The sequence below is a fragment of the Haplochromis burtoni genome, unplaced genomic scaffold, assembly GCF_018398535.1.
Source record: "Haplochromis burtoni strain Fernald_Lab_line unplaced genomic scaffold, NCSU_Asbu1 Contig_220, whole genome shotgun sequence".
NCBI classification, from domain to species: domain Eukaryota; kingdom Metazoa; phylum Chordata; class Actinopteri; order Cichliformes; family Cichlidae; genus Haplochromis; species Haplochromis burtoni.
The window spans coordinates 868238-989083 of NW_024582581.1; the positions used below are offsets into that span (position 1 = coordinate 868238).

The window sequence follows — 120846 nt, forward strand, 5'->3', positions numbered from 1 at the left end:
CCCATAATGTGTTAGGAGTGAAAGGATGCCCTGCTGTTTAATGGAAATGAAAAGTGATCAGCCTACAGATTTAGAAACAATGTCATTGCAGCAATTTGAAATGGTACTCAGTTGTTTGCATATCCCACATGTGGTTGTGTTACCATGTGAGCATTTATCAGTTAACTCTCAAAATAGACATTTTTACATAAAAACAACAAGAAAACGGTCTGTTCACCATATCCAAGGCGTCCTACAGAAATACAAATACACACGTTTGTTTATGATGTTTCAAACAGTATTTGAAAAAAAAGGACAGATTTTTTTTTAAAAGATAATCTTCAGATTCACCTCTACTATAAAAATGTTTTAAATCTGCAACTTCTTCTTTGACAGTCTTGACCTCCAACATGGCAACATGGCAGACAGAACCCTTCATTTCAGTAATACTGGTACTGGAAATTACTTTGCAATAAATGGTTTTTAATGTGTGGGCCCACCGTGTAGTTATTTGATAGTATGAAAAGAATTAAAATGTTAATTTCTAGAAAAATTATCAGAAATGTAAATTCCATTTAACCTCACAAAGACTAAGCAAACTAGTGGAGGAATATTCCACAGCAGCTGGTCTCATATTCACACCTAAAACAGCAACTCCATTTTACCAACTCGATGTAATATAACAATAGTAATTGCTATTAACGTGTGCTGTTGGGCATATGCACACTCAAGCCACACTCATGAAGTCTGTTTCTGATTGTTTGGTCAGAGACATTCCCATCAGCGGTGTCCTGCTGGAGGTCATTGTGGAGCTTTGGGCATTGCTCATCCTGCACAAAGCAGCTGATACTAGCCCCGCTGATGGGTTAAGCACCTTCTACGGCCCTGTCCAGCTCTCCTAGAGTAACCTCCTGAATTTCTTCCATGCTCTTGAGACTGTGCTGGGAGACACAGCAGACCTTCTGGCAGTGGCATGTATTGATGTGCCATCCTGGAGGAGTTGGGCTACCTGCGCAACCTCTGTTGGGTCCAAGCATCACTCATGGAACTGACCCTAGCCAGAGAAAAGAGGAGAATGTCAGAAGCCTCCACCTGTGAAACTATTGCTGTTTAACAGAATTTCCCATTGTTGCTCCTCTACTCCACCTGTTAATTCCCTTAATGCCAAAGCAGCTGAATCTGATTAACAGCCCCCTCTGCTACTTAACCGACCACATCAATATTTCATTACTTGTACTGTTTATATCAGAATAAAATAAAAAATCTCATGTATTCACAGTGTAATATCCTCAAAGTAACATAAACATCTTCTCTGGCAGGACACACAGTTGCGCTTAGCCGATGATCCAGGCAAATCAGACGATCTCAGACCCGGCCAGCATCAGCCGATGACTAAGCTAATAGAGCTTTATGCATCCTATAGACAAAACACATCTGCAAACCCATTTGCAACCCACCTTTACCGCAGCCCCTTCATTTCATTGTATTCATGCTATTTCTGAATGAATGCCATACCTGTCATCACAAAAGCTCCCTGTGTTCGATAACATGGCCTTGCAGTTACTCTCCCTGCCTTTAGGTTCTTGGAGGAGAGCTGTACTGTCAAATATAAATGACTACAGATAGAATAATAATCCCACCACTAACACGATAATGACAGAAACCTATTTAAATGTGCTGAAATCTGCTTTCTTGACACTGAGGAAGCTTTAATTCCCAAGCACACAAGAAAAAAGAAACGGCTCGTTGGGTAACCATCTCATAAATTTATGAAGTACATTAGTCTGTGCTCCCTTGGATTAGTGGGGAGATTAAATCTGATCAGAATCGGAGACGTCCTCAGTTATCAAACACAAGGCCTGAGCTGACTGTCCAGGCTGAATTCATATAGTCGAGTGTGTCCACTGAAAAATGGGCTACATCTTACTTATTGATAGATACAAGCCTCAGAGTTAAAAATTAAACCATACAGAACATTTTAAATTGAGTGCAAATTTATGTTTCATATTTGGAATAAGCTTTCCCGAGTATTTTAATCCAAACATTTCAGCCTGCGCTCCTGAGAGGTTTGGAAATGAGATTCTGCTGTCGTGTATAATCCACTTCTATAATGACTTCTCTGTAAAAGGGATAGATAGTCTGAGGCCACGGGGGTTTGCTAAGTAACTCTGTCAGAGAGCTACAGCTACTCACCACTAACACAGCCACTTACTATAAATACACACCGTCTGCTGAGTAGCACATTTCACAGCTCTGCTCGACACTGTAAATAGACATTTTTCAGTGTCCTCACTGTAAAGGTGAAAACTTTGAGTCACAGCCAGCTTACAGCAGAGGCTCAGTGAATGACTGTTTTTAGATACCCCTACAAAGGGCCATCTGTGGTGCACAGCCACCGTTTTATCATGCCTGCCACTGAATCATTAATAATGAAAATTCCATTATGAAGTCTTAAATCGATTCATAAAGTGGTGCCAAGTAGTGCCAAGGTTTAGAGTTTGATAAGGAAGAAAGATTCATTTTTTTAAAGAATCCAGTGTGTTGGTGCCGATGAAGCCATTTGTGTCCATTCTGACAAGATGCATGAACGAGCTCTAATGAGTGCGGTTACATGAATGGTTTTTATCTAAGGCAAAATTACATGAAGTGATTAATTACAGTTTCAAGAGAAAAAATGTGAACAGTTTGATTTTACTCATAAAATGTGGCCAAATCTGAAGACACTCATTGCACACAAACAGCTGCATTTTAATGTCTTTGTTGAACTGCAGGCTGGAAAAAGTAGGTAAACTCTTAGAACCACAGTCAGAGGCTTCCTGCAGCTGCTTATGAGCCTTGTACACAATAATGAGGTCAATTTTTGATTATTCCTGCTATTAAACTGTTTCAGTTAGTCAATATCTCTGCTACGTCTTGATCTTTTTCAGGTTGTGCTACTCCCATCGCATCTCTCTGACTAGCTTATTCCAAAAAACTCGTTGTTTCTCATGTTAATTTGTTTTTAGTCTTGGGTCATTGCTGCATCGCCAAACCTACCTGCTATTCTGGCATCCTCCTGGAAGTGTTCTTGATACAATCCAGGTCCAGGTTTGCAAAGCATCCAGCCCTTGGGTAGTAAAGCAGCAACAAACCACGAGTCTTTCCATAATTTTCCATAGCTGTTATGGTTTTTTGTGTGTGTTTGTGCGTTTTGGTGTGCAGTTAAATTATGTTTGCAAATGTATTTTGCCAAATTGTTTTCACTTTTGTCACATCTGTTGACTGTTGTCTGTTTTGTTTTATACTTTGTTATCCTTGTGTGAAGCACTTTGTGATCTAGAAAAAATAAATAAAGTTTTACTTACTTATTTATCTGTGCACTGAACACTGTACCTGAAGTATTATGGAACATCTAAATGCCTTTAGCAAACCTGTAATACCCTACACTGTATTTTTTTAAGGTACAGTTAGTTGCACTGATTTGTGTGTAATTCCAACAAAATTCTCCAAAACTTTCTATTAAATTAACCCTTTAAAAATACATCAGAGCCAGTGCCAGTTTATGAGAACCACCATGTTCACACACACTCTTGAACCCAGTATCTGAGATGGAAATCACTGTTTCGTCCAATCATGTATTATATATGTGGCTACAGACCAGCCAAATACATATTACGCCAAAGGCAGAGGAGAGGTTTGCTTTGGAGGCAAATTTTAATGCAAGTCTGCACTTTCAGACACAAAATATAAAACATAGGTTTTATCATAGGTCCCTCTTCAAGAGACAACCCCACTGGCATCTTAATAAAATGTCTTTCTCCACTTCCCCACCTCAAGCCTCCTTAGCTTAAGTCATGACTCTAACATGAAAACATACCTGGGCTCATGTATTTAATCCTGATATTATCACAATTACCTATTGTTAGCAGATTAGACGTGTATCTGTCCCATCTCTGAACAGGTGACAACGAGTGGGTTAAGCAACACCTGGTTATAAAATAACGTTATTCAAGCTAAAGTAAGGTTTCCTATACAAATCACTGTTTGTCTCTGATAGATCTACATCGAAGAAAGTTTGACTAATGCTGGCTAACAGCAGCTAACAATTCACCTTAGTGTCGCTGTTGTCACCCAGATATATGTGACTCCTTTCTTGAAGATTTACAGCTTCTTCCAGAGTAGATACAGAGTTGTTTGTCTTACAGCTGCCACCGTAGATAGGATTATGCACTTGAATTGGGAGGGGTAAGAAATCAGAATTCCTCTGACCACAATCTACTGACATCTAGTGGTGAGATTTTACACACGCTACCTTGAAGAGTGATTTCCTTCATGGACAGTAAAGAGGTTGTAATTATTTCTGCACGTGTCAGTTAATAAAAGCTAACATTGGTTGATTTCTACAGTTTACAAACAACATTCTCTTTCTAAATTGATTAACCTCCAGGTCTTTATAAAGGTTCTACTACAGTCATGTGAGGGTTGGGATGGTTGGTATGTTTCATGCTGACCAGTCTTCTTATGCCTTATTCACAGAGACTTAGAGACTGTTTAGTTACAATCTGGCAACCACAGATCAAAATTGTTGTTGGAAGTGCCTGCTGGCTGTCGCTAGCTAATCAACTACTAAAGCCCCTTCATTCAGGCCAAGAGAACAGTCAGTAACCCTTCAGCACCTGACAGTTGTTAGGAAAAAGTAAGGCACAACTTTAATTTTGACCATGAACGTTTTCTGTTTCCATCTTTTATTCTACACTTCTAAATCTCACACATCTCCAAGAGTAGAAATTGGCCATGCAAGCCAGAGCAACCACAGAAATCTGCTTACAACCAGTGCATCACAAGAAAGTTTTTGATGTTGCACCCTACTTTGTTATTTATTTCACCTTGCATCAGTGAGCAACCTCCCACAACCACTAATAACTAGTTGAAGAATACACCTTTCCTTAGTGGTTTAGAGTCTCTATGGAAAAGTGTTTCTACAACCCAAAGACAGTTTTATCTCCTTAACTAGAACACCTTACCTCAAGTAGCTTTTGGATAAGACGTATATTTTATAGCCTGGAGTGTGAATGGCTAAGGATGAAAATACCTGAAAGCATTTAGCGTGATAGCGGCTCTGAAGAGACCTACATGACTGCACAAGCTTAGGGTGAGAAAAAGAAGAAAGTTGCTTTATGTTATTAAAAAACAACAAAAATAAAAGACAACGTTAGTTGAATACAGTAATATGAGAAGTCTCATATCTAAATGTCAGATGATAACATTTTTAGTGGGTCCTAATATCTGGTGCTACAGCTGTGGTGTTCTGGCAGAAAACGGTTTAAAACCCTTTAAACTTGATATCTTAGAGATATTATTTATTTTCCTTTCTTATATTTATATTTGATCTGAAACTACAACAAAACTGTTGTGCAGTTTCTGTCAAACTATCATCTACAAGAGGGTTTATGAAAACAAACAAAAAGCTAAATTAGATTGCCAATGAGTGTGACAGCACCTTCAATCAAAAGACTGTAGCTAAGCAATTTCTATTAGATAAAGAATTATAGAGCAGGCAGTGAATTGAAATATTTTCTTATGCTTCACAGAATATAAAGTATGAGAAGAAAATGTGGTTGCAACAACCTCATCACCGTGAATGGGGCAAAAGCAATATCGTATTGACTTCCCAATTACCAGAAAAGAATATGTATGTAGAAGCAAACCCTTTCTCATCCTTTAACTGGCACGTGTTCTCTGTGCAGAGCAAAACAAATTCAGGCCAACCAGCCACACTGCTATAACGAGACAAAACAAACAAAAGAAAATGAGCTTAACCGCTGCAGAAACTTTTCAGAGCTTATATGCAAATTTGCATTGATTTGGCAATCCCCTGTAACTGTACGGACTAAACATCTTTCTTTCAAACAATGTCCCCTCATTCGGTGCTTTGGTGATGGTGGCGAAGGTGCCTCCTAACACTGCTGACCCCAATCTCCCTGATTTGAAATGTAGTGATTAGCGAGGTTATAGCATATGATCGCTTATAGCATATGATTTACATCAGACACCACTCCAGTAAGTTTGTTTCATCATAGCGTGATAAAAAAAAAAACTATTCTGAATGCTGCTCACGTTGTGCCAAAAAACAGTTTGTTCTATGCGCACACTTGCCTGTGTTATGTTAAAATCACACCATTCGGCATCTGTTTATCATCTTCACAGAGAAATGTGAGCTACTTGCTACTGCTACTATTTCATTCAATTCAGTTTATTTAATATAGGTAGAAAATAACAACAACAGTCACCTCAAGGTGCTTTAAATCGTTCGGTAAAGTCCTTGCAGTAACAGAGAAATTCCTAATAATCAGCTCTCCTGTGAGTAAGCACTTAGCGACAGTGGGGCAGAAAAACTCCCTTTTAACAGGAAGAAACTTCAAGTAGTAGACACTGCTGAAAAGAGCCAGAGATTAATAATCACTAATGGTTAAATGCAAAGTGTTGTATAAACATGCAGAGAGTGAAAAGAGGTGAGTGACAAATGTACATTTCATATATATATAAAGTTTACTTTAAGTGACTTATGCAACAAATGAAAGAGCTTCTTTGTGCATAGTGCTGGGTGCAACACATTACTGTAACCACATTATAGTTTTCAGTGACGCAGTAATGTAACGCGTTTCTGTGGGCGAGGAGGAAAATTGTGGAGCAGGAGTGGAGATATGGACACTAATTGTTATTGCTCAAGAGCGCTGTGGTAAAGGTAAAACTGCATTCAGGACAGAATCAAATGTATTATATATATATACGCATGTGTCTGCACAGATAGCATGCTAACACAAAGCTACCCAAGAACCCAGAGTGATGACAAACCTGAGCGTTTGCTGACTCTGTAGCCTGATAATTATGTGACAGTGCGCTCCAGGTCATCTTTATGGAGTAACGAGAAAGTAATGTAACAGGACGTGTAACAAATTACTTTCTCTGGCAAGTAGTTAAGTAACACACTGCATTACTTTAAAGAAAAGTAATGAGTAACGTGCTATAAGATTCTTTATTTGAGTAACCACCTCAACACTGCTCATGGATAACAAGCTTCACAGATATTCTTTAACAGAACAGGAAAAAGTTTTTAGCACTGTTAGCTAAAAGTCCTATTAATTTATCAGGCATTCATTACAAGAAACAGGAAAAAGTGTTTACTTATATTATAAATCATATATAAGATTTCATTAATCGGGCAAATTATCACAAATTGTGCCCAGCACAGCTCACACAGTCACAATATTTTTCTCTAAAGGAGATTAGCATCCTTTACATTTTCCTTAGCGACTCAATCCTAGTTAAAACCATCAGCAAAACCGCCCCTACATCAAATTAGGGAAAGGCTCCTCTGTCTATAATTTGCTCTAATTATTTCTTAGATTTGACTTTTCAGGAATTTGGTTCAGAAATAAAATATTATAGCTGAACCTACTTTTCCTATTTTCAGAAAAATAAGCCAGGAAAATGTAGAAAGAAAGCACTTTGTGCATGTATCTGAGTATCCACCAGTTTTCTTATTTGCTTATCCAATTCAGGATCGCAGGTGTCAGAATGTAAATTTGTGCAAACCTTTACAAATATTTACCATTGCACCTTGGGGTTTGAATGTGAGTTGCCAATTTGGGCTGGATCTAGCATGCATATATGCACCCTAAAGGTGAAGGCTGCATTGTATGACCCAGTAACTGGATGCTCTAGAGTGTGAAACCAACACATCAGTATGCCCATGACTCATGCTGAACTCACACCCGTGCACAGGCATAACACAGATTGGTGTACACAGTGCACACACACACATTTCACACTATTCAGGCCACTGACCATACATGCCTCCTGTAAGTAGAGCACCATGCGGCAGTACTCTTCAGTGCTCCTTGTCAGCTCCTGTGTGATCACACAGTACAGCATACATAACATGCACTTTGTGTTACAAGGGCAAAGCCCCGCATTTCCTTTGTGAAGAGCCATTTACATCAGGTTGACTGCTTCGTGGAGCTCCTCTCTTTCCCACAGTCATTTATCTCATGCACCCTGCTGTCATCTTATTTTAACCTTCACTTCCTTTCCTTTACATATTCCTCAGAGACTCTGTGTAGTCGAAGCCTGCTTCCTAACAAGACTAAAATGTTTTTGCTAGATATTAAGATATAGATGTGGTTGATTTAGGCTTGCAAAATTTTGCAGATCTTATCCCAACTGCCTGAGATTTGAGCAAAAAAATAAAAAATAAAAATGCTGATCTACCGATCTCTGGAAACAAACCAGGGTCCATAATCCCGCTGGTACCAAAAAGTCCAGAGCGGTCATATCGTCGTCACATGGAGGTTTGAGACAAAGCAGGAGAAAGCAAATAATATGAATTGCCAGCGAGTAGCCGCGCAGCCAGCCTCTGCGGGCTGCTTGAAATACGTAAAACTTCCTGAGCCTGAGGTTCCCCTCACAGAAAATAATTGCCAGAGACGGGGGTGGGGTGGATGTCTGGGGTGTGTGTTGATTTAGCAGATTTGTTGCTGAGGCCCTCAAAAATGGGAGCATTGAACATGAAAAGATTGCATCCCATGTCTCCTGCTGATAAAACTTTATCACTGTCAAAGGAAGCTGTGAAATCAGTGCAGGAAAAAATAAACAGACATTTTTGCTCTCGGGATGTTCTCACGCTCTTGTATCCACTCGCGTAAGGGTCAAAATGCGGACTCGTAGCACTCAAAGCCACCGTGGCAACTTTTATGAAAGGCTGCTGCGGTTATTTTAAACACGGAGCTCAGTATGACCAGTGCTAATTGCTCCATGAAAACAGTTACATAATGTCAACTACAGCTCTGTAAGGGAGCACTCCATCATCGAAGAAATAAAATAGCCCTGCTGATATCATCAAGGTTTGGGCCCTAAAAGCTAAAAGCTTTGTATCAGACTGGGGTATGGCTGCTGAAAGATATTTATCAAAAAGGCAGGTTTCGAGGGGTTCAAATGCAAAGTGCAAATGGCAGAGTTACAAAGAGATTTTTGAACTGCATTACATGTAAGAGTACCAGGATACTTTATTTATAAAGTGCATTTGATGCACAGGATCAGTGAGTTTTGTTTCCAATAAATATTAAAATGACTCTGAGCATTTGTTTCATGCCAAAGAAAACGGATTTATGAAAGCTGCTCTTTAAATATCAGCGATTTATTCATTGTCATATGAGTGGAGACGACTGAGAACAACTGTTGGGTTCTATTAAGATTTTGTTTTAATGTATTAACCGCCTTATATTAGGATGCCTGGGTGGTTGATCCAGGGTTTTGAGTTTATTTTATTATTTATCATTTCTATTCTTTGGTTTCTTCGTTAGAGTTATGTCTTATGGTTTATGTCTCTGTGTAATCCTTAGTTGCTATATCCCCGTGTCCAGTCAGTGTCTGTCTGCCCTGGTCCCATGTCTTTGTTCCCTCTGTTGCAGTGCCTGCATGTGAGTCTGTGTCTTTAGTTCAGTCTGTGCTATGTTTCCTGTTTTATTTTGAAGGTCCGTGTCTGATGTTAATGTATCTGGTTTTGCTTCCTCTTGTCTCGTTAGGCCTGATTTGCCCCAGCTGTGTTTCCCTCCTGTTACCCATTCCCTGATTGCTCCCTCTGTGTATTTAAGCCCTGTGTTTCTCTGTGTCTGTGTCATGATCTACCCTTATCTTGCTGTGTGTTCTGTCAGTCTTCTGGTGTAAGTTTATTTTGATATATCCAGTTATGTTACATTTGAGTTTAGCATTAAAGCTGTTTTGAGTTCAAGTTTTGCCTCCAATCGTCTGCACCTTGGGTCCTATTCCTGCCTGCACACAGCCGTTCATAACACCTTAATAATCACACTAACATTTCTACCATTGTAGAGCAATAGAAATAACCCCAGACTTTATGGATAAGACATAAAATGATATTACTGCTCTAAAAATGCTCAAGTGGAACAGATATGAAGTACAAAAATGCTCCATATCATCCATGTCCATAATAACACAACACAGGCTCTTCACTGAATTTGCTTTGCTTGGGCTTTGTGATGCATTTTAATACCATACAAAGTCATGTGAAAAAGAAAGTTTCAACTTACTGTGGGCACAGAGGGTAAGTAAGAGCCAGGTGCTGCTAATGAAGTACACTTCATAACTTGATCATCAGCAAGTGTGAGCACCTCTATAAACACAGAAGTTGTGGCAGTTTTCTGGTGTGAATTCAGGTGCGTGTTAACACTATGCTGCAATTTTCCTTGGAGTGAAAATCCCAAGACGTTCACCACACAGGCAGACTGTGCAACGCAGATGCTCGGAGAAACTGCAAAAAACCCAAGAGCTAACTTTAGAACTCAGTTAGGATGTTAAATGTTCCTGACAGAGCAATTAGGAAAACATATAGAATAGATTTGATTTGTTCGGAAGTCCTGCCAGCGGAAAGATTCTTCTCTCTAAAAAAAATAAAGATGGCAGCACGACGGCTTGCAAAGTTACAACCTCTGATTGCTGCCCCTACTTGAGCCTGGTTCTACTGGCGGTTTCTTCCTGTTAACAGGGAGTTTTTCCTTCCCACTGTCACTAATTTTTTGCTCACAGGGGGCTCCTGATTGCCCCCAGAGTTTTCTCTGTATTGTTATAGGCTCTTTACATTACAATACAAAGCACCTTGAGGTGACTATTGTTGTGACTTAGGCGATGTCCACACGTACACAAGGAGATTTTACGTTTTCGTTGTTTTTTTACAATGTCCACATGTGCAGTTTTTAAAAAATCGAAGTCATACGCTGTCAAGAACATGCCAAATCCTAACCGTGTAGAAATGTTGGCCAATCAGGAGTCTAGAAGCCTGGGAGGGAAAAAGTAAACAGGGTTTTGGGCCCGGACAAAACCTTAAGTACTTCTGAAAAGTTTTTGTGTTTTTATGGGAAGGCAGCTAATTTTGTGTTATTGTTCAAGTGGCTTCATCATTTCAAATGTTAATTACTAAAAACAGTATTTTGGCTGGTGTAGACTCACAATTTAGGAATGAACAAAATGCATACAGCATACATAAATGAAAAAAAATATATATTCAAAACCAACGACGATGTTGGCGTCGGGATTGGTTTGTGAGAGCATCTGTGTTGAATGTAGAAGCCACGTCCTGAGTTCACTCTGACACCTCTGTCTTTCTTAATGGAGGGCCGGTAACTGTGTGTGTATATGTGCGCGTGTAAAAACTGCAGATAGCAGGATCAACAGCAACAGTATTTTGTTGAAATTAATCTCATGTAAGCAATAACGTGGCGCGTGACGTCAAAAACAGCGCACACCTTTGACATGACACCCTCCACGTGTGGACGAAAGGCCCAAACGTGTAGAAAAATCTGCGTTTTCAAAAACACCCGTGTACATGTGGTCGTAGCCTTAGTGCTTTATAAATAAAGCTAAAATGAATTTAAACAAACCACAAGACTTCTGGAACAGTGTCCTTTGGACAGATGTTTAGTCATAATGCATAGCGTCATGTTTGGCAAAAATGAAACGCTGATAGGCTGCGTCTGGGTTTTTGAGTCAAGCAACAACTCCTCTGTATTCTAGAGTAAAGTGTGAGACTATCTGCCCAACAGCTAAAGCTTGGTTGAAAGTGAGACGTAGGGATTTCCAGGGTGAAAGAGTTAAAATGCATTCTTGTATCTCAGCAGTGCAACAGACTCAACATATCAAAGCAAGCAATGCCAGGAATGCATCTGCTAATTTTAAAATTATGAAGACTTGCTGCTGGTAGTAGCAGGAGCTAGCAGCAGTAAGTGAAAGAATAAGAAGAGTTACACTGGTTGTGATTTCCAAGCCTGACAACTTCCAAATGTGGTGCGGATGATCACAACTATTACGCACAATGCATGCATTTAAATGTGTTTTTAAATGCAGATAATGTATTCAGATACAGCTTCTATCTTGTAGATGAAGTATCATTGAAACAATGATGGCTTCATGTTTGTGGGGGCCATGACTGCCAAAACAAAGGTTTTGGGTCACATTGTGAATTAGCAATGAAAACTGTCACGAACACAAGCAGACACAGTGAAACCTCTGTGGAGAAAGCATCAGAGTGACTGAAGGAAAGACATTCAGGTTTATGTGTGACACACTTCGGTAAGGTGAGCATCAATCAAAGTGAATATTTTTTTTATCTCCCTCTTAAATCTCACAGCGCATGTCTGGGTTAGAAGACAACAGGTAATCTATTGGTAGGAGGAAGGACTAAGGTGGCAATAGAAGAGTAAGATTTAAAAGTTTTCAAGTAAGTTATGAGTCTCTCTTCTCTGAATGAGCAGGAGATGGAAAAAGTTTTTAAGCCCAATTCTTCTTAATCTACACGTAGACAGGTATCGACTGTTCTCTCAGACTAAAGAAACGTAAACAGCAGAAGAAAACAACCTCCAGATAAACATCAGACAATTCAATAAAAACTATTTCTTCACGATCAAAACATATCATTTATAGTTAACCAGAGACCCACGCCAGTCTCTTAGAAGTTCATAAGTGCTCCTTGTGAAGGAGAAAAAGGAAGGGTCATTGCTTACTGCAGCTGACCAAATCAATGGTGTGATTAATGGAGCTAATTTTACCTGGACACTGTGGATCATTACTTCCTGCTCTCCATCTCCTCCTTCCTCCTGTCTATATGGAAGCCAGTGTGGATAATGTGTTTGCTTCTCTAATGAGAGCCCCGCAGAGACGCTGAGGACAGTGGAGGGTAAAAGCCACGGACGACATGTCCTCCGGGACTGCGGCCCGCCGCACAGAGATGATATCTGCAGCAGTCACTGAAAGCATCACCACAGCTTACAGAGTCGTGACCTTCCACCACTGACAATGTGCTGACTCAAATGTTACCCTGCATACCTGTCTTGTAACAATATTTCATTAGTCTGGAATTTTTGCCTCAGAAAAGATTAACATGAACAGAATTAAAATCCCCAACCCCCTCCCCGTGGCGAATGTTGCTGCCCGTTGAGCTTTCCATTCTCGTACGGTATTAAAGCAATTCCTGATTACAGCAGCAAAATGCACAATTGGAAATAATGAACTTGGGCGATCCTATTTGTATTTCCTGAATGAACTGACCACTGTAGCTAACTCACTTGGCAGACACTCGAGTTTGTGGAGTGGCTCTAAAAACACAAAATGCACTGCGGTTAAGATAAGGTCAACATATAGTCCGAGTGCTACGTTTAGTTTTCCTGAGCCCCTGCAAACCTGACATTTTGGAATTTTTCATCCAACATCAACAGTAAGTAAGAGTTGACCTTAATGCTGAGTTTGACAGGGTCATATGTGCAATGGCCTTCCCTGTGAGCTTCAGCCACGGCCAGCTGCTGCAGTGCAGAATGCAACTGAAAATATGGAAGCTGGTGGGGGCGGTTTCAACAGGATGACTGCAACAATGTCCGAACTTATGACCTGTGAAGGAGAAGAGAAAAAAGTGGCCCAGAGAGGCTCACACCACAGTATATATGAGTTAGGTGAGCTCTCTCCATCAACTACTGAAGAGTGCTGTGTCCCTTCATCAGCAGTGTGGAACCTCTTTTGTCTTTATTGCCATGCAAATTGTTTGGATTTTATTTCATTGTGCTTCGAAGAACTCCATTTATTATGTTAATGACCATGAAAAACTTTACACCAAACAAGCGCTCCCTATAAAAACGACTGACGATGTCTCCTCATGTAGAAAGACTAAACAGAAATCCACAACAGTCGCATGAAGCATTAAAACGTCAAACAGACACTTGTGACCACAATGAAGGGCATGTAAAAAGATGTAGAAGTACTAGAAGACAGGAAGTAAAAGCATGGAAAGCACACAAGTGACTGGACAGGAAGCGCAAAGCAGAAAGACAAGAGTACAAAAAGTCGAAATATTATTTTGAGAGAAAAGCTGAAATGTGGAGAATACCGTTGTTGTCTCAAGACAGACTGCCGCGGCTGCTGTAGCCTCTACACAATGACTTAGATGAAAAACTGAAACAAATTCATCAGCCGACTTGTGATACAATATACATCCTCTTTCTTGCACAATATAACCATTGATAACCTTAAATCTGTTCATTACAAGCCCTTTCAATCTTCCAAGATTGTGTGTTCTTCCGTCTGACCAGATGCAGCTGTCTACACCTTCTTTACTACGTCCTCACACTTAACACCACACTGTGTTTATGTGCTCAAACAAATCATTTCCTTCCTTGTAACTAAAACCAGTTCTGAAGTACAAGTTCACAAACTGTGGAACAGTGGTTGCCTCACAGCAAGAAGGTCTTGCGTTCAATGTCATCATCAGGCTGGGCTCTTTCTGTGTGGAGTTTGCATGTTCTCCCCGTGTTTGCATGTATTCCTCCCAAAGACATGCTGTTAGTTTAACTGGAAACTCTAAAGTGCCCATTCACTCTAAAGTGTGAATAGTTGTCTGTCTCTGTGTGTTAGCCCTGTGACAGACTGGCAACCTGTCCACGGTGTACCCTGCCTCTTGCCCACAGCTGGGATAGGCTCCGACGACCCTGAAAAGAGGGTATAAACTCAGAGGGTATAGCAAAGTCTTGTTTGTCTTGAAACAACAACGTTAATCTCCACGTTTCGAGTTTTTCTCAAAATACAATTTTGACTAATTTCTCATAATGGTAGATTACATATTTTTTTCTTAATGTGGCCCTAATACTCTGTCATATGATGGCACACATAAATAGACAAGATAGAGAAACACTGGGGACATCAGGAAAAATAAAAAAAAACATTATAAATTCAAAGTGGGACCTGAGAATTATGCCCATGAACTCCGACTATAGCGCCTCCTGCAGGTGGTGAGTCTACAAGAGAACAGCTCCATGACGCTTCTTCGAGCTGCTCCCAGCTGGGCCTCGCAGGCTAAAGCCCCGCGCACACTCGAAGTGATTCACAGCAGTGTGATGACTACACACCCCACAAAGTCAAGGACATTCAGGAACTTTCAGCAACTACGGCTGAAACAACTGTTGCTGACAACAAGTGACGATAAAACGCTAAAAGTTCATTTCAAATACAGGGGAGTGACGTTAGCAGCTACCAGTGAGAATAGAGGGTTGACATATAACCTAGCAATAAATACGCAAGAGGTTTACCTAGGTAATCTTGGAATATCCACAAGCAACCAGCCATTTCTTCCCATGTATATTTCCTGATTGACAACTGTTGCTAACTTACTTGGTGGACACTCAACGCCCCAAAAACATTAGAAAAGGTGACGGAGAAGAGAAACACTGTAGGCCTGTTCTTATGCTGAAATGCATCTTAGTTGCTGTCTTTATAATTAGCCATAGCAATATTAGTGCAAGGTTTTTGCTTGCAAAGTTAGACAGTAATGGAGACCTCAAAGTAGCAGAGGTTTCATAGCTGAAAGCAGGATCAGGGTTTAATTGATAAGCAGATGGCCTTTAAGTTCTATGCACTGAGTCTATATGACCTTAATCTGCATAGTAAGATAATGTCTGCTGCTCCATTAATACCTAATTGTAGGTTGTGCCATCTTGTGTTTGCAGTACCATTAAACTAAATGCAAACTCCAGTAGGAGGGATCGCAAATGGACCCAACAGGAAGCAAGTGAAAGCACAGCATAGAACTTTTTCTTCACTTCATTTAGGCCTGCTCTGTATTAAACCTACTTTCCTTTGTGTTTCGATCCATCAGCCCCATACCATTGAAGTTAATGATGTGAACACGGCACGTATAAGAGCAATGCGGGAGACAGTCGGGGGAGCGCAAACTCAAAAGCTTTCAGTCATAACATGGTGGGAAGGCTAAACAGAATGTCAGCAATTAGAAAAAAAAATCGAATACTGTTACAACAGTGCTGAAATACTTTCAACAAAGGCCTAATGTGTCTCATTTGAGTGTCTGGAATGTACACTATGCCGTGGGTATGTTTTCATATGCATGTAGGTGTTATTCTAAGCAGATTTCAGTGAGAAGGTACACCATGGAGGAAAAAAATCCCATTTGGAACCAATGATGGAAATGATAGAAATTGAAAACAGATTACGAGCCCGTCTGGTCTGAGCAGTCCGTGCACAGCTAGCCGACACCAAATGGGCACTTCTGTGCAGATGCAGAGCTGAGCGTGCTGCGGCCGAGAGGTGCCGCTGATTGGTTCATTCAATCTCATTCTACATGGTGCTGTGTTTGAAATTCTCCTGTCCTTTCCGAGGTGGTTTATAGCTGCAGAAATATGAAGATGGTCTATTCTGTGGTATGAGGAGAAAGGCTCTATGCCCCCTGAATAGACCTGAGGGAGATTGGAAGATGGTTTTCATCTGTCACACTCCACATGCTGACAGTAACTATTCTATTTCTTTACAAAGAGAAAAGTGAAAATGGCTCCGTTCATCACTCTGAAGGAGTGATGAAGGATCTCTAAATGGATGTGGGAGGACTGGCATGAAAGGCAGGCATATGATCAAACTCCATATGCAGCACTGGAGGGGGTGAAATTGCCAAAAAGGATGCATTATAGATCTCACAGGTATGTCTGATTCATAGTCAAACACAGATAGATTAAAGTTAAAAAAACAAAGTTCCTTGATCATCTTTAAAATTTTCCCAGCGTCAACCTGTAGTGTCACGACTGCACGAGCGCGACTTTAATACTGCAAGGAATGGTGGCGGGCGAGGACTACGCATGGATGAACACAGGCACCAACAAGACAGGGATGCATGTAAACGTCTGAACAAATGTATTTATTGATCGACAGAGCACTGCGTTGAAAGACGGGCAAGAACAGAGGAAAGAGGAAGAAAGATGTTCAGAGAGACAGGCGCTGGGGGGGGGTGCATAAAAGAGCCTACAGAGTTTTTTTAATGCTTGCTATCACAGGGTCTCCTCCAAGATGATGAAGCGACGGACAGTTTATGGTTTGTTGAGAAATCACCTTTCTTCCTGTGTTTGCCTGTTAAGCTCCCTGTTCCTGTATCAACCTTACAGTCCTTGCAGCAGCAGAATCACCACTTTAAATTCGTGATAACATTTGAAACAGCAAGTGCCTGATTTTACACATTGGTAGACCAAAGCAGGCTTCTCATTCCTACTGAGCAACTGATTTATGGCACTTGTGCCTTTAGTTGCTGTCCATGTAGAGTGACTTAAATTAGATAAGGTAATAACAGTAACCCAAATAACAAAGTCAGATCATACCACAGTCCAAAGAACCAGTAGAGAAAAAGGTCCAAAAAAGCCCGTTCTAAGGCTTTGTAACTCATGAACCACAGTGAGAGCCATTATCCACTAATGGAGAAAACCTGGAACAGTGGCCGACCTGCTAAAATTACTCCAAGAGCACAAGAGGAGGTTACAAAAGAACATCTAAAGACCTTCCAGGCCTCACGTGTCTCAGTTAAGGTCAGAATTCAACAATAAGAAAGAGACGGGGCAAAAATGGCATCCATGGGAGAGTCGCAAGAAGAAAACCCCTGCTGACCACAACAAACACAAAGCCTCGTCTCACATTTGCCAAAAAACATCTTGATGATCCCGAGACTTTTGGGAAAATACTCTGTGGACTGATGAGATGAAAATTCCCGTTGCTGCTGATCTCAAACTAACACAGCAGTTCACAGAAAGAACAGCACAGCAACAGTCAAACACAGTGGTGATAGTGTGTGGAGCCGGGGCTGCTTTGCTACTTCGGGACCTGGTTGACTCTCTAAGAAGGCTCGGCTATCAGTTCGTGTCCTGAAGCTCAAGTGCACTTGCACACACAAGCAAGTCCAACACTGAATGACTAAACAAACAAACAACAAAATAATATAATAAAATAATGAGGCGTCGGAAAGATCTAGTCAAATTCCACATTGGAATCCAACTGAGATGCTTTGGCATGACCTCAAACAGGTCATTCATCGTCTTATTTAAGGTGATGCCAAAGCAAAACCCTCAAAACTCTCTAAGAAGGCTGCAAAGAAGAGTGGGTCACAATTCGTCCCCAGTGATGTGAAAGACTCGTTGCCGGTTATCGGCAGTTATTGGTTTGGAGTTTGAAGGGCAAGGGAGATTTGGATCACTTTTTTACCCATAATAAATAAAATTCTCATCTGCATTTTGCATTTACTCTGGTTATTGTCTACTTAAAATTTGTTCAAAAGTGTGACAAATATTCACAAAACTCAGGAAGAGGCAAATACTTTCACATCACTGTATTTATGTTTTGCTTAAAAAACAGAATTAACACTACATCGTGTCAGGTAGCATCCTTACGGCCAATCATCCACCCACGATCAAGCGTTTTACGTGTGTTTGTGTATGTGTGGCAGTAGAAGTCAAGTTTGTTTGTTTTTGTATGTAATCTATAACCCTAAATATGAATGCCTGTCTCTGGTAGTAACTCCTCATAACCGAGCTAATTATATACGCATGCTAATGATGACAGCTTCCACTAGGCCTGATAAACACTGTTTATACGTTCGCTGTTTCTGTGTTTCTGGTCTCGAAAAGGTTTTCAATAAAGGGCGTCAAATTATCTGGAGTCGCTCCACACACATAAAACTGCAATGCTTGACAAGCCTGTTTGGTCCATTTATTTTGGGGGAGGTTCAACAAACGGTGGGTTTTGACAATGAGTGAGCTGAGAGTCGAGGAGGAAGTGGTGGTGCTGACAAGTCTCACAGACACAAATAGAGGAAATGTCATCAAACTCCCATAAAGACCCAACGAGCACGTAACAGAAAACAGGGACAGTCACACAATATTTGTTGTTTGCGTTCTCTCAATATAGACGATACGCTGGCCTTTCTGCTGCAAGACAGTACAAGTAAACAGCCATTGATCTGCGTGTGCATGTGTGCAGTTATGTGTTTTAACCTTTTTCATCCAGCTAAAAGCAACAACTTGATCCTGACTGACCTTCAAGAAGCTCCGTTCAGCTGCTGCCTGTTCTGCACTAATACTAGGAAATATGGTCCTTAACCTAGAATGAACCATCAAGAGGTGAATTACAAGCACTTGGGTTAAAGCATGAATTCAGTTCCCATTATAATAATCCGACAGCAGGAGGAGAAGCAGTGCTGCCAAAAATGGAACTGTTGAAAAAACGCTGGGTGCAGCGTAGGTCAGTTTAGCACCCGTGTTTCAGCCTGGCAGGAGCAGTGGAGCCTGGTGAGCCCATGGGGTTTCGCCCAGGCTCCAGTTGTGAGACTAAATGCCCTCAAACACATATTCACTCTCTCTTGCATTGTACACTAAGCATGGAGACCAGAGAGGGATCTAGGCACAGATGCAACATGTTTAATGCACACGAAGCACTTTTCTCTGTGTGTAGTGTTGCACATACAGACTTCTTTGAAGCTTTCTGACTGACTGAACAGCTTATATTGCTGCTAGAGGAAAGTACATACACTAAATACACCCCAGGACATCTGAGGGAGAACACAAACAGGGACGTGGACACACACTCCAAGTCTGTATTTACAGAGACAATGACTAAAAGCCTCCGGAAAAGAAAAACAGCACCGATCTAAACATAGCTGAGCATATAATGCCTTTGTCTAACAGCAGAGGCAATTTCACCATTGCACAGGCCTATGACGAGAACCGACGAAGGGTTTTCCCTAAGAGTGTAATTTCATCAAACACACCCACACTCGGAGTCGTGACCACAGTCAGTAAACTGGCGTGACCTCACCCACTTTGTTGTCAGTAACTATATGTCAAATGTGTCCCAGCGAAGCTAGAATAAACAGTATCGAGGCATACGCGGCTCCTGTTTCACATTCAGTCCGCAATAAATGCCAATGCTGCACCTCTGGGACTGCACATCCAAAGAGCCGATTTTAATCATGCCACATAAAAATACAGCAGCGCACAATACCAGAGGCCTGCTGAGCCCAGATCAGCACGCACACACATTTCTCTGAGCGTGTTATTTTTTTATTTCTTTTTGTATATCTTTCCTGCCGATGGCTAAGTTTAATCTCTGGAGTGTAGAGTGCACCGTGGGCTGAGCCAATACCTGTATTTACTGTATGTCAGCCCTCTGACTGCACCGTGTGGGAGGGCACAGTGAACGCTCCCAGTCATATTTCATGTCAGTTTGATGAGCTCGATATCGCCCTCGCGTCCGCAATCATGCCGCTCTAACCAGCAGCTGATTAGTTTAGCTTAGGATACACACACTGGGGATGGCAACTATGTGCTCCAACGTTAAGAAAACCAAGCACTTTTAGAGCTCGGCAGATAAGTTGTATCTTCCTGTTTAATCCATAAAAAACTTAAGTGTAGAGGAAGTGTAAAACCATAACTGATAATTTCACCCTGTGGCTTGTTACACAAGTCCAAGGGTGTAACACTCTGAAGCAGAGACTGAATTGGACTGTTTAGGAATTACAACCCTTTCTGTGCATTGTTTACCATTTTGAGAGGCTTAAAAATAATCAGACAAACTAACCTTAGTTTAAATTTAAGCATTATTCATAATACTTGGATTAAAATCCTCTGCAGGCAATGATGGCCTAAGGTCTAGGACCCATAGTCCTGTGTTTCCATCCTTAGATGTTCTGCCACCTTATGTTGCTTCTCGCATGTGGGTCTGCAGTTAATTAGTGGTTTTCTATTTAGCAACTGAAAAGCAGCTCGGCGATATGCACCGAAGGTCGTGAGTTTGAGTCGTTTGGTGTGGAGTTTGCATGTTCCCCTCGGTTACTCCGCCTTTCTTCCACAGTCCAAAGACATTAGGTTAGTAGATTACCCATAGTTGGGACTGTGACTGTTCTCTATGTTCTGCAACAAAGTGGCAACCTGTCCTTGCTCTATGGCAGCTGGGATAGGCTCCAGCCTGGGGCAGGTCGAAGGTTTTGTGGTTTGATTCCTGGCTGCTCCAGTCTGCATACCAAATATCAAAGTGCTTTATGTTGCATAGTAGAAAAGCACTGTACAAGAACAAGTCCATTTACCATTTTTGTGACCCTGAATTGTAAGACTGACCGATTAAGTGGAAGAAAAGCCTGCTCTGTTGGCCACTGAAGAATTTGTTTTTGTAGCATGCTTTGGACCATTCACCTGCACTGTGACTTGTCCGATCAGTTTTGCAGCATTTAGCTGAATCTGAGCAGAGTATAGCCCTTCACTTCACATATCCAGCCTCCTACTTCTATCAGCAGTCTCATCATTAAACACTAGTAGCCTGTTTCCAATGGTAGCCATGCATGCTATAACATGATCTCTTACCTGAAGACTTTTAAAAATTAATCTTGAACACAAATACCATTTTGCTGCTTGTTTTAAACTCTGTGTATTTAAATTAATAAAGCCTGCCTCCTTGAGTGCGTTGCTGAGTTGGTAAGATGTTGTGAAGTTGCTTTTCCTAACCGTGGAAATAAGTCTGTCATCATGCACTTTTAGTTGTCTTCTCTGGCCTTTCAGGCCTTTTGGTGCTGCTGTGTTTGCTAGTGCATCGTTGTTTTTAAGAATAAACCCAAGTGTTGAGTTAGCCTCTCCTAGGTTTTTCTGCTAGGATTTTGCACTGATATATAATTTTGATGATGGAACAGGACTGCTTGGGAGCCAAGGGTCCCGTTACGTTTGAGGTTGGGAAGATATAAGAAAGGGTATGAATATGACAAACTAAACATTTATCACAAAACTTTTGTTTCTACATCTGACTGATTTACAATCCACTGTAGTGGTGTACAGAGGCAAAGTGAATGACCTGTGAATGTAATGAAAAACTAACTCATCACATTGCAACAGAAAGCCGTTAATATCTGGTTTAAACAGAGGACGTTCTGTTGTGATGGATATCGAATAAATAAAAAAAAATGTCCTCATTAACAGTATGTGTCAAGAATCGATGCTCACTATACCTTTTACTTAATGTTTCAAGCAGGGTGAAAATAAAAATAAAAACGAATGCATGAGGAGAAAAACTAAGATTAAATGTACTGAAACTTTCATTAATGATGGCAATTTACCTTTTTAAAAATCTTTTATCACACATTTATGTTTTGCAGGATAATATAGAGTGTTGAAGGAAAACGCCACACCCATACATCACAAGGCTGTAGTGGAAAATTACTGGACACAAAGGACAGGGCATAGAGTCTGAGGTGTGTGTGGGTACGATGGAGTTTTGTTTCTCTTCACAGGGAGAAGATGCCCGACTGCTGTTAAGATGTAAGATGAACCAGCTACCAGACCAAGTGCCAAATTGGGAAAGCCAAGTTTCCCTACAAACTGCATCTCCTTCCCAACTTTTTAACCAACCATACACACATCTTATTTGTGTGATACAATAAAAAGTTCATTCACTAGTGTGGGCGGGTGTTTGACAGGTCCACAGCGCTGTGTAACTTGAACCTTCAAAACATTTAATTAAACTTTGAAACTGTATATTTTACGTTTGCTCACCAAGAAAACATAAGAAGCTTTCACACTTTAGATTGAGTCTGCAATAATCTTATGATATTTAACCCTATAAAAAAACCCACTAAAGCTAAAAGGATTTAGATGCCTGAATGAAAATTAACACGGTTTCAAAATGCAGTCTACCTGCTGAGTTTAAAAAAAACGAGTAGAGAGTTTGAAGGCGGTTCTTCAATGTATATTGATCAGTTTATTCATTCAATCGGGACACGTTTTTCTCTTGTCCCAAAGTCTTACACAAACAAGTCATCGTGACATGTCCAAGTTGTTTTGACCAGAAAACAGGAAAGAAAGAAAAAAAGCAGTATGTGATCATGAAAACAAACACACATTCAAAGACTACCCGTCATGTCTCCATGACACTACGTGTTTAGTTCAGGCCAATTTGACTTGCCAATCACCCAAATGTACCACTTAAATCTTTTACAGTTTGTTTGTCTCGGATTTAATTGTAGCTGGAGGAAGGCAGGCGGTGGGACTGGGGTACACTTAAAAGATACAAAAGTGAACATAAACAGTATTTTTAAGAGAAAACTTCCTCCTCGGCTCGATGGGAGGGAAGGGGGTCAAAGCCATGTTGAGCAGAACCGATAGGGTCGTACAGTAAATGCTTGCATGCACGTTGACACAGGCACTGATCTTGACTTGCTGTCTCACTTCAGTCTTCAGACAAGAGCATTCTGGGAACTGTGAGCTCTCTCAAACAAGGCAGTCAACAGGATTTTATTATTATCATTATTTTTAATTAAGTCCATTCACAAAAAAGAAATAAAAAAACCCAAACAAACAAAAACAGAGGAATATGGGCCAAGGACAAATCCAGAAACAAGACTCCTGTCAGCCTGTCTTATGGAAATATCAAAACTAACAGTAACAAATACCTTAACACACAAAAATAGTGGCTTTACTCCAGAACCTTCCAACATCTTTTTTTTTAGTATACATTACTTTCAGTACAGGCTGGACCTACTGTATTAATCTGTCCAGAATGGCTCAGCAAGCCAGTGCTGAGGATTCTGAGTAACGTAATAAAATTCATAAAATACCAACCACAAGAAGCAATTAAGCAGCTTCTTTAAAAAAAGGAAGAAGAAACAAAAAGAAATAATAGCGGTATACAAATTAAAATAATAAAAAAAAAAGAAAAACACCAAGAACAGCAAAACCAAGCACAAGTAGTATGATGTATAATTAAGGCGAGTTAAAATATTGCAGAATAATTTGGCCCCTGTGTCTCAAACAGACTGCCACAACAGTCAGAGCTCCCCCCAACTCGTAATCGCTGCAAGGATCCAGAGAAGGGAAAGAAGGAACTAAAGAAAGAAAAATGTGATCCTCTTTGGAGAGAGATGGATTTTATTTGGTTTTGTTTGGTCTCTTCTTCAGGGATGTCTTAAAGGGAACAGTGAGGACCTCTTTTCTCACATGAATTCCAATAAAAAAAAAGAAGAAAAAAAGAAAAAACAAACAAAAAAACAGATGAATGATTGGTTACGTAATAAAGTTGTGTTTATCTGAGACTTATTTTTTTATTTTTTATTTTTCTGAGCCCAGTCTGAAGCTGGAGGAGGGGAGGGGCACGCGGATCAGAAAATAGAAAGCTGTTTATCAACAACCTGATATGACACAGTTGACAATGCAGTGCCCTGTGGGAAGAGTGTTTGTTCCCCTGAAAGTCCTCCGTCTGAAAAGCAGTCGGGCAAAGAAACAAAGAGGACGGGGATAGGAAGTCGAGTTTCTGAGATACAAAGTGATGCTGACCCTCTTGTTGATTTTTTTTTTTTCTCATTATTTTTGGACCGGGATCGAAGGTCACATCTGACAAAGATCCCCCTCCACAAACTGTCCCTCTGGGCCCCGTTTGTTAAAAAGGCTGGGGGCTGGAGAAAGTCAGCTTAAAGTCCTGGGAGTCGCCTTTTTTTAAATGCGGGATCACCGTCAGACTTCTCGGCTGGTTCTGCAGGTCTGCACGAAAGTTTCGATCGCCGAAGAGGAGGAGGCGTGGCTTGTTGTTTTTCCCATAAAGCTGTCCAGTGTCCACCGTCCTCCTCTCTGTGAAAAGTGGGGGGCTGTTGTACTGTTTTTCCACAATCCTCTTAACTCCCACCCTAGCTCTGCCCTCTCGTCTCTTAACCCCACCCCCCTCCAAAAAAATTCAAACCCATTCCTGCATGGAGCGTTTGCAGTACAGTATGTGGCGAGGCGTGCCCTTCCTCTTGAACTGCACCACGGTGTAGACCAGCACCAGCAGGCACAGCGCGAGCACGCAGGGGATCACTATGGCGATGGCCTTCACCGTGTTGGCCTCGTTGTCCAGCTCGATCACCACGTCCGAGTTGCCGTCGTCGGCCGGTGGGCGGCCGGGGTCGATGGGCGTCAGCTCGCAGCCCATGAAGTCCTTGAGGATGGAGCGCGGGTAGCCCGGTTCCACTCTGAGGAACTGGTTGCTAAACTTCCAGTACTCCTTCCCCTTGTAGAAGTAGGTGAAACCTGAAGCAAGGACACACGCACACAAAAGTTGTTAAAGAGTGATTTAGCACGTTTTCAGCTAATGCTCAGCTCTGTCAGTACTGTCAAAATGTGCATTAAGCTGTCACCGAAAAGCCATCAAACTGGATATAATGATAACAATTTCATTCAGCTGACGGAAAGGTCACCAGCTAGGGCGAGTGCTAAAACGTGAGGAATACGTCACATTACTAGCTTATAAGCCATTTGCTGTTAGATCCTCATCGATACACGTCAGGCATCATTTTTACTGCTAACATATACTGAAGTAACCGGGCACAACTGTTGCTTTGGAGGAAGCTCTTTCATGTATTTAATAAAGTCACGAACTGTTCAAAGAATTTATTACTAATTGAATCTTTAAAAAAGAAATCACCTTTTATCTTAAAGGAAAAAAATTATTCAAGCGAAGTCAAAATAAAGATAACCAGCCAGTAGTGTGTGTGCTGCTCTGATGCTGAGCCACTGTTTCGGTTTCAGTTCAGTTGTTCTGCTGGGATATCTGTGCCTGTCCCTCAGGACTAATTATACCGGTCATGAAAGAGAAAACACACCCGAGCGGGAGTCAGGCCCCGTAGCTACGCTCACACAAAAGCGCAGCAAATGTCACTGGCAAACAAGGCGCTTTCTAAGCCACGAGAGCGACGGTCGATTTTGTGACGGGACGTGAGGGCGACTGTCCCAGCGTCCCCCAAAGATGCACAGATCCGCTAATGCAGTCGGCCGCCGTGCATTCAGGTGAGAATTTACCCCTCCTCTCCACAACGGCTCCAGCGATGGAAAAAAAAAAATCATGAAACACAAAGAAACTATTTTTTTGTTGTTCCATGCCCACAATATGTTCATTTCAAACTTTGCCTCCACCGTCGCTCAAATGCTCACTGGGAAAATGTGCCGTGTAAAACTGGTCCGGACAGCCTGGCTGAATTCTCGAGCTCTCCTCTCCCTCGTTGGCCTCCTTTCACACTTTGTGTTTCCCCATTTGTTATTTATGCGCACTCCTCTCTGAGAAGATGAGGAAAGAAATGTTCTAAGTTTCCAGGCGAGGAAGGCCAGCGCTTTTTAAACAACGTGTCGGTTGGAGATGGTTCGAGCGAGGAAATGAAACAGCGTAAGGTGGGATTTTAGATGAAAGAGGGGCCGGCCTGGCCGAGTGGGAGACTTGATCACCTTGTCGGGCAGAGCTCTGTCTTCACAACCTGGCCGCGTATAGTGAGACAGGCCAAACCACACAATGCCCTTTGAATTAGTATTTAGAGCTCAGCTGAGTATTGTGATTAGCTGATGAATTACAGCCACTGTCGGGATGCTCCTCTTTCTGATCTGGCGGCAGGTTCTGTCACACTTTTCTCCTACATTTAACCCAAATTAAGCGAAAAAGGGTTTTTTGTTAGAAATAGAAAGATCCACATGAAGACTAACTATACAGCTCCATAACAAGTAGAACTATTCACTGAGAGACACAGAGGGGGAGAGCAGATGAGAGGTCAGACAGGCTGAGCTTGTGTGGGTTAGAACCAGGTCAACATCGCCCTGGGCTCCCCGCTCCGAAACGTGCCGCCTCATACACACTGTCGTGGGCTACAGTGGCGTGCTCAATTACGCCTGGCGATCTGGGTCAGTGTTATGAGCGGTCCACTTGGCACGCTGTCTCGGCAAACAGCCGGCTCGCTCAATAAACGAAGGCCGACACATTTACGTGCAGAAACATACACAAACAGCCATCATCCGCTTGGATATCAGTCCATCCTTCATGCTCTGATTGATGCCCGCTCCACCTGGCCTCACCGGCAGAAACGCCCAGCTACAGGTCTGGCGGGGGATCTTCGGCACAGATGGCGCGAGCTTTCAACACCACCTGCTCTGTTTTTTCCAAACGACTTGCAGCCAAGACCAGACCCCAAACCCACCTGGCACGGTGCATCCAATGGGAAAAGATTATTTTTGTAGCCTTACCATCTGAGCGGCCTATCGTTGAGCTCCCGGCGAGATTTTAATCCCGCCTACCCAAGCCTGAAGAGAGTCAGTTGGCTTAAAACCGGAATGAGCACCCAGCGGTGGTCTTGTCCTTTCTGCTTTCCACAGTCCGGCTCCGACTGGGTCTTATGGCATTCAGAGCAGGATGGACCGATTACGCAATATTTTCTTGTGAAACAATTCATAAAAAACAGGGACAAAATGTATTTCTGGATGATCTGACCTGCTTTTTGTTTGGAATACGCAAAAAACATTTCCCTCTGTATTGCATGTATGGAAGCGTGCCACACACAGAGACTCAGTTTAATAAGTGGGGCAAATTTCAATCAATGCTACCCTGCCAGTGACCATCTGAAATCAATGCAGCCTGGCAAACGAACTGCAACTTGCTTGCCAAACCAGAGTATTGTGCAGGACAAATCGTACCATTGGCTTTGTCCACGAAGGCCCCCTGTGGCGATTCAGGCACACCTCTCCACACTGTGATAGGCTTAGGATAGCCAAGGTCCATGATTCTCATTTCCTCATTGTAGCGCCAGTACCTAAACAGGAACAAACGATGAGCCACGGGAAGACAAAGCAGGTACTATAAGGCTAGAAGAACACAGGGCTGAAAATGGAAACAGATGGTATTTTATGCGTATACCTAGTATCTTACTATCACACTGTCAGCTTCCTCTAGTGAGTTAATTCAAATAATACCTATCATAGCAGGTGTGAGAGGCATGGGGAAAATCTAACTCTATCCCACATTTTCCCTGAACCTTTTTCACCCTGATGATGTGGGACAGCAGACAAACAAAGAAAACGAATGAACCGTCCTCTAAGAGGAGTCGCTGACCTGATTTTGTAGCAACATATTACAGATGGTTCTTTAGCACAAGTGTTAAATGAAATCAGGTTGAGAGCGACTCTGTGTCAGATCAGAAACGCTACTTTAAAACATTCTTCCCGTTCTTGTTTAGTTATACTAAATATCCACCAATTTAAGATCATACGCTTCGCTTTTAAGAGACCTTTGCAGGCTAAATTTGCACACGGCTTTCAAGGAAGAAAGTCCAGAACTGATCTAAGACCTCCACTCGTACCCACCTGTCCCCTTTAAAGAAGTAGGTTTTGGCCACATCCTCCCACCACAGGGCGGTGTCGATGCTCTGTGAGGGCATGCCATGGGCAAACTGGGAGATGTCCTTGGGGTATCCGGACTGCAACACCGTGTCCTTAAACACCCAGAACTGCTTTCCTGCATATCGAGAAAGAGAGTGAGAAAACAAATTAGAAGGAGGACGAGTAACCGTGGGGATTACCCTCCAGGGGGGCAAAAACCCCCAAAACGCACTGAACACACGGCAGGCAATAACCTGTTGCGTTGTATTACTGTATTTGATGCTGATACTGTTGAAAGAGGGAACAGAAATGGTGACAAGCTCCCCTTGCCCTTGCTTAGAGGTGCTCTGGGAACTTTTTGGCGCTGGCAAACTGAGCTGGTAACTGCTCAGCTGTGATAAAAGGAAAAAAGCTGCAAAGCTTGTGGGAAAACTGGCAACCAAACAGTCAAATTAAAACCTTTATTTTTTAAAAGTTTCCTGGATCCATGAAGCCAAGAAAATATTTGGGTTGTGATATTGTTGCTGAAATATTAAAAATCATATATCTTTTTCTGCTTTGTTCCTCGCCTCCATTTTTTCCTCTCTACAGCCTCCTTCCTGTGGAGTAATTAGGTTAAACAGCACATTTCTGACACCGCGTGACCCCAGGAAGTGCATTTCTTCATCAATGGTGGAGGCGTAGGGTGGGTCAAGAGGAAATGTGTGTTGGGGTGTGTGGGGGGAGGTACGTGGCAGAAAAGAAAAAGGGAAAGAAGGAGTAGGAATGACAAAGGCAGAGCAGATGGCGTTTTTATTATTCCCTTTTTATGATTAAATCAAATGAAACGGAGCCTGAGGCTATGAATGTTTGCTGTTTTATGAGCGGGAAAAGAACAATCATCGGTTTAATATCTGCAAAATACTTACAGTATTTCTTTCAATAATCGCAGCGCTGACAAAAATAAATCAGGGTTTGGAGGAAAACATAAAAAAGGGCTGACAAGGAGGAGTGTGTGACATGTGCAGATGTCAGACACACACACAGTACGCTTCAGTCGCCTCTGAAACTCTGTAACATTCAAGACATTGAATATAAGTAAATTTAAGTTTTTTAAAGCTTGTTTTTAAGACAAAAACAGAGAATCAAAGATTCAAACTGTGTTTGCAGAATCCGATTAACTGGCTGTGTTTAAAGAGCCGGATCCTCGCGCCTCCCTGGTGTCTAACTAAACACCAATCAGCCTGAAACACTACATGGAATTTCTGCAGGGTCAGCTTTACAGATGACCACACAACTTCTTTCTTTCTTTTTTTTTTATCTTTTTTTTTTAACAAATGCAGGAAATGGATGTCAAATAAGGGAGGCAAAATCCCAGCAATATCTGGCCTCATTCATTTTCTTCACAAATTCCCCATGTCTGACATTTCACCCTAAAGTATTTAAACAATACGGATACCTTAGAGATGGAAAGGTGGAAGGAACAGTAGGACAGGGTGTTGGCTGAATGTTAAATGGGAAGGCGAGACCTACAACGGCCTCTTTTTTTCTCAAAAGGAAATTCCTGTCATTTCAAGTCATTCTCTCTCAGCGCTCCGCTCACCGTGGGTCACGCTTCCTCCCGGCCTTGATACGCCACGCTAACACGCCACACCCTGAGGTTAATAGTGACCCGTCCCCAGAAAGAATGAGTTCAAATTGATTCATAAAAAAACTCCCAAACTTTCCCTTCTCTCACTCTTTTTCCCCCCCAATCCCACATAGAATGGGATTCTCCATTCTCGCTTTCTTTTTTAAATTGGAGTCGACTTGCATCGGCCTCCACATAAAAGTCGAGCTTCATCTTCAGAGCTGTGAGGGCTGCTTTGATGTAGTGGTGGCTCTGGCATCTGCTGCACTGCAGCGACTAATCCCCCCCGCCTGCCCTCAACAGTGTATGAAAAGTGTTATATAGGATGAAGATTTGTTCCAAAAAGGAGACGCCTCCTCTTTACACAGGCCACACACAAAAACGGGAAAACCAGGAACCACACATGCGCCTGTGAGTACTTAACTTATTATGCATACGCACGCCCAGTGTGACCCGTGGCAAAGCTGCTTTAATGTCTGCTTGAAATCATCGCGTTCAGATCTGGAAATGTATTCTTCGACACGGCGTTTAAGCAAAAATCATCGCAGGCTTTTCCACGTAAAACAAACAGCCTATGGAGATTCTAAGTTTGTCAGATATTCTCCCATAAAACTAAAAACTGCTACAACTGCGCCGATGGAGCACGAACCGTGGTGACTGCTACTACTGAACATAAACCAAACATAACCCCCATTTCTCACAAAAAACAGAAGTGTAAACTGACTGCTATTTTGCATGATACCTCCATCTGTAACCCTGTGTTATAAGGTAGGGAACAGTAAATGTACTAAAAGGTTACACTGTGTTAGAAGAGTTCCTGCTCAGCATTCATCCTTTCAGAGCCAAAATGCCAGGGTATTAATGTTTTGGCTAAAATTAGATGCTCTGTCCTAAATGTTTTATTTCGTCTGGGGCAATGAGCATTCATACCTAAATTCATTATACCGCCCCCTCTTCTCTACTTAATGTTTCAGATTAGAATCTGCTGCTGAAAATATCTTTGTTTGAGACATTTTATCCTGCATTTAGCTATCGAGTACATACAAAAACCTCTTTATGGGGTAACAGTTTTACAAAGAACAGCCAAAAACATTAAAAATGTTAATAAAAACTTTATATAATTCATGGAGTTAACATTAGCTGCAACACTTGGTAGCTAGCTCTGATGCAGAAGTGACAAGCTAACAGTAAGTGGCTAACAGTAAGTGGCTAACAGAAAACATACGTTACTGTAGAGTATTATATAAAACAAACACTTTTTCTACTTTTGTTTTGCTTTATTAAACTTCTGTTAAGTTTTGACTGTTTTTGCAGCATGTTTATATTTGCCGGTGTTTTCTTAAATTGCAGAGCATTTGACCTCTCATGGCCACCGTGAATATCTGCACTGACACAATATACCACACAGGAAGAGAGCCAGACATAAGCAGGATACCAAATACCTGTGGCTGTGTATAACTGTAACCAGCACCATGACCTCAAACTTGAAATAAGACCCTACAAGAATACGGAGAAAACCTCTGAGCAAGCATTTGGAAACAGTGGGAGGAAAAAACTCCCTTTTAACAGGAAGAAACAAGAACAAAGCAGAACCAGGCAAAACTGGTTGGGAGTGAATTCAATGACATTTTTAATTTAAAATTCAATGTACACGCCAATACTGGTCCAGCCTACAGCTCGAGTTCAATGTGAGAGTTTTGATCATCTCTAAGTGATTAAAATTGGACGTGATGAGCGAGTGGTGAGTGTCACTGATCATTTATGACTCTGGAGGGGACCATAGGGTTGCCAAATGAAAATCAGGTTATATTTAGAAAGACTTGAAACTATCAATCAAAGTCATAATTTTCCCATAGATTTCTACAAACCTTTATTCTTTCTGCAACGATAAAAGTTGCCCCCTGCTGGTCATTAGAAAAAAATGCAAGTTTAATCTACCACATTAGCCGAGCCTGCGTATTGTTCTGCTCTTAATCTGAAATAAAACAATATAAGCATAAGCATGTCTGCATAATTTAGATGTAGGGAGTAGCTTTGTCTGTCCTCTGACACAAAAGCCTCAATCAAGCTCTGATTGGATCCTGCCTCCCAGGAGGAAGATACATACCCCTATATGTGTGCTGTGCATATGCAGGGCGCCTCCGAGTAAAGCTGCAAAAGCCCATGCTAATCTGATTAATTTAATTTCAATTCACAACACAGCTTCTTATTAATCAACATTTCTCCATGTAAAAGACTCTTCTTCTAAATCTGCCTGCATGGTGTTGCCAAACTGTGAATGGTAATTCTGTAAGGGCATATAGCCTGATTAGCAATCCACACAGCAGGCCCGGTTCGACTGATGCGTTTAAAATTCATGCTGAACTTCTTGCGTCTCTGAAGAATTCAGCGAGGGAAACAACTAATACACTGACATTGGCGTAGGAACGAAGAGCACACTCTTAATGTATACTGTGTCTGTTTCCAGACCTGCCCAAAAAGCACTAAGCTAATCAGTGTCTCAGCCATGACAGCCAAAGCAGACTCCAACGTCCCCATCTGTGGATGTATTTTAAGAGAATTCATCAGACGAGAGCTGTTCAGAGTATATTCAAAACGCCTGGTTAGACGAGGAGTTAAAGTGCCGCCTTCTGCTTTCTGACCGACTTTCTTCCTAATTTTTCTTCCAAATGGTGACAGTCAGAACAAGGCCTTCTGGGAAATCAGCTGCATGTGTTCAAATGAAAAAAGGCATTCTGTTAGTATGAATTTTCTAACTCTACCGCTGCCCAGTAAAGAGCAGGGTGGAGGAGAAGGCAGCGAAATCAAACTTGCAGAGCTCGTGGCACACCCGGGACCAGCAGTCTGCATTTCCAGGAATTGTTTGGTGTTGGAAATAGAAACGAGTTTGAGAGAAGATTTGTAGTTTTTTTTTTATCATCCCAGCAGAGTTTCGTTGTTACCTACGTCTCCTTTCATCAACACCCTTCCTTCCCCGCCTTTCCCTGCCTCCCGTCCTCTCTGTGTGTATGCAAATACGAGGGCCGTGTTTGTTTGCTGCTTCTTTTAAGTGGCTTTGCAGCTTCAGACATAATTAGTCGTAAAGCTGTGTTTTGGGGGCTCAGTCTAGATTTGAATGTGAAGACAAATCTTTCAGTAAAGCAAAAAAAAAAAAAGAAGAACAATTAAAATCACGTCTCATCAAGCGGCGAGGCTCTCCTTGCACATGCTGTTCCAGTGATTTCCAAGACCTGTGCATACAGATTGTGTTTAACTGCAGTGGACGATTTTATATGAAAATATATCACTGGAGCAGAAAAATGCAACATATGCATTATTAAAAGGCAAAACTGTTTGTGGTAAACTTTCCTACCAAAGCAAAACAACTGCTTTAATCCTCCCCAGACTTGCACTAAACTCTGCAGTGCTCGGAGGGAGCATGATAACATAAAAAAATCCCTCTATTTTCAACATACACACATGGAAATTGAATATAGGAGGAATGAGCATCCAGCTTATACAAGACGATGACTTGTGGGGATAACAGAGCAGACATGGAGCTACTGTAAGCCGGGACTGCACAGAGGCAACTGGGCTACAGCACTGCAGGATCAGATAAAAAGCTTTATGATGCTTTGCCTGTAATGAAAAACAGCTTTACTAAACAGTGATGGTGGTGGAGTGTAAAGGACTCACCTTTGAAGAAGACAAACTTGCCCTCGCTGTTCTCATAGACTGCGTCTATCTTGGGCGGCAGGCCTCTCCAGAACATTCGGATGGGCATGGGGTATCCCTGCATTACAGAGTTATCTTTCACCCGCCAAAACCAGTGGTCCTGAAAGGGAACAGAGGACTATGTTAGGAATAAATGAGAACCTTTTAGGTCTGACACACAGATTGTCAGAGGTAGACTATACCCTTAGAAGTTGAAAGCATGATGTCTGCCGTCATCCTATAAAGGCCTTTTTGGCAAAAAACAACAACAAAAAAACCCAACAAAAAGCCCGCTTAACGAAGATTTAGCTTTCCTCTTTCAGTGCAGCAGCAATCACAGGAAGAATCCAGTGTGTTCTAGAGAATAAGACACACGCATGTGTGAAAAACATCATCAGAAGATCAAGTAGGAAAAAATGCACATGAATGTTTCTAAGATCCCAAACAACAAGCTGCCCTGATCTAAGAACAGAAACAAACTACAGCTATAAGGAATTTCTGCATATAGTGACACAGCTGGCAGTGAATCTATCTGATACGCTGAATTCAGGCCAGCGCCTTGCTTTGCTGCTCATGCAACAAAGCCTGCTGGTGACAGCCGTGATGCTTTTAAGACGCACATGTGCTTTCTCAGGTTGTCTGGAAAGCCTCGGCGACTGTCGCTACACATGCAGAGCCTGAAGAACATGCTGGGAAAACCATCAAGTAACAGGGGCAAAAGTGATAGTCAGGAGCTTTATGAGGACCCAAGGGGCTGACTTCTTTTTTTTTTTTGGGGGGGGGGTGGAGAACAAGTGGAAGGTGTGTCTTTTTGATGTTGGATGAAACTTGATGACAGAGGGAGCCGGGGAGAGACACAGCTGCAAAAGCCATTAGGACTCAGAAAGATGTCCCACCCTTTGGCAACTAATGGCCAATTGCACCTCCTTAACACGCTGGGCGCTCGGGCCAAAAAGCCCGACCTCGTAGCGAGGGATGCAGGGGAGACAGCACATCATCGCACCCTGCCTCATTCACAGCGAAAGCTAAATAAACAGCCAATTTATCAAAGACTCTCTGCACAGCTCTCTTTCTCTCTCTTTGTCTAATCCAATTGTTTCTCTGGGACTCTGCACTCTCCCTGGACTCGTCCTCCTCTTTCTTTTCATTTCCCCCTTGTCTCTCATTCCAATTCCTCTGCTTTTTCCTCTCCTCTCCCACTCTCGCTCCACACCTACTGCCTCCATAGATTTCAGTTGTTCAGCATTTTCTTCTGTACGCGGCCCGGCCGAGTAATTGAAAACAGATCAAAACTGTGAAATCCGAGCCATTTGAGTCCTTTTGACTTTATAAAAAGGGAAAATGTTCTTTCTCCCGCCTGCCCCAACTTCCCACTCCCACTCTGAAAACAAAGCTCGGGCGACTTGTAGAAAATTTCAGCAGGCGCTTCTCAATTACAGGAACGTTCAGAATAATCAGAGCGAGTTCAGTCTTAGCGAAAGATGGAAATATCACACCGCTCTCCGCTTTGAGGAAAAGGGTGGTACGGAGTTTATCACGTATACAGTCTCGTGGCACATGACGATGCATTCCGAGCGATGAGGCTGAATTCAAATCTGGTTTCTACAGGAATATAAATTCTGCCCTCCTGGATAAATAAAAAAAATCTGGTTCTACCGATGAGTTTTTGTGCTGAGGAAAGTTTGCGAAGCGGATCCCAAACTGCCTCGCCGACAGCTCAACCGAGTGTTTTGTTGGCAAAATCAATACTGCACAACACACTGGTGTACTGCATGAAGTACCTGACCTGCTGAGCTGACAAATCAACAAAACACACACACACACACACGATGGGGAGCACTTTGCACTTCATTAATTCTGAAATGAACAGGTATCTGTTTAGCGCATTAATTCATGAGGATTCTGCCGCAAGATGACTGGCAAATAATCATTACACAGAGACACCAATCAGCAATCCCGACTAAAACCGTGTGCCTAATTAATGCTCGGATCCTCCTCGTTCCACCTTAACAGCTCTGAACCACCGCAGCATTGACACCTGACCTGTGGGAATATCTTTTGGTGTCTGCTACTAGTGGGGGTGGGGAAGATTATTGATGACTGATAGATTCAACAAACAAAACAGCCTCAAGTATCACTTGAGATTTAAAGTGGTGCAAAATAGTAAAATGCGGCGCAAAACAGCCATAAAATTACACTGAATGACTACAAAGAGGCGAAACAACAACAGAGTGAAGCCAAATGTGCCCAGACAGCCAAAAAAACTCGAAATGACTACAAAGAGATGCAAAAAAATCATAAAAGTGACACCAAAAAATGAGAAAGAAATGCAAAAGAACAAAAAAAATGCAATAACATGTACAGAAATCCAAGACAATTGCATATGTAGGCAAAATGATTAGTAAAGCGTGCAAGTGAACAAAGTTACACAAAAAGATGCAAAACAGCCATAAAATGACAACCAAGTGACACAAAATGACCACAAAGAGAACACAACAACAACAACAGCAAAGTGGCGTCAGACGTGTACAGAGATCCAGAAAATCATAAAAAGACCAGCGATGCAAACGACCATAAAATCACAACATAAAATGGTAACCAAGTGACACGAGACGATTAGAAAGCGAGGGGCAAAAAAACGATTACAGAGATTCAAAACAACTCAGCATCACTAATCTTTGTGAGCCGAGCTGAAACACACTGGTGTGAATTACACTACGCGTTCACACGCCGACCCTTCACAGCGGCATGCTGGGTACATGACTCAATCAGACTCTTAGAAAGTTCGAGGCTGATGACTTACAGACTTTGCCCCGACGTAAAGCGCCAACACAGGAATGAAAAACAAGAACACGGCACATTTAAGAAGTGACTCAAATCGTTGAACACTGCATAAATACTTATCAATCAATGAAAATGAAAAGAACCGGCGTGAAATCTTTCTGCAAAGGACAAAAGAGCAAGTAGACCGCCCTGTTATTAGCAAAGAACAACAAGTGGAGACAATGAAGCTATTCCGAGAGATCAACGCTTTTTTGAATTTGTTGTGTAAAAATGAGGTTAAACCTAAAAACCTCGACACCCACGTCAGCCCTGGGTAAGCATCTGCTGCCGCCTTTTGTGTTTATGTGCCGAGAGAAGAGGTGAGAATATGACAGGCAGTGATATCTGGATGACAGCCGCATTGACCTCTCACTCGTCTAACATGACGCACGCACTCGGCTTGAGTCGTCAGCAGAGCACGGGTGCAAATATTTCAGACGGATGAGGATTAAGGTCACAGTTATCTATCTGCTGAAGTCTACTCTGTTCGCTGAGGAACTGAACTCTAGAAGATTTTTTTTAAATACATGTGCGCTGATGCATTTTGTACGCCTTCTACATGGAAATGGAAATGGGGAGGTTTCCATCTCGCTGCAGGGCAACCTGCTAGTGACAAATAAAAGCTGTTTCATTCATTCATTTCATACATGTGCTCAAGGCCAAGAAGCAAGACTGCAGGGACGTAACTGTAACTGCTGTAAATAATGAAGCGCGACCTTCATCAGCGCAACAAAACACGGCAGCTTTCACTTCTCAACCTGCAGCTCTTTCTTTCCGTTAGATTTTAATTCTAATACGCCAGCTTTACAGTTCATCTTTGTGGGGACATTTTCCAATCCAATAAATGTCAGCGCGGCGCTCTGTGCACGATGTAAGCCTCCATCCCCAAAGTCAAGAGTGCAGAACGGTGTTTAGCAGCTCCGGCATCAAACTGCCAAAATGACTGGCTGTGTTATCAGTTTCTGCAATTTTATACTCTGAAATAAACTTCAGTCGTATTTTTTTAGAGAACAAAAAGTGATTTCATGGGAAACAACAATTGCAACTGTTTATTTTAACTAGGTGTGTTTATGTTTCGGGAAAAACTATGTCATCATGGGAAATTTGCCACTGCTAAAAAGGCTAAAAAGCAGGGGTGTCAAACATAAGGCCCAGGGACTAGAATTGGCCGAGCAATGGCTATAATGGAAAATACGATGGATGGCATAAATTTGTACCTGTATTTGCTACACCAAAGATAGAATAGATAAACCACAGAATGACTTTCTGCTTAGTGAGCAGAACTTTTTCTATAATTTTATGCAGAAAAGCTGAGATGTGCTGTTAAAATTACACTTCTTCATCTTATATTAAGATATCACAGGGATTAAATTAGTAGTTAAATGTCTGTAGGTTGACAGAAAGTCAAGTTTCACTCCTCTTGTCCAACCTGAGATCAAAGTGGGCTGTACGTGGCCCCTTGATATAAAATAAGTTTGACATTCCTGCTCTGAAGCACTTAGGTACCAATCTCACAGGAGGACATTAAACATATGGTAAGAGAAAAGGATCAGAGAGTTAGCTTAGCTTAACATAAAGATTAGAAAATGGGCAAGCGGCCGGCACATTTCAAACTGGAATGTGGGTACAGATTAAAACAAATGATAACACATAACACATTATTAAGTGAAATTCAGAGGTGCTGGTAGGGGGTTTGTTACCTTTGAGCATGCCCAAGCTGGCTGCTTCCCCCCTGCTTCTCATCTTTCTGCTCAGTTAAACTAAGCTAAGCTAATCACCCAGAAGCTTTAGATTAAAATTAGACACGAGAGTGGTGTTCAGCTTTTCATCTCTCTTTCTCTTTGAATTCTCAGGACACCTGAAAAAGAAGTCTTACAATTGTCCAAAAACTGAATTGGTGGCATTAAAAATCCACTCCAGACGCGCGCTATTTTTGGACTCTCTCTCTCTCTTGCTTTTCATTCCACTGCTCAAAAAGATATTAAGAAGACACGACAGCTTACTGCCCATTTGGCAACTGCTTTCTCATTAATGGATGTCATAGTCAAGGAGCGTGGCTCCGGCATCGGCAATCCTGAACAGCGAGGCACCCCGCGGCATCCCAGAATCCCCTGCTCTATATCTGTCCACACGAAGGAACGAAGTGTCCCTCAGTGAGTGGGCGAGAGGGGTGGTAGTTTCCATTTATTATATGTCTATATAACGGGCAACGCACCAATAATGGAAGCAAGAGTAGATGAAAGCATTAGTGTGTCGAGTGTTGGGTGGAAGCTTATATATAGACCTGTAGGGGAAAAAACGTATACCTGCATGTGGGCACAACAAAAGGCTCTAATCCTGTCCGTGTAATGCAGCTACAAGTGTCCGAACATAATGAGTCACTGTTAAACGACAGCAGAGACATAGTGGGTGAAATGAATTTGGAGATTTAAACTATCACCTAACAAGAGCTACAACAATTTCTATAGCACCGCTTTCACAGAGAGGTTTTACTGAACAGTGAGCTTTAATAAAAAAAATTAGCTTTAGGGATAAAAACTACTTTGGGAAAAAAGAAACCTTATAGCACAAAGAAAAGCATGAGCACAGTAATTTCCCTTTTTGTAATCCTTGCATCCTTGTTTTGAATTCTTGCTCCATAAAGGCAACACTGCAGCTATAAGAAAAGCATGTTGTAGAGAATGTTTAGTTAAAATCCTCAAATCCCTGTTTGGATTTTCTGCCTCTAAAAACTGACAAGACAGCAGTGAGCCATAAACCCAAATCCAAACTTTAATTATGATGTCTGAGACTCCATCCATATTTTACTACAATCCAAGCCTGATGGGAATTGAATGAACTCCTGGAAACTTTTTTTTGGTCTGCTTGTTGTCAGACAGCATAAGCGTCACACGCGGGCACGTTTGCGGTACAGCGGGAAAAAACTGGTTGCAATTAAAGCCCGAGAAAGCACTCTTCACCAGTGTACGCATGCATATACATGAATGTATGTGCTGCTTCCAGCTCCGGTGGGAGAGCATATGGCCTGCGGGTTCACAGAAAGTTGAACCTGAAGTGGCTGCGACCATAAAACAACAGTAACTTTGTAGCTTTACGGGGCATTTACCGTTGACACTGGATCTGTGAAGTCATCGGTGAACCCCGGGTGACCCCGTGTCACCTCACTAGGAAAGAAAAATGAGCCACCGTAAAAAAACCACCTTTAACAAGCATGACTCCCGGCCTGGCTGTGTAGATTAATGTTAACCCGTATAAATCAGACATCTTTCAGCACTGCTTGAAAGACTAGTCTATCCCAGCATTCCTTATAACAAGGACTTCTGCGTCATAAAGAGCCACAATCAGGGCGTCTCAGCCCTGAATGTTACTCATCGATCCTGAATCTGTAACGTTACGTGAAAGTGGAACATTTTTCCCAGCGAGTCTTTGATAATCTGCTCTCCGTTTTAAATTCACAGGTGGAACATGTGAATATTTTCTAAAAACAGAAACCTCTGTCTCTGCACGGCAACGTTGTCGCTCTTGATTCACTGTTTTCTGCTGCTGTTTTAGTGCCACTCATTAAGAATACCTGTTCTGTGAGCATCTGAAGGTCTAGAACAGCAAAAATATTTGATGAGTATCCGACAGAAATCATCCAAATATCCTGGTTTGATAAGAGATGTTCCGTATACAAACCTGTAGCCTCCTATATGTTTTAAAACAGAATACTTGCGATATCCAAAGTTTCGACATACATCTTCATCAGAGTTCTGCCCTGAATGATCATTTTAAATACAACAATACTTTTTCCTGCAGCCTATTTTTCCTTTTGTAGAGCAGCGGGTCCATGTGAAAAGAAATCCAAGCTCTGAATTGCTCTAACAATGAGCTGCAAAAGCCTACTATGATGCATATCAACAATGAAATTGCACTGAAAACCTCACTGCTCCCGGTGAATTTCACCAGATCACCTTCACTTTAAAGCTCCCTACTTTACATTGCTGGACCACCTGTCAGGGGCGGCGGGACCGCTGAGATCTCTGCTATAATGACTTGGCATCGACTGGCCTTTGGTTTTCCAAAACAATCAAGCTGGGATGGTGAGTAAAACCCAGTTATGCAGGGCCAAATGGACCCGCAGAGCAAAGTAACCAAGCAAGGAATCAATCGAACAATCAAGTAAAGAACAAATCAGCCTTGTGAAGTTAAAAACCCCCTGAAAACTCAGCGAGCCATCACTGCAGCCAGTCTGTAAACTCGTGCGTGTACATTGGCTGGTTCTGAAGGGAATTTATCAGAGTCCGGAGTAATCCAAACATCTCTAATTATGATTCCAGATAAACTGTTTTACAGTTGGGCAGCTTCATCTACCAGGAGGAAAGAGGCGTTAACACGATACGTCAGTCTGCTCGCAGAAAGTTGGCAAAATACTCACTGAGAATCAAGAAATATTAGGACCACCTGCTCCTCCAGAAAAGCACACTAGGAGATGGAATCCAAGTCAAACCCGTGCTCCCTTATTCATTTCACTTCACTAAACACACTTGATTCACGGGCTGAGACGCAGATTACTCTAAGGGGAGAACAAATCATCATGACTCTGATATTGCTGGTGGTCTTAACGATGTGAACACAGTGGATTTACAGCTACGCTTACATGTGTTCTGCAAATCTTTCCCCTTCGCTCCCCGGGATGTTTAGGAAAATGTGAGGCGGTGCCAGCGAAACGCTGAAAGCCAACAAAATAATGGAAGCACCATGCCAATTTAACATAAGTGGATGCCCACTTAAGCCAAGCAATTACAGGTTCCCCTGCTTATTTAGCACACTATCATTAACTAAGACAAATTGCAAACATGATGTCTTTTGCATACGGGTTGTTTTTCAAGCACTGTGCACATAAGCTATCATACATCACAGCTTTACGTTACAGAGTTTGTGAATTATGAAACAATTGATAATACAGTGCTTAATAGAAAAGTGACGGGACTAAGCCAAATGATGCGTAACAAAACAAGGCTGCAGTGTACAGATGAGCAGCAAGTGCGACACAAAAGAAACAGCTGAAATATGACTTCATCAAAACGCTCCTTATCGTTTTAATATCTGTTTGCTAAAATGGGCTCTCTCCCCACAAACCATCACATCTCTGCAGGTCCATTGCATCCTGGAGAACTATTGGAACATACAATAATAAAAATGATTCTTTTATTTTGAAAGTGTAAATATAAGTAAATAAATCCTAGCAATACACAAAAATGAAATCAATACAAAAAATTACTGAGCAAAGGGTTTAGGCTAAAACTTTAGCTTATTACACTTACAGCCTTTTATAACAGGTATTCATTTATAAATAACTGGACATTATTAACTTCAGCTTATTGTTGTTATTATCTATATAACTAGGAAGCTCATTCTCCTTCTCTTGACGATACTTTAAAGATATAACACATTTTGGGATCACCTTAGCAGAAGGCATCGACAATATCATTTCCTAAATGTTGCCAGCATAAACAAAGGCAGTAAAATTTTAGCCTCATTTAAAGATAAAAGCCATTTTTACAAAAGTTTGACCTTATTTGACCTTGAAGAAGAGGTCAGAGGTCCAAGGTGACATGGCATTTAGAATCAGCATAGATCATCACCTGTATGTTGTCAATGCAAACAATGGCAGGTTTCAATAGTTCCAAATAGCATTATTATCACTTTGACCTTCAGATTAATCTATTGGCTTTGAAGGAGAGGTCAGAGGTCAAATGTGACATGCTATTTTAAATCTGTCAACAGTACTTACTATATGCTGACAATATACACCACACTAAGAATCGTACTTTCTAAGTTATGAGCCTTTTTGTCAGTTTTCCACCAATAAATCGTGAGGATAAGCTTGAAGATGTCGGTGGATGGAAGCCAAATTTTAGCATGACCCCCTCTACACCCCTACAAAGTTCTAGCAGAATTCATTCACGATGTTCGGAGCTATCGTGTGTCCTCATCACAACTGCCAAGGACGTTTACCCCTTTTACAGAAATACATCTTTCCAATATTTACACTGACCCCTGCCTTTTAAACATACTAGTGTCTAATTTTAAAGAGCCTCTAGAAGCAGATTCTTTTGTGCTTTACACATCTTCAGCACAGTGCTGAGATCAACAATATCCTACAATTTTAAGGTGTGAGTTATATGAAATGGTTGGCTCATAACAATAAAATCATGACATCCCTTGTTTTAGGTCCTCACAGTAAAGCAGCGGAGCACATACACAGCATCCTTCCACCAAGGCTGAAAATTCACTCAACACCGAGCATCAATAGAGTCTCTTGATCTAGAAGAATCCAGGTTTGTGTCTGAAACCTTCTTGTGAATATAAGGATGATTTCTCACCTCACTGTTTTTTTCCCATTTTAATTGATATTTAATTGTAATAAATAAATATAGTCTGTGGGTCAAGCCCCACCTCTGCAAAACTGTTGTTTTTGAATAATAATTTTTCAATAATCCTGAATCCTGCAAACAAACTAAACCAATCACATAACCTCTTTGGCAAAGGTAAATATATAGGTAGCCATAAATTTAAAAAAAAAGAATGAAATATTCATGTAGACTGAGAAAAAAACAATGCTTGGATATATAAACAGATTAGATGTAAACAACATCAAAGTCATGCTTGAGACGACCAATGTGATAAATTAAGACCAGGAAACTTCTGCAGCAGTGAACCACATTTTAATTTCAGACGCTGGGATCACTGGGACAGATATTTAGAGCCTTTCTCCTTCACTTCCTAAAGTCATAAAACATTTGGCTGATTGCTGAACATCTTTTTTATCTCAGCACTACCTCTGAGCTCTGTAGAAATCCCATGATCCTCATCACTCCATCAGGACAGGCTGTTGCCCTGGGAGTAATGAAGGCTGACAGTAGCTGCTGCTGCAGGCACCATGTGAAAGAGAGAGGCTGGACTAGACTACTGTGACAAGCAGGTATTGTTTCCACAGCCAAACCAGGCTCAGTGTGGGCTTCCAGTCTAATTTTGGGTAAATATCCTTACAGGCAGCAGCTTCAGCTCCACGAGTCCTTTTTTTTAAATTATTTTTTGAGTCAACAAGAAGAAAGTTGCAGCGAGGGGTGCAGAGAGGACGAAAACTGGTTTTACTCTGGCTCCACAAGTCTCTTATTTAACCAATGAATACTGTCTATTTATATCCACAGAAAATACAGTCACACTCACATAAAGCATCAGAGGCACTCTTTCTCCTTTCTGTGGAGAACACAGGACAGCTTTGTGCAGCCCCAGGGTTTTTCTCTGTTCCTTGCTGCATGTTGCCAAGGTCTCGCTCTCACAAGCTAAGACCAAGGATAAAGATGTGTGTTTTTTCTCTTGTACTGGAATGAAAACCAAGCTGAGCTTCTCTAGAGAAGGAGAAACTGTATTCTACTGTGCACTGCATGCCTTTCCTTCTTTGTAAATTCTAGTTCAATAGACCCCAAGTTAACTAGGAAGTCTTCCTTCAGACATAATAGCCTCTTTAATAATGGGATAAAATACAGAGGCAACAGCTTCAAGAGAACAGAACAGGTTCCACAGTATTTCCACAAGCTAGAACCGCACTGTGAAACTGTGAAATAACTTATATTACCATCAAGTGAAGTTTTTCCACACTATGCACATGCCAAGCAGAATAACAGAAAAAGCTCTTATTTAGGTAATAATATTTAGATAATCCTCCAAACTTACAGCAATTTATTCTGCATGTAACTACAACCCAACTTTAAAAAACAAAACCAAAAAAGTAGCTGATGATAACAAACAGGATGCAATCAATTTAAAATCATGTATATATTAGATCCTATTATATGTACTATTGTGTATTAAACGATTACACATTTTATATTACACAGATTTATAATACATATTTACAATATTGTTGTTTCAAATGGAGATTATATCCTCAAAGCTAAACTTTGTCAATATCTGTTTAATCCGATTAGATAAAGTTTTCTACTTCAGTTATTTCGTGCTGCAAAATGAGATTGTTGAGCATGCTAACACTGACCTTATGACCTGTCATGAATCCTACCATAAGACCGAGCCGGGCTGCTATCAGTCTGAAATTGAGCCCTCTTGTTAGTAGGATTCCCAGTGTATTTTCATGTATTTATTATTAATTGTGTTTTCATATATTTAATAAAATAGTTATCACAATTTTTCTCTGTTGGTCTTTATTAAGACTAACAGAGATGGACTGTAGGGCCAGGTTGTTCTTGTGTTGGTGTTATTAGCTAGTCAAGTTATGTATTACACCCAGACGTATGGTGCAGGGATGAAGTCTCTTCTAGCTCAGTGGTGATTTGGACTGGGAACAATGATTTCTGTGCTCCCACACAGCTAAGAGATCCAGGCTATTGGTAAAAGAAAAAAAACAGCTCTTGGGTTAAAAACTTGAGATTGCTGGAAACAAACCAAACGTGAAGAGCCCCTAGCTTTGTTGTGATATCACATGCTGTTGTTTTACCTTGAAGACGAACATCTCCCTTCTCAGTATGGCCAGGGTGTTGAAGCCTCCATCGCAGATGTTGGGTTTAGCATTGGGCTGCGACGGTCGCGTAGGCAGCATTGGGAGTTGCGTCTGCCTGTCTTGTTTACGAGGGTCCGAAGGAGGATGGGAGCGAGGAGAGGGCGCCGTTGGCAAAGGCTTGGTGGGCTGGGGGAGTTTATCGGGCGGCCCTGCGGGGAGTCAGAGAAATACATCTTATACGTCTCCGCAACATGTTGTTTTGCTTTTTCATTACTTCACCAGTTGAAGCTAACCAGCACTCTGATCTTGCAGGAGAAACGGATGTTCAAGCCAAGTTTAGTGGTGCCACTTGGAAAAACAACAACAAACAAACAAAGGTAAGAAGTGATGAAGGCTGCCAACGAGGACTCAACAAAGATATGAGAGAGAAAGGAGTCCACGGATAAACAAGATGAGGTCAGTGGGTAGAAATCAGTGGGTAGATGTTAACGCTGCCAAGTTTAGAGATTCAGCTTAGCAAAGCATAATATCATACGCTATAAAGACACAAAAAAACATCAGAGCAGAATTAGGTTTAATAAATGTAGATCATGTGATTTCATGCCAAATTCATGAATTACTGTACGTGATAAAGGAAAAGGAGTTATGCACACTGAGGCAGTGGCTAATAACAAATGGGCGTTGCCTATGAATAACGCATGACGCTGCATGATTAACGCACTCTGTGACTGTAAGGGGATGAGGTGCAGACAGACTGAGGAAGACAAGACTGTGACAAGACTAACGCTTGTTCCATGGTACTGCGCCTGTGTCACGTTTGCGCAGGTATTTGCCTGCGCAGAGCTTTCTAGAGTTGTTTTCAACCTGTGCTAACGAGATCCCGTGCAGACTTCCAAAGATAGAAAATTGCAGTCTTAAAAGTACAGACGCTCATTTCACGTCAGCTCTTTGTGCTTATAATTTTGCTGACTGATTGGACCAACAATAACACCACATACTTGGCACGCTAGCCTCTATCTGGCAGCAGACGCTTTCTGCAGGTAGACGTTTCGATCCGTACATCCCTACAGTCTGCCAACAGAGACCAATATTCAGCCCATAACGTGACAGAAAGACCTCACCTTAATCAGATAAAATGTATGATTTTAACGGCCTTCCATTCTTTCAGCAGACGTTCACAGACTTGCAGAATCAATGCCAAGGCCCACTGAAGCTGTCCTGGCAACATGTAGTGGCTACTTAGACATTTTACATTGGCTCTTCCTTTAATGTGTCATCCATCTGTAGTTGACAAACCAGACAATCGCAGGATTAAGCCATCACCCAGTCCACAAAACTGATCAGCGGGTCTACACGAGAGTGATTCCATTCACTGACTGAAGTTAATCCCCTGAAATACATCCCAGATTAGTGGAGCCAAAGTACTCTGAAGTTATGTAAGCATGGGGGAGATTCACAGTCAGATGGACGTGTAAACAAACAGGCAAATGTGTACTTGCAGCTACATTGTGGTAAACCGACGACAAGAAAAAATAAACACAGCTTTTTTGGGGGGCAGATTTTGGCTCTTTTGGTCACCCTGTAATTTCAGCATCTGGCTGTTGTTAATTTACTGGAGATGTCCAGGTGGCCCACGTGTTACACCAGTACTGTGGTGACTGGCTGGACCAATCAGCTAATTCCACCAATCTGTGCACTTGAAACAGGAATCTAATCAGCGAACTCTGTGGGTGGGAGTGGGAGACAAACTTCCCACACTTACAGATATTAGTGGAACACAGATGAAAACCAGCAATGCAGCCTAAGAACAAAGGAGCTGGAGAGCCTTTACAACCACAGAATTCATTCATGAACCACTCGTAGTTCACGTTCATATTGCTGATCTGCTTGGATTTAAATAAATACTGTGTATTATGTAAAACACTCAACACAAAAAGTTCAGACATTTTTCATAGTGCATGTTTGAGGTACTTATTTTATTTTTAGTGGGCTACATACTGAATTTAGAGCACAGAAAGAAAAAAGAAATCAATCCTATCACACTAGTATCGATCCGATACTGATACCAGCATGAGTATCGATACTATTGATATTTGGCTCGATTTGCATCATGGTTTCACCTTCTCATGTTGCAATTCCCTGACCACTACCTCAGCTGCTGCTGACCTCTCATCCCTACTACTAAAGCCATTAGCAGGATGTGAAGAGATGTAAGTGCAGAAACAGGAGGCCTGTGTGACAGAGAAACTTCAGAAGTATTACGTGACAGTCATGGTGGAGTAGTAAAGGATAGTGTTATTGCTGTAGCTGACTCCAGGGTCACTACTGATATGTTAGCCAATCTATGTGGACATACCAACTAGCAATGTGGATATGCTGACGCCTGTTTTTAGCATGCTAGTGTGGTTAAAGATATAAATGTGCAAAGAGTGAACATATACAGAAAATGAGAATATCAATATTGGAGTGTTTTATTGTTCATAATGGAATTATGACACAGGCTAATGGTCATGGTTTAAAGGAAAAATATCAAACAAAGATTTAACGAGGCCTAAAAGATAAGACATGTGAGACTTTTAAAATTTAATGCAGCTCTTGTTGGGCATCCGGCCATTTAGACGTTTAAGGCAGATTTACCCTTTAGTTATTTATGTAAAATTAGATTTAGCTCATTTTGTTTTCTTTAAAAGGTCCTAAAAATATAAACTCCAGCCCAACTTTTAAATCATGTTTACTGTTTGAGGGCTTCAGCTGAATTTCAATACAATTATGGCCTGAATAACATTAATGATTTTTGTTTCTGTCATCCCAGTCATCGACATCATGGTGCCTGAGCTCTGCTGCTTCTGTAAAAAGGAAGTGGGCACTGAGAACGCAGGAAGTCATTAAGTTCAAAGCCCAGTGGGAACATTGGGATTTGTCCAGGAAGAAAAAAAGATTACATGACAGAAATGCCACATCTATAGGTTTGAATGTGATCTGTACTTCATTGTTTCAAGCTGCCAAACTTTTTATTCACATAAGTCAATACATATCGAATGCACTTTACAGTGTTTTTTGTGACTACGGTTCAAAGAGTTGAAGGAATAAACAGAAGCAGCAAAGCCAAAACGTCCAAAAACTCTAGCAGTCAACTGATCCTCAGCAGCTCTTAGCTTCCCACAGTTCCTCGTATGATTGTGCCCGACTCTCCCAGACTGCAAGCCAACAGCTGTAAATGAACGCCAATTCACTCGCATTTCCTTCACATCTCGTTATACCGCTTCACCTTCACACAGAACCAAGTCGCACTTTTTTCCTACTCAACCTTAAGTGCATCACCTTGTACTCGATGTAAGCTGTGTACCTCCCACCTCTTCTCCTGTTTAGTACCACATCTAGCACTTGCACTGGCATGTGGAAAAAAAATGGAGGCCAATTACTGCGAGGGGGGTGGGGGGTACGAAGCTGAGAGCAGAGCTGTCATCAGTCGTCCTGCCCTTCAACTCTTGGTACGACACAGAGGAGAGGGAGGGAGGGGCAATGCAGAGGAATAAAACACGAGAGGGATGAAGAGAGATTTGATCGCTTGCCCAGGTCTGTCACTCCCAGAGGGACGTGCCCTGACCATGTAAGCAGATGGCAGGTTCAATGTGTGCGCGCGCATGCAGCCATTCAGCAGAGTGTGACTGGTGTACAGTGTCGACAGCTGTAAGGAACGATGCTGTCATTCGCCAACGAGTCGTTTCCGAACTTAGATGTCAAGCTGAGGTTGAGACGACAGCATCGGCACTCCCGATAACACATTTAAACATTAAGGCTTCCGCCTCCACAAGCCAGCCTCGTCTGAATTATCATTACAAGTATCCAGACTGATAACTGATTTTTGTCACTGCAATCTACTAATTCAACTACGAGTGAAAAAACCGAAGAAGCAAACTCTGTGGGTGCTTCCATAAATCCTTTGCCGTCAAATTGAATTTCACACTGCCGCCCCAGAGCTATATCAGCTTTATGAGAAGACAAAGCACTGTGCAATCAGCGTCTGTCAACTCCAAATGTGTGTCGATGAGGGATGCGTGCTGTAGGCGCTCTGATGATGAAGTATGATCGGAAATGTAGGTCTTAATTGAATTCAATTTAAGTATTTGAGCCTTAATTTGAATCTTGGTCTTAATCTTATTTCTGTAACTGTGAAAGTTTGTTACAATAACGCAGAAAACAAGAGCTCCAGGTGAAGGAAGATGACTTACTTTAGCTATGCCAGCTTCATATGGTTAGGTGTGTTGGGCAGTGTACTTATAGTTTAGCTCTTACATGGTCTACTGACTTGATATGTCACAGGAAGATGACTATGAATGCTTAGTATGTTATTGGCTTGCTTGTATGACAGCTAAAGCCTGAAGACTAACTCCTCAGACCACACTGATAAACTCTAATACTTGGCTGTGTCCTGCGTTTGCTTAACAAATTGCTGTATTTAAATAAAAAAAGAAAAAAAGAAGGCTTACCATAAATTTTCTGGATGCCTAGCAGGTCATCCATTGGTAGTTTGAAGTCATCCGTGTCCATGTACTGATAGAAAGGAGCCATGATAGCTGTGGGGTCGTTGGAGTGTTCGAGGCCCAGTGCGTGACCAAGCTCATGGACGGCTACCAGGAACAAATCGTTACCTAGAAACACGAAGAGAGAGTGAAGGAGAGAGCAGCTCTGTCAGTGCTGTTGGACGTAAACGAAAACAAGCGAATTCAGAAAGAAAAAGAAAAGAGAAAACTTTGTCAGCCCCGGGTTATTGTGGCTTGTCATGGTCCACCTGTTCTAGTGCCAGAGAGGTTCCCTCAAAATAAGGCCAAGTTTTGAAAGTTTGTACAGCCGTGTTTAAATAAGCAGCAGCCCTACAGGGGAAAAGCTGACTGTGTCTTACAATATGCATCCATACATATATAAGGGTCTATGCATGAGCACAGATAATCCACCATCTGCGCTCCTAACCAGTCCATCTTCAGACAGAAACACAGGCTCGTACACATACATGTGTAATAAATACAAGTGCACTTCAAAGAGCACAGGCAACCCTGCGAACTGTAATTAGTCTCTAGCTGCGGTAAGCTGAAGACTACACTGGGTTCTTGACCTCTCGACTCAGAAACTCTCTGTGGCTAACAGCCAAACCCCAGCCCAACCCTAGCTGTATTAAAGCTGAGATATTTGGGATTGAAAGCCTCCTATTCCTCAACTTACGTCACTGGCAACCAAAACAACAACAAAAACCAGTCCTCCTCATCCTCCTCTCTGATGTTCTGCCAGCGTTTTGAATCTGACCCATAAAGAAGCTCATCATCATACAATTAGGGTTAGACTGCTACGTCTTCTATTATTTGTGGCTATACACGGGCTGTCTGTGGGAAACTATTAACCTGATTCCAATGAGACGTCTTACGCTGCAATATGTTATTGCTGAACTTCAAAGGAAAGCTTTTTTTCCTAGCTGTCAGACACAAAAAGTTATGGTTTACCGTTATGCATGAAAATGTAATAGCAGTTAGACAAAGGTCGGCTGGAGTTTAGAGTCAAACTGGTCAAAAACAAAAAAATATGGGGTGAGCACCATCACCTCGCAGCAAAAAGGGTTCGCTCTGGATACTCTGGCTTCTTCCCACAGTCCAAAGACAAAGATGGGGTTAGGCCAACTCGTGACTCTAAATTGAGCTTGTCTGTCTGTGTTAACCCTGCGACAGACTGGCCAGGGTGTGCCCTGCCTTTCGTCCTGCGATGCTAACCTGGATTAGTGGAAGAAAATGGCTGGAAGAAAAAAACAAAAAGGATTTAATGTGTTTTGAGGGGGGTTTCTTTTGCACTCTCCAAGCTGCCATCTCTCTTCAGTTTTACCTTTGCTTTTTTTTTCTTCTCCCCCCTTATCGCGACAAGACTCAGTGGGGATAAGCATCACTTATTCATTGGTATTCCTACGAAAGTGAGGCACTTATCTGCTGCAAATCTGTCACATGAATAACGCATCAGCAGATACAGAGACTGAGATTTAGATCTCTTCATCGCAGGTACAGTGCGATACTTAGGAATTTACGGACAAGGCTACAACAGAGAAACGGGTTAATTGGGACCTCATGAATGATATTTGACTGTATAAATGTCAGCAGGTCTTTATAGGTGTGATGGAAAGCTCTTGCGTTAATACCCAGGTTTTCGCTGAAACAGCTTCGGGTTTCAGTCCAAGTCGTCCAATGAAAATAGATGGCTTGTAAAAGTTAGAGAAGTGTAGAAATTGAGGCAAAATTTATGCAAGCTTGTAATATTGAACAAGTGTCTGGAGATGTGGTTTATAGCAAATAAAGAGAGGCAGAGAGAAAGAAAGGAGATAAAGAGGAGAGAGATACAGCTCAGTGATTCAGGAATTATTTGAGGAGGAAATCGGGCGAGCCAGCTCTGCAGCTGAAGATCTTCCACCCCCCGCCCGAGTTGTTTCCTGGGATAGCAGCGGAAGCAGAAGGGTAAGAGTGAACAATTAAGTCTAAAAAAAATGAAAAAATCAAATTAATTCTATGAAAATAGCCGGTAGAGTTACAGCACACAAATGTGATGGTGGTCTGTGAAGAGATTTTGATCTTAGTGTAGCTGTACACGTGCTTGCTCGATTTACCCACACTAACTGGCATCATTTCTGACTTCATAAATCACATTAATAACTCACTGACCGCATCAGCACTCACTGACTCACTGACCTCATATTTCTTTTCTTACCAAAAAAGACTTGAAGCTCAGAGTGTTAAAAAAAATGTGTGTAGCACGTTTTGACATCATATGTGAGTAAAGTCAAGTCAGTCAAGTCAAGATTTATTTATAGAGCACATTTAAAAACAACCAAGGCTGACCAAAGTGCTGTACAGTAAATACAGATAAAAATACAATAGAACACAATTTCGTAGTAACACCTCGCTGATAAAAATAAAATAAAAAAATTAAAGTAAAGTGGAATTATTGACTGTATATGTAATATTAATGCGACTACATTTACACCAGACCTCTGTCTGTCACCTCATCGTACCTGATCCTTAGTACCCAGAAGGTTATTAGTAAACAAGTAAAGGTTTACTTATGTGGCACTTTTCACAGACTAGGCAGTCACAAAGTAAAAAATATTGACTTTAGTAAGTTGTCCCAGTAATATATAGCTCTCATATACTGTTTTATTGAGAAATACAGTATATGAGAGCTATTGCACAACGAGTTCTGACACTACAGATGCTCAGGTCATCAGGTGCACGACTTAAGTGAGGAACTGTCTCTGTCGTTTTCCGTCTCCATCTCGTTCCATCGCTCAATCTTGAGTCAGCCTTCCTGCCTCCCGGGTCCCTCTGAGGTCAGTGTCGTCGCTTTGACTCGGCTGCTTATGTAAGTCACGTTGTGTTAGATGGGGATGTCCTGTCGACCCTGGGGCCACAAACAAAGCTAAGGCAGTTTGTACCGCCTGGCTAATTATCAGCTGGAAGTTACAGAGAGCCCAGAGAGAAAATGGTGACGCCTAGACAGACGTGGGTAGATGAAGAGGATGGAGCCAGATGAAAGAAACAAAGAGCTTCAGTGCACAAGGAGGGAAACCAAGCGAGATGAAGGTGAGAGAAAAAGTTATAGAATGGGGAAACAGAGGGGGGGGAGACAAAGATTTGATATAGTGGATGCATAGAGAGATAAAAAAGGTGAAGTAAACCAAGGAGAAAGGGCGTTTGGAGTGATAGCTACATGAGGGAAACTGGGGGGAGAAGGATGATAAAAAGAAATAGAAAAAACCTGAGGCGAGGAAAACGATAAGGTTCGGGACAGTGTACTATCGTGTAAGAGTGCTCCAGTATTCGTTCAATCACAGAAGACGAAAATGATGAATTACACGACTCCAACCTCTGACCTTGGCATTTATAACATCGCTCTACTGTCAGTGGCCCAATCGCAACCCCAAACACAAAATAATAACGCAGAAAATAGAGGATGCAGTTGAAGAAAACAATGCCAGGAGATGAAATGCATTACAAATCTGTGCAGGGTTTGTGCGATAATCCACAGAGGGTCACAGTTTTTGGATTGGGGGGATTTGAGTCCTGTATTTTCATTGTGCGGTGAGTCATCGTTATGATGTGTGCCGTTTGCGTATTTGAGCAAGATTTCAGCACAAAAAAAGACAAGTATTTATTTAGCACATGAATGAGTTTTAAGTAATAAAAATCTGCTTGTGTTAAATGATTCAGCAGATTTTTTGGTTTTTTGTCCTGTTAAGTGGGCAACGATCAAGCGGCAGCTGCAGTGTTGCCCACACTGCTCAGGATAGGGTCAAGGTTGCTGCTAATGAGGGTCGAGGAGAAAGAAAAGAAAAATGAAATTAAAAAAATTGAAATTGGAATGAAAGTGGAGATTTACAATCTTTGCCCACAGGATGTGCAGTAAGCAGGGGCTTTGATTAAAACGCAGAAACCTCTACCTGCTCTCCCTGAACTTACCGCGAGGAGTGCAGAGAGACTGCGTAGGGTTGGAGATGAACACACACTATGGTCACCACTGTTCAATTGCAGTAATAGCTCAGGTTGTCAGCAAAAGCCTCCAGGGGCCCATAACCCTTCCTGCCTGCTTACTGCTTAACTAAGTGCCCGTGGTTCACTCAATACATGACATCTGATGTAAGCTACAAGCCTGGGTGACCAGCAGTCAGCCCACTTGTAAGTGTACCTTGTTCTTTATCCCTCCCAGCTCTCACGTTATCAAATTCTTGTGCTTCTTTTTTACTGTACAAATCCCAAACGCCACCAAAGGACCAAGTTTTCAAAAACACAGCATCCCCTGTGACTCCTAACTACACATCAACATCAAGCTAGTGAAAGGTGTCAAACAAAGCAATTACAACTCTCACTTGTTTTATTACAGTGAAGAGGGCACCCAGCAGAGATGAACAAAATTCTAACTCCCCCACCCTTTCTTTAGAAAACACAGCTGTTATTGTGCCGTCCGAGTGTAAGCAAGCATAAGCACTCTCTTTGTCTCAGGGGATCACAAATGTTTCCTATTGTTCAGCTCCCACAGCGCCCTGAATGGCTGACACTATGATTTCAAGAGTGGTGTTCGAAGAAGCAGCACTGCACAGTAAAGTAAATGCAAAAGGATGTTAATTGCCACCTCAGGAGCGTCTCTGGTGGATTGACAGAGCACAAGAAACAAGAGCGAGGACACTGGTTCCTTGGTTTCATACAGAAGTCTCAGCAGGACCTAAAGCAGCCCTCACCAGTTGTTTTTTTTGAAGCCTTGTCTAAGCCTAAATCGTAGGTCCAGGTCTAAGAAGTTAACCAAGGAAGTGTGGCACTGAACCTGCGCAATTATGAAGTAAGAAAAACACTGTTTTAAACAAAAGAAGCTAAGCGTACGTTAGCTCATCCTAGCTGCCATCTCTTGGCTGCGTAATCCCTTCTGGTTCCTTTGCTTTTTTCTACTGACTTTAACTGTTTTTACATTACAGTCAAACTATTCATCAGTGTTTAGCTATGACTTTTAGCTAACTACTTCAGTTCCTTAAGCACTACTGTACTGTTAGTTAATTATTAGCTACTTTAATAGTTCAGCTATTTGTGCATGACTTTAGCTTATTATTATTTTAACTGTCTGTGCATTATTTTAGCAAAACGTGTCAACTGTTTATTCAGTGCTGCTGCAGTTCATTACTTCTGTTGTTTATGTGTTTATTCAGCTCATTAGTCATTAATTCTTAGCTAATTATTTGCTAATTTTAACTATATATTAGTATTCAACAGTTTAAGCATCACCTTTAGGTGTTTTAACGATTTATGCATTTCCATCAACTAGCTGTTACGTGACCTTTAGTTGACTATTTCAATTGTTTATCCATCATTGTTAGGTAAGGGTTTTTAATGTTTCTCCATTAAATTTTAACCCATAAGTTTATGACTTTATACTTTAACTAAGAATTGTGAGAACTATTTATTTATCAATTTCTTACAATAAATCAGTAGCTATGTGATGTAGTGGTTACTACATGTTTCATGTGTAAGGTGACATTATCAGACAAGACTTTAACCATTTAATCATTTCTTCCATCCATAAAGACTCAAACAGAGCTACATATACTTTCAACAACTGCAATGGAGACCCAATGAGGTACTGATGCAGGGTGTACTGTGTCATCAGCCTTCATGAACATGTAAGGTAGAGAGAGGATACAATCGCATTGTCAAGTAGCTGTACTAACAAAATTGCATTTGTGTCAAAATACTAGTCATGCAGAACCTTAAAGAAGCTAACCTAATAAGGTTTATTAAAAAACCTTAGCCTTTTAAAAAGTGCTTGACTAGAACAGGTACAGTTTACTGTCTGAAAGGAGGAAAAAAAAACAGAAATCAGCTGTTGTCCTCCAGCTGGGGTGAAGTTCACGATACCGACACAGGATGCTGTTTGTCCAACTCAGTACGTCACTGGAAACAAGAGAAGCCCTGACAGGGAACCAAGCTGGAGATATGCGAGTCCACAGAGGCAGCAGAGAAAGTAAAACCGAGTGTGAGTCAATGAGAGCACTGGCTGTCCAGGAGTACTATGCTGTGCTGACAAGCTGCCAGAGGATCTCAGCCCAGTGATTCAGTGCCTGGCTCAGAGGGCCTGGGGCACGCAGACCTCTGCTGGCTGTCAAGCCAAAGCTGTGCGCCTGATTTGACAGAGTGACCATTGTGAAGAATGCAGCCAAAATACAATAGCTGCATTCTGCTCACTTCACATTCACACCCTCAATACTTCCAACACACCCTCGCAGGACAATACAGAAACACGCTGTGCGCCACTCTGTGCATTTCACCAAATCAGCTCACAAGTATTGCAAATACAAACACTTGAAAACAAGATTTCAAAGCGTCAGACTGAAACTTTTGCCCCATGCTGGTTTCTTGTGGGTACAATTTACAAATAAAATGTAACACCACTCTTCCAGTACTCAATTATATAACAGAAAGAGACTGTTTAGTAGCCAAAGTAGCCACAACACAATCTGAATACTGTTCGTAATGATGAGATGAGCTGCTTTCATATTTAAAAAACACTGCAAAGAGCAGTGGAAACTGATTAACCTCCGTGTTAGTGTTGTTGAGTTATTCAAACACTCCTATAGTCTAGCCTTTCTCTTTGTCTGTCCTCTCTCTCTAGGTTGTAGACACCCTGGCTGAGCAACACTTGTGCTTTTGAATCTATTACCCTTAATTCTCACAAGCGTGTCAGAGAACAAAGCCCAGCTGACGTGAGCAACATATGTACACTAGAGTAATTATTTATTTACAGACTGCTACAGACTGAAATTCGGTGTTGGGAACATTGCCAGGGATCCAAAAAATTGGCCGTTCCAGTGGACTCAAGATAAATAAACCAGCTGAAAGGAGGAAGAAAAAAACAAAAACGCTGCCAAAGAAAAACATCTTTTATTCGTGTCATGTTTATCTCTGTGCAGCACCTGTGAGTGAGACGGGGATGCGTGTGTATTTTCATTGTGATCATTAATCATTAATAATGCATTTGCCATGGTAAGTGCAGCGATGGTGTATGCATGTGTGTGTTTGCACATCCTTTGGCGGTCTGTTCCTATAGACACTGCAGGCGGCAAACAGCCATGAAAATGGTGCAAACAAGTTTCAGACCTCGCTTTGCAATTTGAAATAAAGCTAAAAAACACTAGAAAAATACTGACTGCATCAGCATGCCTACAGTGTTTTAAACATGCCCTTCTTGTAGCCTTGCAGGTAATCACAATTCCTGATTAAAGAAGAAGAAGGCACAATAGTCGCTTTTGCCATCCCTCTGCATATTCACCTGACGCTCTTCTTTGTCTTATTTTACACACTTTTACACATGCCCGAGTGCATTTTCTAACTTTTTTTTCCAAGTAGCTGTTGTGGTGGTCCTCAGTGTCATCTAGCTGTTTTGTATCTGTCGTCCAGCAGCTGGACAGACTCCAGCACCACCATCTTGGACTGCAGCTGGAGAACTAGTCCTTGCTCTGCTCTGGAGGTCTGCTGCGAGCTGAGGGCCACTCCATCCAGAACCTGAGGCGGATGGAGAGCCGGTGCCACAGCGCTGAGCTCACCGAGGCTGCAGACCAGAACAAGGTCTTAAATCAACAGTTGCACGTCAAGACGGTGGAGCCCGTCCACAGGACCAGGAACTGGCTGGAGAGGAAGTTGTCATGTAGTTTATAATAAATGATTAATTCAATTGTGAAAGCAAAGGTACACCCAGCTGACTATTACCACAAACAAGGACTAACTCTGTGGCAAACACTGAAATCCCCATCATTTATTTAATGCCTTACACTTCAGCTTGGCACCTCCCTTCCAACCCAGTCAGGCCTAACACTTCAGCACTTTCAGTTCACCTGCTGCAGCATTTTACCTTCTTCAAAAGTTTGGTAACAAAGCCTGAGATGCACTGATGCACGAGCCATCCTAAAACATTCCCACACATTACAAAAAAACCTCCCCTGAGAAACCCTGATGGCGACACGGCTACTCCCATCCTTAAAATACAAAGAAAATGTGCACAGCACATCAGAGCAGACGCAAGAGGTACTGTTTCAAGAGTGTCTTCAGAACAAAACGAACCCCGGCCAGGTTTGTTTACACTTTTTGTTTACCGAGGATTATGGGTATGAGGTTATGACAGCATCTGACTGACTTGTGGGAGGGCGAGCCTCCCGAGGTGTGCGATTTGTTTGCCTCTGAGAGTGTTAAGTGTGTGCGTGAGCGTATTCATGTGTGGGGGCAGAAGAGAGCACAGCCACCCACGTAGAAGTTTATCCTGCTGTCAGTAGGCAGCTGTCTATTTCTAGTGGCAGCCATAGTGGGCAGGAACACATGGTGATCTCTCTGCTGTCTTTGTCTTTCTATTTCATTTTCTTTGGGAAAAAGTGGAAAAACTATTTGGTGAATGCTTTTTTTTTTCTCTTCAAACAGATACATAATATTCGGTGTGCTAAAGATACTGCACCTGGCAAATTCAAGAACTAGTAAAAAGAGGATCCAGAGACGAGGTGGCTACATAATCTAACGCCTGTATCACAGCCCATGGTTGTAACAGTGCAGTGCAGCTTTCATGGCATTCTTTAATTACTTGCTGTACATTCATCTGTCAGACTAAAACAGATACAGGATCCCAGTCCTTTCAGTCATATTGATGTCTCCGGTGGCCTGACTTTAAATTCAGAAGTGGGCTGGACAAAATGAAGACAAATGCTTTAATTTGCAAATGTTATTTTCTGCACTTAACTCCGCTTATATAAGTGACACGCTTTTGTAAAACAAGACAATTAACTTGAGATTTCGCTGCATTATTAGCTCCTGTGTGCCACATTCACCCAGTGCCAACTTCCTTCCAGCTTTATTGTTGCCTGAGAGCCAAAGCCGGGGGCATAAAACCCCATTAACCTCTTACTTTTTTCTTTTAACATACTCATCTGTATGTATTACATCACATTTCACAGATATGCCTCGCACAGTGTTGTGTATATGCATGTATTCGGTTATATATTATTCATCGTGCTCCCAGGCAACCGTTTCAAACCATACTGTCAAATCATTCCGTCCATGATGCAAGAGACAAACTGCCTCATATGTAGCACCACTGCACTGGGTTTGTATATGTGTGTGGACATTTCTGTTCTTCTGTTTTACAGCATGTGTCCTCCCACAAACCTAGCAACCCAGCCATCGATACAGTTCCTACCACCTGCCCAAACAGCCCTGTTTGATGTCCTCGAGATTCACGAGTACACGTGTTTCCAGTAAAAAGATAAAGATCTATTCCTCGGGTAAGAAAAAAAGAACCCACATCTGAATCTCCCCATTTATTTTCTCCATCTGGGAAATAGAGAGCGGCAGCAGGAGAGCAGGGGAGATAGGACAAAGACAGAGACTGAAGGGCACAGGAAAGATTACAATTCTTTATAGAAACCGGCAGATGATGAAGTGCAGTTTTGTGAGTGGGACAACCTTGAAAGAACTTTTCTGGACTATCCTGTAAATATCAGACATTGTGTAATTAAAAAGAAACAGCCGCTATTAACAAAACAAAACAATACAGAAGGAAAAAAATTAACTGATGAATTTTCATTTAACTAAATATTGCTGAGAAAGGCTAAAACGGTCATTTTACACCATTAGGGCTTCAACGCTAATTCAAATTGCACTTGCGAGTTAATGGCTTTCACAGTATTTCACATTATTAGCGATCCTGAGGAAACAACACTTCTTTTTTTTCCTGGGACTTTCAGAGCTGCGTCTGGTTCCAGTACAGGAGTATGCTGCCAATTAATTTACTCGTTTACTTGAACAATGCACTGCAGAGCACCAGAGCCCAACGAGAACAGACTCTGATTCATGCTGGAAATGGACCGTGAAAGCCACTGTCCTTTGCTTCGGCGTACAGTGCTCTGTGTTTTAGTCAGCAACGAGCCTCTAGTCTATCCGGTGAAGTCAGTGGGACACAAATCAAAGCATCCAAAGGCTTAATCAATGTTTCGTCTCTGGAGGAACCCGGTGAGTTTGGCCTGGAACCAGGAACGGGAGGTAAAATAAGATCCAGGTAAGTAATTTGACCCTTTAAAAAAAAAAAAAGCGGCTGCTCAAGGGAGAGAAAATGAAGAACAGGTTCCAGATCATACCTCATTTCATTTCAGATTTAGAAGAAATAAAACAGCTGAGAACATGCTGGAAATCTGTGCAGGCTTGCGCCGCCTCCGCAGAAGATCCATCAGGAACCAGAGTTAAGCAACCTTGGGGGGTGGGGCCTACAGCACTAAGTGTTAATGATTGGTCAAGTGATTTGATATTCAATCAATTAGTTGGTCAGAACTGGTTTACTTGCTTTAGGCCTAGATGCTCGGTGTAAAATGAATGTAAACCAATTATGTACATTTCATTTGATCAGATTCCTTAATCTGACGACTGTAATTTTTTAGATTGTACTTATATGACAAAATTACATGGAAAAAAAGTTAAAACCTTGACCCTATAATACCAAATGTATCATATGGGATACAGTAGTGTTTGTGTTTTTGTGACTTTCTGAGACTTCTACAGCATCATTTTTCACCCTCCTCTAAAACAATCTGAATAATCTGCACAATACTTTACCACACATACCAAATTAAAACTCATATGTGCAAATTACTATTTCATTTTGTTTCTTTTTTGACAAAAGATTCAATAAACACTCCATTCTCAAATAGTTTTTTGGAATTTTTGCTGAAATATTCTGGAAATTATTGTATGTTTTAAGGACATAAAGTCAGCATTTCGGACTTAAATATTTTTTCGAGTGTCAAACTCACACTTCGCTTTTAGGGAAGAAAGCCACTACCTGTCACTTTTAACTAACAAAGTTATTTATCAAATGAATGACTTTACGCCCTTTCCTGCTCTGAAGTAAACAGGCGAAGGAATCCCCGAGCCAGCTCCTGACATCACAAACCTGAGCCAGCCACAAAACACAGAGGAGACGCCACTTTGGAAATTAGACCAAATTACGAGGGAAGAAAAATAGAAATACATCACTTGCTGGAGTGGAATGACAAATCCAAACATGCTGCAGGAGACTTAAAAAGAATAAATAAATAAAAACCCGATAAGAAATCTAAAATAAGACCATAGGAGCGTACAGACTGAAAGACCGTAGCCTGACAGCAGACAGGCCAACCTTCCCAAAACGTTGTCCAAACAACATGCAGAGAACTTCCCCATTTGGAAAAATATATATTGTAATTTTAATGTCTGGACAACGAGGCAAAATGACTCTTCAATCCCGGCAAGTGCTGCCCATTAAGCATGTTTCTGCCGCCACAGCCAGAAGGAAATATCAGCGAGTCAATCAAGCAAATAAACTGGGTTCCTCGGGTTCTGGCTTCGGGATACGCAATCACCCATATATCTGAATCATAACTGCTTTTTATTTTTGTTGTTGGATTGATTTGTATTGTAGCCATTACTATTTTAACAGCTTTATAACAGTGCTTTGGAAACACATCAAGTGCTACGCCAGCCAAACCCACTGAACCTAATGGACAGAGCCAGTGCAAGAATGAAAGCGAGGAACAGGAGAACAAGAGAAACGGGGTGGAAAAGACAGAGCGCACCGCTTCCTCCTCATCACCCAGTAGGAGTAGCAGCCTAAAAATAAACCTGCAAGGACACCATATGTTCTTCAGTTCCTCAACTACTCTTCCTTTTCTCTCTCTTGTACTCTACCTGCTCTAACATCTCTTTTTTTTTTATGCGTGTGTGTGTATTCTTCTGTTTTCTCATTCGTTACGGTACCCTGACTCAACAGGGGCTGCTGCACATAACAATGCCAGCTCTGCCTGCCGTGGAGACGCCTAAAAATCTATCGCCTTTCATCGTCAGCTGGTAAAAACAACAACAAATAAAAAAAACCCAAAATGGCATCTGCTTTGAATGCACCACTGGATAACAAGGACCGGACGTCGATGATAAACTGTTTTGGCGAATGTCATCGGGGATCTGAGCTTTCTTCCAAGAACATCAATCAAATGTGTCGATCCCGACGTCCACTCCATCAACCAACCTTCACTCGGTTATCAAGTGCCCCACTGACACCCCAAATTTTCTAATCCTCCTACCTGGAAATGTAAATTCTCGGTGTATTTTTCCTTGGCGAGGGTGTGTTTTTCTAACCTCTCCGGTTCATTTTTGGGGGGTAAGGGTGAAGAACATAATAATGCGCTGGAATCTCTCATTTCCTGTGTGTAGGTCTAGCCTTCATGCTGTGTTGTTACATAGTTTCCCCTGATATTAGCGAAGGCTGGAGGTCCTTGAAGACATACCAGGCCTTATAAGTCACCCTCGGGTGAAACTGGGTGTTTGTGTACAGTCATGGTATGCAGTGAAGGTGATGAAATGTTTCTTTAGTGCCAGGCTGGGTTTTTTTTGTTGGTTTTTTCCCCTCAAATCCAGTCAGCCTCTCTGCGACTTAAAGTCTAAATGGAATACATCTTATCTGTTCCTGCATCAATCGCTTTTGGTTTTTCCACAAAGGAAAACACAGCGGCCTCAGCCCACGACGATGACCTCGTGATAAAGCACAGATGAGTGTTGATGCTTATTTGCCTCATCTTTTTTTTTCCCCTGGTGCACAAATGGAAAAACTGTCAATAAATAAATAAATAAATAAATAAAACAACTTTTGCAAATGTGGTCACGGCATGTTGAGATCTGCTGAAGAGACAATCTAATCATCTCCATCTCCAGTTCTAGTTCTTTACTCCTTATCATGTGTTCACACCAAATCCCTCCAATCTTCTCCTCTTTGCCCTCCAGCACCCCGCCTGTACACCCCCCCCCCCTTTTTTTAAATTTATTTATTTATTTTTCCATGATGTCTCACGCAATCCTCTTATCCTCCCGGCATAATTTTCACATCCACCCTCCGCTCTCCTTTCGATTGTACCCTATGACATCTTTAGCCCGTTCTCTTATGCCTCCATCTATCCCTGCATCTATCGATCTCTTACAGCCATTCATCCATCCATCGGGCTCTTAAGCCAGGCATTTGGGGAGTGTACAGCAGCTGCAGGAACTCCAGGAGCACTTCTCTCTGTTTTTGGCCACGGGGTTTTTGCAAAGCAGAGCAGAGATAGTAACAACACCAATTGAGAGAAAGAGATCTCCAGTATCCCACTTTAAGGTAAAATTACATAACAGCATTGCTAGCCGCACTCCAGGATGGATACACTAATCAAATCATACACAAATCATCAGGCTGCATATGTCCAATTTACCGTTTGTCCCTGTTAGAGGTGATTGTTAAGGTGTTTTAACCAGAGTTGTTTAAAGAAATCAAGCAATGTTTGTTTGAAAGCAGCACAAGAGGCAGACACGCCCTTTAAACACAGGCTTCTAGGAAAGCGATCTCACCAAAGCGCCGTGTCAAACAACCTTCACGCGCTCTTTTAAGGCACAACACCCTGCACGTAAAGGTGCGATATGATCTGTGTCTGAGTCTGCTCGCTGCAAGGAAGAGGAGAGGGTTTAGGGTGAAGCAAAAAAGCGATAACACCGGCCGGATGAGAGTAACTTCTCCAGAGTTGAATCAATGACATGAATCCCGCTACAAGCAAACACAGTCTAATTTCCAAATATCTGTATGCTAACAATTCATGTGTTGTGACATAGCACCTTTATAAGGATGAAAAATTAAAAAGGGAAACAAATTCATTTAAGTCTTGCAAGAACTCTTTCATCAGTCGACACAGGTCAGCGTGAAGTTACAAACATAACACTATAAAAATGTTGCGGCCATGCTAATACTATAAAGCAGGGATGGGTGATCCAGCATCAAAGGAAATTTGTGGTACTGACATTTATGATGATGTAGAAAAATAAAATACAATATTTAGCAGGGATTGCAGCTTTCAGGCAGAAACATTAATAAATGTAAGCAAATCAGGGATGTTGTATGTTGTCTCGAGCTCTTTATCCAGCTGCTTAAAGCCCTCATTTTGCCACCGTGTAACTGCATCAGTAATTCCCACCGTTTGGCTCCTCCTTTCTTAAGCAGCGCTACTCCAGAGATGCACGGTTGAGTCACTTGTTTACTTTTGGGTTGCACGTCGGCGGCGACTAGCATGTCCTCCTTATGTCGCAGCCGTGTTCTACTCGACCACGTGTTTGTTGTCTCGCCTTTGGTGGGAACAGTTCTCCTGCATATTTTGCAGTATTGTGATGTGTGAGAGGATTGTTTTTATTAGATTGTTATTAGAGGCTGAGATGATGCTCTCGCTCTCAGACATTTCAGGGCTTGTCTTGTTGTTGGGAACATGAAAACACATGATACTGCTATAGCAGGACACGAAAATATGGCACTTTTATATCATCATGGACAATATGATATGGCACGGCACTACTGTAAAGAACTCAAAACCCTTAGATCTTAATATTCAAAATGCCTTTTCACTTTTTCATCATCCTAAACTGTATCTGAACATGCCTTCTTCCAAAAAGCAACCACAAGCTCGCGTTATGACTGTAATTAATATTATGTCCATTTCCACACTAAAAGGAAGCTTGGAGACCTCTGCTTATTTCTCAAAGTACCGTTTAGTTTTTAATACAGCGTTGCACTGTTGGTTACAGAACGCAGCATTTGGCTCCTCTAAAATGTGATAAACAACTCTTTCAGAGATGCATTAGACTTGAAAATGAGAACTGAAAATCTCTCATTTTTGATTTTGGTTACATCCAAGTAAAAACTAGACCTGCAAATGTTTAAGTGGCCACTTACAGTGCATCCACTTGTTAAACACGACTCTAAAAAACCCCCACATGATGTTATTAGCGAGCAAACAGCTAATAAGTGGGTGAAAGTGGAGTCTCCACAGATGGTCTGGCACAGCCTTGGTTTGTTTACTTTCACATTCAGGATCCATTAATGTATAAATCACTTTCTTAATGAATTACTTTTTAGCGCAAAAACTGATATTAGGGAAGCTTGAGGCAGCAGATGTTTAGAATTCTTAGCTTGAAAAACAGATTTAAATATTGGCAGAAACATCTTCAGGTACAACACGGTTTTCTTTTTTTCTTTTGTCACGCTGCCGTGGTTGTAGCTTTTCTAGTGTGTTTTAATTTAGAGTCGCCACCTTCTCTCCTTTGTGATAAATGTACCAAAATCAAACACACATAACAGCTGCATGTTAGCTACTGTATATCAAGACTCCCTCAAAGATTACACTGAACTGTTGTTATGGCACTCTACCATATAGACCATATACTAATATATAGACCAAAGCATTTATGGTGTAGTACTTATAACACAAATTTGATCATCAGATTATTGTAAGAACTCTTGGTCATGGTAGCCTAACGCTAGCTAAACTTGAACACATTTCTTGATCACAAAAACAACAACCAATGTCCAAACACAAAATAATTTACAAAGACATAGTGACAAGACGGCACATAAAATGTATATGATATGACTGATAACTCTAACCCTTGCTATAACCACGGAGCAGTAGGGATGCAGCTGTTCGCCTTTAAAGTTGTGTCTTAATGATTTAACCAACATCCCTCAAAGGCACAGCTTTTACATTGAAAGCAAATGGTCTCTGTTTCCAGTTTGCATCACATTTTTTGCAGTTTCTCTACCACTTAGCAAAAAGTTGGCAAGTGTGCTTGAGACCAAAGCAATCACAAGGAGGTTTTCGGTGTTGCACCACATACCTCAGTAGCAACAGAAAGTGACCTCCAGCAAACACGCGCCTACTGGGTAGGGAATACCAATTTTTCCTAGCAACCAGTGGTTGTCAGACAGCACCCAATCAGTGTCTAGTCTTGAATAAATCACTCTCCAACATGTGCTAAAAATCACACTGAATGAAACTTTTCCATTAACACCTGTGCTGGAGTGTGAGTGGAACTGTACATGTGAGTACTTAAACACACATGTATGCAAGTGTTTGTCTCAGCGCAAACAGGGATTAATCCTTCAGCGTGCATCTGTGACACCATTGTCCAAAACAACAACAATAACACTGACGGTGTGACGCTGGCAACAGTCGCCCTGATGACTGATATTTTTCTTTTCTCTCGACAACAGTGCAGGGGGAGGATTAGGTATGACAGCTTACCAGACAGCAGCTCATCTCTGCTGTGTGCCTGTGTGGGATTGTAACTTTGAAACACAACAAAGAAGGAGGGAGAGGAGACTGAAAGAAAGAAAATAGGATGAAAAAAGGAACTGAAAAGCTAAAAATCATGTGCTGGTCTGGACAAACATTACATCATTCCCAGCTGTTCTTACAAAGTGTGGGATGAATCAGAGATGGATTACAAATCCTTGAAATAGCATGCACTGGGAATCTATGGAATTATCCATCCCCGCAGCCACAACATCTAGATTAAAATGAACATCTGCGTGCGTGATTTTACTGCCGCCGATTCCAGATAAACAAAAGCGAGCTGAGTTTCGCATCTTTGGCTCTTAAATCGTAAGTCAGCCTGTTGGCTGACTTACGATGACATGACATGAAAAAAAAATGCTTCTGGAGATATTTCTTTGTAAATGCATTGCATCGTTTCCATTTTACACATTAGTCATAATCTAGGAAGCATCACTTCAGCGTAAGACCACCTGTCTGCCTATTGTTTGAGGAGGAATATCGACACAGCAGCAGTGCCAGTGCAGAAAGCTCAGAAATGTACTGCACTGGCCAATAAAATCCATGTAAAAGCAAGATTATGACAACTCTCCACAGAGCCTCGTCTCTATAGTCTCCATCATTAGAACCTCTGTGCACTTTTTCTGGCATCTGAGGGGCTTTCAGTCTCATTGAGCTGTTAGCACAAACACATTTTATCATTTCTTTGCCTTTATTTGACAGCAAGGACCTTGCACTTACGTGACACTTTATAATCCATTACCATCCATCTACTGTATAAGGATGCAAAAACACAGGAGTAACTGTAAATGCCTTAAAATACAGTACATGCTCTCTTTTACTTTTTCTTTTTTTTTTGTTTTCATCTCTCTGGGAAGCTGAGCAAATAAATGGCCAGAACAAAAGAGTTCAGACTTTATGTGTTTACGAGATGAAATAAAAACACCACTAACTGAAGCAATACTGCAGAGATTGTGTCATGATACATTAATCTGATCACAGATTACTGGCTGCAACAGTACGCGGTGCAATGAAACAGGACTATGTTTAATTATTAGTACTGAAGTTGTAGCGTTATTGCTTGCGGTACTATTATCTTACAGTTTTTAAGTGTTCGTCTGCCAAAAGCTACACTATGGCTCAAAGCCTCGCGACCGTGCCAAGACGAGAAAAACAATCTGGCAGAGCGATACAGAGCCTGATATTTGCAATAGTTTTTGGCATAGGGATTGTTACATTTCAGGATAAGAAAGAAAAAAGCTTTGAGCTGTGTGCTTCTTCAAAACTCATCTAAATGTAACGCCAGCCGTCACACAGGAATAAGAGCAGCCCCCGCCACGGCGAGCAGTCAGGACTCAGCCAGTAAACACTCCCATTTGAAAAAGAAAAAAAAAGCTGGAGAGAGCTTAATGGAAGTGCCTGCATTATGGGATGTCTTCACAGAAGTGTGGGCCACAGCAGGGCTGTATTAATACTGCACTGAGGGGAGGAACAGAACGTGTCTGCGTGAATCGTGGCCTTCAGTGACAGCTGCTTGTCAGCGTGCGCGTGAGTGCGTGGGTAACGTGCGGGTCTTTACCTTCGCGTGTTAATACATATGTATCATGTCAAAGAGTGGAGCAGAATGAACAACCAGCATTGTCGACGGTTACTAGAGGTTATCGTTATCCTAAATAGAGAGTCACACTGATCGATCAAAGCTTAAAGAAAAGTTGTTCACTCTGTTCTGTCTGAACCTGCCAATGCCCCTCTGCTCCAGCTTAAAATTCTGTCTTCAACAGCAAGTTACTTACTCTGATTTCCAAAGTAGTGATCACCAGCTCCCACTCGTCTCCCTCTCTTGCCTTTCCTCTTCAAATGTTTTCTTTACTCCTCACTACGCTGCTCATTCAGTCTTTCCCTCTCCTTCTGTCTCTCTTATGAGCGCTTGATCTTCCAATATTTGTCTAATGACACTGTGCTTCTCTCTGTTATCCTCTCTTTTGCTTGCTGTTATCTCCGCTGCCTTCCCGCTAGGAATCTCATCTGTTTTTATGTATCTATATATTTTTTTCATCTGTGTCCCTCATCCTTGCCGCTGCATCGGTTACCACTGCTATTGTTTTTTGGCTCATGACTCGCTGACAGCAGGGCGGATCAGCTCCTAGAATTTAATGAGGGATTCAAGCAGAGGTACGTCCATCTTTTGCAAACTCGGACAAATCTTATTGTGATTGGATCATCTTTGCAGACCTTTCTTTCCACCCTCTCTCGCTCTTCATTGACTCTCGCTTAAGGGTGCACAGAGTTCAGAGTTTCACCTAGGACTGGCTGCCACTAATACACAAAAAACACAAGTGGAGACCTGTTGCATCTCAGCACAACGACTTGGACGCCAACGCGCCTGCTCAGACTGCACCATGCAGAACACATGGCATGCAGACCCCGCTAAAGGCGGGCTGCAAGGCTCCAAGGGCAGGTACTCAGCGAGGGCACGGGCTTGAGACCGGCGCAGAGTGAGAGGGGATATGATTACTGTTGTTCAACGAGGGGGGTATTTGCTTTGAGAAAGAGAGATGAAGCAACAAGCCTCAGCAAATCACAGTTGTAAATCACAGCAGAGCAAGGAATGAGTAGTGACCTGACCCCGCAAAACCAACAGCATCACGACGCATGGCTCCGTGCAGACGTACTGAACATAAAATACACTTTTACCTTTACAATTACCACAGTAAATATGTAGTAAATGTGATAAAAGTATTAAACCTGTAACTATATCTGTAAAGCCACAATTTCCTGTTTTACTGTTTTGGATGCGAGGCCGCGGGAAATCCCGTGTCTCACCTCAGGGATCACGATATCCTGTGTCGATCATTTCTGTCCACTTTTGGTGAAATAAAACAGGCGAGTGAAAAAAAAAGGGCAGAATACTCCACAGTAAGGATGTGTGTTTAACGTCATTGCAGGTTACCTGAAATCGATAGCAACCTCTGAGCATTACACATTGTTTAACGTTAACTAAAAATGAACGCACAGCCAAGGACTAATTAACAGTGTGACGAGTTTGTGTTTTATGGACATTCTGTGTGTGAATTAAACTCGTTTTAAACCTTATTGGCTGCCATGTCTCTGCAGAAAATGAATTAGCAGCAGGAGCTTATTATGTGTAAGGTCAGCAGTTTGGCTTCTGGTCGAGCTGCTGGGACTATTTCGTTGTAAATACTCAATAAAAGCCGCTGTTTTATGACTGACGCCTGGTTTTGTTGTATTTTTGCAACAAGCTGATGAAACCATGAAGGTCAACAGTGTATTTACCATCCTTACCATCGTGGTTGGGGTTGCCCAGCGTCCAAGGCTCGTCTGAGTCAAAGTGTGTGTCGCCTCCTATTCCCGGCCCTGGAAAGTAGGCATGGGCCAGGAAGCCCCCCTCGCCATCGAAGGGTGAGCTGTCTCCGTGGAAACCTGAAGCAAAGATGATGGTGATGTCCACGTCTTTCTTGCTCCTCTCCAGCTCGCTGTAGGGCACAGCCTCAAAGCGCAGTGGCGTCACGCTTTGCCACACGTCGAAGGCTCGCCGAATGGCGTCGTGGGTCTCCTCAGCACCCACTTTGGGTGTCACGTTCTTTATGCTGCAGAGATGTGAGATAAAAGACAGGGGGTAAAGAAGTTAGACTGGAGAAATGCACGCAGGCCAGATCATTTTCTTTTTATAATCAAGCCTCAAATCTGGATTTCTCTTTCAGCTGTCAAGATGAGCAAATCCACTGTAAATTGGTCTAATAAGGAGCTCACAGCACTGGGTAAAATAAACACACTGAAGAGTGGCTTATTGTGCTGGATGACCACTCAGAGGAAAAAGAAAAAAGACAAAATTAAAGAACAGAATCAAATCAGGGAAGAAAATAAAGTCCTGTGAATCTGAGACATAGCAAGGCAGAAACTGACAGTGAGTTCAAGCACAACGGCTGAAAGAGGCGAACATCGCTGCATGTCAATCTATGTGATCTCACTACGCCAAACAAGAAGAGGAAAAAACCCAACTATCACCGCTTTTCCCTGCACGCTGCCATTTCACGCTCGTCCTGCTCGCCAACAGAGAGCTAAATGGAGCGATTTGTGAGAGAAAACAGCTGAGTCCTCCCCCGCCGGCTTTGAGTCGGTGCAGGTGTGGAGAGGATGGGACAATTTCCTGCCTCTGGAATTTATTTTCTAATTAAGGATTATCAACAGTCCACTGCCTGCTGAGAGCCACAGTCTGGTTCGGGCAATCAGGAAAAACCTCTCTCCGCTTTATTCTAGTCTGACAATATCTCAGTGTCACGCTCTATTAAAATCTGGTTCGTCTCCAGGGATAGACAGATAGGTGTAGCTTACATCAGTCAACTTAAGACACTTGTAAACACAAGCCGCTCTGTGTGTTCTTCTGCTGCTGCGTCTGATTTGGGAGGAACGATGATGTTTAATTTAAGTGCGTAAAAAAAGTGGGAGTCAAAACAGCTCCGCGTCAGTTTCTTTGTTTTCTTGTTCAACTGCTTCAGGTTTATTCGAAACTTCCCTGTTATCGCCTCGCATCCACCCCGTCTCATTTGTGTACCCTCCGTCACCTCGTCACCTTTGTTCCCGTTTTCGTTTGAGTTCTTCACAGTTTCTGTGTTTGGCTGTCAGCGCTGTCGTTTTCCATAATAGGAATAAATATTATCAGAACGCCTTTGTCTACCACTGCGAGGCACATTTATATACACTGCAAATTGATACCACACGTAAGCTCCGATTCATTATTGAATCACATTTGGTGAAGAGGGAAGCACAAAGGCTGGTCGTGAATTATAAATACTCTGCTATTGAATCACCTGCTACATTCTTTTGAATTGCTCTTAATCGCTTATAGCAAAACACAATCTGCTTTTCTTTCTCTGTCGGCCGCTTCAAGACTGACTCGCAGGCGGCCGACCACCACTCTGCCAGAGACCTGTTCGCTTTAATTGCACTCTCAAAAGTCTTGTAAAACTTTCTCTTTCTGATAATGATTTCAGAACTGAGGCCTGCAGACACACACACACACACACACAGAGCGAAAGTAAGAAAGTAACAGAACATACGTCATGATAAAAGACGAAGAAGCAGGGATGCTTTTAATTCTTTTTTTTAGAGCTATGTCTTATTTTTGATATCCTAGCATCCTTCCTGTTAGCCTACATTTAGACCTCCACTGTCAGGCAAACAGCAGCTGGTGCATGCACTGAGCCGAGACTGAGAAGAATCAGCAGCCAGAGCAGTGTTTTTGTCCACCTAAAAAAAGGGGAAAAAAAGAACATTCAACCTCCTTTCAGCTTCCCAGTAGCTCTTCAAAATACAAGTCTCTAATATATCTTTAACTGATAATACCGCCATTCTGTTTGTTATTTTCACATCAACTGTCGCGTCTCACACTGTCGAGTACAGCCACAAAACTCTACAAGCGTCCAGACGATGCAGTCACACTGGTCAAAAAGTTGACTGTGGAACACGATACACTTTTCTCCCCCTACGCTCAATATCTTGGCTAAAAAGCGAAAAGCGAGACAGCATCACAACCCGACTGATTTTCAGTGCAGTTCTTGTGTAATCTTCTTTAAGAATGGCTTCTTGACAGCCACGTTCCACTGAGACCATTCCTGATGAGGCTTCACTGATGCATCTCTCAGGCCTCTGCTGGATTTCTTTCCCCCCCATTTCTTAATGATATGAGCTTCAAAGATATACAATAATGTCTTTGAAGCTGATATTAAGTTGAGCTTAAAACTGTGTACATTTTGAACTGTTCTACAGTTTAAAGTGCAGGTACTAAATGCTGTTATCTTAACCTGGGAGCTGACAAAGCCTTAAATTCCAGAGATAATCTTGAACATCATCTAGAAGTGGCATTAGCTAACTATTCCTACCTAATTGAGACCACTTAAAGAGGCATCATGAATAGCCACTTTGTCTTTTAAAGGGCTTATGTAAAGCAGACTGAAGTACAAACGTGATAAAGACAGGGAAACAGTCCGTCTTTTGAATCAATATCAGCTGACCCAGAGAGAGTCACAAAGGTACAAACATCTTCCCTGTTATTAAAAGTAACACATAAACACTGTAGCACCACCAGGGTTCTGTGTGAATACATGCCCTTGTCCTGTTCTCTCTGAAAGGCCTTATCAACAACTGAGGCCACTCAAGGAATAAAAAAAAGATGGTTTTCATACGAGCCTGTGACCCAACCCTCTGTATGTGTGTCCTATTTTAAGGACAAGCCAGATAAAGAGGGTAACACATGCAGGGCGAAGCTGCACAATAACAAATGGAAATAATCCCTGCCTGCTCTGAGGCCACACCACATATTAAACTCCATACTGCGAGGTGATAATGACTCCGAATGCAACTCATGTGCTGTAATAGTACCTGCATGCAGGGAAAACAGTAGGGATGCCAAAGCTAATTAGTGCCTCCCCACAGAAAGTACTGTATGTGGCTACACCGAGACCAGCACACACCTGGGGCTTGCATGCATTTGTTATACTTTCCAAATGTCAGTGTTATTTTTTTCAGGACTATTTTAAATGCTTGAAGCCTGTAACAGAAAGGCAGAGGTTCTTCAGGGAGAAACAAGAACAAGATATCCACTTTTTAGTTAGACTGCTACAGTCTAACTGTAGTGTCTGTAGAGATAGTGTTTGTTTTGAGGTAGCGCCTGTTCCTTTCGCAAAAGACACCTGGGAGTCCAGTGACTGTGTGCAACAAGAGCACCTGATCTGGGATTGAATGGTTTAGATGCAGTTTTAAGTTTGATATTATATATGATGAATTAAGCCAGCGCTCATCCTCTGCACAGTACCATCCGTGCAGTGCAGCAGGGCGGTGGCAGCATCATGTTGTTGGGTGTGTGTTTTTAAAATTCATTATGTCATGTCACCTGAGCACTCATGATCTTAGACTGAGCAGAAAGTTCTTCCATCAAGGCACTGACCCTCAACACACAGTCAAGACATTGACTAAGGGGCTTAGTGACTAGGGATGTTCTTACTAACTTCCTTGTTAGTCAGTCTAATTTTGCATTTCTTTTTACTCAACAAATCATTGGGTAATTAACAATGACGGCACATGTGCAGCCTTTGACAGCTGTTAGATGACCCAATTTCATATTCAGCTTTTACACTTCCAGGCATTACCACAGTCAGATGGCACTGCATAATGTCTTTGGGCCAACGGTTAATATAAACATAAAGTGGCCAAGTCACAGCTCTGGCTTGAACCTATCAAATATTTCAGGAAGGACGTGCAAATACTGGCCCAACTTGACAAAGCTCTGGAAGGCCTGCAGAGAAGAATGGTAAAGAGTCGCAAAAAGATTCGAGGTTATAACATATTATGTTGTATTATGTTTTATAAGTGGGGAAATGTTTATTCCAGCATTTTATATATATAGACAAAACCTCCGTATCAAACACTCAGAAGTGTTCTAGCTAGCTAATGCTAATCACATTTTCATGTATGCTTTTACTTTCTTTACCATCGTCATACGAAACATAAAAACAGTTTAAGTCTACTGGCAAATTTTTGCGTTTACTTCAACTTTGATTTGAATTTTAAAGATCTGCGACTCTTGAGAACTCTGAGAACATGTTTTATGACTGAGGTACAATATGCCTAAAAGTCAGCATCCTAATAATTTATGGGCATAAGGTGCTTTGGATAACCGTTACCGTCACTGTGACTCATAGCTTTCAGCACCTAACCTTACAAGTTCCCTTGCAGTTAGCACAATTTTATGTTTACCACCGTCCATCGATGAACCTCAGTTATACTTGAAAACGTTTTTTCTTCAAACTGAGAAGGAAAGATGTTGCTTCTTATTCTGACACGAATGCATAGCAGCATTTCTTAAATTACTGACAAGATTTTGATACTTGAATCAGATTTAAATGAGGTGACCCGTTCTAACACTACATAAAGAACATTTAAGCAGATTAAAAGAGTCGTTAGACGATTGCATTCTCCAACTACCTCCATTGCAATCTGACATAAAAGGAGCAGCTGCAGGCACATCTGACAACTGACTAGAGGCCACACACACACACACACACACACACACACACACACACACACCCACACACACACAGATATATATATAAATATATATGCACACACAAATACACACACTCAAAATGCTCCCATTCATTTACATAACCCTAATCTGTCAGAGAGTACCCTCTGCCTTCCACCAGGGTTTCCTCCTCCTCCTCTCAGCTCATGTCTTTCTCTCTGAATCTGCTTCTCCTGTTCTCTTCTCTTTCCTCTCTCCTCATTTCCACCCTTCTCCTCCTCCACTCTGCATCGATCCGCCTCATTGGTTTGGTTTCTTATCAGTGGTGTTGCAAATGAACCACGTGCTCAATTTCAACTCAATCTCAAAAAAAGAAAAGGTTATTCGAGGCCACTGAGCCATACATTATATTTAGCAGGAATTACCGCTTATGCAAAACATTTTTAAAAATCTAGAATAATAACTGAAAAAACAAGAACAGCACTTGAGGATTGTCCATGAAACACGAAGCCAAGGCAAGCAACAGTATAACACACATGAAATATTACAGAATCTGGGCTACTCACTACATCTTAGCAGAGAAAAATTATATAACCACAGAAAGCTGTCCTATACATTATTACTCATGTAGCGGGATGTCAGCAAAGGCGCTGGTGAATTATGAAATCGGTGAGGTCACCAGTGCGCGTACACTCTTTTTGCATTTGTGCTACATGTTCTGTCAGGAGCGAGACGGCTCCGGCAGTGAGAGGTTTGATGGACACGGCCTGTGCTGCTGTTAATGTGATGTTTAAGGCTCTGAGTGACGTGGAACTTTACTTGACCTTTGCTTTCGTAGGTTCGCGTCCATTACGCAAGTTCAAATATTGTGCTTCTTTCAGGGGAAATGAGGAAGTGAAATCAGGGATGTCAAAGTGATTTTACTTGGTTGGCCACATACAGCCTGTCTCAATACAAGAAACAGTTTTTGCACATGATAAAGAAGCTGCTAGAGTAGGGGTAAGACATCTGTCAGCGTGACTCTTTGGGCTTTAACTGCAAGAAATGAATGTGTAAGAAGGATCTGGCAGCTCATTGCCCAGACTGTCCTGTAATTATTACACAGAGGTTTTGGTTAATCCAAAGAAAATGTCCCCTTTTTTTCTGTAGGCTTTTCTAAAAGAAAAACAAAACAAAAACCCAAAACACAGAAATTTCTTTGGTAGTTAGTGAAAAAACATCTGTCAGTTAATAATCTGTCACTTAATTACATTGATGTACCATGAATGGGCATGTGGGAAGTCTTTAGCAGAGGGAAAATCTCATGGGCTGGATTGGAGTCTTTGCTAGAATGATTCTGGCCCACAGGCCTTATGTTTGACAGCCCTGCTATAAAGCTTACAGGCAGGGACAGGTCAAAAGCTCAAACGACACGGAAATAAAGGAGCTACTGAAGAAAAAAGTATTCTTTCTTCCTATCTCTATGTCTCCCACACGGCTGCTCGGGTGATTGGGGTCTCCTCGCAGTTTGGGGTGTGTTTCTGGGGTTTTCTGAACATGCTGTAGTGCTAGGTAGCACTGAAATGCCTTGAAAACAAAAGAAAAGCTGAATCCACCCACCTGTATGTGATATGTTTGTGTTGCCACTTCTGTCCCGTGAGGGCGTACCGTCGTTTCCTGACACTTAATCTAGACACACCCCCTATTTGGTCAGGAACCCCGCATCGGGGCTTCTTCATCCACCTGTGGAGAGAGGCGGGGAGGAAAAAGGTTATATCGGCAGCAGCACATTACCTCCCCCACCCTGACACAGTGATGTCACTGGCTCACAGGAGCCAACTCTGAGCCAGTGTCACACAGAACAGATGTGCAAAATAATTCAATATGATGCAATTTTTGAACATTTATATGTAAACGAAATGCAAAGATGACAACGTGTTGATAACAGAACACACGTACTTCATCGTAACACCCACACAGTGTAAAACTACATGTATTTAAATGTACAAAAAAGGTGCCTCACCTTATCGTGTTATCCCTACATTAATCGAGAGAAGCAGAAGGGGGGAAAAAGAAACAGGCACTGTTAGCTCATCACATTTCACTCTGTTTCAGCCCAGCGGTTGGATAGCTGTTAGTCTGCATTCACATAGTTGGCCACCACATCGCCACATCACAGTTCAGTGACCAATGTGAGCGCTTTTGCTGCGTGTGGCATGGATGGTATTTCGCTGTTGGTGCGCACAAATGTCAGCGAGCACTGTTTTAGTGATTTGCAGGTATAATGCGGCGAGGTTAAACCCGGGTAAATCCAGGGCTGCTTTAAAAACACAGATGATCTGTGTCCTCGTGCCACTGCCGCTCTCATACAGATGAATAATTTAAAAACATCTCTTTAAAGACTTATGAGAGCCCAGGTGGGTTTTCACTCCACTACACTCCTGTGTGCAGACAAAATATAATATAACAATGAGTCTTTCCATTAAAAAGAAAGAAAATCCAAACCAACATGACCTGCTTGATTGCTTGTAGCTGCTGGGCTGAGGTTGGACTGTTCAAATGAGGACAAAGCCAACCAGAGTCGCAGCTCTTCTGTTTCTTCCACTGTCTATTAATACTAAAACATTGTGAAGTCTTTGATCTGACATCGGAGGTGTACTCTTGCAAAAACCCTCTTTGATCACATTAATAAGCCCCACTTAGTCTACGTTACGCCAACTTTGCGTCTGGCAAAACGACTCTGGTCGCCTTAAAAATGTAAGACGGGGCGAAAAGAAACACAAACAGCCTGTACCTCCATTTTTGAAAATGTCTAGTTCACTTGAACTGTGAGTCCTACAAAAAAGAAACACAAGCAACACAGTTCGCAGTGTGTTTTCCCTCCTCAAATTAATAAAACATCTACCTACAGTATGCCCGAGGCCCTCAGCGAATTTAGATTTTTAGTCTGAGACTGTTCATCAAATCATAAAAATCCATCTGAGATCCACATCTCTCTCTTTTTAAAAGCAACATGAGCAATTCAACATATCCCAAGTAATTACTTGTATTCAGGCGAATACAAAAAATGACCAAAGCAAACACCACGGTTTCTCTATAGCTGTAATTTCACACTCAGCCGCTTCCTGTTGTATTCTTACCCGTGTTTTCTTATTTTGGGAATAAACCCATCGTGAACCTTGTGCATAATTCATACTGAGGTGTCTTTAAGGGTATTTTTAAAGGTGTGTGTGACTCACTCTATAGTGTTGCTGTCCAGCGTGCCTGTGACATTTAGGCCGTAGCGGCGCTGCATGGCAGCGATAGCAGACTGCATGACTCGGGCAGAACGCAGCACTGACATTCTGGGGTCTGCAGGAGGGAGGTAGCCATACCTCTGGAGCCATGCCTATAAACAAGGAAACAAGGAGGAAAAAGGTTAGACATCACTGTAAACTCCAACGAATAATCTGCAAAGACTGATTTTTGGACAGGAGCTAAACATGATCTCAAAATCATAAATAGACATTTGAAGACAGGAGGCAGCTTAGCTTGAGTATAAAGTTTGAAAACGTGGGGAAATATCCAGCTTGGCTCTTCCAACAGCTATAAAGCTCATTAACCGCCTCCGCTGTGGCAAGACACTTCACCCGCACCCTGTCCAGCTGAGCAGCGCAGAGCTGCTAGTGCTGAAGTGCGAGTCCAGAGTTCCTACAAGTAAATTTATGGTGTAGTTTGGTTTTTTTCCTGTGCATGAGAAGCATTTTAAGCAGAAAGCACACTCCATACGACCTAGAACAACATTTAAATGTCATCAAGATAAAACTCCGCATTAAGCTACACAGAGCAAAGATCAGCTAGTAACCGGTCTAAGGACACATCTGAAAAGACATTTGTAAAAGGGCATAAGTAGAGAGAGAGAGAAATCTCCATACCAGTCTATAGTGCAGAATGTCATCCGTTATCATGTCATTTTACTTGTCTGGAAAGGGCTTTGGTGTAATAAAGCTTTGAGTGTCCCTATAAAATCCAGCCAGAGGGAATCATTGCTCAGATCTTTGGACCAAGCAGGAGAAGCGGGAATCGGCCGGGCGTCCCCACAGAAGAGGCTTTAGGGATTTGGATAGTCTCAGCCTCTCTGTATACACTCAGTCCTCATCGTAAAAATGCCAAATGTGGGATTAGCTAACTGCTGCATATCGGAACACAAAGCCAACAGCAAAACGAGGGTTAAATTGTTTTGCTTGAAGAGCGGGGAAAGTGAAACAACACAACGTTGGCCCGGAATCTCAAATACCCAGTGAACTCAGAACTGCTGCATGTTTGCCTCAGACCTTCTTATTTCTCTTTCAGCAACTCTGTGCTGTGAAACCTGAGCGCCGTTCTCGTGCACAGTGTTTTCAAGCTGCTTCAGGCCCGCTGCTCAGGATAGCATACACACTGAGAATGAAATTTACTAAACAGGGAGGAAAGCCCAGAGTGCGAGAGCGAGAGGAGAATGCAATAAAAAGCAAGAAATGCGAGTCTATAGCTTCGTTTACGGTGACTGCGCTCCACATCCAAGCAGTAACAATGAGCTCTTTTGAAACTTATTGTATATGCTGTTTGTAGCAGCGGTGCAAACAAGCTGATATGTATGACTGTTCAGAAGGTGAGAAGAACTGAACATGTCACTCAGCTAATGTGCAAATGAGGACACTAAATAAAAAAATCATGACACCGGGAGGATGCCCAGGTGCCTGAGCATTGTGGGTAAGTGTGGTGGCAACTGCACAAAGCAGATCCTAGCTGAGAATGTGAGTGATCTCATAAATAGTTCATGCAAACATGGGGATTCCTACTGGTAATTAACAAAGCATCTTATGAGCAGGAAGAACGAGCAAGATCATTGAAATACATTTCTTTTAAAGAACTACATAAAGCTTCTCCATTAGGTGATTGTGCAACTGAAGGGTGATTAGCCTAGCTTGACTTCAGATCCAGATAATGCCCATGTTTGTCCAGACTCTAGGGGTGGGCAATTAATTATCCCAAAGGGCCACATGAGAAATTGGGACTGCTGTGAGTGGCTGCACCAATAAATAATAATTAACTTATATTAGCTTATCAGTGTGGCCCTCCAAACAGTCCCACCTTTTGGGAAAATTAATGCCCACTCCAGTCCAAAGCAAGGGCGAAGCTAAAGGGTGGTGCATGCCAGTGTAACAGGGCAGCTACATCTCTTTAATATATGAGCAACTCTAACCCACATAATTTTCTTATAGAATAATAAAGTATGCTGATTATGATTCTGATATGTTTGTGGAGACAGGAGGTCTGTACTGAACTTTCAGCCAATTTTTAAGTGATTTCTTTATTGTTTTTTCATTTCTAATGAGCTGGTTGGAGCCCTGCTGTATCGCCCCATTTAACAATACATGTCCACCAGCCTGCCTAAAGCTCACTCTTTAACATTTTATATATAACCTGCTTTGTTTTAAGGCAGCTTGATCCTTTCAGGCAAAGCCAGACTTCTAAACCTGCTAGTCTTTATGCTAAGCTAAGCTAACTGCTGCCAACTTAATTACCAGCCTTACTATATATACCATATTGTTTCTCGCAACACAGGATTAAGTTCTTTCATAAAAAGGTAACCTGGAAAAATAACTTTCTTTTCTTTCCACACAGCCAGTTATTCTGAATCCCAGACTTTTCCTTTAGTAATTTATGAGAATAAAGCTAAGAATTATATTGACAAAATATGTGGAAATTATGTTTTCTATTTAATTATTAAAGTAACTTCATACATTGTTAATTACACTTGAGATAAAGACACATTCTTTCAGTAAGATCAGAACTAGCCAGCAAAACAGCATTTCTAAACTTTCTACTTTCTCTACCCTAAAATTGTTTGATGAAAGGAAAATATTAACAGTGCCAATGACAAACCCAGTTACTAATATGTCTATATTACATTGGAATATAAATAACATTTAAAAAAGCGGCTTCTCATTGGAGTCTTAACTCTAGAATAAGCGAGACTTTCTCTCTGTAGTTTGTGTTGTGACTGGCACATCTACTGAGACCTTCATGAAGAGACTCAAACTCTGCATCAATGACTTACAGTATCAAACTCCACTCTCATCACTTTGGCAGATGCCAAAATGTTACACCTGTGTCATGATTCACACTTCCAAGTACCTGCCCGTAAACCCCAAACCTCTCTTTGTGTATTTTCTTTCTTCCCTTTCTTTACTGCACGCTTTGGTGCTTTTCGTGCCCATCCTGCAGCCGCACTCTCCTCGTCCCCCTCTCGCTGTGAGTGGGTGGGTGATAACATTACAATGTGTGTCAGATTTACTAGATTCAATTTTAGTTAAAATAAATGAATAAATAAATCTGCAAATCTGACTACACATCAAGCCACATGTTATAGTTACTCCATTGCGTTTCCCAGCAGACTTCACGAGTACCAAACACTGTAAGATCTTCTCTTCTCTTTCTATGCCCACATCTTCTCCACCTCATGGCACTCTCTTTTCCTTCCAATGTCTGCTTTAATTCTTCTTGTCCTGTAATCATCTCTATGCCTCCCTCTCATCTCCTCTGTTTTTTTTTTCCCTTTGGTAACCAAACTTTGGCTCTGTCCTATAACCACTGCCCTAGTGCTTTCAGAGGGAAAAGGGAGAGAGGAAAGGGAAAAAATAGACGATACAGATGAAAAGCACACAAGTTCAGACGTGGCACTGCATATTTGTAGCAGAACGCTTTTTCTTTTTCTTCTGCAGTTCTAAGAGACTACTGTAAAACCTGATTTCATCAGCAGAGAGATATTTTAATTCGACGCCAGCTTCAATCGGCTGGATGGGTTTTGAAAAAGTTTGGGCACATATTTCCTCCTGAGATAAAAAGAGGCTAGAGAGGCCAGTGTATTCGTTTTCCCAGAGGATTTATTTACGTCTGAAACTGAGATGTTCATGAACTTAAAGAAACTGTCAATTTGTGACCAACACTTGGTGTGCGGATGTCATCGATGTTTACAGAGCTACGTGACGATTATGTAAATTAAAGGCTGCAAAGAAAACTCGCTTTTTTTTTAGGATGCAAGAACTAAGTGATGTGTTTGTGCTTTGAGTTATTGCGGCTGTCGCTGTCTAACACTCAAACATTGAGGGGATATTGGATGGTGCCAGTTCGAGCGCGCAGGAGGGGTGAAGGGTTGTTCGACGTCCCATATGAGAATGAAACATGGTGGCAGGATGTGGAGGGTGTAGCTGTCATACCGGTTCTTTATGTACACCACCGTGGGGAAACAGCACGACAGCACAAAAGGATGAATATAGCAGCAGAGGGCGGCCGGTAATTCCAATGAAAATTTCCGCATTGACAGCAAAAACAGTCAGCTGAGTCATTTCGGTCATTGTGTCTCTGCTACTGCAACGTTTGGCAGAATAACCAAAATAAGGGCTATTGGTTCATGTCCACTTCCTCTAATCTCTGGACATCCGCTTCAAAACGCAGCCTCACTTCTTTTTAGAACTTATACTCTTGATACGTCGCTTTGACATCACCAGGATGGTTTTCATAGAGTCTCATTCATTAAGCTAAAAACACTCCAAACTGTGTTTGTTGTAGTTTTTTAAAAAAAGCTCAGATTACTTCAAAGCTTTTCCTCAAACCGCCGCTTTTGCTCGCATTTCCTCGTGTCGTCGTTCACGCGGAAAACCAGAAACTTCCACAGTCAAACAAAAAAAGTTGCGACAGTTGCAGTTTCAGGACCAAAATCCACACGCTGCAACGCAGGAATCAAAGAGAAGCACGAGCTCAAGGCTCACATTTATTAAAACTGCACACGTTCAAAGATTCAATCCAAGGCTTTGATCTTTAATTCCGTCATCGTGCCAAACTTTATGTGACTCCGTTGGGAGAGAGGTTAAAGATGGAGGAAGCACAAGTATAAATTATTTCCAGTATTTCCAATATTGCAGAATTTGAAGCTATAATAAACCGTGAGTATTATGTCCATTCGTTCATTCAGAGTTGACTTTTACAACCTTCACGATGGAGATCTTATAATCAGAGAGAGAAAAAACTGAAGATCTAAAGACATGTTCTGCTGAATCAGTGCTGAGCACTTTACTTTTTCTACATTTCACTCTCCCATCTGTCCTTATCTCTTTCTGTTTTCTTTCATTATCCTCCCTCTCTGCTGCTGCCCACTTCTCATCCTCATCGATTTACTCTTTCCCTTTGTGATCTATGGTTCCCGGGGTTCTGCCGATGCAAGGGTTCCTGAGAGCAGGAGGCTCCACTTCGACAGCATCCTTTATTCAATAAGACAGAAATTCTTCCCCGTCCTGCTCTCTGCAAAATGGATAACGAGGGAGCTTGTGAACGTAGATGGTTTGGTTCAATAAAGTTGCAATTTGGATTTCTTGTCAGTGTAATAACAGGGACACAGAACAGTAACCGTACTTTCTGTAGTCACAGGGATTGCAGATAGAAATAGAGCCCAGGACAAATGAGCAGGAGATGGTAAAACCATGAACACATCAGTAATTCAGCTCCCAGATCAAAGCATCAACACTTTTTACTTCATACGCTTTTAGTGTTTGCAAAGGCAGCTCAAGAAAGGGCAGCTACAAAGAATCCAAAGAAATATTTGGAGCACTGATGGAACAGTTCTGAATTGTGATAAATACATCTTTCAACTTGGATTTTTTTGTTATTTTTTGCACAAAGCAAGATATCTTTTACGACTAAAAATGTCCAAATAGCTAATAAAAAAAAAAGAAGCCCAGTTCCCCTAGAGGTCTGTTGTTGCCGTCTCCAAAAGAGAGTAAATGGTAAATGGATTGATTCTTATATAGAGCTTTCCTACTCTCCAACATGCCACACTCACCCATTCACACAAGCACTTTCTTCTATGCTTTAAGTGCTTTCTATCTGCCATTCACACACATTCACATCCGATGGATGCATCGGTTAGAAACTTGGGGTTAGTAACTTCCCAGGCATGCAGACTTGGGGAGCCAGGAATCAGACCACCAACTTTCCGATCAGGAGCTGACATGCCCTACCTTCTGAGCTCAGGAGTAGGGCTGGGTATCGTCACTGATTTCTAGAATCAATTCGATTCAGATTCACGAGATCCTGAATCGATTCGATCCACGATTCGATTTGATTCAATTCGATTTGAATCTGGGAAATTTTGCCTCAGACAGTCAGAAATATTATAATTCAGATCAGGACATTTACATATTTTTGTATCTATAAAAAGGAAGCTGACACTTTCGAGACTTTATCAAAGGTGTGAGCATCACAGCAGATGCCTTTGTGTCAAAGTAGCTGAAGATAAAACAGAAAAACATGGTGATTGGACTGGAATTTCATAAAAATATCCTGCAGTACATCAAAAACGAAAGAAAATCATTAATCAACTTATGAACATTACCTCTGAAGTTACAGAGGTTTTATTAGAGACACGGCTAAGCGTTTTGCATTTTGTATAATTTTAAAAAGTTTAAATTTGTTCAGAAGTCTATTGAACGGCAGAAATTAGGTTTTCATTTCGGAAGTAAGTAAAAGGAAAAAAAAAACATTGGCCGACAGCGCTGTAAACAACGGTAGTCTTGTGCGTAACAAGCAAGCGAATAATGCAGAAAACAGATTTCGGGGATAGACGGGAAACTGTTCTTGAACACTGAGAAAGAGAGAGAGAGAGAGCTGTGCATGAAGTGTGATTTTATTGTGGTGGAAGCAAAACAGCAAAAGTAAGAGGGAGTCCGTGGCGATGTTTATGTGAAGCTTAGTTTGGATCTTCTTTTGCTGCTGGTTCGGTCAATATTGTTTGGAGAGAGATCAAACTAACAGTTTTAGAATCAGCGCAAAGGGGACGTAAACACAAAGTCAATTCTCATATTAGATCCCTATGTTAAAATGTCTTAAACTAAACTGTTTAAAGTGGTGTGTACAGCTAATTACCACCTCTATTACAACTCTGTGCTAATCAGCTAATTTAGGTTACTGGACTGGACCTCGTGACTGATCAGAGTCAAGTTTATCCTGGCAAAAGATGATACTTTTAGCAAACAAGCCACTTATGGCTGCTCCCCTTAACAAGGGGACACCGTCACGGCTAGCTCGGCATGTTTGATTTGGCAGCTTTAAGGTGCCAATGTACCGGTATGTACAATGTAAAACCGGCACGATCGTACACTCGTGCCCCAGCTGTGACAGCTCCAAGTTACAAAGCTCAAGAGGTGCACTGTGGTGATAATTTCACAATTTTCACCACAAACTAACTGGAATTAATCATCATACCTGGTCGATCAATTTGAGCACTCACTCCAAACCAGCCAAGCATTGTTCTTTAAGTACTGAGCGTAGGGCTGCACGATTTTGCATAAAATGAGAATCACGATTTTTTTACTTAGAATTGAGATCACGATTCTCTCACGATTTTCTTTTCCAGTATAAATATTTATTGCACTTATTAACTGCACATCAACTTCGTAACAGTTGAAACTGAACATAAAAACAATAAATAAACATAAAAACAACAAATATCTCACATTTTGTTGTTGCCGCAAAATGTTGAACTGCTTGAAATTCCGTCTCCACCGTTGCTCGACACTGCGTGTATAGAGCAGGTAGTGCAACAATAGAAAAATAGTTGCGGGACGGCACTGTGTAGCGTTTGTCTAGGGTGTTGATCATTTTCCTAAATCCCTCGTTTTGCACAGTGTTGATGGGAGCCATATCTTTGGTCAGGTGATAAGTGATAGCCTCCGTAATTTCTTTGTGCCTGCGGGAGTTCGACGTGTATAGGGAAGCGCTGTATAAGGTTCCCGTTATTGATGTTTGGGTGGTTGACCGGGACGGATTTTCTCCAGTCACTTTCTCGTCATCCCTGACGTGCTCTCCGTTGTTTTTTCCCTGCCAATTTTAGCAGCCAGCTTCTGTATCACGTGGTATAAGGCTCCGCCCTTGTCATTTGTGAGCGCTTGTTTTCATGCAGATTACGTCCCAGATCAAAATGTGGTACAATTGTCATCGTCTTTTTTCTTCTTTTTTTTAAAATCGTTGTCATTTGGAAATGAGATCGGACATAAGTATGAATTGAGATCGCGATTTTCTAACGATTAATCGTGCCGCTCTAACTGAGCGCACCCTGAAAGCAGAAGGCAGCAAAAGCGCTATAATGAGGTTAAACTTCTTCACAAATCAAGTCCCTCTTGAAGTGGAAGGATAAGGAGTCAACCAGCAGTGCCCTGACAGAGGCTAAAATCTCTGAAATGCATCAGTGCCTATTTTTGGGTTCTCCACACTTGATTTCACTTTACTTTGAAGTAGATTTCTCTCATGCTTCAGATGTGAGAAGAACCTGGCCTCCCCTAACCTGCCTGCACACTTCTTCACGGTAAGTGCATTTCTTTTTCACCCTTGTCACATTATGAGGAAAAGAAATCCACACACACACACACATACATCTCACGGTTTCAAATTTCCATCCTCAAAGTTGCCCTAAAAAGCCTCTTCTGTCCCATTTTACACCTTTACCTGTTTCTCTACGCCTCTCATTCAACTACTTTCAACTACACTTTTCAGTTAGAGAATTGTCTCAAACAGAGACTAAAACTTGTATTATCATTAGTAAAGCCATCTCAGGTGAATTTGGGCAGCATTCAGGAGAGGCTCAGACATCCAGCTGTTCGACACGAGTGCTGAACTGAGGTGAACTTCGTCTCATCAGACCACCTTCCAACGAGCTGACTTGGCCTGTGACTTAACGAGCAGAAGGCGGGCTAATTAGCCGATGGGTGCCATCAAAAGGCCACCTTGTAAGGCGACGGGATCACTCCATTATGGATGAGATGTGGCTCAGGAAGCCCGGTCGTCATGGCAACACACCGCCATCACACAGCAGCTGCTGATGTTGGCATTTGTGACTGATCAACTGATAGGGGCTTGGTCCCCTCAGGTTACAGAGACGGCATGTGACCTATGTTGGAGACCACATTTGCATTAGCTGTTCACTGTGAGCTTCAGTCAGAGGATGAGGGCTGTAGAATAGCTACAGTTAGTGTTCAATACAATTGTTTTTGTTGTTGTTGATTTTGTCTCATGAACAATTTACAGATATGGCCCACGTGGATTTCATGGTATTCTAACTTTCTGTAGGTTTTTCTGCTTCTCAACCTTAGTCCCTGTGATAAAGGGACAGCAACATTTTCTCAGCCTGTCTGCAAATCTCTGAATTACACTCCTACTTGGAGCAGGCTCGTAACAGACCCTCAGCGAACACCAGAGAGTTTGTTTACAAGCTTGTGAGAAATTTCACAGGCATGATGGAACAGAAGAGATCAACTGTTCATCATATTTTAATTGAGCTTTGTCAGGCTGAGTGCACATGCTGTTGCTGGAGATTTATAAGAAATGATATTCTATTATATACAGACAGTGATAGAGCCAGAATATATTAATCGAAGCAAGAAAGTGCTGAGCATTTCTTACAATGCGGTGGGACATCACTTATATTAATTTTATCTTTTTTTCTGTAGGCTAAGTAACGCATTTCCTTGGTCACTTACTTTTACTATTTGGTGATACAAGCATGACATCCATCTAGAACATACCACGAAGAAACATTTAGTAATTTTATTTTATGATCAGTAGCTGTGAAAATGTTGTTATTAAGCATTAATAAAGTGCACAAGCGCATTTGAATTTAGCTGAGTGATTGTGCTCATCAAGTGTGTCCACATGGGAGTGAGAGTTGCAGAGAAATGGTTACTAAAAGTTACTCGTGGAAAACAGCTGTTACTGGATATAACTACTGTTCTCTGATTATGTGTTTAGCCTTCATTACACAGGCCTAGAGACCGGTCTGCACCCTCCTGCCAATGGAGAATATCTACCTCCAGAGTAAAGTTGTGCCTCAGAGATCTGAGGCACAACTTTACTCTGGAGGTCAACACATCAACACAATCAACACATTTCAAAAAGTGCAACTTTTACTTTGAAGACAAGTGGTCTCGGTTTCCAGTTTGGGGTTATAGTTTTCAGTCTGCAGTCTTCTATGCAAAGAAATGGCAATCGTAGCCACCTGCTAACAGTCAAAGAAACTGTAAGGAGAATTTAGGTATTACACCCAATATCGCTTTGCCACTCATTTCCTGCTAGCGGCTGGCAGCAACCTTCAGCAACCACTTGTCAATCAGTCACAGAATGCACTTTTTTTTTCCTAGCGACAGGTGGTTACCATAGCATTGCTGACCAATCTCTAGGCCTGCATAATCGAGGCTCTAGCAGTCAAATTCACAGCAGCTGCCATGAACCATTTGCAACTAGTGAGAGAAAATTCATTTTTCTCTTGCAACCAGTGGTCGTCAGCCAGTCTCCAACCAGTCTGTGTGAACAGAGCTTAAAAGCCTTTACCTCCGTCTGGCCCATGGATAGACACAGAGTATGCCTCAGCTTGAAGATACTTTTTAAAATGTGCTAGTGCTATTTTTAAATTAGATTTTATAATTAAACAATTTTTCTGGTGGCTGAACTAGTCTTTAATTATTCAGGAGGTCCACATGTCGAAACTGTGATCAAACTGAGATCTAGCTGTCAAGAAATGGCCAACCCGCCTTTTCACAAATAGGTAGCTGCATTAGCAGAATGGAACTCTGTGTGTCAGTTAAATTGTTGCCGAGACAGAAATACAACCTGTTAAAGGGCAGCACCTGTCAGTTGTGGCCTCAGACACTGAAAGCCCTTCTATTTTCTATTCTGCTCGTCTAATGTGAATGATTTACACCCCGGCATGCTGACAGAATACAATTAGCTCCCTGCTAGGACAGAAAAACAGTATTGGAAGACCTTGCCCAGAGCCTTTTCTACACTACAAATAACACGCTGACCAATTACTCTACACTTTAAAAAGGAGAATGAATGTACTTTTTTAAAAATGATTTCAGCTGCAACTGTTAAGAAAGCCTGTGCCCAAGCATTACTGTTGAGCACATCCAGCCACTTGATTCATTAATAAACATTTAGCAGAGTAGAGACATTACATCAAAATGTCCTGTGAGTATACCCAGTGATGATGGTATGAAGTGGCTCAATCTGTGCTGCAAGTTGGAGCAGAGCTGCTAGAAGTGATCATCTCTCAGCACAGGTGACTTGTGGGAACAAGATCCCAGCCTTCTGGGGAAGCCTGCCACCTCTGACCGCCCTGAATTATTCATCGGTTACATGCCGGACCACTGCGAGTATGCCAGGGTCGTCAAGGCAACCGCAGCCTTTTCCTGCCCACACAAATAACCACATACCCACATGATTCAAAGTGCCGTACTCAAATTCATACTGTAAAATTTAAACGAGGGAAAAAAGAATCAACCTGACTTTTAATGAAACCAAAACCATCGTCTGCACCTCATGACCCCAATGCGATGCGATGACTGCAGAGGCTGAGCAGGGCGCTGCAGCACATTTAGCCCCTAGTGCCTACACACACACACACACAAACACACAATGGCTTTATGCATGCCATGTCCACCCTCTCAGTGGCCCCATTAGGATGAAATGTCACAAAAATGTCATGGAAAAATGTCAGAGTCTGATCATACATACTGATCAGAACAGCGGGCTTTAAGTGGATAATCTTTTGGGAGCTTGTCAAAGTATTTTAATGACTTAAGATAATGAAAAATGACAGCAAGAAACATCAAGATTATGGCATGTGACAGGAGCTGCAGTATGACATCAATCCTAAAAGACAAAAACCTCCATGAGGCTGTTTGATATTCAGGTTTCAAAGTACATTAATTTCTGCGATGAAGCCCAATCGCTAATTTAAACACAGTGAAATGTGATTACATGCACGCAGGAACAGATTGAAACAGTTGTCATGACTCACAAAACTATGCGTACGTTTATATGTACACACACGCACACACCCCAACACACCCCTGAGCGTTTGTCAAAAGCCTAATTGACAGACTTACACGTGATGCCCCATTGGCATCATCTAATGTTGCTGTTGTTAGTGACATTAAAGATTTAACAGCTCAGTAAGCTGTGACCAAAGACGTGTCTTAGAAAGAAGGAGACTGACATGCAGGGAAAAATTCTGAACAAAACATAATAACAAGTGGCTGCTCAGAGAAAGTCAGGTGTGCGTGTGTGTGTGTGTGTGTGTGTGTCTGCTTGTGTACGTGTGCATGATTATGAATCATTTACGTCTGTGCAGGTGTTGTTGTATTTCTCCAGGATTGGGTGAACAGACTGACACAGACACCCCAGTGGCTCACAAATCTGCTCTCTTACCAAAGCCAAATGACGTCAAGAAATGGTGTGTGTGTGTGTGCGTGCGTGCGTGTGTGTGTGTGCAATCCATATGATTCCTCAGTGAGAAACGAGGGCGAAGCGCACCAATATAAATACACTCATAAATATGCCTGCGTGCACTCAGACACAGGAGGTGAGCTCATGCACACTAAGTGTACTGTATGTAGGAGGAAAATACGGCTGCAGGGAAACAAAAGCAACAATTTAATATCGACTTTGTTAAAGATAAATTGTTAAGGAATAGCCAGCCCAGCCACTGATGGAACACGAAGCCTGTGCCGCAAAAGGACGTGATGCATTTTCAATTGGGGGCTATTTTGGAGAACTGTGTAGTTAAGTTGTTAATATCAGTGCTGATAACCACCGTGGCGCAGGGAAAGTAAAGAAACATTCAGTCTTCATTAACTGTAAATTCAAGGAAAAACACACCAAAGTACTAAGCACACTGTTTGAGTGCCAAGCAATTTCTGGGAAATAAAAAAAAATAAATTTTTTTTTAAAAAAAAAAACACACAGTGAACGATTATCACCAAAAATAGTTTTCTAGTGTATGGTGTTATATTAAAACATAAATTCTCTCTATGACCTGCAGGACACACAGGCACATGGTGTATCATCCACACACGTTCGCATCAATTGTTTTCCATTATTCAGATGCCACTCAGGGGCTGAGCATGCCAACTGGTAACATGAGCTGAGACGTGGGGATGAAGCTCTCCCATTCCTCACACAGTGACAACAGCACTGAGTAGTTTGCACTGGGCAGCACTTGAGCTTGGTTTTAGCCCAGTGCTGAAAGCAGCTACACTGCCTACATAGCTATGTAAAGAATATAACACAGTAATAGTTTATTTAATTATTGTAAACTTACTCAAGGGATAGTTTGTCAAGCATGATTTTGTTGCCACAGTTGGATGAGAACTTCTCATCCCATTCTTGTTTTGTGACCATTTAAAAATTATGCTAAATACAGAAGACAATAAGCTTTGATTAGCATAATGCCTAGCCCAGACTGCACAACATTTTTGCCCTTTATGATTAGGGGGGGGATGTGTATCTGAAAATCTTTCCTTTCTGTGACTTTCTGTGCGCGCTGTCTTTGAGGACACGTGCGATGATCATCAGGAAGGAGAAAACAAAGTGACACTGGATGTGCTCAATTTCAGCTCCAACACCAATGCCAATCACCACATCGGTCAGTTCCAGTCACAGACTTGAAGGAACTGCCATCGAAGACTCTGAAAACTTGTAAGAAGCCTCTGATTGCAGCTCTGACTTTCAGTTGCTGTGACACACTATGAAATACAAAATGATCAAGTTGCATTTCCATTCCTGATGCAAAGCAACACCCTACTTTGTTTGTTGCAGGTCATAATCAGGCTCAATTCATGTAGTCTGACCTGAATTTAAAGCTGATTCAGAACAGCCATGTAGTTAAATGTTAAACTAGCAAGTGGGTATTAAAAAAAATTAAATCACTGCATAGGTATAACAATACATTCCAGTTCACGTTTGTAGGATAATTAATATACATGTAAATACAGATGTTTATTGATGCTGATTGATGCATTTATAGTTTTGGACAGAACAAAGCAAGCCATCTTCATTTTTCAATTATGCTAAGCTAACAAGCGTTTATATTTGTTACAAAGATGTAAAGTGTATGCTTCTGTTTTACACTTATGGCCGGTCCATTACTGTGCAACAAAAGATCAAAGTTCGGTTCCGCCTTATGATTGATGATGATCGGCTCTTTCACGATTCCTCACTAACAGGTGAGCAAACAGAGCGAGCTGACAGAACTCTTGGTTGGAGTTAATAATCACAGCCGACAGTCAGCAGAGTCTAGCCAAACCACCTTTTATTAATTCATTCATCCATCTGAGAAAGGATGTGTTAACAGATGGGAGTACAACTTTGCGCTGTCTTTGTTTTACAGTAGATTATCTTTGACTAAGCAACTTGTCTTTTGTCTCTAGTTGCACAGTGGCATGATTCAAACACTTCAAACACTCAGAGCGCAGCTCTGCACCTGATGCCTCCCAGTGAAACACTGAGTGTAACCAAGGCAGCGTGACGCTCACGAGGCTTTAGTGGGTGCACATCGGTGTTGTTGTGCTCCAAGAGCATCTCAAATGTAAATCACAGATCACAGAAATACCTGCAAGCAATACAATTAACATTTTGAGTGATTCGGCCATCTTTGGACACAGATGGAAATGTATATGGTCATGTTTTTATAACATAATAACTACGGCTGGGCGATATATCGAGTTTTTAAAAAAATATCGATATATTTTTATACGAGATATAAGATGTGACAATATCGTTTATATCGATGTAGTCTATGTTACGTTATAATTATACTTGTGGAGCCGCAGGTTTGCCTCTTTCGTCCACTTTCGTCTTTACGCAACGTTACTCGGCCTCGCCCCTCCTTCACTGAACACAGCTCCCCCTCCTCCCCCATCGCTTCACCTGCAGGAAGCGACAAGATGTTAACGGAGATTTGCCGTGTCCGAGTTACTGCACATCGACCCGTGCGTGGGGCTGGACACCGTCAACGTGTTAGCTAGCTAACCACGCTAACGAGCTAACCACGCTAACGCCATGCAGCCCAGAGGCGCTGCACAGCCTAAAATCCTTGCATTTTCTCAAAAGTTGACAGCGCGCCTTATGTATGAATTCGGGTTGTGCTTGATGGCCGCGAACCGATTTTATGTGGTACACGGCGCTCAGCAATCTGTCAAAAATGTTTTAGTACCACTTTGGTAAGCTACGGAGCTGCACCGCTTGATGGATTATCAGAGCATTACAGCTACCGAGGAGCCTCGCGGAGTGATACGTACTGTGCTTCAACGTAATATTACCCTACTGTGTATAAGGACCATAAATGGCACCTGTTAAGAGACGTGGTTACGAAGAGGATTTCAAACTCAATGCTGTCAGTCAGTCACACAGTAGAAGTTGGGAACAGAGCAGCTGTGAAATCTGTCTTTGTTATTACGCTCAGCGTCTGTTAGTTTACGTTTTGACTGCACAATTGTGAGCTTTTTGTTATGCACAAAAACAACATTGTTTTCTTTTATTTATGGAGCATTATTATTTAATAAATGCTCATAATTTATTTTTGAGTAAATCTTATGTACATCTGCTCTATGTTAATAAAAGTGCCTGTGTGACATCTGGGACACAGCTTTGACTAAGAACTCTCTTTTTGTTCTTACTTTATGACTTTAAAAAAAATATATCGAGATATATATCTTATATCGCCATCCAGCTAAAAAATATCGAGATATGAATTTTGGGTCATATCGCCCAGCCCTAATAATAACATATTTATATTCATATAAACATATTCAAAGTATTCAAATTCCAGAGGAAAAACAAACACTTAGGAAATGTTTCAGACACACTTTTCTCTTAAAGTTGTTCCAGTGTTTCGGCAAAATTCTGCTTTTCTTCCTGTAACTGACAGGACACATAATCATCTTTGTAAGGCTTCTCCAGTGGAAACTTATATTATGTACATAATAAATGAGTGACTATTTGTAGTGCTCCATATTACAGCTTTATTGTACAGTATAATTCAACTGAAAATGTACTGTGAAACTAAACAGATTATTAATCTCACAGTGTGTCACTTAGTGGTTAAATAACAAAAATATGTAGATTAGCAAAGAAAATTAGGAATCAACACATGCAACACTGGCAAACTTCTGGCTTCAACGTTAGCATTAGCATTATAAGGAACCCAGACAAAGGCCTTTTAAATACTGCACTTTGTGTCATGGATATATCTTCAGGAATGTCAGCATACCATGTTAAAGTTGGCTCAGGGGCTTGCATGCCATGTTGCTAACATTAGGGATGCAACGATACCAATTTTTTCAAACCAATACGATACCGATACTTGGATCTGAGTACTTGTCAATACAGAGTACAAAAACCGATACTTCTACCACACACACACACACACACACACACGCACGCACGCACACGCACAAATGCAATGAATTGGAAGACAGGTTTTATTTTATTCTCTGCCGATAAATAATATATTAATAAAAATGACCACAAAAAAATTTCAAGTGAAAAATAAGCACTTCTGTTAAATTATTGCAGAGTCTCCAAATTGAAATTTAACAAAATATCACTGAACTATTGGCACTGTCTCGAGCTTTCGGAATAATAAATAAACACTTCTGTTTGGAATAAAATAAATACAAATTAGGTTTGAGAATAAAATAAACTTTAAAATTGTTGCAGAGTGTCCATATTGTAAACAAACAAACAAAATAACGAAAGTATTTGGCATTGACGAACTCCACATCTACCCGTGGATCATCAGTCCACTCTGCCGTTAAACCGAGGACTGACATCGCGCACACACTGCTTGTCTTTACCTCTTTAGAAAGTTTTGGCACCATTATCTCCCTGATGTGTGGGCGGCTGAGAATTTCATATCGCAGCTCGAGTATGCTGAGAAGAATCCTATGTTTTCCACGACTGGCATTGGCTGGTCATCCAGAGCGATAAAATGAGTCAGAGCCTCTGTTATTTTAATTGCCCGTGGATTTTCTCTTGACATTTTTCATCGCTTTTCCAAAACCTGAGTTAAAGTTGGCTGTTCCCGGTCCACACTGCTGACATTTTGTTTAGCCTAGCTACAGCAGCCTCCAGTTTCTCTTTTTTTATCTGGAGCTGCCAGTCTGACTCGTCTAACCCTGTGCCTGTTTAAAGCAGGATGTCCCCCTAGTGGCCAATCTAAAAAACTACAACAAAAATGACAAGCCACCCTCTGATTAACGAAATAAGTTAGTATCGGTTCATGGTATAGGTTAACTTTTACGAGTATGAGTACACACACATTTTACAGTATCGGCCCCGATACCCGATACCCGATACCAGTATCAGTATCGGTGCATCCCTAGCTAAGATGATTTTTGATTATCTGAATAAGCATCAAGTTGTAAGAAAACTAGCTACTTTATGCAACTATTTTTTGTTTAAATGATATACATTTACTTTGCCTGGTAGCATGCTAAGCACTGCCACTAAAAGGTAGTGGTAAAGCATATAGAGGCTTTATTTACCGACCACTATTAAACAACAGAACAGAAGAAGAATACACGATTAACTGCGAAGCGACAGATTGATGAAACATCTGTGAGACTATACAGACAGCTACTTTCAACTTTAGGAAAGAAAAGGAAGGAAAATTATTTCAAGGCCAAACTGTGTCAGGTACAGCTAGCAGAAGACAAGAGTACCACAACTATACATAGTCATTTAAGGGGGATTTAAGGGTAGGAGGTGATCTTGGAAGTATAACAGTGTAAAATGGAATCATGCATTTCCTTGAAATGCCTATCTCCAGTGTAGTTACATTTTGGTATGTGTGTTAAAAGATCAGCATGAAATCAGATACACCAGAGGCTGATCAGCCAGTCATCCATCATGGCCAATCAGCTGAAAACAGCCGACTGGCCCATCGATCTGTGCATCTCTACTTCAGACAAACTTGGAGCGTGGCCGAGCACAGCTCGGCATGTCTCTGCATTTGTGACACTAAGTGGAGAAAACGCTTATAAAATATTAAGTTACATTTCTCCCTATAACTGTCTGATATTGTCAAACAGGGATAGGGGGGAAATCTCTCTGTTTTAATTACTCTGAATTATGTAAGAGCTAATGATAAAAATAACCTGAGATAAATCAACTGCCTGCAAGGCCCACCTACAGCATGACGCCTCACAGAGAAAGCACTTACTTTATTGGCTGTCGCACAAAAAGCGTTGGCTCATCCATGTAAAATCAATCTGGACTGAAACAGAAAATAATACTCACAAGGAGATAAACAAAATTAAGTCGAGCCTGAGCCATTGTTAATGGCGCTGTCCAATTTGCAGAGAGAATTACTTCAGGGGAGACAATCGAATGGACGAAAGCTGAAGAGCTTTCAGAAATCTTTCTGCAGTAGCCATGTATAGTGCTGAAGTGAGGTGTTACACGTTCCTATTAATTACTCTTATCACCGAGTGACAGGCCGTCCTTCCTGTGAAAATGTCATCCAAAGCAAGAGGAAACAGGAGAAACAAGTGGGGGAATGACAGCATTACAGCCACTTTGTCTGTGAAGACAAATCCAGGAAGGTCGGCAGCAAAGGCTCCATCCAAAAGGGTGAGGTTTTCTAAAAGACCGCAGTCTGACCAGTAATCACAGGGCAGGCTCAGGATGACCTCCAACCTCAAACCACACCTGTTAATTAGAGGAAATACTCATCTGTGTCTACTCTCTAGAACACTTGGTGTAGGAGTAAACACAGTCCTAACAGCTGAGCGAGTGGCTCCAGTGAAAGCAGCACAGTCTCCAAACAGAAACTGTTTAGAAAGATTGAAAGACTGCAGCCAAATTCTACCAGCCTGGAGTGGGACTGCACAGCATGTGCTTTACTGTGACTTTGCTTTTCTTTGAATACCCCTTAGGATCAAATTAAACACTTTCTTTTGGGGGTTTTTCTTTAAGCCTCATTCATTGCTCTTTTCTCCCATTCCGGGTATTCCCACTTGAAGCAACTTGTCAGTTTAAAGCCCACCTGATGCTTAAATCAAACTTGTTGTTGTTGTTGTGCAGAGCAGAGTGCAACTTTCGGCAGCCTCGACGCCTCTCTCGTCTCATTTGTGACAAAGACGACAGCTAAATTAGGGACCAGAAAATGTCTCGCATTACAGCAGAAAGCCCACTTTTCACTAGCAAATGAATGAGAACGTGTGGAGGCTTTTTCAGTCCTCCACACGTGCATGAAAACACAGAAATCATAGATATCAAACTACTGTAAGCACGCTTGTGAGCTCGCTGGCATCTTTACATGACAGGCACAGCAGGGGCTCATCTTGAGGTACTTTGCATTAATATGCACACTGGTGCTGTTGCATTTATTTGTAGGTTGTCAAAGTTAATCAGCTCCAGACCATTTGGCTTCCTGAGAATGACTTATTAAAGTTGAGAGACTTTGAAAAAAGACAAAAAAGAAAAAGAGAGCCACGACCACATTCACAATTCAGTGACACAAAGAAACAACAGATGCAAGGGCTGGAGGTGGATAATAAGATTCAAGTGGAGGTGGACGACGTGGGAGAAGGGAACGCTCTGCGAGAGAACGATGATGTTAACGCTAATAATGCGTTTTTCACCAGGTTAAATGGTACCGAGCAGCACGGGGGGGTTTTATTTTATTTTATTTTTTTTACCAGAGATCAGGTCAGTGCTGCCTCTCTGCCTCTGGCATGCCCAGCTTACAAATCATGTGGAAATGTGGATGTGGGACTCGAGTCACTGTCAGTACACATGCCAGGATGATCCTGTGCAGCGGCTCCTGTTTGCATGTGTGTGCATGTGTGAGAGAGACAGACAGGAAAGGGGCTGCTGAGCGCAGTGTCACAGCCTTCTCTGGATGTAAAAGGGGCAGACGTGCACGGCAAAAGCCACAGATTAAGTTGCACATCATCTTGAAAGAAACACTAGCAAAAGTTGGAGAGATTCTTTTTAAAAGTCTGAGTCTCCGAGTTCATTGGCACAACACTTGTAGCCTGAAGACGTTCAACTACCCATTAAGCCGGGCGGTCGTTTCAGAATACAAGCTGCCTTTGTGAAGGAACCTTCCCTGCTTTGTTAAATTCTCATCTGGCTGCCCACATTGTTCTCTGTGACCCCATAAGATCTCCTTCCTGCAGAGTGAAGCCTTAGACCTGAGTTTGTTTGGTTTTTGTTTGTTTTTGCAGACACGGGGTATGCGAATGCAGTAAAACCACTAAAACACAATAATCTCGCACATACCCACTCTGAATGTCTGCCCATTGACTTCTGACATTGTTGCTCATGCTGGCTCAGTTTTTAAAATCATAGGGTTATGCATTGTTTACATACCTAGATAAGAGTGGAAATGTTATTTTGTTTGTGTGTGTGTGTGTGTGTGGGGGTTTGTTTGTTTTTTTACATTAAGGTAGCCCACATTTTGTTTCAATCCAAAATTCAATGTTTCAGCACTCTGAGAACACAAACAAGCACAAGCTGGGGAGGGAAATAAAGCTTTGAAACCCTCTAACAATACCTGCACTTCCATTCAGAAATGCACATTCCTTGGGAAACTGTCTAAAAGCGGCTACCGAACTGGGTAGAACTACAACCCAGCTGGGCATCTCACAAAGGCTCTGTTGTTGTGGTTGGTGAAACATCAGCACAAGGAACTGGAGTTACAGAGCAACTCCAACACTTTATTATTATTATCATTATTTTAAATGAGGATAAAAATAACACAGTTTAATTTAACAAAAACCGTGAAGCTGTTGTTGTGCGGGAAAATCTCTTAGATGTCAACAAATCAGTCCTCTTACCTCTACACTGAACGACTGCTCCTCTCCGTTCACGGCACATAAAATCCACAGCAACAACTGCAAGCATAACGTCCCCATACAGCAGCTATTAAGACATCTCCTACTGCGGAGCGCCAATAAAACCATAGTGACACCCGCTGTTGGAGCTTATTGTCTGCGCTCAGTTTTATTTACAGGCGACACAGAGAAATGGGCAGCGGGAATAAATCCTACACATTTGGCAGCAACATCGCTGATGTCTCGCTGTCTCTCTTGCGGTGCCGAAAGCAGAGGACGGGGGAGAGAAATGGGCGAAGGAGCGGATTCGTCGAGCCCTTGCACCCGCTGCTTTCGCCGCGGTTTCGGGAGGAGGTTATCCCCGGGGAAAGAATCGCTGTTAACGCCTCTCAGGCGCCTCCTGGTCCCACAGTCCCCGGGTCAGTCCTCCGGTACACCGGCCGTTGTTCCAAGCGGACGCGTCCAGCCCGTTTTCTGCACCGCGCGGCATAGCTGCCCGTTTTCAATCGTGTTTCCCACCGAATGCGCATGTGCACACTGGCACGAGCGCCCCCTCCCATCCCCATCCTCATCAAAATCCCAGATAAAAACATAACAGTCCTCATCCTGCCAGTGCAGTTTGACACAAACGTAAGAAGCGCTATTTTCCCACTCAGCATATTCTGCTATTGTTCTTCTCTTTGGGTAAATAAACACGCAGGCTTCCGTATTTGGCTCCATGGCATTTTTCACATGGCAACAAGCAGGGACAGCTTATTATTGTGCTAATATAACCAACTTTATTTCATAACTTGAGACGAGTAGAAAATTGTGACTGTTCATAAATGCCCCATAAGCTTTTATGATGTAAATATTAAACTGAGTAGCATAAAAATGCAAGTTAAATATATTTTAAAAATAATAAAATGTTTACATGGTTTTTATATCGTTTTTAATACCTTCTCCCTATACTGCTATGTATATTTAGATTTACATTCTTATTTTTATGATTTCTATCAGCCACAGCCAACCTACATGTAATGTGCTCCTGTGCCCATGCATATGGGATTTCTGTATCCATGTTTTAAACCCTCCTTTGCCAATAGAGGGCGATGACAGGCTCAGTGTTCAACCACCACCCTCAGTGTGGGTGTATAATCCTACTCCGATATCTCCTGTGTGTCAACTTGGCTTCCAGTATAAGGTAATGATGCCATCAGGAGTGTTGTCACCGTAGAGAAAGTGATGTGTTCACGGTTTAAGAGCGCTCCTTTTACAAAGAAACCTTTCATCAAAGTCTCATCTTTGCATTAATAAAAGACTGTGACAAATCTGTGTCATTTATTATTGGTAAACAGAGTTATATTGCTTTTGCAATGGCACTTGGGTCCTCACTAATACACAAAAAGTGCCACATTAAAGAGCCTCTGTTTAATCTCCTCGTATAATAAAGAAGGGGCAGGCATAATGACCCAGGTCAATGATTTTCTACTTAAACTAACACCAGGGGACGAGGAACAAGCAGCATGTGTGCCACAGCAAAAGGTAGGTGAGCCACACTATTAGGCTATTAATGAGAGTTGACTTTGCACACACACTCCAGCTTCATCCTGGGACAAATTCTCACACTAAATGGATAAAACTCCATTTAAAGTTTTGAAAAACACTAGGAGCGTCAGAACAGGCACAGTTTGGCTTGAACCCCGTGTGATCCACGTGAGTTCTGCAGGGCATCATGTCACGCTAACTCTTAAAAAAAACATCATCTTGCTTATTACACTTCATGGAGGAAGTATTAATTATAGTTTGCAGATGTAAGTTTATTGTATCTGGACAGGAAATGACAAACACTTTGGAGCACTGTGTCAGCTCATAGGAAAGGGTAAAATTTATTGTGTGTCTAACAAGGTGAAGCTCGGACTCATGAATTATTGATTCTTCTTTTGCACAGCTCTGTTCTGAAGTGGTTAGGATGCCTCGTCAGTGATGAGAATGTAGACACCCAGTAGAGTATTTTAAAATTAATGTGACAAGCTTTAATTTGCAAACTTTAGAGATGACGATTATTAATTTACAGACAGACGTCTTGTTTAATAACTTGTAGAAACATCATGAAAGCATGCATGTATATTATGAAATTTTTAAAAAAAAGCAGCTTCCTGGAAAGCAGTGAAATTACCAGGTAAAGATCAAATTAGATGCACAGTTATGGTAGATGCCTAATGTGACTCACAAATTCCAGAAAGAATTAGCTAGTGGCAATAAAAAAGAGAATGTTAAAAAAAAAAGACGAGCTGACTCAGAGTACTTAAAGTCTCTACAGGTCGCATAAAATCATAAAAAGTATAGCTCCAATTTAGATAAAGATAACATAATGTATTTATGTAATCATAATTATGTAGAGCACATTTGGCCAGATGTCACAGTGTGATTACAAAGCATAAAATGGAATAAAAATCAATCCAGAGATGAAAAAATATGCATTGAAAAACACTTAAATGTAACATTTTATTTCAAAACAGTACACAAAGTACATGAATACATGGAAAAAAAAACCAAAAAAACCAAATCTGCCACACGTGTCTAAACATCCATCCATCCCTTTTCTTCCATTTATCCAATTCAGTGTGATGAGGGGACTGGAGTGTAGCCCAGTTGTCACAGGGTGAGAGGCGGGTTACAAAGTGGATAGGTCGCTAATCTGTCACAGGACTAACACAGAGAGACAAACAACCATTCAGGGCCAATTTAGAATCAGCAGTTAACCTAACCCCACTTAATTCATGTGTTTGGACTGTGGAAGGACACCAGAACGCCACACAAAAGACAGAGTGGATTCTAACCCAGAACCTTCTCGCTTTAAGGCAGTACTAACAGTATCAACCACTATGCCACCAGGCTGTCCCATGTCTAAACAGATATGTTTTTATCTTCCATTTAAAAGAATCCATGAAACCAAGTCTTTTAGCAGGTGTGTGGGACAAATAGCAAATTTAGCATATTTGTCTGAGGGTAAAAGACAATACTACAATGCTCTGTGTGCATGAATAAAAATATTAAACTGGATCCTGAACGTGAGGAAGTATTTAAAATAACCCACAAGACTGCCTAAGAGAGTAAAAGCATACTACGATTGTTGATAAACAACAATATGAAGGCATACACGAGCATATTTAGCTGCACATTTAAAGCTCTAGTCTCAGTTTTCTGAGGTTTGTTATGTTCATCTAAACCTCCGTCTTTTCAGCAGTAGGCCATAAAAAACGGTAAATCATAAAATTAAGGCATTCTAGAAGCCAAGATAGGAGATAAGCTGCAATGACTTTGATGAAAAATAAAGCTAAATATCTATCTAAATTTTTGATAATGAGTACTTCAAAGGCAACAGAAAAAGGCCACCTAGGCAGCTTGCAGTTATTGAGTCAGCCATGAACTCCTCAGACAGCCCGTTCACACTCCAGAGGCTCCTCTGTTCACCACAGTATTATAAAGCCGAATGTAGAGCCAACATCCTAGCTAAATCTGACAGTTAAAGCTTTGTCCAAACTTGAAGGTGCAACTGGAAAATGATCATCAGCAAAGATAAAACAGAATTACTCAAAAAAAAGGATGAAGTTGTTGCAAAGGCCCAGTCAAAATCCAGACCTCATTCTGACTTAAATGCTGTGGAAGGACCTTGTTAGAACTGTGCAAAAATAATGTCCTGCAAACCAAAGCAAAGCTGTAGAGTGGGCTAAAAATGAATCCACAACAATGTTAGAAACCTTAGAACTGACAGAAGATGTGCCTTCTTTTTATCATGACAGTATACAGGACAGCAAAGGCCCAAGAACTGAGCCTTGTTGGACACCACAGGACAGCGGAGAGGAATCTGATGAAAACCCTACAGAACAAAAGAAGAAACCTCAGTCAATGAAATTAATTAAGGTGATGATCTATCTTGCAAACCCTCAGAAGACGACCTCCCAAACTCTGACTTAAACGTGTCGTCATTTTATTCCTTCCCATATTCTTTTTCTTTTTTTCAGTATGTTGTTTGGTAAAAACCTCTCTAGAATAAGATCACAGCACACCCTGGCATCACCAAAACCATAGTTACTACTATAGTATAGGTATAGTTATAGTTATAGTATAATATGGTATTGCATTCAGTGGGCTAGAGGTTAACTTCATTTTACTTCATTTAGTAATGAAGGCAGTAATCACTGCCTCTGACAGAAAAATAAAGTAAAGAAGAAAGAGGTGTTAAAATGCAGTTGTTGATAATAACAAAGGCGTTCTTGGGATTCATTTTTGAGGAAGAGATTATGTCTGCAAAGTAACCAGTCGAGGCTTCTTTTACATGTTTTTCCTAGAATATATTGACTCTATGTTCCACAACTCAAAACCACTCGTGTAATCAGTGAAGACGTGTAATTTTTATTGCATGTGATAGCCGATGCTGAATAAACTGCACAAGCACAACCCTGCTGAACTGCTCTGTCACTCATTCTTTGTGGGAGTTAAATAACTTCCTGTATTCATGCTCACTTTGTAACGATGCAAATTTACAATGATTTTTACCATGTTAAAAACATGAAGTCTTTTCTTTGTCCTCCTTGTGCTCATCTAGAAGTTTGTTGGATGGTTGAAATCATTCGCTCATCCACACTTCCTCTCTCTTTTGGCTAACTCTTTCGCACTCACGTCTCTCTTCCTCTCCACTCCTTAATGACTTCCTCTCTCACTCAATAATCCTGAATACCCTATTTGAAAGGTTCTGGCCCTTTCCAACTGGTCCTCCCACCAGCGCAAAGCCCTGCCAGGCTCCTCAAAGCCTCCCTATGCAAACACGACTATGTCTCATAACTGCTGCATCTGCTCCCAGTCAGACCTCCTGGATCTCCTGGCAGCATGAATTTAAAGCTGCCCGTCTGTCTCCCTTTTTCAAGGAACAAAATAACAATAATAATAATTTTTAAAGAGATATGATGAAGAGAGAGCAGTAGTTGGTAATTAAAGAGTTTCTAATCTCCTTTGGGGATAAGTAATCCCATTACACTTCCACATTGGATAATTGGCCAAGACGTTAAATAGACCACAGTTCATCAGCAAAATGTAATTTGAAACAGGTATTTCCCTCACTTTGTTGGGATTCATGACATGTTTAATTTGTGATGTGCTTCCTGATGTTGGGTGGGATCACACTGGCTCCTATCCCCTCTCCAGATGAAACTCTGGGTCAGCCTAGCACAGCGTGGACTCGACTCTTCAACAAGTTCTCAAATTGATTACTATGTTATCATATGGTACTGAAGCCAAGTAGAAGGAAAACTTCTCCAGTGAGAAATAACTCATGTGTTCCAACAACAGTCTATTTCACAGTTGGACCAATTTACTAGTGTCTGAACCCAGAATCATTTTGGGGTGTTTCTCACAGTTACTTTTCTTTTGAATGAAAACTGATCTGACTCATAAACAAATGTCAGCATTACTTCATTTAATCTTAGAGTATCTCATGCATCTCACATTACAACCATAAAATACAGCTGCTGTTTTTGTCTAAGCTGCTGTGTTGCCTTATAGTTGTGGCAGGTGTGTGAATAAATGCATGTTAACTGTACATTGGTTTTGTCACCTTTATGTAAAGCCCAGCGAAAACCCAACAATCAAAGGAAATATTCTAGGATGCTCGTACTTGGTGATTAGCTAGAAAGTGTTCGTAGACAAATCAGCATCTTCCATGTAAACCATGGTCAAATGTTGCAATTTTCCAGTGGCCAAAGCAATCATAAACAGGTTTTTGGTGCAACACCCACAACCAACTGATTGCATTGACGACTACCAACAAATTCCAGCGACCACGACCCAGTTCCATCGGGAACATTTATTTTTCCCTAGAGACTGGAAGTTTCCAGGGGGTTCCTGACTGAAATAATTTCCCCTAGGGATCAATAAAGTATTCTGATTCTGATGTCATGACTGAGGCATAAGCACAATGAAGCATAACAAGTGTATGGTGATTTTTTTATAAACTCAGTTTTGAGTGAAAGGCTTGTATTTTATTAGGCTGTTACTTAGCATTAATTAGCAGAGATATGGGGTGCAACAATACTCGTATCGGTATTGAACCGTTCGATACAGTGTTTTCGGTTCGGTATGCATATATATCGAACAATACAAAATTTTAAATTTATTTGATCAACTTTTCTTCTGACGATGCTGTCTGTGTTGAGCGCTCAGTGGATCTGCGTTCGACTACTCCGCCTAGGCTGCACTGTCGAGCGCAGATCCACTAAGCCCAGCGCAAGTGAGAGCTCGTTGCAACATGGCAACTGCCTCAACGCTAAACGAAATTAAACTCTCTTTTCCAGAGATGAGTGACTTCTCGATCAGATAGATTTATTTTTTTCATTATTTTCTTGTTTCAGCAACATTAAATTTAAAAACTGTACTTTTGAGTCAATATATATATTTATAATTTTAATAAATGACAAATTAAAAAGGCATGAACATTTTTTTGTATCGAAAAAATATTGAACCGTGACACCAAAGTATCGAACCGAACCGAACCGTGAATTTTGTGTATCGTTGCACCCCTAGTGTATATGTGTGTGTATATAGATAGATAGATAGATAGATGGATAGATAGATAGATAGATAGATAGATAGATAGATGGATAGATGGATAGATGGATAGATGGATAGATGGATAGATGGATAGATAGATAGATAGATAGATAGATAGATAGATGGATAGATGGATAGATAGATAGTTCAAAATCCACAAAGAGCCTTAATTTACTTGAAAGCTTAGTTTTATGAGCAATAATTCCCCCACCCCCGTGAAAAAAAGATACAGTTAGAAATTTCTGGTGAGACAAACGTAGGCAGCATGCCTACATAGGAAGTTGCACAGAACATTGCACATTATGCTCACCAAACCTCTAATTTTACCATTGCAAATTATGGCCTAGATCGACATTCAAGAGCAAATGACACAGGAAAGCAGTACATCTGGGTCCTTGGCTCCAGTCGTAGCCCATCAATGATGTGATTGCACCTCCTTCTAGGAAGTTTTGACATAAGGCAGACAGCTGATCTCCATTAACCCAGCCGTGATGTTACTATCCGTGCCATGTGGCTCCATCAGAGCTGGGCACTGGCTTGTTTAAACTTTGGACACAGGCAAACAGTAGAAATGGGTCAGCTTGGTATAAAAATAACCCGATTACAGCCCACACATTGCCATCGCTAAAACAGACTGGATATTTGCATAATAAATGTAGTCATGCAGTCAGCTTCACACCACCAAGAAATGATAGGGCTCCAGTGATCTGTATTAAGACATATGAAATATGTGCATGTGTGCAGCATGCTTCACCAGCTGACTCAAAAACCATAACCCAATGGATATCTATGAATGAGATCAACTATTTTGTCGTAGGGTGGTCAGTAGATTTGGCAGTGAGTCAGTTGGGAGGACAATGATTTTTTTGGCTTTGAATCCTGGCAGTCTAAACTGATAAAAGCATAAACCCCAGTGAAAGGGACATGGAGATAGAAGAGAGAGTGAGAGAGAGACAGAAAGAGAAGGTGTGGAGGAGGGCTGTGAAAATCAAAGCATGGGATAGCACACACTGCACGCTGTGTGTGGACTTAATGTTTCAACGCAAGTTGGCGCTGTGACTTCATTGCCATTATCTAAGAACTTTCAAATTACCTTTTAATCTGTGAAGTACAGACAGCACATCTATACAATATATTTATCCAGTTTACCAAAAAGTGGACACAGGACATCCATACCTTTAATCTAGAATGTTTTCACTGATGTACACTCCCATACCGCCATTGCCTGGTTCCAAGTCCAGGATGAGAAAGGAGGATTGGGCGTGGGGCTAGCAACCTCACCATGGAAAAATGTTGGAAAAACATACCAGAAAAAATAATAACATTTATATTTCATGATCAGATGGTGAGTGGCTGCTGGAGGATGCTAACAGTCATATACAGGGATGATAGTAGGGTTGTCATAGTGACCAGTTGGCACAGAGGGTAAATACTGGCAAACTACTCGCTAAGTGACAGTGAAATTGGTGCAAATGTTAGTGCTCAGATGTAGCACGTCTTACTTCTAGAAACAGTCATGAGTTTGAATTTAAGTGCATCATGTTCTTTAGTAACATTTGCCAATTTCCACTTCCAGTAATGGCAAATGTAACAAGGGTCTAAATATTGTAAAATGTAGTAGGCTCTTACTGCACCTAACCTTGGGGTTCCCACTTTAAATTGTCCTTGAAGACTAACTTTAAACAGTACTTAAAAAATTATTTTTGGATCTGATAAGGCTAGACACTGTAATCTTCAAAGTCCCAGCACTGGAAGCTTACAATGCACACACAGCACAAAAATGGCTTTGGGGAGATTTTCCCTTGTGATTGGTTGTGGTTACAGCAGCTCTGAAATCCTGTACCTGCCCTGCACCGAATGTTTTCATAATTCTTCTATGGGGCAATAATTCCAACTGCGCAGCCACCCATGGGCCAAAAACCTCAAACCTATTTTCACCATAAAATTGGAAGTGGGTCAGTTGGTGCAGTTGGCAAACATGCTCTGAGTAGCCAAAATGTCTTTGTCAAACGTGCTCTTTTGGGACTGAGGCAGACTTACGTCATAACAGAGCTGTTAATAAGTTCAGTGTCAAAAACTGGAACAGAAGCATAACACTCAAGAAGGCAAAGGCCACTTCATATTTCCTGGATTAAAGTAATGGTGGTATATGAAAAACATATTTAGTTTGTGTTCTGTGGTCAGTAAATTTTAAAAGATGACTTTAAATTTGGCGACAGTAAGATGGACCTTGTAAAGCCTTGAGCTGAGCCTTTTAGCTGTTGCCATCTTGTTGTTTTGAAAGTGGATATAATGAGGGTTGACTGAAGACCAAAGGAAACTGCATGTTCATATGGTAAAACCCTATAACAGTGGTGTCCAAACCCAGGCTTGGAGGGCTGGTGTCCTGCAGGTTTTAGATGTGTCCTTGATCATCACAGCTGATTTAAATGGCTAAATGACCTCCTCATGTCTTGACGTTCTCCAAAGGCTGGTAATGAACTAATCATTTGATTCAGGTGTGTAGACCCAGGGTGAGATCTAAAACCTGCAGGACACCTCGAGGCCTGGAGATGGCCAAGCCTGCCCTATAAATTACAAGGAAGCCCTGCTTTAACATCTTTTTTGACACTAATGGGAACATATGGAACAAGAACAACATCTAACATATTAAGTCTCTGTTATTGTCGGTAGATTTTATTAACTGTGAACAGAACCGGGGTGTTTCCCAATGTTTCCAGCTTGAATGTTAACTGTAACCAGTTATTGGTGTAGTGTTGTCATAAATGGCCAGAGTTGTATTGCTTCTCATCATTGCTACAAAAAAATGTTAATATATTTATTCTCATACTGAGCCATTAATATTGCAAACAGCACCAATGAATGTGTTTTGTATAGACACAACAAAAAAGAAATTGTATACATTATTTATTGATAGAGTTTTTTGTTTACTTTTGATATGTTATAATGAAGAAGCAGAGAAAAATGCCCCAGAAAAATAAACAAGAGTGCTGTGTTTCCACCAGGGTTCGAGGATTTTTTTAAAAATAGGGGTTCGGTGAGGACAGGAAATCAGAATATTTGAAATAAATAAAATGAACCAAAGGAGTGTAGAAAATATTTACATTTTTCAGGCTCTACTGCTGTAGGACTGCAAGGAAAGTAAAACATTTTTTCCCCTTAAGTTATATTTAGGACCTGTTGCAGTTATTAACCTAAACTACATGCTGTTAGCTTATGCTACTGTCAGAGTAGCTAACAGTAGCTTAGCAGCTAACTTTAGCTTAGTACTTAAAGTAGTAATATTTCAAGACTAGTAAGGCTGTCTTGAAATAAACTGACAATTATTATTGCAAATATGAAAAGAGAACTAGGTGTGGTTAGTTATACTTTCAGAGACCACCCTCCAGCTTCAACAGTTTAGGTGGGGGAGTTAGAGTATGTAGTATGTATGAGGTATCCACCCCCCAGAGAATGTTGTAGTTGTTTATTTGTTGCCGTATTATAAAACGTTATAAAATGTGTTGTAAAAGTAGTACAGATTGTTCTCCTTTTTAGCCCGTTTCTGTCTGCAGGTCAAACCAAGAAAAACGTCAAACAACCGGTATGACGAACGCGGCCGTGACTCTGGCAGACGAGTTGAACACTTTCTATGCTCGCTTCGAGGCTGCAGCTAAGGACTCCAACAATGCTAGTGCTAGCGGCGATAACAGCTGCAGACAGGAAGATACTGCCAGCGCCGGAAACGTGCTCGTCATCTCCGAGCATGAAGTAAGGAGAGCCTTCAAGAGAGTGAACACCAGGAAAGCAGCAGGACCAGACGGCATCCCAGGTCGTATCCTCAGAGACTGCGCATACCAGCTAGCTCCTGTGTTCACTGAGATATTCAACATCTCTTTATCTCAGTCGGTGATCCCCACATGCTTCAAAGAGTCCATCATTGTTCCTGTCCCGAAGAGACCCCACCCTGCTTCTCTCAATGACTATCGCCCTGTAGCCCTCACCTCAGTAGTGATGAAGTGCTTTGAACGCCTGGTCAGAGACTTCATCATTTCTTCACTACCAGACACACTGGACCCACTACAGTTCGCTTACCGTCCAAATCGTTCCACAGACGATGCCATCTCTCATCTCCTCCACACATCACTCACTCACTTGGACACTAGAAGGGGGAATTATGTTAAAATGCTCTTCATAGACTACAGCTCTGCATTTAACACCATAATTCCCTCCACACTCACCACCAAGCTGGAGCATCTGGGACTCAGCTCATCTATGTGTCAGTGGATCTCCAACTTCCTAACTGGCAGACCACAGGCAGTAAGGATGGGCGGACATGTCTCAGCCTCCACCACTCTCAGCACTGGAGCCCCCCAGGGGTGTGTTCTGAGCCCCCTGCTGTACTCTTTGTACACATATGACTGTGTGGCCACTACCAGCTCCACCACCATCATCAAGTTTGCTGACGACACCGTCGTGGTGGGCCTGATCTCTGATAACAACGAGACGGCCTACCTGAAGGAGATTAGGAATCTGGAGAACTGGTGCCAGAGGAACAACCTCCTTCTAAACGTCAGTAAGACAAAGGAGCTGATAGTGGACTTCAGCACTAAGCAGGAGAGGAACTACCAGACCCCTCGTCATCAACGAGTGCCCAGTGGAGAGAGTGGACAGCTTCAAATACCTCGGAGTTCACATCACGCAGGACCTGTCATGGTCCTGTCACATCAACACCGTGGTGAAAAAGGCCCGTCAGCGTCTCTACCACCTCAGACGCTTGAGAGACTTCCAACTGCCCTCCAAGGTGCTCAGGAACTTTTACTCGTGCACCATAGAGAGCATCCTGGCGGGAAACATCTTAACCTGGTTCGGGAACAGCACCATGCAGGACAGACGAGCTCTACAGAGGGTTGTGCGGTCAGCTGAGCGCACCATCCGCTCCGAGCTCCCTGACCTGCACTCAATCTACAGCAGGCGGTGCTGGACCAAGGCCAGGAAGATCGTGAAGGACCTCAGCCATCCCAACAACAGACTGTTCTCTCTGTTGAGGTCAGGAAAGCGATTCCGCTCCCTGAAGACCAACACAGAGAGACTGAGGAGGAGCTTCTTCCCGCAGGCGATACGGTCTCTCAATCACACCACCACACAGTACTGACCCACACATAAGTTCTTACACACACACTGGACTTTCTGGACATTGTTTTCACTTCATCACTTAAATCACTTTAAGCATATTTGCACTGCACAAGACATAATGTGGATTGCACAACACTGGTCACTATATTCTTCATTTCCAGTTAATACAGTATATATGCTGGCTGTGACTTTGGATGATATTCCCAGCCTGTTGTCCAGCACAAAACAACTGCTGGATTAAAGCAAGTTCAGCAGTTAGAGAACTGTGACTGCATGAAAGTTGAGCAAGGCACTCACCACGCTACTGTGAGTAATTATGATTGATTATAGTTTCCTAAAGCGGTTCTCGTGTCGGTCATCTCCAAGCACTAAATTGGGTTTTTGCTCTGGGCAAAGCAGCATGTCACACAGGGCCACTTTAGGAGTGACTGTAGCCTACAGAACTGGGTAAGTCCAGAGCATTCGCAGTTAGCATATGAATTATTGCTACGTTATGTTAGATGAGCTTTATTCTTATTCTAAGTGTGACTGTGGTCTGTGGACTGAACAGGCTGAACAGTGAACACCTAGACCCTTCGGACTGCTGATTAAGCTTGGGGCCAGTCTGGGCCCCATAAGATTTTTCAAATGTTTCAGTTGTTGGCTCAGACTGGCTGGGGTCGTGAAGTGTGAAGTACAAGACTTAACAGTCAGCAAGTTTTTTTTGTCCATTCAGCTCAAGGGAGGAAAAAAATTGACTTTATTTTTAACAGCACTACTCACACTGAAAGTTTGAACCAGCTTTGTCTGCTCCAGTCTGCATTAAACTTAATAAAGGTAACTCAGAAAGCGCGTTCTACACCACAGCTAATGTCCCTAAAATTGAATAGTTTGTTCCCTTGCACATCCTCCACATCTTCACCGAGTCTTGACTTGCTGATTAACAGACAAATGACTACGATCACACTACGATCACTTATTCCGTAGTAGCTCTTGCCTTAGTGGAGAAATGACTTTTCAAATAATGTCAGTCATTTCATGCACAAGTTATATTTTGACATTTTCCCGTAAAACACCTTTTTTTGTTTTGATGCGTCAGTAGAATCCTGGAAGCTGCACAGAAAAGAGCAGCCTCAGAGCATCCTAGACATTTGTCTACAACAAAAGTCTTCTTCATCGGTATCCACTGTACTTTACCACAAGTTACAATTTTGCTGAGATTCTCAACAAATTTCGTGTTAATTTCTGCATCACTTGGAGTTTTTTGCCTCTGAAAATCCATCAGTGCAAGCTGTTTCTTTAGAACTGCCTCAACTGAATCAATAACCATTTTAACCCGAACTGCAGCAGGCACGACAAGCAATTAACAGCAATAACATCAACTTGTTGTTGTATATTACTTATAGATTTAGCTAGGTATCCATTTTAAACAGCTTGCTGACACAGAGCTACAATGTTATTTCTTTTGAATTGTGTTTCAAGTCTAACATTTACTTTCTTATAGCCTCATTTCCACCAGCTTCCAAGGAGAAATTCTATGTCTGTGTTGTTCCTACATCAGTCAATTAACTGCTTTACCTCTGTCACTAAAACTGTGCAGTATGTCTTTCCTTTGAGGCCTACAGGTAGTCTGGAATTTTTCATCTGCAGAACAGAATAAGAGGCTGAAAGGAGCTAAAATGGTGATGGGACCTACAGCACTGAGTGAAAAATTGTTTATGTAATATAAAAGAAATTGTGATCATAGCAGCTTTGATCTAGCTATTGTTAAGCTCAATCCTGAGGCAACAAGTTTTTATGAATAGTATTATAAAAATGACAGTCATTAAGCGTATTCAGTGCCTACAATTAATTTGCTGCTGATACTTTTGGTTTTCTTACAATTTAACCCTGCTTCAGTGGTCACTGTGCACAGCTGCAGGTAAAAGTTTTAACAGTACATCTAATGTATGTAAATGAAAAAAGCAAAACAAAAAAACAACAACAACCAAAAAACATGATAGGGTAAATTAGCCCTAGGCCAAGAATAATCATGAGCTGAAATATGCCGTGGGATAAACCATTATCCCGCAGATGCTTCTCAGATAAATGACCATATTTAAACAAAAGGGTTATGACATTAGAGGCCTTTAAAAATGTTAATTGCAAGCAAAAAAAGCCCTGGGCTTCTAAACGCACATCTGCTTCAGTGGTTAACAAACTCTTCATGAGGAAGACAGGCCACAGACGTACAGTATAGCTGATATGAACTGAAGACAGAAGGACTTTCAGATTGCGATCATTAAGGGAAACGAGTCTTGCTATTAGGCTGAGTGAACTGGGAGTTCTGGTGAGCAGACAGAGGGATCATGTTTCACTGGGCAGCAAATGCAAGAACGTTTCCGTCTTTTGTACGGTGCAGCACGAAACACAACTGGGAGCGTTCAGAGGAAAAGAGGTGGGCTTGCTGCGCTTGTTAACACCAAATAATGTAACCTCGTTAAAAAATGCCTCTTTTAAAGAGTGCACCTGCAGCTCAGACGTTAAACTGGACATAAGACTGCCAATCTACAGCTGTTTCAAATCACTTCAAGCTGGAAATGAATTTTATCTGTTAGCATCTGAAGTAAAAATAAGAAAGCATGATAACTGACTATTGCATTGCAGACTATTGCAATGACATATACAATATTGTCGTTTATCACATTTCAACTGCGAATGATGTACTCATAGTTCACACTGTTTATATCGGTTTGATCCAATAAGAAAAAGTTATCATTGTCAAGCACACCAACACTGTCATGAATACCTGTTGTCATAAGACGGAGCCAGTTTGATACCAGTCTGCAATTGAATGGGAAGAGGATGGTAATTGCATGCAACCTGTTTCTGATAATACAGCAATTAACTGCGGTAAATCATCAAAAATCATGTGCCAGTTGGTCTCTGCATAGACAAAAACTCACTATTAATTTAAATGCCCTTCAATGGCCTCCACAACATTTAAGTACCTGAGATCAGGGTCCATATGGAGCGGACATGAATAAAAAGAAGGGCAGGCATCATATTAAGAAACATATGGGAGCTTTACAGATACATGCACAAACAAACTGACAAAGTGTACGTGCTTGTCAGGGAACAACCTGGCAGCCTCACCCCCCGGACAACATGTCATTTCCTGGCAACCCTTCCTACACACACATGTGACGGCATCACAGGAAGCTCACCTGCTGCTTTTGACCCTGACTCATAAACCAGAACCATAAACCAAACTGCCAACTGGGGTGAGGATGATGTACAACCTCCGTATGTGTGTGCTGCACCAGTTGGATTCCTGCACCAAGGCTGTTATAGGTCACATCCTTTGATATTTGCAATAAATTGACCTTTAATTCTAAGTCATATACAGCTAGTGTGATCTTCAGGTGCTGCATACACATGAGTATGATACATTAAGGCTAATTGCTGTAAACGCTTAAGAGAGCTCATTAACACAATCGTCCGGGAGAAGAGGATGAAATTTTAAGATGAAACACATCTCCGGTGTTTAATTACGCAACTCCACAGACTCCGAAAAGTAGAGTTTCAACGTCATTCCCTTTCACTAGATATGGATAAATAACAGGATTGTTTTTGAAGGGCAGATAGGAGAGATGCTGGTGTCGGGCTAAACCATGTGTTTACACGCAGACAGACAGTCGATTTCACGCTGTAAATCTTTCATTATGTAACTCCATAGAGGTTTACCACAGGTGGGAAAGCAGACTTTTAACTCTCAGTTTGGGTTGTCTCAAATGCGTGGTGTGGGTCAGCAATCTTCTCCTGGAGGATAATGAGCTCCCCTTGATGGGCAGCTCGCAGCGTGGAGGCAGGGGCACATCAAAATGCCACCGCAAATAAATTCAAGCTTCTTGTTTGTGTTCTCCGTGGCAGAAAACAAATCTATCGAAAACATATTCACGATAAGAAGATATATTAATTTTAAAGGTCAGACCTGTCTGAAGCAGGCAGCTAAAGATATCTGCAAATATTACATTATCCATGTATTGAAACGCTTGATGCTGGAAGGTGTCCGCTGGATAAACAAATGTGCAGTCAACCGATCGAGCGGTGGGCCTCTGCATGCAGACGGAGGCTTGAAGTTTGAGCTGTTTCTTATTTAAGTCCACAGAAAGGAAAAGGGAGATTAGAATGTATGGAAACATCTGCAGACAACCACAGCTACTGTCTGTTTTTGAAGAGGGCTGATCCACCCCTGGGGATGCCATGTCCCGATCCAACACTGTGGTTTTTAGATTTTTATTCTTTACTTCCTAATGAGAGCAGGAATAGTTCTCATTTAAGCAATATGCATCTCCTATTTGCCTCTTTGTTGAGGCATGTGAGGATATTGCAAATCTGTGTGAGTCTGGACTTTTCTGTGTGCACACTTGATGGACTTATAAGGCCCGCTGAGATCATCATCATCATTAATCCCCATTACAAGAGCAAACAATGCTCAATAGCTCCCATTCTGTTTTCTTTTAATCCAGTCCATGTCATCCGCCACTGGTGGCCTGATGCGGAGCCAAGCAGCTGCTGCCATCAGCTTGCTATCATACTATCTTTGCCCCACATTGCTGTCTGCATTATTATCCACGACACCCCAGTATGGGCTTCCAGCACATGACAGCTTAAAGTTTTATCTGAAGCTATGATTGCCAATCTGTGTGAGCTGTAATCAATGGCTAATAACCGTTCAGCCAGCCCAGCCAGTCGTTTGGACAGCCAGGTGCAATTGGATTATCTGATTGGGTCGTTTGCAATTTGTCTAGGCGGCTGGTGAGCTCTTTAGCCAGCTGCAGGGTGTATGTTCCAAGTGGCAACAGCATAATTGCTCTAGTGGTGCTTCAGGGGATGCGTGGGTGCCTGTGATACAAAAAGTCATAAGCTCAAAAACATGCAAACACAGAGTCAAACTGGACACAGGTACTAAAATCCAGGATTGAAGCTGTGTTTTTCTTCAAATGAACACATTTTTTGTGTGTATTTCCACAACATATGTGGTCAGATCAGCAGCAGTAGCAGAATTTGTATGGCTTTGGTGTAAAAAGATGTAATCTGTAATGTGCTTCAATATAAAAAAAACAATGCAGTACATTAATTGTACCCCTGCCCACATATGTAACCTGGTCTTTTTCAGAATCAGAATCAGAATCAGAAAGGGTTTTACTGCCAAATGTTGAGCGGGTTTACAACATTAGGAAATTGCTGTGGTGCTTCAGTGCAAACATACTGTTATAAATACTGTTATAAATTAAGCTTAAATAGACATGAAAATAAAAATGAGAATAAGAATTTGAATTAATTTATGTCATATTTCATCAGCATAGCCGCTGCAGCCCGGTTATTAACTGGCACGCACGTATGAAACTATACATGCCCCATGTGAGCTTACACTTCACTAGCTGACAGTCTTTAAAATTTTAAAATTTTAATTATTTTATTTTTTGATGCCACAAGAGTTAACGCTTTCTCATCTCTCTGATCTTTTAAGTTTGCACATTTCCTCTAGATTACTGAAATCAGCTCTGCAAAGGCAAAGGCTGTCCCGTGGTCCAGATTCAAGCACAGAGATCGGCTGTTTGCAGATGGTGCTCCCAAATTGTGGAATAAACTGCCCTTTCACATCAGGACCTCTCCAACATTAGACACGTTTGAAAAAAACATTTTTATTCTTTTGCTTTTATATCAGGAAGAGTTCATTTTATTTGTGTTGTTTTTACTTTAAACTTGAGTTTCTCACTAACTCACTCACTAAAACTCACTAAAAACTGTTTCTCACTAATAAAACCTTAACTGTAGGAAAGCAGACTTTTGAGTGGGTGCGTCTATCTTTAAGGTCATGATGTCTAATTGGGTGTAAAACATGGATTCTTGGGTTTTGTTTCAAGTGAACTTTTACATTTATGTTTAAAAAATGCCAAATTGATCACAAAACAGCCTAAATAATTTCACCCACTAAACATAATTTCAACCTGTGAAACTATCCTCAAAACTGCTCAAGTGGGGAGAAGCCTGCCAGATGGACACATGGAATTTGTCATGGATCGTCTCACTTTTGGAGCCAGGCTCGTGTGGTCAATAGTGAAACTGCAGTTTATGTTGCACTTCCACCCCAGCTTCGTTTTTCCAGTCCTTAAGGCTGCCGCTCAGTTTAAACTTGTCAGCTAGTGCTCCTGTGACACTCACAGGCTACAGAGTCTGACACGCTTCAGTCAGTAGCACACTAACAAGCCAACAGCATGTTACCTAGCAACATGAGATCTCAAGTGTCAGTCAACAGCTGCCTTGGAAAACTCAATCTTTAAAGTGTTCAAGGTTTAGACAGTTTTCACAAAGAAAAGAAGAAAGAAAAGTGTCCAAAAACAATGGCATCTTCTTTTGAAAAGCACAGAACTATGATAGCAACAGCTGCCAGATCAGTACAGTACACAGAGTTTCACGTCGATGTCAAGGCAAAAGGAGCTGTCAGATGAACCACATTCACAGGGATCCAAAAAAATAGAAACAAACACTTTGTTTTTCCCGTGTGTCTGGTGTTACATTGGGATCTTTGGCTCTGAGTCTCTCCGCTCATCTCTTCATCCCTGACAGCCTCTTTGATTGAGATCATGCTGTCATCTGCTTTCAGTGTTACTCACACTCAGAAATGGGACGTGTCCCTCCCACTGCAATCTGTCTCTGTTACAGGGCTGACATCGGGGAGGGCCTCTGGTCACTTTACACACTTTCTCTCTCTCTCTCTCTTTCTCTCTCTCTCGCTTTCCCCCTCTCTCCACCCACTTGTCATTTGGCGCCCAGATGGAGCCGTTGCAGGCGAAGGAAGCTTTAGCTGTGCATCCTACTTTTTCATGAAGAATCTGCTGCAAGGCAAAGAAGAGTGGGTTTGGGCGGTGGGGGGCAACATCAATGAGAAACTTTGTGCTGTGTCTAGTAGGGTAAGCAGTTAGGTTCAGAACCTCCACTGTGTCCTTTTGAAATGAAAGTTTTACCAAAGAAACTTGAAGATAAACATGCCACACGGTGCTTTCTACAGGCGCTACTTGCACACGAAAAGACTCTAGGTTTACACGGAGAATCGAGTTTATGAGATTTACCTGTTTCAGCAAACAGCTCTGAAGGAGTTGCATGCACTTTTTCAAACTGGTGCCACAGTTCTTCCCACAGGCTTATAATAAATTAATGGTGAAATTCCGAATCTGTCATATGGCGCTCCACCTTAATATTCAAGACTTCACATAGAGAAATGCAGTACTGTGCATTAGTACTTACCGTTTCATTCCCTGGGTTTTGTGTTTGTGTTAATAGTGCTTTATTAAATTTTAGCCCTTAGTATTGCACAATAATTCATCCATATACATGAGAGAAGGTTTTAAACTTTTAAACTTTCCTCCCTAAGCAGGCTACAAACTAAATCTCACAGAGGAGTAAATGTTACACGGTGTGTATCATTTTCTAGGTTAGATGTGATGACTAACTGTTTGAGTGGTTGTTTAATCAGGCTTCTAGGTGAATTTGTGAAGTGTGAATGCATGACTGTAATATTTGCAATTCATACTGAACATTTTCAGAATGTCAACACAGAGGCTGCTCGAGGAAGATAGTTAGAGCTCCAGGAATATTTAACTTTTTGCTATCTCATAAGGCTCTCTATCTTGTTCTGATTCTTCATTCTCATTCCTGGCCTTAAATACAAGATCAGAGCCTTTTTCTACTTCTGTTCATTTATGGTGTGAAAGGCTAATAACAGTATAATCAAACACACAGCTACGAACACTCTTGCCCCATGTAGCTCAGTCGATACAGCTTGTTATTGTAAAGCCTGTGGTTTGTTCACCACATGAGACAGCTTCGCTGAAAATGCATGTTCTCCTTTGAACAAGGGCACCTGGCTCTGGAGCATCACGACAACATTCAGTGGATGATCCTGTAAAGGGGGGTCGCTCACTGTGGAGATGAAATGTGTTTCAGCATGTTGTCAGAAACAAAAACAACAAGAGGCCCATCGAAGGAATCCCATCAGGGAGGAACCGAGGAGCTTGGATTGGATTACAGGTCATCCGCACAACGTATCCTCCCTCACAGTCTGTACGTCCCAGGTTCTCAGGGAAAAATAGTCCCGCACAGCTTTTTCGTCTCACTCGACAACATGCAACTTTAAACCGAGGCCAAGAATCTGGCCTCGAAGGAGCACTGCTCAGTCAACTCCTCTGGACTTTCTCAATATTCCTCTGGACTTTCTCAATATGTTTCCTGCAATGTATGTATTTATTAAAGAAAATACACTGGTGATACTGAACTGGAAAAAGCAGAGGAAATAGTGATTATAACACGCTAAATACTTCACCTCTCAGTTTATTAGCCAAATTTCTACAGTGTGGAGATGGATATTAATTTGATTTTTATTACACAAAATGATGAAAGCGCGATGATGAAGTTTAAACTGAAATAGACATAACTACATTATGCTGCTAATGCAACTTTGGCTCTTTGCAGCCATCTGCACAGTCAGCATGCTAATGCTAAGCTAGCCAAGAACCCATAGTTATGCTAAAAATGAGTGCATGCTGTTCCCAAACCGGCAACCAGAGCCTGAACTTCAACAGATAACAAACTGATGAGCAGTCAGGCTGCAGCTTCCATTTCTACCTGCTCATGTTTCTAAAGTGGAATCACCGTGGCGATTGCTTTAAAATCTCTTTAGGTTAGTTTTCTCCGTTTTTGTTGTTTTGTTGACTTTGTCTTCATACCTATCTAGTAAGAGAAAGATCATATGTGTCTGCATTAGGACAGGGATTTGTGTTCGTGTGTGGGACTGTAGCCTATAAGTTTGTATTGTAATTAGAAAACAGTGTGTTTCAGGTCTTTTAATGTCTTTAATGGAGAAAGGTGAACGTAATGTAACAAGTAGTATAACAAACCACATTATCCTGGGAGTAATTAAACATGCTGCAATACTTCTAAGAAAAGTTTTCTGTGTAATATGTGTAATATATTACTTTTTTGGAGTAACAACTCCAACACTCAGTTTGTTTTAATATCACTTGTATAACTGTTTGTTAGGAAGCTTTCTAAAGTGTCATGGCTGAATAGCTATGCAATTTTATACTACATGCAATTTAACGCTACATTTATACTGTAAAGTATCTTCTTTTCTTTTTTTTTTTTTACAATTTTATGAGAAAATTTCTCTACTGGCTTGCAGAATAAATACTGTGATTTAGTTGAATGTATTGTGCTCTTTTGTTGTTTTTATTAAATAAATGGATTGTTTCCATTTTGCTTTAAATAAGCTACTACCACACAGACAAAGAGGATGATACTGAAAATATTCTCTCTAAAATTCTGAAATCTTTGGATCAACATTCAGACAAATGAGTTTGTAGCCATGGCTTTAAAAAATCACTTCAATAAGAATCATTTATCACCATGTATGCTCAAAGTACTTAAATAATGCCATGTATTATGTGAGTCATCAGGGACTCACAAACATTTTTTTGTGGTCTAAGACACCTTATCTGGAACATTTATACATGGCATGATGCTGTTATGTTGCTCAGCTTGAGTAATGCTTGTGCCAGTAGTTGACAGCACTCAGAATCCTAGATAACTTTTATAAATATGGTGCCACAGTTTTGAACTTGGCATATGAATTTCCCAGAGGAACCCACCCGAGGGATTAATAAAGTTCTATCTAATCTAATCTAATCTAATCTAATCTAATCTAATCTAATCTAATCTAATCTAATATGCACACCCCCGAAACATTGTCAGAACTGGGATGCTCAGGCCCATACAAACATACTCTGTGTCATATTTATGTGACATTATGTGGTTCACTTTTAATGTTACAAGTAAATGTTCTTTAAGGATTGGAACTAACTGACTCTTTTTGAAAACGGATCTTTGATAATAACTTTGGCTCAAGTTGTTGGAATGAGAAACAGCAGCAGTAGAGCTGGACATTGTCTTGCATTCTGATATAGCATCCAGAACCACATCCCACACAGAGAAGAAATGCTTCTGCTTGTTGTGAACAGTACTTTCTTAAATAGATGCTGAAAAAGCCCACAAAATAGTCCAGTGGCCCTGACTCTCTTTGCTTTAGGTTAATAGGCAGAATAGCTGAACATATTAATGTTTGCAGCTTTCCCACAGACTGGATAAACCCTTCCTTACACTTTTATTTTTAGTTTTGTTGGAAACAGCTCATTGTTGAGTATCACTTTTATTACATAAACAACAATGCAAGTGAGGAACTCAGCAATAGTACCAACCTGGATAGAGGCCCAAGTACATGCAATACATATAAAAACAGAGTAAGAGACCTATTTCTTATTCTCTCTGGGTCTGATTCTCTCTCCAGGTCATTAATGGTTCTTAGAAACCTCTCCTCAACTCCAAGTGAAAGAAGACTCCCGAGAAGATTTAATGGCCTACTTGGATGGCAGCCCACGTGCTGCTGTGTCAGTAGATGGACACTAGCTCTTCCAAATGTTCATTTTATCAAGGAAGAAATTTGGGATACTATTCTCTTAATGCCCTCTGGCAAAGCACCTGGTTTAGACAGGTTCTCATTAAACTTTTATAAAGTCTTGGCCTGAATTACACTCTATTCTAATGTCAACACTCCCCTGGAGAAGGACAATGGCAAAACAAGATTAGCAATTCGAAAGACCAATTAGTGCACTGAATGTATATTACAGCTCTTCATATTGACAAAAATATTTATATTTTGGCCATTTTCAAGCAATAAAACAATCGTTTGTGTCTGTTTCTGTCTGTTGGTCGCACCTTGCAATCAGGAGGAACAGTACAGTTTTCATACTGGCAGTGGAACAGTGCAGCAACTCTTTATCCAAGAAAACCCAAGTTCATGTAGGATTTTACCCAATTAGTCAACATGTGTTCTTTGAACTAGGTGAAGGCATAAAAGTGAAGCTGTCAGATTACAGGTTGATCTATGTTCACATGCTTATCTATGGCCATGGACCATAGGTGAGTCATGGCCAGGGAAAGGGAGCTAGACTGCTCCTCCCACTAGCACTCACTAAGGTAAGTGATGTCCACAAGAGAAAATATAATCTATGAACCTACCACCAGTGTCTGGTTAGACCTTTTAGAATCAATTCTAAAAACAGGGCTTTTCTAAAAGAATACAAAATCAACCACTTTAAAGGTACAGTCACACTTTTATATCGCTCCGCCATCTTGAATACAGTGGCAGAGATGGACATTGCTGTTCTCATTTTATGTATGTGGCTAGAGACTGGCCACTGGCCACCAACTGGTAACTGGATAAAACACCATCTTCTCCCTCCTCACTTCAAGTCTAATCTCCTGAACTTAACTCAGGGCTCTAACACATGAAAACTTGCAGATTCCCTGTGTTGTCACAATTACGTATTGTCAGCGGTTTGGACATGCAACCTGCTCTAAAAGAGCTAGCTAAACAACAATAGCTGATTATAAGCTAACATTATGTTAGCCAATGTAAGGCTTGAGAAAAAAATTACACTTTCTATCTTATAAACACTTTTACACTCTCAAATCATATGAGATATTATTCATTAAGTGTCTCAGTTGAACAAATTTAGATCCACTATTTTTATTAACCCAAACTAACCACAGCTAACAGAGGCTAACAGTGGCTAACAGAAACACTTAGGATATCCTCAACAACTACCTAAGTACTGTTGTTATCAGACAGAAGTGAGATTAAAATGACAGCCCACACTCACTACACATGAACAGCGGACTGCTGTAGCTAGGTATATGTGCTTAAACTGGGAGCATTAAAAGGCATAAGTCATTTCACTGGATTCTGCAGTCCAGTACCATCTAACAAATTAACAAATTTCCCATGTGTGGGACTAATAAAGGTTATCTTATCTAGAGGTAAGATTTCAAGCACTGTAACTTCAGTATAGCTTGTTTACTTTATATATAGGCAGTGTTGGGACTAACGCGTTATTAAGTAACGCGTTACAGTAACTACGTTATTATTGTGGTAACGAGCACGGTAACTAGTTATTATGCCAAAATCAGGAACGTGTTAGTCGTTACTGGGATTTAGATAGGGTCGTTACTCGTTACTTCGTGTGGTGGCTATCGCGGAGCTTCCACAGATTCA

The 120846-nt window shown here is 41.5% G+C and overlaps 1 protein-coding gene across 2 annotated transcripts; it reads right to left on the bottom strand.

The window, feature by feature from the left end:
- Positions 1 to 24125: 24125 nt before the first annotated feature.
- On the bottom strand, positions 24126 to 97551 carry LOC102291472 (matrix metalloproteinase-16). 2 transcript variants are annotated; one of them, XM_005936552.3, is made up of 11 exons: positions 97014 to 97551; positions 76557 to 76705; positions 75341 to 75355; positions 74938 to 75060; positions 68601 to 68905; positions 49093 to 49254; positions 44600 to 44811; positions 33259 to 33397; positions 27960 to 28110; positions 27294 to 27409; positions 24126 to 24872 (listed from the first exon to the last, which is right to left on the bottom strand). In XM_005936552.3, the coding sequence occupies exons 1-11, from the start codon at positions 97137 to 97139 to the stop codon at positions 24538 to 24540; spliced, it is 1833 nt and encodes a 610-aa protein (XP_005936614.1). In that variant the 5' UTR covers positions 97140 to 97551; the 3' UTR covers positions 24126 to 24537. The 2 variants fall into 2 exon arrangements, with proteins under 2 accessions (XP_005936614.1, XP_005936615.1); XM_005936553.3 differs by lacking the exon at positions 75341 to 75355 and having other exon boundaries at positions 97014 to 97550.
- Between the last annotated feature and the right edge of the window lie 23295 nt (positions 97552 to 120846).

What these genes read in the sequence shown, in the direction of transcription:
- LOC102291472 (XM_005936552.3), bottom strand. Translation starts at nt 97,139, where the DNA reads ATGGTTTTATTGGCGCTCCGCAGTAGGAGATGTCTTAATAGCTGCTGT. An exon ending in AGGCATCCAGAAAATTTATG is followed by an intron (nt 44,812 to 49,092) that starts GTAAGCCTTCTT and finishes GACTCCCCGCAG; the next exon opens with GGCCGCCCGATAAACTCCCC. An exon ending in CAAGTTTGTCTTCTTCAAAG is followed by an intron (nt 28,111 to 33,258) that starts GTGAGTCCTTTA and finishes CTCGATATGCAG; the next exon opens with GAAAGCAGTTCTGGGTGTTT.